We start from the raw sequence: 144179 nt of genomic DNA, 5'->3' as shown, positions 1-144179 counted from the left end.
TATTACTATAGTATATTCCATTATATTAACATAACATAATTTCTTTATTCATTCTACACTTTGATGAACACTTGTGTTTTAGCTGTTATAAACATTCTTCTATGTATCTCCTTGCATAAAATGTGCAACCATTCCTGTAGGATGTATTTCTAGAAATGGAATTATAGTATATGCAGGTTCATATTTCTTCAAATACTCACCAACATTTGCTTTTATAGTCATTTTATTTTAACTAGTGGCATCTCATGAGGTTTAGAACTTTTAATACGTTTATTGTCTATTTGGATTTCCTCTTTTATGAATAGCTTGTTAAGTTTCTTGCTACTTTCCCACTGGGTTGACTGTCTTTTTCATATTGATTTATAAGGCTCCTCACATATTCTGGATATGTGCCTTTGTTAGTTGTATGTGTTACAAGTATCTATCTCCACTCTAAGCCTTGTGTTTTAAAGGTCTTTTTCCCACTGTTCTACACTACTAGCATTATAATAAATCAAGTATTCCCAATACATTTTTTCTGGGAACTGTTGTGTTCCACTTGTCTATGTGTCTATGATTTTACAAATACCATACGGTTTTAATTACTGTAGTTTTATAATGTCTTGATATTTTTTAGTGCCTATTTGTTCTTCAAAAGCATTTTTACTTTCTTGGCTTTTTGTGTTTCCATATAAATTGTGAATTCCATTAAAAAAATAGGATTTTTATCAAGATTATATTGACCTTGATATATTATACTGAATCTTTAATCTTGATTGAATCTTGATTGAACTGATATATTATCAGTTAAGGGAGAATTAATATCTTTATAATATTGAGTCTTTCGATCTAGGATTATAGTATAACTCTCTATTTAACTTAGGCCTTTTCAAGTGTCCCTCTTTAAATTTTATAATATTTCTTCCTAGAGGCCTTTTAGCTATTTTTAGATTTGTTTCTAAATACTTGATTTCTTATGCTATTGTAAATGGTGTGTGTTTAAAATGGTAATTATTTAATATTTCTTCTTCGTCTATAGAAAGACCTTTGAGTATACTGACATTGTAGTCAATATATTCTGTACATACAATATACTCTGTATATTGATTTTTGTACATTGACATGGTAGTTAACCACCTTGCTAAACTCTTTTATTAATTCTAAAAATTTATTGAAAGACCCTCCATTTCATAATGAATAGAAATAGTCATAGCAGGCATCTTTGTCATGTCCCTAAATATAAAAATGGAAAAGTTTCAGTATTTCACCATTAATTACACTGTTTGCTATGAATTCTGTTGCTGGTGCTGATACCTTCCATCAGATTAAGGAAGTTCTTTTCTATTTCTAATTGGGAAGAGAGGTTTTGCTTTTGTTTTTTTTTTTTTTTCGGTACGCGGGCCTCTCACTGCTGTGGCCTCTCCCGTTGCGGAGCACAGGCTCCGGACGCGCAGGCTCAGCAGCCATGGCTCACGGGCCCAGGCGCTCCGCGGCACGTGGGATCTTCCCGGACCGGGGCACAAACCCGTGTTCCCTGCATCGGCAGGCAGACTCTCAACCACTGCACCACCAGGGAAGCCCTTGCTTTTGTTTTTGTATCATAAAAGAATGTTGAATTTTATCAGATGTTCCCATGCTTTTATTGATATATGATTTTTATTTTTAAACTGTTACTATGTTATGCTCATTCATTTTCTAAAGTCAAACTTTGTGTATCAGGGATAATACCACATTAGTCATGCTGTGATATTCTTTTTATATATAACTGAATTCTGTTTAGCAATGTTTTTTAAAGAATTCATTATGTTCAGCATTTCATGGGAATTCTCACTGTAGAGCTAAGAGTGTACAAAAGATCAAATTTGGTATGTGTTTTATGAAGATGTTCTACCATTGAGCAATAATGATGAAATATACTGAAAACAGTGTATATAATCTTTGAGTATGTAGAACATACTCAAGAAGTTTACAGTTATCATCAGCCAAAAAAGCAATCAAATCATTTTGTGCACAAATCATTTTGTGCACAAAACCAAACTAACAAACTGGTATAAAAGGAATAAAAGCATTTGTAAGATTGGTAACTATGAACCAGGTATGAGAGCTTCTTAAAATTTTTCTCCCGTAAACATAAGAGATGCGGAATAGGAGCTGAAACTACAGCCACCATTTGATTAAGCTTCAATAAACTACTGCATTCTCCAATATCTATGTGCTTTTGCACAGGGCAAGAAGGTGATTAAAGGAGATTGAAAAAGACAACCAGCCCTGCATTTTTCAAATCTTTGCACTACCGTCTTCAACTGCCCCCAGGACATTGGTATTGCTTTTGCTTTACTATTTGCATTAGTTTTCTATTGCTGAGTAACCATTTACCACAAATGAGGCACCTTGAAACAATACCCATTTATTATCTAACAGTTATGCATGTCAAGAATCTGGGCTTGGCATGGCTGGGTAATCTGCTCAGCGTCTCACAAGGCTGAAATCAAAGTATCAGAAAGGCTGGTATCCCATTTGAGGTTTGGGGTCCTCTTTCCAGCTCATGTGGCTATTAGCAGAACTGATTTCCTTGCAGCTATAAAACTCACGGAGGCTGCGTCTTCAAGGTCAGCATAATAGCATCTCTCTGACACTCAACCTTCTTGTAAAGAGTTCACCTTATTATGTCTGGTCCACCTAGCATAGTCTCCCTTTTCATTAACTCAAAGTCAACTGATGAGTAACCTAATGATGATAAGAGTGATATTCTATCATTTTCACTGATCCTCCCCACACTCAAGGGGAGGGGATTTTACAGGGTATGTACAACAGGTGGCAAAAACTAATTCTAAAGGTCGATTCGAATTCTGCCTACCAGACTACCCCAAAGAGAAGGCCTCAGGGCCTCCATCTGGCTCTTCTTACCGTAATAGGCCTCCCTCACTCCCCAGACTGCAGAGATCATGCATGGATCATACCAGTTTTTTAGTATATTTATTCCAATTATATATTCAGTAACCACAGTTAGATTCATGGTCCCTTTGAGTCCACTGAGACACAGTCCCAGCCCAAAATGTCATTTACCTCCTGTATGATATAGCTCCAGGCTGACTTATGGACATTGGTGGTGCTTTGTGTCCCAGAAATTAGTATTGACAATGAGCCAGTGTTTATCATCTCTGAAAAGTCTGGTGTTTCCTTTTGCCTAGTGCACAACGACTCTGTAATTGCCTGCAGATCCCTTCCTCCCAGCAGCAGTGGGTCCTGGTCTGCAGTCTCCTTCTCTGTAAACCAGCCCCATCTTCTAAGCTTCTAGGTTCTTAAACCCCTACCCCTTCTTTTTGTTTTTCAAGCTCCAGAGATGGTAGCTTCTCCTACCTCTGTGTCACCTCACCGTTTGCTTTTTGCATTTTTAGTCCTCCAATGTCTGTTTAACCAATTCTCTGCTTTAAAATGAAGGAATGGACCCAGAGGACATTATGCTAAGTGAAATAAGCCAGTCACAGAAGGACAAATATTACATGATTACACTTATAAGAAGAATCTAAAATAGTCAGACTCATAGAAGCAGAGAGTGGAATGGTGATTGTCAGTGACTGCAGGGAGAGGAAAATGGGGAAATGTCTGACAGTGAGTGCAAAGTTTCAGTTATGCAAGATGAATAAATTCTAGAGATCTGCTGTACAACGTTGTGCCGATAGTTAACCATATGGTTAAATGCACTTAAGAACTTTATGTTAAGCGTTCTTACAGGAATTTCCTGGCAGTCAAGTGGTTAGGACTCCGAGCTTCCACTGCTGGGGCCCGGGGTTCAATCCCTGGTTGGGGAACTACGACCCCGCAGGCCACACAGCAAAGAAACATAAAAAACAAAAAAACAGTGTTCTTACAACAACAAAAAAGAAGCACAAGGAAATTTTTGGAGGTAATTGATATATCTACTACTTTGATTGTGGTGATGGTTTCATGGGTGTATGTGTATGTACAAAGTCATCAAACTGTATACATTAAATATGTACATCAGTTGTATATCAACTAAACCTAAATAAAGCTTTTCAAAATAAATAGATAAAATAAAATATCTCTATTAAAATAACTGTTATAATTCCTATTTTTCTGACTGGAGCCAGACATATATCCAAGGGTTCCTCAATAATAGAATGGGTAAATAAACTACAATGTATTCATATAATAGACCATCATATATACTGAAATACAGTTGAACATATTGTTGCTGCACATGGATGAACCTCATCCATGCTGCGACACAAAAGGACATATACAGTATGATTCCACTTACATACATTCTAAAATTAAATCCTCTTGTGTAGGGATGCATACATCGAGTGTAAAAACATAACAAAAACAAGGACGTCCTTACCATGAGCAGCAGAGTAGCAGCTGCCCACAGCAGAGAGTGAGGGCTTGCTACCAACTAGAAGGGCACACTTCTGGGGCATCAGTCATGTTTCCTGTCTTCACGTGAGTGCGGGCTATAGAGGTGTTTTATACGCTCTTCTGTATGCATGTCATATTTCACAGTGTAAAATATATTGTTTGTTATTTTAATTCCAATACAGATGACCTTGTAACTTACATAAACTTGCAGCCTTACTTTCCATGAAAACTGTTTCTTTCCTATGTGCTTATATCAAGACTTCAGGCCTCTCCCAGGGAATAATATTAAAACAGTTTTATTGCAAGAGGAAAGTGCTACTCTGAGCACATCAGTGACTTCTGAAGTGGCTGTAGAACATACTCAAGAAGTTTACTACTTACTTCACACTGAGCCACAGCATAGGTAGTTGTATTAAAAAGTGCCAAAGAAGATGAACTTGGATCTGGTAGCACTAAACCTGGAAGACATCAGCAAAAATTTATTAAATTCAGAAAATTGAAACTAACGTTCATGACTTTTTGGACCTTAATCTCTTTAAAATCGTTCTCAAACCATATTTTCAGAGGTAATCTGGTTTATCATCTATATATACTTAAGTCAAAGTATGTTTATATTTATTTTTATATGTTAGGTACATTTAATATATCTAAGCATTCTGCATCTCAAACGAAACAATAATTTTTAGCAAATATATGGTAAACTTATAATGGAAGTATATAAATAAATTATATAAGTTTTCATGAATTAACTCCTGTGTGTCAAATCATAGCTTTCTTTTCCCTAATAGTATTAGGTTCATACAGAACTTGAAACAATTTTGGAAGCCCCAAGGGGATTTCAGCAATATGGTCATGCAAATGATGGCTGCTTTTTCTATGCTAGTTTCTCCCCACTTCAGGAATCAATTTCAAATTATTCCTCCTAGGTACCTAGTACAATAACCCCTCAGTATCCAGAGGAGATTGATTACAGTACCCCCTGCAGATACCAAAGTCCTCTGATGCTCAAGTTCTTTATATAAAATGATGTAGTATTTGCTTATAACCTACCCACATCCTCCTGTATACTTTAAATCATCTCTAGATTACTCATAGTACCTAATACAATGTAAACGCTATGTAAATAGTTGCTGACAGGTGGCACATTCAACGTAAATTCTATGTAAATAGTTGCTGGTGCATGGCAAATTCAAGTTTTCTGTTTTGGAACTTTCCAGAATTTTTTAATTTAATGTTTTTGATCTGAGTTGGTTGAATCCACAGATGCGAAACCCGCATCTGGAGAGTGATATGGAGAGTCAAACGCATGCACTTCTTTGCCTAAGTTTCTATAAGAAGAACACAGGCAGACATAAAGCAAATATTAATTATATTTAAAACTTTTATCATATTGTCAAGGCTTTATTTATTTAGACAGTATCCAACTACAAGGTTTTTTTCCTTAAAGGAATTTTAAAGAAATTCCATGCATTATCATTTAGCAGTTTTACTAACTTTAAATATATTCAAAATGAACTCTTATTGTAAGATTATAATTTTACTTAAATATGAGAGAAGAAAAAGCACAAATTCAGACTTTCTCTAACTAGAATACCTTTAGCAACTGACATTGCCAGGAGTGTGAATTTTCCAGCTATAAATCACTAAACACAATTGCTTAATAGTCAAATAAGGAAGGGTGTTCAGAAATGCCACATAATACTGCACAAGGATTGTATTGCTCTGCAGCATTTAGAGAAAAAATAATGGTAAAAATAAAATTCCAGGATAAAAATGTTAACTTGATAAAGTATTGTGATTATATATATATATATAGTCTTTCCCACCTATAAATGTTTTGTTATCCAAAGTACCCCATCTGCTGGTTCCGTGTAGTGAGCAATACTCTGGCCTTGACTTCTTTGCTGGAGCCTCAGCCCTGGGACCACCACCACCTGAGCACACTACATCACTTATCCTATATTCAGTGCTTCTACACCTCTCTTGAATTAGAACCTGTCTTGGTTCTCATCTTTGCAACGGTACTCAGGTTCTCTTTAATTGTTTCTTCTATTGTCCATAAAAAAGTCCAGTCACAAATATTTATAGGACAATTTTATTTACTTCCAGAGTTTTCCTATCCTGAATTCCTTATGAGCCTACTCCCTCCCCTCCAGAATATTCATCACTGGTGCAGGCTCAGAGTCATTGGACTCTAATCCAGTCCAATGTGAGCCAAAAAACTGTGGCAAAAAAGGAAAGAGGAACTCAGACAGGTAGAAGCTCCACTAACTCATTTGCATAATAAGTGGCTTCTGTTAAGACAATAAAATATCCCTTCAGTTAAAGGTAACATCCACAGTTGTTTTTTATTAAATTCTCATATTATAAATACCCTCATAATGAAAAGAATCTAAGAAACCCATGTATTAAAAAGGGTGACACATTCTTAGCTTCCAGAGTCATGGGCAAATGTCAGGAAATCTTAGTGGAGAACAAAAAGGTTAACAGATAGTTGAAAAAGGCTTAAAGTGGGCATGCGGACCCTGAGAAAACCATAATTCAAAAAGAGTCATGTACCAAAATGTTCATTGCAGCTCTATTTACAATAGCCAGGACATGGAAGCAACCTAAGTGTCCATCATCGGATGAATGGATAAAGAAGATGTGGCACATATATACAATGGAATATTACTCAGCCATAAAAAGAGACAAAATTGAGTTCTTTTTAATGAGGTGGATAGACCTAGAGTCTGTCATACAGAGTGAAGTAAGTCAGAAAGAGAAAGACAAATACCATATGCTAACACATATATATGGAATTTAAGAAAAAAAATGTCATGAAGAACCTAAGAGTAAGACAGGAATAAAGACACAGACCTACTAGAGAATGGACTTGAGGATATGGGGAGGGGGAAGGGCAAGCTGTGACAAAGTGAGAGAGTGGCATGGACATATATACACTACCAAACATAAAATAGATAGCTAGTGGGAAGCAGCCCGCATAGCACAGGGAGACCAGCTCGGTGCTTTGTGACCACCTAGAGGGGTGGGATAGGGAGGGTGGGAGGGAGACGCAAGAGGGTGGAGATATGGGGATATATGTATATGTATAGCTGATTCACTTTGTTATAAAGCAGAAACTAACATGCCATTGTAAAGCAATCATACTCCAATAAAAATGTTTAAAAAAAAAAAGAAAAAGAAAAGCGGAGGAGGATCAGGAGCATCCTGATGCAAGTCTGAGGGAGTCTCCCATGTCTCCCATGAGGTCTCCGCAGCTGCACTTTGCCGTATCCCACTTTGCCTCCTGTTACAGCTCTGAACACACAGACCTGTGTTGCCTCAACTCTGTCCAATTTGAACAATAGCCGACTTCCCCATTGCCAGTGGTTTGTCTCATGCTGCAACACATGGGAGCATTCCAAAACTGGGAAGTGACTGATATGAATTGAAAAATTTTACCAATTACTAACATGTTTTTAGGAAATATATCATGATGCTGAAAAAAAGTAGTTCCACTGAAAGAGATTTGGCAACTGCATCAAGGTTTGTTTCTTAAGGAACCAAAATAATGGAGCAAATAAATGTGTATATATATTATTTCACTTTCAATCTGATTTACATGCCTACTTTTGAGCAAATATGTGAACTGAGATGCCCTAAATATAATATGAAATAACATGTTTATTGTGGACGATTACACAGATGTTATTTGATAGCTCTTTACACTGTATCATTCACACAATGAGAAATGTCTTTTCCTTTTCATGTTTAATAAAGTATACTGATCTTATAACTGTATCATTTGCAGCATATAAAGCTTTTGGCTTTTAATAATTCAACTTTTTGCATTGAAGTTGATCCATATGTTAACGATTACAGTTAAGTGAATAAGGCTTTAGGCATGAAAGTGGCCCTCTGCGGCTTATGTTTCTTCTCATCTCACTAAAATGACTCTTTTGGAGCACGTTTACATAAGAAATGGATGTCATATATATTTTTTCACACTGGTTTGAATTTTCTTTCTTTTATTCCTTTTACTCTCCAATATTACACCACCTCACCTACACTGATGTATTCATTAGCTATGTTTATTGTCTATTTGTATGATTATCATATTATCATCCACAGTGTTGGAGTTTAATTTCCTCTATTTTTGTGGTAAGAATGAAACAAACTGCTTCACTAACCAGCAAACAGAATGGAGAGAGGAGCCCTTTAAAAAATACACATGTTGCAATATACAAGTTACAAGCTATAATTAAAAATATGAGAAAACCAACCTCAGTAGACCCTTTAGAAGTTAAAGGTCTATGGGAAATAGGCCACATTTTGAGTTTACCTCATTCTATTTTCATTCAAAAAATTTTTTTCTACATATACGAGGTATTTCTTACTAGAGGATTTTGGGTGCCTGCGAATCAAGGAAATTTTGCAAATAAGGAGAAAACAACAGAAACGTCATTCACAGATGATTCAGTTTTCAATATTATTGATACGATTTTGTAGAGATGCCAGAATCAATTAAAGCCTGTTGAAAGTACATATGTTAAAAGTAACTAATTGCTTTCAAATTTTCATTACTTTTCATTTCATAGAAAAAAGCTTTTCTTTAAAAAAAAAACTAAACTTTATGTCATAGGAAGAAACTAAACACATAACTATGCTTTAAGTACTTTGCAACCAGATTGCAAATAAGTTGTTTTAAAAATGGCGTCAGTCGGTCTCACCAGTTTAGAGTGGCTGGAGCAGCCTCTGGGAGGATCTTTCTGGAAATTCGCTGTCGAAAGCCGACTCCAACTTAAGCATAGCTGACATATCCAGTTTATCAAATCGCTCCATTGCCCCTGGCATTTTCTACAAAATCAGATAAGTAGGTTTTGATTTCCATCTTATACTTACAAAATTTTAAATCACTTCTAGAAAAACTTAGGAGGTGCTGGGAACCATTAGTTTTCTTGAATAGTAAATAGAAAAACTGATTGTTAACTTGTATTATTTTCATTAAATTTGGGGATATTATTAAAGATTCATATGAACAGTCTCATTTTTCTGCTTATAACTATGATAGCTGCCTCCCCTCCCAAAAAAGCAGGGCTCATCTCTTATGAAAAGGCATTTTTAAGGTTGAGATCTAGACAAATTGACATTATTCAGCAACTTTATTATCGTCATTTTTAGCTTTCCTTTTTTCCATTCTATGAGTCTTCCTGGGATGTGACTGACACTCACTCTTGCTCCTGTAACGAAGCTGGAATTTCGTAAAGACTCCACTTCTTTGGTTTTTTCTAAGATCAAGTCCTGGGCATCCTTTTCATCCTTGTTGCTGCAATATAGAAAGAAAAAACAAATATAAAATGTAAACATGGAAAAAAATTAATCAACCTAAATGAGGATATGAGAAAGATACATGACAGCAAATCTTAGCATAAGACTATTTAAGGAGTCATAAATAATTTACAACCAACAGAAAAGAGTGAAAGTCTAGAGATGCTACCAAAATATATAGCCCTGGATTTTCACAATGCTCTTAGAAAATGTGAAGTGGCTGGCTGGATTTAAGAAACATTGGACAGGAGTAGACGAATTCCTAGGTTCAGACCATGTAGTTGGGGAAATCATTAATTCAAGGCAAAGACAGTTTTATGGACTTAATTAAGAAATGTCACTATTCTGAACTGTTTATTCTTAATTAGAGATTAATGTAAATATTAATGTAAGCACTGAAAATCTACACTACACCCAACTGTAAAATAGCTTACTGGTAAGCATTATGTACAGTCTATACCACTTATTACTGTAACAGCCTTAAACCTCCATTCGCAGAAGGATCGCTCAGTTAATGAGATGGTTAGTCCCATCACTCCCCAGCAAGTTCTGTGCTGGCAAATGAAAACTCAAGTATAAGAGTGAACGAAAAACTTTTAGACATACAAAGGGGTAGATAGTTTACAACACACAAACTTTTCTGAAAGAATTCTTCCAGGATGTTCTCTAGTGCAAAACAAAAGCCGAATTCAAGAGAGAGGGAAACAGGATACAAGAACAGTGGCAACAACTATAATTGTAACTTATGATTAAGTCTAATATACTGTCAATAAATTATAATCTGGATCTAAAATCCCATATGATATCAGTGTTAGATCTGGAGTGGAACTCTCAGAGTTCTGGGCCAATTGCAGGGAGAACACAAGAGCCCTACTCTCACTGTCTCCACTGGCCATTCAATCTTTGTGAAGCAGCAGTCATCATAGAATAATGACTCTGCTGGATCACAATCAATGTTTACCAGTAAATAAGCAAATTCTTTGAGCACCTTAAAAAAGACATGCCCTATAGAAACAGATTACACAATTTTGAATATTTTTATTGTTAATGAAAACTTAGAGCATCTTGTATCTTTACAGTAAGAGGTAATATCACAGATTCTCATATAACTGAACTTGAAAAATACATTTCTTCATATCTGATCTCCAGAAACTCTGTTAGGCTCAATTATGTTGTTTTTGTATTAAGTGTGATTATAGTGGAAATTTTTGAAATAAAGCTGCATCTCACATATACTTACATGTGATACATGATATGAAGGGCTTTCAGGAGAAAAAATATTTTCTTGTGTGGCTTTCCTGCATGTTAATAATCAAAGAAGCAAACTGAGCACAATGCTTGAACAAATTCTTATGGAATTTAAAAGGAAATAACTGCCTACGAACAAATCACAATTGAAAGAGTTTAGGCAAGACACAAGACAAACACAAACCAAAATATGTGCAGGGAAGAAACAACAGTGAAACTAGTGTAGGCATTGGGTCACATATTCCTGGGAACCAATTTGGTTCTAGCTGCTAGGATTTATGTGAACCTAAGTATATTAAAAGCATCTCTGGGGACTTCCCTGTTGGAACAGTGGTTAAGAATCCACCTGCCAATGCAGAGGGCACGGGTTTGATCCTTGGTCCGGGAGGATCCCACATGCTGAGGGGCAGCTAAGCCGGTGCGCCACAACTACTGAGCCCACGTACTGCAACTACTGAAGTTGAGCACCTGGAGTCCGTGCTCCACAACGAAAGAAGCCACCGCAGTGAGAAGCCTGCGCTCCGCAAAGAGGAGTGGCCCCCGCTCACAACAATTAGAGAAAGCCCACGTGCAGCAACGAAGACCCAACGCAGCCAAAAAATAAATAAAAATAAGAAATAAAAATTTTAAAAAGTATCTCTAAATTAAGACACAAAATGGAGTGTTAATATGTATTTACCTGGCAGAGTAGTTAAAAGCATCTGAAATATATACATTCAAAAAATTGTGTGTGTGTATACATGCATCAGAAGATAGATATATAGACATATATAGACATATATACACATAAACATTTTGCCCCATTTATTTTATCTCTTGTTCACTCTCTTTCTCCATATGTTTCTCTTTCTGAATCATTCGAAAATAAGTCACAGACACTATGTTTTATTACCCCTTAACTACTTAAGTAAAAGAACACTTCTTACATACTCACAGTACAAAAATAAAAACCTGGAAATCCAACTTCGACACAACACTATTAACTAAAATATAGCCTATATTTAAATTTTATTAATTTTCTTTATATATATGTGTGTGTATATATATATTTGCACATTGTGGACACACAGCTTTTTTGTTGTTATTGTTAAATACACACCAAAAAAGAGTTAGCTTACAGAAATTGTCTTAATTTTTAATCTCAGTCAAAACCTGATAATTCAGGAAAGTGAGCTGAAGAATGTTTAAGAGTAATAAACACATGTAATTTCCTAATTCATGAATTTCATGATATATTTAAATATAGTGCTACCTGTAGTTCAAAACACCATTTCCTGTTATAATTTGTAAGAAAAGAAAATAGAAATTTAGCTAAAAAAATAAGTGTTCTTTTGAAAGCAGAAGCCCTGAAACCCAGCTCTAAGTATAAACACTATTTAGCATATATTTTTAAAAAGTGTAATTGAGTTATTACTGGTAAATTAATAGGAAAAGAACTGCAGACGTTGGCCTTAAGTACCTTCCTGAGGCATTCTGTAGGGGCATAAAATCATTCACCCTACAGAATAAGGGCGTTCTGTCCTTGCTCATAGTGACACAAACAGTCCCAGGGTTTCCCCTCCTGGAGATCTTGGTGGAGCAGGGAGGCCTGAAAGTCTAGCTCCAAGTCCTGCAACTGTCCAAAGGAGTTGCCTGTGTGAGGCCAACTGCTGCTCCCTGAGGTTGGAAGGATCCTGCCTCAGGATTCCAAGGAAGGCACTGGCCTCAGTGACAGTTAAATGAGAAGACATAACTGTACAGGCTTGATGGGCATCCATGTATAATGGCCCATCCTGTGGGAAAGGAGGAAATCCTTCCCTGGATCATAGGGTGGGAGAAATCCAAAAGGACATTCTGGTGATGACATTGTGATACTGAATCATTCAACATAGCCTTTGAACTCTGAACTTTCATATACATACATATATATACAAAATATATATGATTTTATGTATATATATATATATATATATATAGGACAAGAAGAAATTGCTATAAGTCGTTTCATAATTTTTTTATTCTGTTTTGTTTTGTTGAGATATTTCCTTTTGGTAACCATTAATTTTGATAAAATTTCAAACTTGCAGAAAAGCTTAAGAATAGACAAAGACCTCCTGTAAATTCTTTATCAAATTTACCATTTTAAATATTTTGCCCCATTTACTTTACCTCTTGCTTACTCTCCCACTCCATTTGTTTCTTTGTTTTCTTTTGTTTTGTTTCTGAATCATTTGAAAGTAAGTCATAGACATTAAGCTTTATTACCCCTGAAATACTTAAGAATAAGGACACTCCTTACATAACCACAGTACAAAATTTAAGACCTGGAAATTCAACATCAACACAACACTATTAACTAAAATATAGCCTCTATTCAAATTTTGTTAATTGATCTAATAATGTCCTTTGTAATTATTTTTCTCCAGGTTCAGTATGGAATCCAGGACTGCTAGCTGCATTTAGGGGACATCTTTAATCTGGAGACATTCCTCAGTTTGTCTTTGTCTTTTATGACTTGGAGACTTTGACAAATACAGATCAATTATTTTCAGTTTGGTTTCCACATGATTAGATCCATGTTAGCAGCTTGGAGAGGAATTCCGTAAAACTGACGTTCTGCCCAATTGCACCCTATAAGATGGCACAAACTCCAATGCCATGCGCCCCAGGGTCACTTGATGCCCATTTGTTGGTGATATTAACTTTGGGTAACCAGATTGCTTCTTTACTGTAAATTTTCTGTTCTCCATTTCTAACTAATAAGCTGTTCTGTAGGAAAATATTTCAAAATTCAGCAGTTATCCTGTTCCTCATCAAACTTTCATCAACTGACCATTCTTACCTGAATGTTATTAATATGCTCTGAAGACAGGTTTCCAATGTCATCATTCCTTCTACATTTGTTAATTGGCATTCACTATAAGAAACAGCTTTTCCTTTTCTCTCACTTATTATGTATTCTTTAATTTATTTACACCTGAATATACTAATGGGCTCCGATTTCATCTTATTCCTTATTCATTTTGATGCTCAATTGTCTCCTGCATTAGTCAGCTCAGGGTACTATAACAAAATACCATAGGCTGGGTAGCTTAGACAACAGAAATGTCTTTCTCACAGTTCTGGAGGCTACAAGCCCAAGAACAAGGCATCATAAATGTAGGTGTCACCCTGAGGCTTCTTCTTTTGGCTTGTAGGTGGCTGCCGTCTCACTGTGTGCTCATATGGCCTCTTCTTCGTGTGTGCTTGGAGAGAGAGAGAGCGGTTTTGATGTCTCTTATAAGTGCCTCACTCTCATGACCTTATCAAACCTAGTCACCTCCCAAAGCCCCCACCTCCAAATCCCATCACATTGGAGGTTAGGACTTCAACATATGAATTTAGGAGGGGAAAAAATATTGATCCCGTCTGGACAATTATCTCCTATTGGTCAGAAGGAAACACTTCAAGCAGACTCTTAAGTCCTTTTCACAAGCTCCAATATTATTTGAAGGCTTAATTGTTTTCTGGCATAAGATGTACCAAGGTCATCTTGTTCTTTCACTGTCCTAGATATGGAATCAAGAATTTTCCAAGGACCCCTTTTTCTTTTTGTGGGGATTGATATTTAGAAAACAGTACACTATATGTGCTGCTTGCTACTGGCTTATTGCTCATTGCTACTGGCTTATCCCTGCTCTCATTCCTCTCAGCAGAAAGAACTAGGTGAACATGCAGATATGTGCACACGCATATACATATATGTGCACACACATATACGTATACAAACATACATATACACGTACACATACCACTCAAATACACATACCCATGTACACACACATGCCTGTACACATACCACACATGCACAAACTTATATATACACACACAGACACAGAGGCACAGACATATATACATGTATATAAGCTTTGTAAAAATAATAAAATGAAACACAAAATAGACATTTTAAATCTGATTCCTGAACCTGACACTATTACAGAAGCATATCTCTTAGGAAATGGAGTAGGAGCCAGGCAACATGGTGGACAAACCTCATAGAATCAGGAGTCATTGACTCTTACCACACCTGTTCACCTGAGAAACAGCTGTGAAGCATGCTAAGCAGAGTGGCAGCTGTATCTCTTAGCAATACCTTGAGTCTTAAATGTTCTGTGTTCAAAATCTCTACTCCTATAGTCACAAAGGTCATTCACATTTACTTTAATGTTGGAATAAATATGGCTATATAACAACAACTCTTAGCCTATAAAACGTAGAGATGAATATCTGTTTTCCTTGGGGATTTGCTAGTGCAGAGCCTTCATTTGGTTGGGCTCATACTGAATTATGCACAAAGAGGCAAGCAGTGGAAGGCAAGACTCCATGGGACATAATCTAGTCCCTTAATCTCAACTCTAGACCATGAGGAAATTCTCATTTAAATGAGAATTAAATGCAGTTCATTCAATGCTCTTAGCTATATTAAATTAATAGGTAGTATTCTATATTATAAATCTTTTATAATGTAATCTTTGAGGGCAGGATTGATACACTCATAGCATTTTAGTGGACTTTCTAAAATCTGCTAAGAGAAGGCTGGAAGGCGGTGTGAAAGAATGCTGTATCAATGCTTGCTGAATGATGGATGTTATCAATGAGACCATCCAGTGTGGGTCAGCTCAGGGACACTCCAGATGATGGTTTCCAAGACAAGAGTAAATAAGGACAAGTTGGTCTGAAAAGTGTAATTGGAAACTGTTCTACATACATCAAATTGTTTAAGAAAATTAATTAATTCAAGGAAGATAAATGATTATCTGCCACCATATGAAGTTTTGCTTGTTAGTGAGGGATTACACACATACACAACCACACACAATATTATTGAAAAAATTTTAATGATGGTTCTTTCCAGAATACTGTGTTCACTAATACATCTGGATAAGAAGAACTGTGTAGAAATCATATACAAACTCCTCTAACCTCTTCCAACAAGCTTTAGTTTCTCCCTATCTTAAGCCAAAAAGAAAAATGTTAAAACTTCAACCCTCAGCTAAGTTTACCCCAGAATGACTATAAAATAAGACTAAAATAGCATAAAACAAAAATCCAGGTCTTTGAAGCCATTTGAGGACAACCAAAGCCACCAAGATACCAGAGTAAAGGGAAATACATAGAGTGGGCCTTATATTCACCACAACCCTTTCCTTCAGATCCTTTGTTAGTTTGCCATTCTGTGCACAGACACAAAACAAAAAATAGCAGCCCAGAGCTTACAGCAATCTTACTGGGCTGCAGGAGCTGATGGCCAAAATTTGAGAAGAAAGGGAACCAAAGAGGACTTGACATTCTGCATGCAACTTCCTTCTTCACAGGGCATTTGATATATTCTAGGCTGTACCTATGGAACAAAGAAGACAAGCAAAAAAGCAGTTTTAAGAGACTATAAAATGAAAGCAGAGTTTCAGCTGTTTAATAGTGCTGGAGAAATGGAAGTTGGAGTTCAGAGCCTATCAAAGAGCAGAAGTCCTTGTCAACATACGAGGTTTTCATTTGAGACCTCAGAAAGTCTCCACCATGGGAGTCAGAACAAAGTAGAAAATGCCAGCTTTAACAATGTCTGAAATACCATCTGAACTGGATTCAGGTGAACTATCCACTCTCTATCTGCCTACCAACAGAAAATCCAATCTAAGGAAAAACAGCTTCATCCTGAGCCTCTATAATTGCTTATGAAACTTCTGTTATTTAATGAAAAGGCAGTGCACTAAGAATTCAGGAAACATGATCTGGTAATCAAAAATACAAAAGTAAAAACAGACAATAGAGAAAACCCACAGGTAAACCATATCTTGTCATGTCTCCAATCCCGCAGAGGCCAACTGTGAGTCAGAATTTATTCAGAAATGCACTCGTGGGCAATAATTATGGAAGGGAGGGTACAGGGGCAGAACTGGGAAGAGAGAGAAGTTGAGTCATCATGAAGACCCAATTATAGTCTAAACTGACTCCATGGAGAACTCTAGATCAAGAATGGGCTTTCTGAGTTGTGTCAACTTGTGCAAAGATAGGCAGACATTTATGTTACTCATCAGTCAATGGATGTGGGCTTCCCTAGGGTGGTAAAACCTTGGCAAAGTGGTTCTGCATCTACAGCTGAGGCAATCCCTGGAGTTACTGCGAGCTGAAGGTAGTCTGCTGACAGAACTCCGAGAAGTGGAGCCAACAAACGTTTCAGTGAAGAGGGAATGTGGGTACACATCACATGTTCAAGAGGATATATAAAAGATGAAAGATAGATAAAACTCAACTGGGATTTTAAAAAGATGTCATGTTATTGGGGCATATGAAAAAACAGAAGCCAAGACAAGATTCGATGTGCAAGATATTTATTAGGAGAAACACTTGTAAGAGTGTATTAATCATGTTTATTATTTTCTATATTTTATGATGCTTTGATATCTTGAAGCCTTATGGACCCAGAGAGAGGTTGACCCTTGCAGGGTTAGCTAACTCCTAGAGATAGCAAACAACTTGCCTGAAAGCATGCCTTTGATATGCAAACAAACTAACCCAGAGCCTATACCCCCAACCACTTCCTTTATCTAATTCTCACACACACCAAGCCAGTACTCCTCCTGCCCTACATCACCTCCATACCAGGTACCAGACAACTAGGGATGACTTCTATAGCCCAGAGTCCACCAAAATCATTCAAACTATCCAATCTTAGACCTGCTCAGATGCTTAGCCTGTCTTACCTTTCCTCCCCATGAAACCACAATAAATTCTCTGGCCCATGCTCTCCCCTCTCCTTCTCCCTCCTGACTGACCCTGGTGCTTCCCCATGTGGCCCTGCAGGGCACAGTATGCTCCCTCCCCTTGGGAATTTTAAGCAATAAACTCCTCCTTCAAGGTAGTCATCAGTCCATATCTGTCATCTTACCGTACCTAATTAAACCAAATCCAAGCTACCCACCAAAACAGAGAGGGAATGGAGAGGGACCCTGGGAGAACCCAGATATGACCCCAGGAGAAGGAAAGAGAGAAGAAAAGATCATATGTGGAAGGACCTTATACTGAAGTGCCATTCTAAGTTATGCCTGGCAAGGATGTTGGGGACACCTTAAGGCAAACTCTCCTGGCAACTTAGTCCTCCACCTCTCAGGACCATCCTGCCCTTGGTATTCCTACAAAGCTCACTGGCTGGGATCAGCCTGTGGGAATCACAGCCCCAGTACAAACACTGTGATGAATTTAGAATGCAGCAGCTGAGACCAGTAGCCAATTAAATATGGTCCCTACTTTGGGAAGTGAGAGGTGCATTCTCATGGCCACCAAAGATGGTTCTAGAACACAAAACATGTAACTTGAAACAGAGATTCAACAGATGGGATATTAGTGAACAGGAAGATGAGTCAATAAAATTTTTTTCGATAGAAAAATTATGGGAAGGGATAAGGAAAATATAGAAAGTTTGAAGACTGTACATGAAAAGCAGTGAAAATGTATAACAAAAGTATTTATAGTGCAAGAATAATGAAGAAGGAGAATTGGACAAAAGTAGTATTAGAATAGGTACTGACCAAGAATTTTCCAAAATTAATATCAAGTGACAAATTCAGAAAGCTCTACAAACCTCAAATCTGACAAACAAAAATTAAGCCAAATCTAAGTTTATCTTACTAAAATTGCCGACAATCAGTGACAAAGAGGGGGAAAAGAATCATTTTGCTTTCAAATGGAAAACAATAACATTTTTCATAAAAATTATGGGAGTATCTCTCTCATTATTTGGTCAATAAAGGAAAAACAATTTTTAACTGCTTAATGAAAATAACTGCCAACTTACAATTCTATACCCAGTAAAGAATATACTTCAAAAAAGCATGTGGTTATACTGGAGATATAATATGGAACAAGATGAGTATCATTTACATTGCTGTATGGCATATTTGAAAGTTTTTAAGACAGTAAATCTTAAGAGCTCTCATCACATGGGGAAAAAAACATTTTTTAGCTATATGAGATGATGGATCCTATCTATAACAATTACAAATTCACATACTCTTTTACTTGGCTATTCCACATATAAGAATTTATACTACAAATAAACCCTCAAATGTTTGCAAGAATGTACGGATAACATTATTATCTGTGGCTTTGTTTAAGGATGGCAAATGGTTAAATCAATTTTCATACTTTGACTCAATGGAATACTAAGTGGCCATATCAAGGAAATGATCATGTATTGACAGATTGATCACCACTATATTCTTAAGTGAAAACAGCAAAATATATAACAGAATACACAGTATGCTATCTTTTGTGACAAAGAGAGTATAAAAGTATATATGAGTATTTGTATCTTCCCTGAATGTACACATAAATTTTCTTTGAACAAATAGGTTAGAAATTAATAATATTGCTTGCCAGCAGGGAGTGGAATTGATTAAGTGGGAAACAGTAGAATAAGGGAGATTTTTCACTGTATGCTCTTTTGTATCTTGTTAATTTATTATCTATTCTGTCTATTAAATTATTTTAAGTAAACACTGGAAGTTTCCAGTTCTGGTAAAGATGGAACAAGCACACTCCATCTTATTGAATGCAAATAAAATCCTAGGGCAGAATAAATGGAACAGCTATCTGAGGACTCTGAAATGTAAATCGTAAAAGGTAGATTGAAGAAACAAACCAGAATCCAAGTAAGAACAATCCAGCAATAAGGTTCTTAGATATTCCCCCCCGACCTTTGGTATCTCCTGACCTGAATTCAAAGTCAACTTGAAACCTGAAATTGCACAAAAGGTGTAGAGAGAATGAATTCTAAGAGAAGCCTTTTCTTTCTGATCTACCTTTAACAATAAAGAAGGGTGACTCGTGGGGGAGAATCAGATCAAGAGGTGAAGTCAAGGGCCAAGGAGAGTTATTTCTAGACCTTGAAACCTAATTGAGGAACCCCCAATATTTACCTGGCTAGATTTCAGAACGTGTATGATAAAGTGACTACTTTTTTATCTTCCATTTTGCCTCATTTTGAATCACAATGTCTAAAGCTTCTATCCTATGCCTGCTATCATGCCCTTGTATAATTCCATTCTGCTGAAGGTGGGTGGGCCCTGTGACCTGCTTGTAGCCTATAGAATATGTCAAAAGTGATAGCATGTTACACCTGTGACTATATTGCCTTATATAAAATTCTATCTTGCTAGCATAGATTCTCCTTCAGAGCATGATGAAGTAAGTATCCATGCTGGAGAAGCTCACATGACAAAAGCAGGTGGCCTACAAGATCTGAGGGAGCCTCCAGCTGATAGCCAGCGAAAGTCATATAGCTGCAAGAAAATACATTCTGCCAACAACATGAATGAACCAGAAGTAAATGCTTCTCCAGTTAAGCCTCCAGATGAGAATACAGCCTGACCAACACTTTGACTGCAGCCATATGAGACACTAAGCAGAAGACCCATCTAAATTTTATCTGGACTCTCCTGACCCACATAACCTCTGAGATAATAAATGTATGTTCTATTTTAGCCACTAAGTTTAAGGCCATTTGTTATGCAGCAATAGAAAAATGAATATAGTGGAATGAAATGCACTGAACGACAGAGAGAAAAATAGATTGGAACACAAAAAAGGAACAGAGCCTCAGACCTATTAGACAGCATCAAAGCGTTTAATATTTGTGTCACTGCCGTCCTAGAAGAGAAGAGAAAGTGTGCAGAAAAAAATATTTTAAGAAATCATGACTAAAAACTTCCCAAGATTGGCAAAAACATAAACTTCCACATTGAAGAAAGTCAGTGAATCCAAATAAACCCATACACAGATACATCATGAGCAAACTGCTCAAAAAAAAAAAAAACAGAGAAAAATAATGCATAACACAGAGACAAACAGTGATTTGAATGATGACATGTTTCTCATCAAAAACCATAGTGGCATAACTCAAAAAGAGTCATGTACCACAATGTTCATTGCAGCTCTTTACAATAGCCAGGACAAGGAAGCAACCTAATTGTCCATCGACAGACGAATAGATAAAGAAGATGTGGCACATATATACAATGGAATATTACTCAGCCATAAAAAGAAATGAAATTGAGTTATTTGTAGTGAGGTGGATGGACCTAGAGTCTGTCATACAGAGTGAAGTAAGTCAGAAAGAGAAAAACAAATACCATATGCTAATACATATATATGGAATCTAAAAATTAAAAAAAAAAAGGTTCTGAGGAACCTAGGGGCAGGACAGGAATAAAGACGCAGACATAGATAATGGACTTGAGGACACAGGGAGGGGGAAGGGTAAGCTAGGATGAAGTGAAAGAGTGGCATGGACTTATAAATACTACCAAATGTAAAATACGTAGCTAGCAGGAAGCAGCTGCATAGCACAGGGAGATCAGCTCAGTGCTTTGTGACCAACTAGAGGGGTAGGATAGGGAGGGTGAGAGGGAGATGCAAGTGGGAGGAGATATGAAGATATATGTGTATGTATAGCTGATTTACTTTGTTATAAAGAAGAAACTAACACACCATTGTAAAGCAATTTTACTCCAATAAAGATGTTAAAAAAACAAAAAAAAAACCATAGTGGTCAGAAGACAGTGGAACACATGTTATGCTAGGAGGAGAAAAAAAATCTATGTGCATGTAAAATATTATTCAGGAATGAAGGCAATAAAAAGCTATTCTCAGATGAAGGAAAACTAAGAGAATTCGTCACCAGCAAACCCACTGTAAAAGAAATGCTAAAAGAGTTCTTGTGCAATAACACCCAAAGAAAATATAGAATTTCAGGAATAAGAAAAGAGAAAAAGAAATAGTAAGTATCTATTTAAATATTTTAAAATTTTCTCTGCTTAAGTTCTTTTAAATATGTGTGACAACTAAAATCAGAAATTATAACATTGCCTTATAGGATTTTGAATATATTTCTACAACATAAATGGGGGCAAGTTAATGGACTTATGTGGTGGTAAAGTTTCTATATTCAATTTGAAGTGGTAAAATGTAAAATTCTTAGTATAATGAGAAATGTTAAATATGTATATTTTAATACTTAGAGCAATCAATAGAAAATTACAGAAATATTATTTTTAAAATTCAATAGATAATTTTAAATGGAAACCTAAAAAGTCAAATACTTCAAAAGAAGTCAAGAAAGAGTAACCAGGAACAGAAAACAGAATAAACAGAATAAACAGAAAACAAGTAATAGGAGAGTAGACCTAAATGCACACATATCAATATTATGTTATATGTTAATGGTATAAACACACAAATTAAAAGACAGAGATGATTGGAATGGATTTAGAGCTGACTGTATGCTGTTTGGAAGAAATGCAGTTTAAATAAATGATACACACAGGTTAAATGGGAAAGGATGAAAAAAGGATAAACCGTGCAAACACTGGTGAAAGCAGGAGAGGTTACACTAATATCAGACAAAGTAGATTTCTGAGCAAGGAAAAACAACGTGAATAAAGAAAAACATTAAACAATGACAAAAGTGTCAAATAACAAAGAATACATAACAGTCCTAATGTGTATGCATCAAACAACAGAGATTCAAACCACATGAAGCAAAAACTGAAAGAATGGGCAGATCTACAATTACCATTGAAGACGTCAATATTCCATTCTCAATTATCAACACAACAATCAGAGAGAAAATCAGCATGAATATAGAACTGAACAACGTCATCTAACAACTTGATCTAATATTTATAGAACACTTCATCCAACAGGAGCAGAATTTTCATCAAGAGAGATCATATCCTAGGTCATAAAACAAACCTCAACAATCAGACAGAATGTGTTCTCTGACCATAATTAAACTATCTAGAAATCAATTATAAAATAACTGAAAATTCTCCAAATATTTAGAAACATAAAACACACTTTTAAATAACCTATGTGCAAAGAGGAAGTTTCAAGGGAAATTAGAAAATATTTTGTTTGAACTGAATGAAAATATAGCTCATCAAAATTTGTGGAATGTAGCTAAAGCACTAGAGAGAAATTTATAGATTTAACTGTTTATTTAGAAAAGAAGAAAAAATTCAACTCAGTAATCTTAAATTTCCAACTTAAAAACTAGAAAAAGAAGAAGGAAAAAATGCAAAACTAGTGGAAAAAAAAGAATTAGTACAGATAAGAACAAAAGTTAGTGAAATTGAAGACAGCAAAACAGTAATGAAAATGAATAAAACCCAAAACTGATTCTTTTTTAAAAATTAATAACTTTGATAAACCTCTAGCCAAAATAACAATGAAAAAGAAAGAGAAGACACAAATTATCAATATCAGGAGTGGAAAAAAAAGGATATCACCCCAGACCTCACAGATATTAAAAGGATAATAAGAGAGCAATATAACAATTCTAGGCACATAAATTAGACTTAGATAAAATAGATGAGTTCCTTGAAAGCCATAAACTATACTAAAGTTCACCCAAGAAAGACTAGACAAGCCAAAGAGTACTATATCTAACAAGGAAATTAAACTTATAATTTAAAAATACCCCTTTGTAAAAGACTACAGGCCCCAATAGTTTCACTGGAACACACTATCAAATCTTTAATGAAAAAATAAATCTTCATAAATAAATGGTGCCAGAACAATTAGTTACTTGCATGCAAAAGAAAAAATACCTCAAACTAAACTTCACACCTTATACAAATAGTAACTCAAAAATGTATCACAGATCTATGTGTAAAATGTAAAACTATAAAACTTTTAGAAGAAAACATAGGAGACAATCTTAATTACCTTGGTTGAGCAAAGTGTTCTTGGCATGTTTTAAAAGAAAAATAATAATAAATTGGACTTCATCAAAATTTAAAACTCTTGCTCTGTAAAATATATTATTAAAAGAATGAAGAAACAAGGTATAGACTGGGAGAAAACATTTACAAAACACTTATCTGACAAAGAACTTATATCCAGAATATATATATATTTTTAAAAATTCCCAAATCTCAACAGTAATAAAACAAACCAACTTTTTTAAGTGGCAAAACATTTGAACAGACATTTCACCAAGGAAGATGTATTGTTGGCTCATCAGAAGATGCTTAGTATAATTAGCCATTATCTATTTGGGAAATGCGAATTAAAATCATAATGAGTTATAGTTTCACACATATTAGAACAGCTTAAATTTTTAAAAATGTCAATGCCATGTCTGGCAAGAACACAGGGTAACTTGAATTCTCATACATTGTTGGTAAGAATGCAAAATGATACAACCACTGTGGAAAAGAGCTTGGTAAGTTCAAGAAGTTAAATATACAAACACTATATGACCCGACAATCCTAATCCTATGTATTCATTCTTAATAAATAAAAACATGTTGACAGAAAATCTATACACAAGTGTCTATAACAGCACTCTTTATAAATCATCAAAAGCTGACAACTAGAGAAATGTCTTTTAATAGGTTATTCAGTAAATTCTGATACATCCATACAATGGAATATTAGTGAACAATAAAAAAAACTGAACTATTACAATACACAACTTTGACAAAACTTAAGGACATTACACTGACTGAAAAAATCCAACCTCAAAAAATTATATACTGTATGATTCCATTTATACAGTACTCTATACGTGTGTTCAAACTCATACAACTGTACACAAAAGAAAGTTGACTTACTATATGTAAAATTTTAAATAATATAAGTTAAAATAAACAATGCAGGGCTTCCCTGGTGGCACAGTGGTTGAGGGTCCGCCTGCCAATGCAGGGGACACGGGTTCATGTCCCAGTCCGGGAAGATCCCACATGCTGCGGAGCTGCTGGGCCCGTGAGCCATGGCTGCTGAGCCTGCATGTCCAGAGCCTGTGCTCCGCAATGGGAGAGGCCACAATGGTGAGAGGCCCGCGTACCGCAAAAAAAAAAAAAGTCGTGTACTCCAATGTTCACTGCAGCACTATTTACAATAGCCAGGACATGGAAACAACCTAAATGTCCATCAACAGATGAATGGATAAAGAAGATATGGTACATATATACAATGGAATATTACTCAGCCATAAAAAGGAAAGAAATTGGGTCATTTGTAGAGAGGTGGATGCACCTAGAGTCTGTCATACAGAGTGAAGTAAGTCAGAAAGAGAAAAACAAATATCGTATATTAATACATATATGTGGAATCTAGAAAAATGCTACAGATGAACCAGTTTGCAAGGCAGGAATAAAGACACAGATGTAGAGAACAAACGTATGGACACCAAGGTGGGAAAGCAGGGGAGGGGTGGTGGTGGTGGTGGGATTAATTGAGAGATTGGGATTGACATGTATACACTAATATGTATAAAATAGATAACTAATAAGAAGCTGCTGTATAAAAAAATAAAATAAAATGCAAAACAAAATTTCCCTACAGTTGTGGGTGAGCTAGGAATCATTCCCCATTTGGCTCATTTGTGGCTCAATGAACCAATCTCATAATTGGCCACTTGAGAATGGAAAATTCTCATTTGGGCTTTCCCTTTAGTCTTGTCCAAGTATCCTACATTTTGACTGAACTAAAAGATTACTAAATACAAGAAAGGAAAAGGAAAAAGGAGAAACATACTAACCTGTGCACTTAGCATATTTTATACAACTATCATCAATCTACAGGCGGGCCAGTTCCACAGCTAAGGTACTAAGGTCTCCTAGAGCCTTCTGCTATGGCCCAACTGCACCAGAAGGTTTGAGGTGAACTGACTATATGTAATAGAGATTTAATTCTCGTGGTAAAGTAGCGAGTGAAAGATGAAGTACAGCAAGGGACAGGTATGGCCATAAGAATTTTTCAGCAAACTTTCTTTAATTTTCTACTCAACATTAGTAATAATCATCTATTCTGTGGGTGGTATTTCCTTCCTTGAATGGTTTATGGAAAAAGCCATCACCCACCCATCCTGAGACAGGCAGAAAAAGAGACAGACTTGTGTACACACAACTCCATAAACATGACATGGAGGTCAGACCCCTGCCTCACTCACTCATGTCTGAGATGACTGACAGTAATGATATCTGATTCTAACTCCTTCTTTCTCATTTGGGACTCAGGGAAGTGGGCCACCTTTAAGGGAAATATCACCAAGTAGGAAGCATATAAAAGTTCCCTTGGCAAAGAACAGACACACAGACTTCACAGGGTCTCTCATGCTTTTATTCCCTCTCTTGTAACTTATGTAAATGGTCTTCTGGGAAGACAATGGTCCCGCCTCATGGTATTCTCAAGTGACAGCTTGGCATATCTATCTTTCCTGAAATGAAAAAGAATTGTTACAGCACAAATGGCCAAAAATCTTGTCCTGCAAAATGGTATTTTCCAAGGGTCCACTGAACACCAGGCAGGCTTGAGTTTCCTTAATAACGTCCCAAACCATTGTCAGTGCAGCTACAGCCAAACCCAGCTACAGCCTTGGCCTCTGTCCTCATAGTCCCCCATCATCCAGCAGGTACCCCAGACACTCATATCTGTCTAATTGTTACCACTTTTGTGGCCTTTTCCCAGCCCACACGTTTGCTTCTGTCTTTCCCCTGACTTCATATTTGCTCCTGTTCATACCCTTGTTTCCTCCAGCCTTTTCCTACCCAGTCCCTACCACTTCTCCCCATCCCATCTGCTCACTTATTTCAGGATTTTCACTCAATACCTTTTCTTCTCAACAGTTCTTTTCTGTTTCTCTAGTCCCTCCCGGTCACTTGGTCATTGATCAAAAGACAGTTTTTGAGAGAGATAATAAAAAGTTTTGGCAAGGATGTGAAGAAATTGCAACCCTTATACAATGCTGGTGGGAATATGCAATGGTGCAATTGTTAGAGAATAAAGTCTGTCAGGAGGGAATTCACAGAACATGTGAAGTAGGATGTGCCAGGAGTCTGTCTCTCCATCTAGACAAAAATTGCACTGACAGAATCTGTCTGATGTAACTATATTGGAAATCTGGAGCCTATTGAAGGCTTGCAACTTCCAGGGAAGTCTTGGATGGTAAATTGTAGTCAATTTGGGGCAATTTCAGCTCTTGCCACAGTAGCAGCTACCCATCCCCCAACTACAGCCATGTGGCAGGCAGCTGTGCACGTGTTCTATGAGCAACTTGAACAGAGCTTGTAGGAGATGGGATGAGGAAAAAGGACTCTATCCTCCAAATATGGGGGGATCTGTGCTCTAATTGTTTTGGGGTTTTTTTTGTAATGTATTTTTTTAACATCTTTATTGAAGTATAATTGCTTTACAATGGTGTGTTAGCTTCTGCTGTATAACAAAGTGAATCAGCCATACATATACATATATCTCCATATCTCCTCCCTCTTGCATCTCCCTCCCACCCTCCCTGCCCACCCTTCTAGGTGGACACAAAACACGAGCTGATCTCCCTGTTCTATGAAGCTGCTTCCCACTAGCTATCTATTTTACGGTTGGTAGTGTATATATGTCCATGTCACTCTCTCACTTTGTCCCAGCTTACCCTTTCCCCTCCTCTTGTCCTCAGGCCCATTCTCTATGTCTGCATCTTTATTCCTGTCCTGTCCCTAAGTTCTTCAGAACCAGTTTTTTTTTTTTAGATTCCATATATGTGTGTTAGCATATGGTATTTGTTTTTCTCTTTCTGACTTACTTCACTCTGTATGACAGTCTCTAGGTCCATCCACCTCACTACAAATAACTCAATTTAGTTTCTTTTTATGGCTGAGTAATATTCCACTGTATATATGTGCCACATCTTCTTTATCCACTCATCAGTTGATTGGACACTTAGGTTGCTTCCATGTCCTGGCTATTGTAAATAGTGTGCTCTAATTGTGGATTGCTGCTTCTGGTCACAGAGGCACAGATGAAGAGTCAGGAAATCATTGTTGCTGCACCTCCGCCCATTGTTTCAAGCCCCTCCTCTTTTGGCTAATGTGATTTCCAGGAAATTTCAAGGGCTGGTGACATTTTATTCCACTACATGTTTTGCTTTTCCTCATTCAGATGCCAGACATTAAAGACTAGGACATCCAAAAACAAGTGCACATACAGGAAAAATTTAGAAAGTTTCTGTGCATGCCTAAAGTATCAGGAAAGACAGAAGAAGACATTAGGTTTATATCACATGCTGATGCTCAGCACAGAGAGGCTGCAATAGTCAACAAAAACAAAACCAATAGACAAAAACAATGACAAAAAATAACAAGTCCTGGGGAAGGCTGGAAACCCTGATTTCCAGAGTTACCAAATTATTAAATTCAAGTGTCCAGTGTTCCATAAAACCACAAGGCATACAAAGAAACAAGAATGTATGGCCCAGGGACTTCCCTGATGGTCCATTGGGTAAGATTCCATATTCCCAATGCAAAGGGGCTGGGTTCAACTCCTGGTCAGGAGACTAGATCCCACATGCATGCCACAAGTAAGAGAAGTCCGCATGCCGCAACCAGAAGTCCGTATGATGCAACCAGAAGATCGTGCATGCCAGACTTCCCTGGTGGCACAGTGGTTAAGAATCCACCTGACAATGCAGGGGACACGGGTTTGAGCCCTCGTCCGGTAAGATCCCACGTGCCGTGGAGCAACTAAGCCTGTGTGCCACAACTACTGAAGCCCGCGCACCTAGAGCCCGTGTTCCGCAACAAGAGAAGCCACCACAGTGAGAAGCCCGCACACCGCAACAAAGAGTAGCCCCCGCTCACCGCACCTAGAGAAAGCCCGCGCACAGCAATGAAGACCCAATGCAGCCAAAAATAAATTAATTAGTTAATTTATTTTTAAAATAAATGGATATTTTAAAAAAAGATCCCACATGCCACAACTAAAGATCCCACATGCTGCAACTAAGACCCAGCACAGCCGAAATAAATAAAAATAAATAAAATATTACACACAAAAAAGAAAGTATGCCTCATCCAAAGGAAAATAATAATTCAACAAAATTTGTCCCTGAAAAAGACTTAACATAAGACACATTAGACAAAGTCCTCAGAATAACAGTCTTAAAGATGCTTGAAGAATTAAAGGAAGATGTGGAAAAATCAAGAAAATGATGTATGAATAAAATGGAAATATCGATAAAGAGATAGAAAACCTTAAAAGAAATCAAAATGAAATTCTGGAGCTGAAAATTACAAAAACTTAAATTTAAAAGTTTACTAGAAGGATTCAAAGACAATTTTGAGCAGGCAGAAGAAAGAATCCGTAAACTTAAATACAGGACAATGGAAATTATCAAGACTGAGGAACAAAAAGAAAAAAAAGAATAAAGAAAAGTGAACACAGCCTAAGAGAAATAGGGACACCATCAAAAGAACTAACATATGCATCATGGGAGTCCTAGAAGAAGTAGAAGATAAATGGGCAGAGAGGATACTCAAAGAAATGATGACTGGAAACTTCTCAAATTAGAAGAAAGCCATGAAAATAAACATACAAGAAACTCGATAAACTCCAACTTAGATGATCACAAAAAACCCACACCAAGACACATTAGAATCAAACTTTTGAGAGTTAAAGATAAAGAGCAATCTTGGAAGCAGCAAAAGAGAAATTAATCATCATTTACAAGTGATCCTCAGTAAGATTATAAGCAGATTTCTTATCAGAAACTTTGGAGGCCAGAAGACAGTGGGTTGATTTATTCAAAGTGCTAAAAGGAAAAAAACTCTCAAGCAAGAATACTATATCTGGCAAACTGTTATTCATAAGTGAGAGGAAAATCAAGACATTCCCAGAGAAACAAATGTTAAGGGAGTTTCTGACCACCAGAACTTCCCTGCAAGAAATGATCATTAAAGTCCTATGAAGTGAAATGAAAGGACAAAGATGGTAACTCAAAGATGTGTGGAGAAATAAAATCTTAATAAAGATAGATACATGGACAAATATAAAAGCTAGCATTATTGTGACAATGGTTTGTAACTTTACTTTTTGTTTTCTGTATGTTTTAAGAGACCAATAGAGTGGGATAGATTTAGAAATCAATAACATAAAGAAAACTGAAAAATTCACAAAACGGTGGAAATTAAACAACATGCTTTTAAACAACCAATGGGTGAAAGAAGAAATCACAAGGGAAATTCAAAATTAGAGATGAATGAAAACAAAAACATACCAAAACTTATGGCTCTCAGCGAAAGTGGTGTTAAGGAGGAAATTTATAGCTATAACAGCTTACATTTAAAAAACTAGAAAGATCTCAAATCAACAACCTAACTTTACAACTTTAGGAACTTAAAAAGAAGAACGAACTGAAACCAAATCTAGCAGAAGGAAGGAAATAAAGATTAAGCCAGAGATAAATGAAATACAGTATACATAAACAATAAAGAAAATCAATAAAACCAAAAAGTGTTTCTTTCAAAAGAGGAACAAAATTGGCAATACTTTAGCTAGATGGACCAAGGGAAAAAAAAGAGAGAAAACTCAAATTACTAACACCAGAAGTGAAAGTGGGGGCATTACTATAAATTCCACAGAAATAAAAAAGAAAATACTGTGAAAAAAAAGAAAGAAAGAAAGAAAGTACTGTGAATTTTTGTACTCAAAAAAAATTGAATAACCTAAATTAAGTGGACAAATTCCTAGAAACACAAAACCTACCAAGACTAAATCACAAAGAAATAGAAAGAGAATAGACCTGTAACTGGTAAGGAAATTGAATCAGTAATCAAAAATCTCCCAAAAAATAAAAGCCCTGGATCTGTTGGCTTTACTGTGAATTCTACCAAACACTTTAAAAAGCAATAATACCAATCCTTCTCAAATTTCTCAAAATATTAAAGAGGAAGGAACAGTTCCTAACTCATTCTATGAAGCCAGCATAACCCTGACACCAAAGCCAGACAAAGATACTACAAGAAAACTACAGACCAATATCTCTTATGAACCTTGATGCAAAAATCCTCAACAAAATACTACCAAACAAAATTCAGCAGCATATTAAAAGGATTATGCACCTTGACCAAACAAGATTTATTCCCTGAATGCAAGGATGGTTAAAAATATGAAAATCAATCAATGTAATATGCCACATCAAGAAAATGAAGGAAAACAAACACATGATCATCTAAATTGATGCAGAAAAATTATTTGAAAAAAAGTGAACATCCTTTTATGATAAAAACCTTCAACAAACTAAGAATAGAAGGAAACTACTTCCACATAATAAAAGCCATGTATGAAAAACCCATAGTAAACATGTGATGAAAGATGGAAAGCTTTTTCTCTAAGATCAGAAACAAGACAAGCATGCCCACTTTCACTACTTCTATTCAACATAGTACTGGAAGTTCTAGCCAGAACAATTAGGCAAGAAAAAGAAAAAAAAGACATCCAAATTAGAAGGGAAAAAGTAACATTATCTCTGTTTGCAGATGATACAATCTTACATGTAGAAAATCCTGACAACTCCAAAAACAGCTGTTAGAACTAATAAATGAATTCAACCAAGTGATACAAAATCAACACACAAAATTAGTTGCATTTCAGTACACAAATAATGAACAACCTGAAAAGGAAATTACAAAGACAATTCAATTTACAATAACATCAAAAAGAATTAAATATTGATACTTAGGAATTATCTTAACCTTAAACAAGGAAATGAAAGACTTCTACAATGAAAATGACAAAATATTGGTGATAAAAATGAAAGATGACAAAATAAGTGGAAACACATTCCACGTTCAAGGATTGGAAGAGTTAATATTGTTAAAATGTCAGTATTTTGCAAAGCGATCTGCAGATTCAATGCAATCCCTATCAAAATTCCAAAGATTTTTTTGCAGAAATAGAAAAATCCATCCTAAAATTCATATAGAATTTCAAGGGACCCCAAATAACTGAAACAATATTGAAAGAAAAAGAACTAAACTGGAGGACTCACACTTCTTAATTTCAAAACCTACTACAAAGCTATCATAATCAAAAGAGTGCAACAAGTGCAACATTGGCATGAAGACAGACATATAGATCAAAGGAATAGAATAACGAGCCAGAAATAAGCTCTTTAATATATGATGAAATGATTTTTGACAAGGTACCAAGATCATTCAATAAAGGACAGTCTTTTCAACAAAAGGTGCTGGGAAAACTGAATATCCACATGCAAAAGAATAAAGTTGGAAAGTTGGACCCTTACTTAACACCATATATAAAAATTAGCTCCAAATGGATCAAAGATTTAATGTAAGACCTAAAACAGTAAAACTCTGAGGAAAAAAAAAAAAGAAAAAAAGCATGGAACAAAAGCTTCACAACATTAGATTTACCAGTGATTTCTTGGATATGACACCAAAGGCACAGTCAACAAAAGTTAAAGTAGACAAATTGAAATTCATGAAAATTAAAAATTTTTTGTCGAGACATTATTCACAGAGTAAAAAGGCAACCCACAGATTGGAATAAAATATTTGCAAATCATATGTCTGATAAGGGATAATTATCCAGAATGCACAGAGAACTCCTAAAACTCAACAACAAAAACAAACAACCTGATTCAAAAATGGGTAAAGGACTTTAATAGATATTTCTCTAAAGAAGCTATACAAAAGGCCAATAAGCACATGAAAAGATGATCAACTTCACTAATCCTTCAGGAAATGCAAATGAAAACTGCAATGAGATACGACCCTACACCCATTTAGATAGCTACAATCTAAAACAACAACAACAAAACAATGTATTGGTGGTGAAGTGGAGAGATTGGAACCCAGTGCAGTGTTGGTGGGAATGCAATATGGTATAGTCACTGTGGAAAACACTATGAGGTTCCTTGAAAAATTAATAATAGAATTAGCATATGATCCAGCAATTCCATGTTTGGGTATATATCCAAATGAAATGAAAGCAGGGTCTCAAGGAATATCTTCATACCCATGTACATAGAAGCATTATTCATTATAGCTAAAATATGGAAGCAACCCAAATGTCCATCACCAATGAATAGATAAGCAAAATGTGGTACATACATACAGTGGAAGATTTTTCAGCCTTACAAAAGAAGGAAATTCTACAATATCCTACAACATGGCTGAGCCCTAAAGACATTATCTTAAGTGAAATAAGCCAGTCACAGAAAAACAAATATTATATGATTCCACCTATATGAGGTACTTAGAGTAGTCAAAATCATAAAGAGAGAAAGTAGGATAGTGGTTGCCAGGGGCTAGAGGGAAGGGAGAAAGGGGAGTTATTATTTAATAGGTAATAGAGTTTCAGATTTGCAAGATTTGTTGGAGGGGATGATGGTGATGGTTATATATCAATGTGAAAGTATTTCATACCATTACACTTAAACATAATTAAGAAGGTAAACTTTACGTTATGTGTATTTTAACACAATTTTTAAGAAGGAGGAAAAAGTCTGGCAGTTTCTCAAAAGGTTAAACTTAGAAATACCATATGATCCACCAGATGGTGGATCTACTAGACAAAGACAACTCTCTTTGAAATAACTGTCTTAAGGATGTTCAAAGAACTCAAGGAAGATGTGGCTAAAGTCAAGAAAACAATGTACAAACAAAATGGAAAATGTCAATAAAGAGATAGAAAACATTAAAAAAGACCAAAAAGAAATCATAGAGCTGAAAATTACAACTGGCAAAAAAAAAAAAAAATCACTAAAGGAATTCAAAGGCAGATTTAAGCAGGCAGAATAAAGAATTTGTGAACTTGAAGAAAAGAAATTATTGAAGCTGATGAACAGAAAAAGACTGAAGAAAAGTGAAAAATGTCTATGGGACTTATGGGGTACTATCAAACAGATCAACATACCCATAGTTGGGAGTCCTAGGAGGAAAGTAAAGAGACAGAGAAATTATCTTAAATAATGGCTGAAAACTTACCAAGTTTGATGAAAGATATGAATAAAAACATCCCAAAAGCTCAACAAATTCAAACTAGGATGAGCTCAAAGAAATCCACACCAAAACACATTATAATTAAACTTTCAAAAGACAAAGACAAAGAGAGAATCTTGAAAACAGCAAGAATGAAGCAACTTATCACATACAAAGGATCCTAAGATTATCAGTAGATTTTTTTCATCAGAAACTTTGGAGACCAGAAAACAGTGGGCTGATACATTCCTAAGTGCTAAAAGAAAAAAAAAAATTAACAACTAACAATCCTATAACCAACAAAACTGTCTTTCAAAAGTGAGAAAGTAATTAAGATATTTCAGGTAAACAAAAAATAATGTAGTTTGTGACACTAGACTTGCCTTGCAAGAAATTCTAAAGGGAGTCCTACAGGTTGAAATGGAAGGACATAAGACAGTAGTTTAAAACTGCATGAAGAAATAAATCCTCAAGAAATGTAAATATATGGGCTATTATAAAAGCTAGCATTATTCTAACAACAGTTTGTGACTCCACTTTCTGTTTCCTCCACGATTTACGAAACTAATACATAAAAAGTTATTAGTCTAAATGCTAATATTATTCTAACTTTGGTTTGTAACTCCACATTTTGTTTTCTACATAATTTAAGAGATAAATGCATTTTTAAAAATTATTATTTCATGTTTTTGGACACACAATGTATAGATGTAATTTCATGACATCACTAACTGAAAGGAGTGGGGACAGAGCTGAAAAGGAGCAGAGTTGCTTTATGTTATTGAATTTAAGCTGTTATAAATTCAAATTAAGTGATTTAACATGAGGGTGTTAAATGTAATCCCCAAGGTAACCACAAATAAAATAGTTAAAACATGAAAGCAACCCAAGTGTCCATCGACAGATGAATGGATAAACAAAATATGGTGTATGAATACAATGGAACATCTTTCAGCCTTAAAAAGGAAGGAAATGCTAACACAGGCTACAACATAGAGGAACATTGAGGACATTATGCTAAGTGAAATTAGCCAGTCACAAAAAGACAAATTCTGTGTGACTCCACTCATATGAGGTGCCTGTGGTAGTCAAATTCATAGAAACAGATGGTAGAATGATGGGGGCCTGGGGGAAAGGAGGAGTGAGGAGTTATTGTTTAATGGGTAGAGTTTCAGTTTTGCAAGATGAAAAGAATTCTGGAGATGGATGGTGGGGATGGTTGCACAACAATACTAATCTATTTAATGTCACTGAACAGTACCCCTGAAAATTGTTAAGATGGCAAAAATCATGTTACGTGTATTTTACCATAATAAAAAAGAGCAACGGAGTGGCTGAGTTCCTGAAAACAGGTGTGTGGGTGAGGGGACTGCTCAAGCCTTCAGAGCTTGGAAGTATGAGCTCTGGAGTATAGTCTTCCATGTGCTTTCATGTTGATGATTTTGCTTGGACCTCACAGTCATCTGTGCAGAAGGCAGACCCTTACTTCCCCATTTTAAAGATCATAAGCCTGAAAAAAAAAATGACCTCCACAGTGATCTTTCAAACTGAAGCCAAAATGGACCAAAGAATGTTCTGTGCCCATTGGCATAAAGAGTTTATGGCACATTTAGCAGCATTTTCAGCCTTTCCTTAGAGAATGCACATAACAGAAACTGAGGCAAACCTTTGTTAGGACAAGAACAGCTCAGGACCCAGGCCAAGCATTGGCTGGAGCAGTGGAATATCACTGAAGCCCTGGGCTAAGAGCCAAGGGTTATTGAGCACGTATGATGTTCCAGGAAATGCTTTACAAGGTTAGTTTTGTTCTATCCCCACAGCAACCCTGGGTAGTAGGACAGACTCCCCAGTTCTTCTAAGAGGCAGAGAGTTAATTAGCTCACCACATTCACTCAACTAGAAAGAGGTGGAATCAGGATCTGAGCCTACACAGGTCACTCGGGAACCTGCATTCATAGTCTCCTCCCCCAAATGCCCTGAGCTGGCCACACGGGGGAGGCCAGGACCCTGATTTTGGCATACATAACATGGCAGGATGAGCCAGAGGACCAGCTCTCTGGAACCCAAAAATGTGAATGTGAGCTGTGATTTATATATATATATGTATATGTATATATATATATATACATATACATATATATAAAACTATAAACTTCAGTTCACAGCCTGGTTTCACACTTCATCTGTGACAGCTGACTCCTGTTTCTTTCTACAATGTGTTTAGTATAAGTCTTTGGTTATATATGTAGTCTCGAAAAGTACATCCTGCTATTTTATTTTATCTGTAAGAATTTTTTATTTATACAAATGACATGGGCTTTAAAATCTCATTTTGTTTCCTACTTTTCTCACCTGGTACTCAGTTTTAAAGCTGTATCTATGTTGATAAGCGTGTGTGTGCGTGCACTTATATGTCAGCAGGTATGTCAGATTCCATTGTATGCATCTGTCTTATTCAGGACCCCTGCGAGGGAGACCCTGAGATGTTAGTGCATCTCAGAATGTGGATACAAGTGACTCATTTGGGTCATGACCCCTAGAAACTCCTGAGCGCAGTGGGAAAGTGGAGCAGGGAGAGAAGGAAATCAGTTTCTTCTCTGGCACTTCTGGCCTGCCTTGAACGCAGGCAAAGGTGACTCCAGCTGCCAGATGAATCCCCTGGCAAAGAGGTGCAGGTACTGGCAGAGAAACTGTAAGTGCTGGGGGCATTGTGGGGTGGGGAGGAGGTACAAACAGCCTCTGCTACAGCATCATCCATGATCATTCCGCTTTAGACAGACCTTAGCTTTCTGCTACCACATATAGTGCTGTATTGAATATCCTTGGCTCCTGGCCCCTTATGATCCTGTGTGGGAGGGTTCCTGAATATACAGCCCAAGAGTAGAATTACTGGGTCTAAGGGACGTGTGTGCTGAGTTTCCCCAGCTCAACCAGACTGCTCTTCCCAGGCGCAGCCCTGACTGACAGCCTCGCCAGCAGTGCATCGAGTTCCAGCCACACCATCACAGGATTAAAAACCATTTCTAGTCCTGTCCACCCATGGAGTCTCACCCACACTACCACCAGCACGTGACAGAATCTCTTTCTAGTCCTGTACATCAGAGAGCTGGAAAGTGGTCTCCCACTCTGATAACGAGTTAATTTCTTATGTTTATTAACTGTTCAGGTTTTTGCAAGACGAGGGAAAAAGCTGGGTACTTCCTCCACACTGCACACCAAAATAAAATGCAGTTATATCATTAAAAACAAATTATTAAAATTGTAAAAATATTTGAAGAGAACAATTTTTTAAATGTGAGTTGAAAGTTGAAGTGTATATTTGAAAATTGCTAAGAGAGTAGATCTTAAAATTTCTCATCACAAGGAAAAAAATGTGTATGTGACAGATGTTAACTTTTTGTGGTGATCATTTTGCAATATACACATATACCAAATCACCTTAAACTAATACAATGTTATATGTATATCTCAATAAGACTGGGATGAAAACAGAAAAGAATGGCAAATTTGACCACAAAAAAAAATGTTTAATTCTGTACAATAAAAGATACCTAAACAAAGTTTTTTTAAAAAACACTGAGAGATGCAATGTAGGGAAATAGGTACAACATACATAAAAGGAGATAAATATAAAAAAATACATGAAATCATATAGAAAAAGAAAAAGAACCTTATGGGAAAATGGGTAAAATTATGAACAAACGATGCCCTGAAGAAGTTTTACAAATGGGCAGTGAGCAGCACAAAACACCTCATTGGAAATGAGGAACCAGCAGTCAAATCCACTAAGACTCATTCATTTCTCCATTGTCAGACTCACAAGTACTCCGTGTGGGCATGAAGCAGGGTTACAGGCTCTTGCCAGTTCTGTGGGTGGCAGTATAGATCCAGCCAGTCTTGGCCAAGGCACCTGGCTCTTGGGTCACACACAGGAGCTGCATGCAGAGGAGAGACAGCCACACAGGAAGTCCCAGATGTACTCATTTCTCTCCTGAGATCTTAGCAGAGTTTACGCTCAAAGTCCCTTTACTCGTGCCATGCTCTAGCCTTCTGGAGGCTTCTAAGAGCTCCCCCCACCCTGAATTGGAGGATGGGCAGAGGAGCAATGAGGAGGTGGTCACTAACTTGAGTGTCAGACCCCTGGCAGCTCTTACAGCACAGATTGCTGGGTGCATTCCTGGAGTTTCTGATTCAGTGTGAAATGGGCTCAGAAATCAGGGGGTGTGGACACTATATTAAAGTATGAGCAAAACATGGTTATAATGACCATATTAGTCTGCTTGGGCTGCCATGACAAAGTACCACAGACTGGGTAGTTTAAACAACAGAACTGGGCTTCCCTGGTGGCTCAGTGGTGAAGAATCCGTCTGCCAATGCAGGGGACATAGGTTCGAGCCCTGGTCCGGGAAGATTCCACATGCCGCAGAGCAGCTAAGCTTGTGCACCACAACTACTGAGCCTGCGCATCTAGCATGCTCCACAACAAGGGAAGCCACAGCAGTGAGAAGACTGTGCACCAAAACGAAGACCCAATGCAGCCAAAAATAAATAAATTTAAAAAAAAAACAAACGAAAAAACAGAACTGTGTTGTCTCACAGTTCCAGAGGCCAGAAGTCCAAGATCACGGTGTTGGCAGGATTGATTTCTCCTGAAGCCTCTCTCCTGACTTGTAGATGTCTGTCTCTTCTCTGCGTCCTCACATGGTCATCCCTCTGTGAATGTCTGTGTCCTAATCTCCTCTTTTCATATTCTTATAAGAAGTCAGATCACACTAGGACTCACCTAGTGACCTCATTTTAACTTAATTACCTCTTTAAAGGCTCTTTCTCCAAATACAATCAGATTCTGATGTGTTGGGGTTTAGGACTTCAACATATGAATTTTGGGGGAACACAATTCAGCCCATAACAATGACCTCATCCAGAATTTCTTAGTCAGGTCTTGGACTTCTTTTGCTCCCCTTGGCCAGCATATCCACTTACCTCTTTTCCTCAGGCCATATTTGAGTTATCAAAAGAAAAAGTTTCAGAAACCTACTGGAAATAGAGTCACCTCCAACACTACTTATTTTTATTTATTTTGTGTGTGTGTGTGGTACGCGGGCCTCTCACTGTTGTGGCCTCTCCCGTTGTGGAGCACAGGCTCTGGACGCGCAGGCTCAGTGGCCATGGCTCACGGGCCCAGCCGCTCTGCGGCATGTGGGATCTTCCCGGACCGGGGCACGAACCCGTGTCCCCTGCATCAGCAGGCGGACTCTCAACCACTGCGCCACCAGGGAAACCCTACTTATTTTTCTTGATTGTTTTCATTCATCTCGCCTCCTTTATTGATGTCTCCAAACTGTAAATTCCATGAGGGCAGGGACCTTGACTGCTTTCTTTACAGTTGTATCCCAAGGTCTTAAACAGTACCCAGCATATAGTAGATGCTGAATAAATGTGTATCAAATATATGACTGAATGACCCACCCCTCTCCTTCCTTCCAGCATTATCCCACAGAGCATGCTCATCTCACACACACAAACACACACACACACACACACACATACACACACATCTCTAATGTATGTAATATCTATTCAATGATCCACTCTGACCCATTTCTAGCAAAATCTCTTTATGCAGCTTTTGTCTGTGAAAAAGAAGCAATGCAATGAATGCTCTGTTGTATAGATACTGATGAGGAAATGTCCCTAAGATACGTTTAAATTTTAAAAAGGAAGTCGCAGAACATATCCTTCCACACCTTGCCCCATGCCCTCTGCTCCACTCGCACTTCTCCTCCTCCCACACCTCACCACCACATTACTAAAGGCCTATTTCCAGTAAGTCCTTTTACCCAGTACATGATGTCTAGCCACCAAAAGAAAATTACAAGGCATACCAAACAGCAAAATATACACTTTGAAAATACAGAGCAAGCATCAGAACCAGACCTACACATGGCAGATATGTTGGAATTATCAACCATGGAATTTAAAATAACTATGATTAATATGCTAAGGGTTTTAATGGAAAAAGTACACAATATGAAAGCACACAATTACATATGGGCAACAGAGAGAAGAAATTCTAACAAGGAATCAAAAAGAAGCACCAGAGATCAAAAACATTCCAACAGAAATGAAGAATGCCTTTGTTGGGTTCAATAGTAGACTGGACATGGCAGACGAATAATCTCTGAGCTTGACGATATGTCAACAGAAACTTCCAGAACTGAAAAGTAAAGAGATAAAAGTCTGAAAAAATAAAAAAGAATATCCGAGAACTGTGGATAACTCAGAACTGTGGGACAACTGCAAAGGGTGTAACATACAACTAATGGGAATAACAGAAGGAGAAGAAAGGGAAAGAAACAGAAGCAATATTTGAAGCAGTAATGACTAAGAATATCTCTGAATTAACGTCAGACACTAAAGCACATTTCAGCAGGATAAATGTAAAAAAACCAAAAAACTTGCACTTAAGCATATCATATTCAAACTTCCGAAAATCAGAGATTAAAAAATAAAATCTTGAAGGGAGCCAGAGGGAAAAACACCCTACCTGTAGAGGAGAAAAGACAAGGGTTACATCTGACTTCTCAGAAACCATGCAAGGGAAAAGAGAATGTAGTGAAATATTTAAGTGTTGAGAGGGAAAAAAAAACCCACTAATCTAGATTTTTGAACACTGCAAAATTATCCTTCAAAACTGAAGGAGAGGGCTTCCCTGGTGGTGCAGTGGTTAAGACTCCACCTGCCAGTGCAGGAGACATGGGTTTAATCCATGGTCTGGGAAGATCCCACATGCCATGGAGCAACTAAGCCCATGCGCCACAACTACGAAGCCTGCACGCCTAGAGCTTGTGCTCTGCAACAAGAGAAGCCACCGCAATGAGAAGCCCACACACCACAATGAAGAGTAGCCCCCCTCGCTGTAACTAGAGAAAGCCTGCATGCAGCAATGAAGACCCAACACAGACAAAAAAAATTTTTAAAAACAAAGTCAAAAGTGTTTTATTAAAAAAAAACAAAACTGAAGGAGAAGTATATTCTCAGACAAATAAAAATTAAGGGAATTTGTTGCTAGTAGACCTGCCTTGTGAGAAACATTAAAAGAAGTTCTTCAGGGAGAAGGAAAATAATACAGGTCAGAAACTCAAATCTACATAAATAAAGAGCATCAGAGAATGAATAAGTTGAAGGTGAAATAAAAACATATTTTTCTTATTCTTTTGTTCAAAATAATATTACCAGCAAGGCATTCAGTTATGTATGCTATGTGTGTATGTATGTGTATATAGCAAACATACTCTTACCAAAAAATCCAACAATAGCACTTTTTGGTATTTACTCAAATGAACTGAAAATGTATGACTGCGCAGAAACCTGCACATAAATGTCTATAGCAGCTTTATTCATTCATAATTACCAAAACTTGGAAGCAACCAAGACATCCTTAAGCAGGAGAATGGACAAATAAACTGTGATACATCCACAATAGAATACTATTCAGCACTAAAAACAAATGAGCTATGAAGCCATGAAAAGACATGGAGGAACCCTAAATGCATATCTCTAAGTGAAAGGAGCCAATCTAAAAAGGCTACAAACCATATGATTCCAACTACTGTATATGACATTCTGGAAATGCTAAAAACTATGGAGACAGTGAAAAGACCAGCGGTTGGCAAAGGTTAGAAGAGGGCAAGGGATGAATAGCTGGAGCACAAAAGATTTTTAGGCAGTAAAACTTTTGTATAATACTATAATTGTGGATACCTGTCATTATAAATTTGTCAAAGCCAGTAGAATGTATAACATCAAAAGTGAACCCTAGGGCTTCCCTAGTGGTGCAGTGGTTAAGAGTCTGCCTGCCGATGCAGGGGACACGGCTTCGTGCCCCCGTCCGGGAAGATCCCACATGCCGCGGAGTGGCTGGATCCGTGAGCCATGGTCGCTGAGCCTGCGCATCTGGAGCCTGCGCGTCCGGAGCCTGTGCTCCTCAACGGGAGAGGCCACAACAGTGAGAGGCCCGCGTGCCGCAAAAAACAAAACAAACAAACAAAACAAAACAAAAAAAAGTGAACCCTAATATAGCCTATGGACTTTGGGTGATAATGATGTATCAGTGTAGGTTCATCAATTGCAACAAACATACCTCTCTGGTTGGGGACGTTAATAGTGGATATTGATAGTGGAATGGACTGTGCCTTGTAGGGACAGGGAGTAAATGGGAAATTTCTATACTTTCTGCTCAGTTTTGCTGTGAACCTAAAACTGCTCTAAAAAAGAACTTATTCATTAAAAAAGAAAACATAACCGCAGGTAGCAAAGACATGAACAATATTGTTCTGTTATTTTTATGGTGATTACATTGCTTATTTTCTTTACAGGGAGTGAGGAAGTGTTTTAGATATATTAGTAACTTTCTAACCACCTGCTCATTCCCTTGGGAATTCTAAAAGGTTTTAGAACTCATTGGGAAAACCACTTACTCTCCATAGAAATGCAGTTTTAGGATTTAAATCCACATTTAATCACAGAAATAAAAAGGAACACAGTGTTAAGTGGGTAGCCTTGCAAACGTCTTAAACACTATTGTGCAAACCTGACATTGAGAAATCTGGCTCAAAGAAATCCAGCAAAGGGGATTCGGCATGTTGTCAAACTTGTCCTACTCCCTGTGGATCCTGAATGTTTGACTCCAGAAGCCTGGCACTTAATTTTAATCAAGATTTTCTAAAAGACACAGGACACTCCTACTTTCCTTGGCTCCTTCACCATTTCCAACAGAAATAAGATGTGCTCTGGGCTCAGGACTAGCATTGCCACACACACAAACCCTCATATGTTTGGAATGAAGAAGGAGTGGTTATTTATTTCCTCCAGTCTGTGACATAAAAAACAAACAAACCAACAAACTCAGTTTGAAAGCTCGAGGATGCAGACAAAAAGCACAACAGGATTTCACTTTAAAAATCTGATTGAACACAACTCGGTCCAGGATTTGGGAGAAGGAAGGATTTCGGGGCTCCACCTAGGAGGGTCTGGACCCTGCATTTGGAGGACACTTTGTTCAAGATGGAGAACAAGCTGACTTTCAAATCAGGTAATTATGAGAAATGAGGAGAATAGGGACTGTAAGGACTTTAGAGCCCCCCTTGGCCTCCGCTTGGCGCTGCCCTGATTCCACCACCTCATTTTGAGCGCCTCTCTGAGTCCCTACCACTTGGACCAACATGGCAGCTCATGATGGGCTTTTATGTTGCCCTATGCATACTTTGGCTTGAACTTTATGTTAACTAGAACAAACCGTCTTGTGGTCTATCAAACATACATTGTACATCTGCTTTAACCATTAAAGAAAAGGGTGCATTGTCCAGGAGTAAAGAGTGTCCATCTGGAAAACAGAGATAAATGCCTCCCTTCCTGGGACCCCTTTGATGATAAGCCTTCCTTCCTACGAGCTAAGGCCATACTGACTCGCTGTGTATGTGCCAATCTGTCTTTTTTGAAACCTTGAAGAAATGTACCCCCATCAGGTTTGATGTTTTGTTCCAACAAAATATAAAACTGTCCTGAAAACCATGCTTCTCTGGAGCATTTCCTCAGAGCTATCTGAGAAGCTGTCTTCTGGGCTACAGTCCCCAGTCTGGCTTGAATAAAACTCTCCTCTATTCTTATTATAGATTGGTTTATTCATTGTTTCCAGTGACATCAGCAATCTTAGTGAGCACCCTGTCAAACCCCTTCATGTACAGATCAGGAAACTGGGTTAAGAAAGGTGGAATGACACACCTGAGGACACCAAACAAATAAACAGCAGGCACAGAAGGGAGGTCAGTCACCAATAGGTTACCCTTGTTCACTGTGCCAAGATGAATTGTGCCAACTCTCTGACTCCTTCCTTTAAACCTTGCTGATTGAGGTGGGAGGAAGAAAGGAGGTGAAATATAAACATGACACGGAGAGTCCTTTGGCCTTATTCTCTGCTCGTATTTTTTTTTTTTTTTTTTTTTTTTTTGCGGTACGCGGGCCTCTCCCGTTGCAGAGCACAGGCTCCGGACGCGCAGGCTCAGCGGTCATGGCTCACGGGCCCAGCCGCTCCGCGGCATGTGGGATCTTCCCGGACCGGGGCACGAACCCGTGTCCCCTGCACCGGCAGGCGGACTCTCAACCACTGCGCCACCAGGGAAGCCCATCTCTGCTCGTATTTTTGTTCAGGGTACATATGAATGCTTTCTTCAACCTAGATGACCCAGATGAAGCCACAGGTGTGCATGTCTGGTCCATCTCTGCTGGGGATCCTGGCAAGTCACCTAGTAACTCCCTAAATTGGCTCTGAACACATCCTCCAACTTCCAGGTAATGGGTCCCTGCCCTTCTGTCACCACTGAAACTGGAACTTCTCCAATGATTATAATAACTGCCTGTTATTACCGTCTATTACTGTGCTAGGTGCTTCATATTTATTAAACCATTTTATCTTCATGATAATCCAACGGGGAATTACCATTTCCATGGTACAGATGAGAAAACTAAGAAAGCAGAGGGATTCTTTCAAATGTGCTGAGTGTTAAATCTAGGACAGGAGGCCAGATCCATTCAGCTGGGCCTGGACTACACTCATTCCCCCGCTCTGGGTACTGTGTGACCTGCTGTCCCCACTCCAGCTCCCAGACATGGGCCTGCGGCCTTCCCAAAAGAATCAAACTTAAATCTTTCTTTTATTCCATGAACATATCACACCTGGAACCCAAGCTAGACCCAGAGCCTGGGGCTCCTTGACTATCTAATAAAGAAGATTGATGTGATTACTTTGTTTCAGGGTCTTCATCTAATAAAGAAATGTAATAGATGGAAAAATAGAGAGAAGAAAGGAGAAGTGAGGAAGGGAGAGAGAAAGATACTAAAGCAAACCTCCCTATACCGGCTTATCTCACTACCCTGGGAGTATTCATAGTAGTGCAAAACAGTACATCAATACATACATGCACACACATACATACACACATGCATTCACATACATACACACATGCATACACATACAAACACAGGAATGCATGTATATATGCAGGAGTGTGTAGACATGACTATATATGCAATGTATATATTTGACTCTAATGTATAAAACTAGTAAGGGTTGGTTGTACTTGATTGTGAGTCATTGAAGTGGAAATGCTAAATGCATGTGAAAAGATGCTTCCTGAATGACAAATGTAAGTCATCCGTCTCAACCAGTGGAACAGGAAGAGGGGTCACTTGGGCATCCCACGATCACCTGGTGGGATCTGAGTAGCTCCGACTTCTCTTTTTCCCTGTCACTGGGGAAGGTCGTTAACTGTGCTGGGTGGAAAGTGCCCCGCCCCTGCCTCTGTGCCTTTGTGCATGCTGTTCCTGTCTCTTCAAAACCTCATCCCCAACTCCCTACTCAACCCCTCAGTTCATCCTCCTCCTCCTTAAATGGCCCAGCTTAAGTCTTCCTATTCCAGGAAATTTTTTCCTGATCAACACAAGCTCACAATTCTTTTCTTGTCTGAAACCCTATACAATGAGTTCTTCTTTACTGTTATTTATTGTTGAGATTGTCATGAGGAGTTAGGGAGATAAGTTACATAAAAGCGCCCAGCACTAAGTCTAAAACATGACAGGTACTCAACAATGAAGACTGCTATGACTATGCTGGAAATAACATAGAACAGGAAGCAAAATAAAAGCAATAATGTAAGTTTCTTGTAGAAATGTTTCATTTTAAAACATCTGGATTTTTTTTCCCACATAATAGTAGTAAGGGTCTAGGTGAATGTAGGTTATGTGCTAGGCACAGTTCTGAGCACTTAGCATGTGCTGTCTTGTTCTGTCTTGTTTATTCCCCCACAGTCATCCTTGGAAATGAGTTCCACCATCATCCCTGCTTGACAGATGACGGAACGAGGCGCACAACTAGGAAGAGGGTGTATGGGGCTTAACCAATCCTCCAGACCATTCTGCATCCCCTTGCTCTCCTCAACACTAAGCACAGACCTTTTAAGGTCAGAAGGTTCACCTTCAAAATGGGATTTCCTTTTTAAAAAATTTTTTTTAAATTTTATTGAAGTATAGTTGATTTACAATGTTGTGTTAGTTTCTGCTGCACAGAAAAGTGACTCAGTTTTTTTAATATATATATATATATCCTTTTTCATATTCTTTTCCATTATGGTTTATTGCAGGATATTAATTATAGTTCCCTGTGCTATACAGTAGGACCTTATTGTTTATCCTATATATAATAGTTTGCATCTAAAATAGCATTTCCTTTTGTCCAAGCCCAAAGCCCAAAGCCCTGGTGATTTTAAGTTCATGGTTCTGTTTGTATGACCAGCACAGTTGAGAATTGCAGTGTGCCTGGGATTTCCCTTTAAACAGCATGCTTCCCACTGCCTAGCACAAAAGCACAACACCGGAGAACAACAAACATTATCAACAGCATTTTTTCTCTTGAATGTATTCATTTTAGCACTTCAAATTCATTTTTCAAGTTTCCTATAAGCAGTTTTAACACTTTTAAGCAGGTAAAATTCTATTCTTCTCAGGAAGTGGAGAAAAGTTCACCTGCAGAACCCAGGGAAGATCTGGGCTGATTCCAGGCTGGCGTTGGGTTAGCTGCAGTGCCTGATTCAGGGGCAATCACACTGGGCAACGGTCCATCTGAGAGATGAAAATCCCTCAACTGCTGCTGGGGTGAGTCTCCTTGGTGGCCCAGATGCATTTCAGGGCCCAGCGCTCACTCCTGGCAGAAGCACTGACCTGCAGTGGGCCCTGGAGCTGCCTCCAGTTCAGACACGGCCAGCTCACTCAGGGATCACGCAGGGGCCATTCTGGGCTCCCCCATTTGGCTCGATGAACCTTCAAGAGAAGGTAGGCTACTAGGATCATTTTCTACATTCCAGATATTTATCTGATACGACCTTTGAGCTCTTTATAAAGATATTCTCTATAGGTGCATAGTAGTAGTATTAAAGATCACCAATTAAGAGAAGACATTTTAATTAAAAACTAATATAGTCATTAGAAAGAATGTTTATATTTTGCTCATTATAGGGAACAGAGATAGAGTTTGCTAAGGACCAAGGACTCCTGGCCCTCGGTCCTCTCAGTGACTTCAGAACCAAGACGCCCTCTGCCACAGTGTTCCCCAGAGCTGCTCCAATCCATCGACTCCTATTCAGAGGAGCGGAGAAAACCTGTCTATAAACGGTCTCCTAAAACACAGTGAGGGGTTAAGGGGTCCCAGCTCATGCAACTAACTTATTCCTGCTTCTCTGTACCTTGATGGGTAATGGCCGGACCACAGGAAGTATTTGCAACTCCTAGAAAAGAAGGGGATTACAAATTAACACAATGTAAATATAATAAAATAAAATGTTATCCTAAAACAGAGAGGTGCACAACTGTTTTTCTTTTACAACGTGCCTCTGTCTCTAACTAGCTAGGTGACTTTGAACAAGTCACTTTATCCCCTCTCCTTCCGCCCCTGAGTCGTTCCCTCTGAACAATGACTGAATTTGAACTTGATGGCTCCTGCATGTCCTTCAGGCCCTGCAGTCCAGGGCACTCTGGGCTGCCATGCGGGGATGATGGCTTCTTGGTGGTTGAGGCATCAAGTGAGAGCAGCATGGTGTACCAGGTACTTGCAGCCACAACTTGATTTAATTTAAACTGTATTTCATGAGGTAGATATTAATATCCCCATTACAGATGAGAATACAGAGGTTTAGAGAGAATAAGTGATTTCCCAAAGTTCCTAGAGCTGGTTAAGTGGTAGAGCCTGGATTCAAACTTTGAAAACCCATGCTTTTGGCGGCTCTGCGTTGAGATCCTGCCACTATGCTAGACATTGGAGTAACAACCCCAGGTACACAGCACTTACCAGGAGCCAGACACAGTTCTAAGCACTTGGCATATACTAACTCGCCTAATCCTCACAATGGTCTCATGCATTTCACAATTGAGGAAACTGGGGCACAGAGAGATTAAACAACTTGCCCAAGGTCACAGAGCTGGTATGTATAGGAGGGATATTCATAAGCACAAACGATAACTTAGAACTGGGTTTCTCCTTTAAAATAAAGTATGGAAATACTATTTTTTTACAACTATCTGTAGAATATTGGCACAGAAATTTTTCCAATACTAAATCATCTACCTTTCAAAACTTCCTCCAATACTAAGATTCTGTTCCCCAAGAAACCTAGTCACAGCATCACCCCAGGACCCTCAGGTTGGGTATACTATAAAATACATTCGTTTCTAGAGCAATTAATTTATCCTTCTTTAAGAGGGCTCTCCTAATTATGTTAATCTGCACTTTAAAAAAAAAACATGTAACGTAGTTATCCAAAACTTGAAAGATGAATAGGATTCTATGACATTATAAATTGTTTATTTGTAGTATCCTGAACTGAAACTTAATAATTTCACCAAGCATAAAATAAGCTCTTGGGGCTTCCCTGGTGGCGCAGTGGTTGAGGGTCCGCCTGCCGATGCAGGGGACGCAGGTTCGTACCCTGGTCCAGGAAGATCCCACATGCCGCGGAGCGGCTGGGCCTGTGAGCCATGGCTGCTGAGCCTGCGCGTCCAGAGCCTGTGCTCCGCAACGGTGAGAGGCCCGCGTACCGCTAAAAAAAAAAAAGCTCTTGTTTAAGTAAAATGCTGGACAATCATTGCTTGGACAATCTAAGATGACCCTTTTGAAGTTTTTCAGGATTTAGGATTCAGAATAACAGTTTAAAATGACTCAGTGTTTATACAACACCAGCATAGGGAGGTGTGGGTGAAGGTGAGAGAGCAAAACAGTGTTCATATATTTTATAATTATTTATTGAGTATGCACTAGATACTTGTGAATACAGTGATGAAAATATTGTCACAGCTCCTACCTTTGGTCAATGGAGAAGGCAGACATTAATTCATACATACACAACTACATACTTAGGTTTTATTACGTGAAATCAGGAGGTGCAGAGTCCTGGAAAAAAAAAAAAGTGCCGAGTCCTAAGAGAACTTATAACTCAGGGAGGGGAGAGCTCCCTGAGAAAGTAGTGTTTGTGCTGAGATCTGAAGGATATATATCTCAGATCTTGGCTGGGAGATGAGAGCATTCTAGGTACAGAGTGTGCATTCCAGGTACATGTGCCAAGATTCACAGAAGAGGAAAGGAAGGGCTAGTGGGGATGGGACACAGAAGGAAGGATAGTTAAGGATGGGGCTTTAGGTAATGGTGTGGCTGGCACAGTGGCACATTCAATTCTACTCCCTCTTTCTTGAAAACAGAACCCCATTTTATTCAGGCAGTGGGCAGAGAGACCCCTTGATCTCAGTGAAGGTAAGCCCAGCTCCCAGACTTAAAAGATAAGTCATAACTGGTTGGCTAATTCTTTGCCTCCTTTCCCAGTGATCAGAGAGGGGTTGGCAAGTGGCCAGTTCTGACCAATAAAGGAAAAATGAAGAATGCTGGAGGGTTCTTGGGAAAAATTAGATTTTCAAATAAAACCTCAGAGATCAAGAGAAGACATCCTTTTTGCCTTGCCCCTCTTGTCCTGACTGTATGTGACAGTGTGGCACTGTGGTCATCTGGAATGCATGACAATCTTAAAAACACAAAGCCACCGGGTGGAGGATGACAGAACGGAAAAGTAGCACCTGGGTCCTTGACATTTCCAAGCCTCTGAGCAAACCCTGGAACTGCCTCCCCCAGGCCCCTTGATATGTAAGATCATTGAAGGCCTTTGTTTAAGTCATTATTGCTCAGGTCCTCTTATTCACAGACAGATGCAACCAAAACTGATATATGCGGGAAGACATTTGTTTCAGTGGTCTATTGTTAAGTCACGAACCACCTCAGAGCTTAATGGCATAAAGCACCCATTTATTATTATCTCTCACAGTTCTGTCGGTTGACTGTGCCCGGCTGGGCAGTTCTCACTTGAAGTCTTACAGGTGGTTGCCATCATACAAAAGCTGCAGTCATGTGAAAACTCGACCAGGTTGGATGCCCAAGGTGGCTTACTGATGTGGCTGTTGGCTGGGTGCTCAGCTGGGGCTGTCAACATTGTGCCTATTCATGGCTTTGTCAGGCAGCTTTAGCAGCTCACAGTATGGTGGCTGGTTTCCTAGAGGGAGTATTCTAAAAAACAGTGTTCTAGCAGAAACAGTAAAGTTTTTTATGACCCACTTTCAGAAGTCACATGGAATCATTGGTCAAAAGCAAATTGCAGAGCCAACCCAGATTCAAGATGTGAATACCAGGAGGTGTAATTCAGTGGGAGGGTCATCTTTGAAGACTAGCTTCCATACTGTTGAAGGATTTTAAGTGATGAGTGGTGTAGTCAGATGGTTGCTGTATCGAATGGATCGGTGGAAAGGAAGATAAAATAGGGAGACCAGTGAAGTGGCTTTCTAGGATTGTGATTGACTCCAATATCCATTCTGTGCTTCCCATTGTGTATCAGCAAATCATCCCTTCTCTCCTTTACACTTACTGATTCAGGTGTGGACAGATCCAACTCAATGTCGACCAAGGAGACTTGAGCAGAACTCTCAGGATCTCTTAGAAAATTTGTTCCTTGTTCTTAAGAAAAAACCTCTTGAAACCAGTCTTTCTCTTTGGCTAGACATGAACATGGAATCATGCAGGACTGATTACCATCAGTTGCTGTCTTATAGCCAGTGAGGAATACTGGTCTTAAAATTATCTTGATATTGGTCTTACAAAGAAGTTAATACTGTGGGTAGTGGAACAAAAATCTCAGAAGAACCAGAGGCTTCAATAGCTTTGTTGAGCCAAAGGACAGGCACTATCCAGGGATGACCTGAACCTCACTTTTTAAATTTTTCACAAATTATTTGATTGATTGATTATCACTGCATATTTTGCAAGGCTACAGGTATAATTAAAGACATTAGAGCAGGTGTCCAGAAGGACAAGGGATGAGAATGGGAGTGGGGACTGGAGACAAAGTGGGGGGAAACGAATGGATGGATGAATAAAGAGACTACAAGTGATTTATAAACTTAGCAGTCTGAATAACTCAACTTTATACCCCTACAATAATAAAAATAATAATAATGAATTGAGAGCCCTTAAGAAATATTATCTAAGGAAAGTTTGCAGGAATGGATTCAAGGGTGTGTATACAAAACTACCTGTTTGATATACTGCAGGGTAATGGGAGATTTAAGGGATTTTCAGTTAATTTTAATATTATGCCAACAAATCTATTTGATTTTAGATCCAAACAGAAATTTTTCTACATCCCACAATAAGATATTATTCCACTGTTCAATACACATAAATCACTGATAACAGTGACTGACACATAATGCTAAATACGTTAGGTAAAATATTATAAAGAACAATTAAAGATACAACTTTGCTTAATTTTGATTTTTTTCCCATTTAGTACATATACTATATATGCATATACATATATACTTACGTATATTATAGCTTAAGAATTCAGATAAAAGCATGAGGTTTATAAAAATAAAAATCTGTCCTGGCCCACCCTTCCCCACCCCAGATTCCCATTTCCAAAAGGCAACTACTTCTTTTAGTTACTTCTAAAAATTTCTTTATATTTTTAAGTAGCTTGCTCTTCTGGTATTTATGATGTTTTCATTTTGCTGCTGTTCATTAACAACATGCTATAGAAGATGAAGATTCAGGTGTCTTAACATTATTCCTCACACACATTTCAACATTTCACCAACTCCCATCTTCTCAATATAGTTGAACCCATTTTTCAGTTAAGTTCATTCACAGTGTTTCTATTATTAAATGACTTTAAACGTTGTTCACTGTCAAGCCAAATAGTGATTCCTCTCTGTAACATTTTTCTTCTGGGTTTAATTGCCTCTTTTTGTTAATTTTCTTGATGTTGGACCCACTTAGATCCATTCCTTCTGTCCTCCATCCCGTTAATCCAATTTTGCCTAGTCACACTTAGGTCTGCCCACAGCTGTCATCCTAGAATCTCCTTCCCTTCTTTTCTGTGTGAGGTGTCCCATGCCATCTTCTTTCTTGTTTTGCTACTCATTTGGGAGCAGCATATCACCCAGGAGTTTCTTGAGAAAGAGTACCAGGGTGGATTGGTTATTAAGAACTTGTGTGCGGGCATCAGTGCTGTTCTGTTTTCCAGACATGGAGTAACATCACACCTCCTTGCCACATGAGTAGAAGTGGCATGTTACCTTCATGCCATAACACTAATTGCTAGTGTGAAACTGGCACTAACACAATGATAGATGATGTCCAGGATGGTGGCTGTTGTGTTGACCTGGATCATGAAAAAGGGCAGTGTTGCAGGATCTCCCCTACTCTCAGATTTACAAAGGGGTATAGCATAAGCAAGAAATAAACTTGTTATAATAAGCCACAAAGATTTGGGGGATGGTTGTTACTGTAACATCACCTAACTGATCCTAATTCATACACATTGTATGTCTTAATTCTACTTTTATTATTGCATAATAGTTAATGATAGACTCCTTTGTTGGAAATCATTTCCTTCAGAAGTTTGAAAGCATTGGGGACTTCCCTGGTGGTGCAGTGGTTAAGAATCCTCCTGCCAATGCAGGGGACAGGCGTTCAATCCCTGGTCCAAGAGGATCCCACATGCTGCGGAGCAACTAAGCTCATGTGCCCAACTATTGAGCCTGCGCTCTAGAGCCCGCGAGCCACAGCTACTGAGACCATGTGCCAACACTACTGAAGCCCGCACACCTGGAGCTGGTGCTCCACAACAAGGGAAGCCACTGAAATGAGAAGCCTGCGCACTACAAGGAAGAGTAGCCCCCGCTCACAGCAGTGAAGACTCAACACAGCCAAAAATAAATAAAATAAATTAATTAAAAACAAAAAGTTTGAAGGCATTGGTCTATGCTGTCTGGCTTCTAATATTGCTAATGAGAAGTCTGACCCTACATTTACACTTGATCCTTTTTATATGACCTGTCCTCCGATCCCCCCCTTTTAGAATATTTAGGATCTTTCTTTATTTTCATTTATGTTTAACTTTACAATGGTATAAGTAGTTGTGGGACTTTTTTTTTTTTTTTTGTGGTACGTGGGCCTCTCACTGTTGTGGCCTCTCCCATTGCAGAGCACAGGCTCCGGACGCGCAGGCTCAGTGGCCATGGCTCACAGGCCCAGCCACTCCATGGCATGTGGGATCCTCCCGGACCAGGGCACGAACCCGTGTCCCCTGCATCGGCAGGCGGACTCTCAGCCACTGCACCACCAGGGAAGCCCTGTGGGACTTCTTATAATCAGTATGTTGGGCACTTGAGGGAGCCTTTCAATCTGGAAACTCATGTCCTTTGGGGAATTTTCTTCTATTATGTCTTAGATTGTTTCCTCTCCATCTTTTCCTATGTGCTGTCTTTCTGGAACTCAAGTATATGAATCTTGCAATTCCTAAACTGTTTCTCTCATCTGTGTGTCTTTTCTCCCTAATTTCTATCTCTTTGTATTTTTTGTTATATTTTCTGGGACATTTCTTTAACTTTATCTTTCAAGACTTTTAACACATTCTTTCATTTCTGCTTTCATGTTTTTAATTCCCAAGAACTCTTCTTATTACCTAGATGTTCCTTTTTATGACATATGGCTCTTGCCTCATGGTTGCATTATATTCTTCTTCTTTCCATTATATTCTTCTTCATTTCACATTAACCCTGTTTCCCCAAGTTCCTTTTTTTTAATAAGCTTTTTATTTTACAATAGTTTTAGATTTACAGAAAAAATTGTGAAGATAGTAGAGTTCCTATATAACTCACAAGTAGTTTCCTTATTATTAAACAGCTTATACAAGTATGATACATTTGTCACAATTGCAAAGCCAATTGTGCCAAGCTCTTTTTATTCTTTGTTTTGGTGTTTTTCTTTCATGTTAAATTATTTTTTCAACTCTGCGGTGACTCTTGGATGATCATTAATATCTAAGAGTTGGGAAAATCCTGATATATAAAGTAAATGGGATTTTACTGGGCTTTAATTAAAAAGTCTTTTCAGTGACTATAGTAAAGTCTGTCACTATATTAACATTCACTTTATTCAGTCTCTGAGTGGGCAGCAATCCAAGGTAGGAAAAAATTAAAATTTTAGAAAAATTTTTTAATTTTTAGAAATGTTTTTCAAATGTACTGGAAAATAATACCTAATATGACCAAATAGAAATAATATCTGAGGAAATATGGTTAATAGGGAAAACAGGAGGCCATTTTAAAGTAAATGTAGTTAATATACCCAGAAAGTGGTGCTTTAAGGCAGAGCCTTTATACCTCTTTTCTCCTGTATCTACACTCATTTCCATTTCTATTCCTTACCTCTTTTCTGAACTTCAGATCCAAACATCCACCTGCCTATGGGACGTCTCCATGTAGATTTCTAACACCTGCTTTCAAACTTGCTCACCTTCAGTCTTCCCCATCTCAGAAAATGGTAATGCCATTCACTCAGTGATTCAGGCTAAAGACCTTGGAGAATCCTTGATCTACCTTTCTCTCCCATCCCACAGTGGCAAATCCTATCAGTTCTATCTTCAAACTGTGTCTGGTATGATGACTTCTCACCTCATCCAACTCTACCACCAGCGTCTAACTAAGTCAGGACCTTTGCAGTAGCTCCCCTCACCCTACACCAGCCACACTCTCATCTTTGGTACTTCTTGAACTCCCAAAACATTTTATCATCACTTAGTCTTTCCCCTACCTATAACACTCTTTCACCAAACATTCATAAATTTCATTCCTTTATTAAAAGTTCTGTCCACACAACAACTCTTTAGAGAGGCTTCCCTGTCCCTTTTCTGTAATTCTTTACCTCTATACATACTTTCCCTTTCTTCATAGCATTTCATGACATTAGGCCATATATTTTATTGTTTATCTGTTTATTACCTGTCTACCCACTAGAGTGCAAGCACCAGGAGGGCAGGGATGTGACATTTTTTGTGCATTTCTATGCTCCAGTGCCTTAGGAAGTAAGTGCTCAATAAATAAATGTTGATGAATTCCACATCTAGAATTTTAAATAACATCTCTAGAAATTAAAAATGATCACTGAAATTAGATTTTAAATCAATGATCTGATGGGCTGAATAGGCACAACTAAAGACAAAATGGTGGACTAGAATATTGACACCAGGAATTTTACCAAAATGAAGCTTAAAAGGACAAAAATTGGAAATTTTGGAAAAAAGTTAATCTATATAAAATTTAAATACATACATATAAAGAAATCCTTTATTGTGGTAAAACATACATACATAACAAAATTTACCTTTTTAAGTGTATAATTCAGCACATTTAAGCATCCGTTTATGTGCTTAGTGACTATTTGTATACCTTCTTTGGTGAAATATCTGTTCAAATCCTTTGCCCATTTTTTAACTTGGTTTTTTTTTTTGTTGTTTTTGTTCAGTTGCAGGAGTTCTTTATACATTCTGGATATTAATCTCTTATCAGTTGTGTAGTTTGCAAATATTTTCTCCCATAAATAAAAAACTGTCTTAAAGGTAACATAAATAATGAGGTAGAAATAGTCAAAAAAATTGTTCTAGAACTGAAGAAAGACATAATGCTTCAGCTTGAAAGAAACCACCTAGTAACCAGCAAAATAAATGAAAAATGTTTAACATTACTGCATATAATACTTGTGTGTGTGTGTTGTGTTAGTCTCAGATTCTTGATAGTGATGCTCATGGTTAGGAATGCCTAAGACACTTGCCCAGGGCCTATATTACAAGCAGTCAGTCCCCACAGACATTTCCCTGACCTGATCCAAAGTTGTGGCTGGTCTGGTCATTGTAGTTATTATTATGATTGCAGGATGCACTTCAGCAAAAACCATCAGGGAACTTTAAGGAACAAGGTTTATTACTCACAGATCTTGGAGGGTACACGGCAAGCTCCAGGACCACACTGTGAGGTCATGGAGAGGGACGGAGGAAGGGAGGGAGGGATCTGGGCGGGGGAGAGAGAGAGAGAGAGAGAGAGAGAGAGAGAGAGAACCTAGCAAGAATCAGGGTCTCTGCCTTTGTTAGGGTCCAAGGTTCATGTGTGTAGGGTTTTGCAGGTTCACTCTGTCAGGAGGAAGAAATTTTTCTCTACCCTTCTAGGTTCTTCTGGCTGGTCTAAGAATTAAATTGACATGAAACAGATTAACAGGAGAAAATCATACAAAATTTTAATAACATGTATACATTGGAGAGACCCAGGAAAACAGGATAACTCACCAAAATGGCAGAAACCCTCACCTTACATATCATCTTCAGCTGAAGACAAAATAGGATGTTGGGGATAACAGTTTGGGACTTCAAAGAAGGGGAAGGCAATTTACATGGAGATGGAAAAGCAACTGTTTGGTAAACAAATGTTTGCTGGCCATGCAGAGACAGTGAGACAGAGAGGAATTTTAAAAAACACACTGCTAGGTTCCTCCCTGTGTACACACCCAGTTCATACCATAGTTATCTATGGTGATAGCTCCCTTCCTGAAACAGGTCCTCTATCTACATTCTTTAGGCAGTTAGGAGGAAGGTCAAAGGTTCTTCCTGAGTCTTTTGGGCTTTGAATTTTTTCAACTCAAAATAATCTGCATGCCAAAGAAACATTTTGGGGTGAGAAATTTTGCTCCTCTGTAGTCCCACTTTTGAAACTTCTCTAAAGTTTCACAGTCCAGAAGTTAAGTTGATAGATTGCTTTATAACTCATTGAACCAGTATCTTAGTCCTGTTAATAGGTCAGTTCAGTTACTCATTTCAGGAAGCAGAAATGCAGGTGGGCTCCCAAAGCTAGGCCTCTAGGGTGTAAGAAGTTGGGTATTTAATAAGAGGCATTTCTATGGAGACAAAAGAAAAGCAATGGTTAATGATTGGAGCAAGTTATAAACTCACTGTCTGAGTGAGTTCTGATTGCTGCCAGTCCAGAAGATTTCTTGATGTCAGGATTGAAGCATCTTTTGCAGTTTGAAATATCTCTGAGGTTGTCATCACGTGTTCAGGTAAACTTTCTGAGTGCCTTACACAGCAATAAGCACAAAGATTGTCTAAACATGGGCTATTGAGGTAACCTCTCTTAAGTTTATACCAAGTTGTTCAGTTCACAGGTCTTCAGGAAAAAGGCAGTTTTAGTTCTCAATGATTCCATGTCCAAAGTGGGAGAAAAATTAGAAACATTAGTTTGAAAAGTTGTAGTAAAAAATTTGAGTAAGCTAGAAGAATTCAGGATCCAGACCAGCTAACGAGTGGAAAAGCAAAACCTTGAAGACAATTAACAGAACTAGCATCTAATATCCATGACTGTGTATTAAAGTTCTACTGAAAAACAACTTTTTTCTCTAAAGTCACCCTTATTTCTAACAAAGATAGCTGAATTAACGTTTAATTTGTTTGCTAAATAAATTTAGTTTCATTAAACCTAGCCTGATTACTTAAATCCAGAAAGAATAATGATTGACCATAAGGACTATTTTAAATTTGCTTTGCTGGAACTTTTCACAAGGAATTCCAGATTAAATTTTTTTTAGCCTATGGAGGCCAGGAAGCCATGAAGCCACACCAGGGACTTGCCATCTGACTTGCCTGTAATACCTATATATTTGGGTGAATTCCTCTCTTCTTGAGGTCCCCAAAATATTCTGAGATTCTTGTGCCTGCCAGGAAGTGATCTTCCTTACTCACCTGGTAAGGCCACTGAGAACCTGTTAGCAGGACACCAGGCTAACTTTCCAAGGGATTTTATGGCTCCCTAAAGTCAACCTCAGTTCCTTAAAGCTGTCTGGATGTATCTGATTCTATGCACATTCTCAAAAATGACTTTCCAGCCAAAGCCATAGCCAAAGTTTCCAATTGGGTCCTGTTATAAAGGGAACATATTCTTAGTGAACTTATACAGATAACTATATTGCCATGAAAATAAGAATACGCACTAAGAGTCTCCAAATTCTGGAGCAATCAGGTAGGGATAAAAAAAGATAAATGTTTCAATTCTACTTACAAATGTATAATATACCAAGTAGCTATAATATTGTTAGCTTAAGAGGAAAGATTTCCTTATATCTGGAAAGCAGAGATTAAAAAGCCTGTAATAGTTCAGATGAAAAATCATAAATATTATGATCATGTTCATCAGTTCATTCAGTTTGGTATAATTAATTCTTATTGATCTTGATCTTTGTTAGCAGTTTTATGAAGCCATCAGGGTTTTCATTAGAGTTCTGTAATTTCTTACTCAGTTAAGTATATGATTGGAAAGTTATCAGAAAGATATATATGTCAAAAAATTCTTTCTATAAATCTTCTTGAACGTGAAACATTTTTGTAAAAGCATCAGAGTAAAACAGTAACTGTCTATAAATGACAAAATACTTAAAATGGTATGGTTAAAGATCTTATTATAATGCAATTGACAAGGAAATTTGGTTATTTCTGTGACATACAACATTATAAAATAATAACTCGAATTGTGATTGGTATTATACCAGGACATATCTGAGTTTTAAGAATTTTATATAATTTCTATAACATTTATATTAGTAACATTCATTCATACAATATAACCTAAGGTTTATCTCAAATTATCACTCATTTGACAATGCTTTCCATGTAATTTAACATACCAAATAAGCCTAATAACTTTAATATCTCTCTTTGAGATTTTTCAGGGGCTCTCTGAAAACCTCAAAGTTAGCTAGAGGTCAAAAAGACTTCATCTTTTTGTCAAAGATATTGTCAAAGATTTGTCAAAGATATCAAAATTTGTCAAAGATATCAAAAGGTTTAAAACACTTGGTCAAATAGGATCATAGGTCACTGTGAAAGAATACTTATTCACTTAACCAAAGTGACAATAAAATATTTCAAAGGCGGGGCTTCCCTGGTGGCACAGTGGTTGAGAGTCTGCCTGCTGTTGCAGGGGACACGGGTTCGTGCCCCGGTCCGGGAAGATCCCACATGCCGCGGAGCGGCTGGGCCTGTGAGCCATGGCCACTGAGTCTGTGCGTCCGGAGCCTGTGCTCCGCAACAGGAGAGGCCACAACAGTGAGAAGCCCGCGTACAGCAAAAAAAAAAAAAAAAAAAAATATTTCAAAGGCAAATACAGAAAATTACAATAGATTATTTAAAAGGTAAAGAACTTTTACAATCTGCTATCAAAAACAGAGCAATATTGCAAGATAACTTTGTCCTCTTAACAGAGAGAAAAATTCAAATTCGAATTTTGCAACAGCTTAGTTTTAATATTAAAATTCATTCACTCAATTAAATTTATTGTATTTATTCTAAATTTATTCTATTTTATTCTTAGCCAGTCTTAACCATGCACAAAAATTTTTCTCAGGGTTTATTTTCCATAAACCTCTATAACACCTTTCTTTTGTATATTCAAATTTTGTCCTATGCTTTCCCTTTCTCTCTCTCTCTCCTTTTTCTTTTAACTTCTTTTTAGGACAAAATTACTTGTTTTCCCTTTAACAAAATTCATTTCCATTCCTTATACTTTTTTCCACTTACATATAAAGATGTTTTCCTTATTAATTTTAATTATTTATATTAATTAGAGTTCTTAACCCTTAGAAGCCTTAATTTCTAGTGAAAACTAAGGAGTAAGCAATTGTGACCTGTTTGTTATACCAATATTTTTTGGTTGGCAAACATGTGAATACATTTCATAATTTCTAGAAACATACATTTCCTCATAACATAATATTTTTTAATGTGGTACATGACATGTTTCTAATAAATCTAAACATATTTAGTTTTTCTGTAATAAGAAGACAAAAAGTAAGTATATTTATACTCATTTAGCAATTAATATTTCAGCAATTTATCATATTTGGAAATGATCTAGACATTCGGTGAATTTTCATCATTTAATTTAACTTAGCAAAACTGTACAGTTTTGTTACCAAATTATTTTGGAAGCTGTTTTTAAGTTTTAGCTTACTTACATTTATCTACATCACTGTTCTCAAAAATTATGTTTAGATCACCCTTGAAAACTTCAGGAGACATTAGACAAAGTTGATCAACATCCCAAGCTATTTTTCTTGCTGACAAATTTTGTATCAGAGATAACATAAACTTATTTGACTTTTGATAAACCTAGGTTGAATAAAAGTTTTACATTTAATGCTGACAACTCTAAACACATGCCTATTTTAATTGAACTGATAACCTTAAAGATACTTTTATTGTTAAAGATTAATCCTGGATCACATGAACTTGAAAAATATTTGGGTTTGTTTCTATTACATTTAAAAATATTTAATTTGTAAGCACTTTTAAGCAAAGTAAACAGAGGTCTTTTACAAATTAATTTCAATAATACTATCAGAGGTAGAAAAAAATACCGTATCTTCAACATACACCACAGACATACAGACGCAACCAGTGATCTCATAGCTTCATTTTAAAACTTTAGTCATGAATCTTTTACAAATTAATTTCAATAATACTATCAGAGGTAGAAAAAACACCATATCTCTAACATACACCACAGACATACAGACACAACCAGTGAACTCAAAAAATACCATATCTCCAACATACACCACAGACATACAGACACAACCAGTGATCTCACAGCTTCATTTTAAAACTTTAGTCATGAATCTTTTACAAATTAATTTTGATAATACTATCAGAGGTAGAAAAAATACCGTATCTCTAACATACACCACAGACATACAGACACAACCAGTGATCTCATAGTTTCATTTTAAAACTTTAGTCATGAATCAGGTATTGCAATATAAAACGCACTAGTTTATAAATAACAGTTGGAATAAGTTAAGTTTATCTGCTCAGAAGACTAAGGTTTTTTTACTATTTGTGGAAGAGACTTTTAAGATTTGCATTTGTCCTTGAAAAATCTTTACAGAGACTATGAATTAGATTTTGGGGCAAGGAAGTCTTTCCAGCAGGTTGCACTTTTTAAGGCTCTCTTTCCCTCTTTTTTCCCCCTTTGGTTTCAGGTACTACCTGACTGAGGTAACAGGGCCCAGTCTTAGGCAATAGTGAGCTGGGTTTACATTTCTGTTTAGGTAGAGATTACAAAACAATGTTTTCAATTTCCCCAAAAGAACTGGGTTGCCGCCTAAATGATATGAAAAGGCTGACTTGCTGGTTCAATTACATTTTCTTTCACTTGCTTCTTTATATCAAGGAGATTTCCAACAACTAAAATGGAAATCAAAATATTTCTATGTTCTAGAATTTCGGGGTTTATGTACCACATCTTTAAAAAATCTGCACAAGGCACTCAACAAAGGCCCTCTATCTGAGTGCATAAGTCAACCCTAAACCAGTTCACGCTAGGGACAAAAGTCCTCCGCCACTACTCCTGTCAATCCCCAGTTTCCACCTTACACTACGTGGGATCAGGCAACCCTATTGACTTCTTTTAGTATGTTCAATTCACGTACTACGTTGTCCAAAAGGTGGATGTATATGGCCTGTCTTACAATACCAGGCAGGGGAAGCATTCCACAGTGAGACACAAAGTTCACTCCCACAAAACAATCAGGCAAAAGAGACACAACCATTTTACATAAAGCCCATTCAAATATTCCCATTTTCTCCAAACTGAGGTAAATAGAGCAGACTTGTTTGGGGCCCTTTAAGGTTGGGGGGATGAGTAGGGGAGTAAGTAACCACATCAGTATTTGTTTTATATATCCCACTTCTTAATAATTATCAAAAGATTTTCATCCCTCTGTGATGAATCCCATGATTCTTCCTTTTCTGATTCTACTTTATTCTGCCTCTAGCAATATTTGCTAGACATAGGTGTTGTGAGGTTGCCCCTGAGCAGAGCTATTTGCTTAGGTGGCAGCTGCCATTAAAAGTGCTAAAGAACTTCAGGCAGGGCAAACTTGACTCAGAGCAAAGTGTCAGGTTTGCTTTCTCACCACTCAAGTGGTTTATTTTTCCTTGTTAGACCCTAGCTGATACATTGCTTCTAAAATGATCCCATCAATCAATTTTCAAAGAGCTGGCAGAGAAATCCTGGCAAATGCAAGCCAGAGCATGTCCCTCTTCTGTTCAGAAACCTCCAACAGCCCCCATGTCATCTGGGAAATGGCAGAGTCCTGAGAGCGACCTACAATCCCCATAAGACCAGGTTTCTTCCTCACTCCTAACCTCACCTCCTACTCTTCTGCCCTCTGGCTCAATCCAATCCAGCCAGATGGGCCCCTCATTCTGCCTTGAGCACTCTGAGAATGCTCCAACCTTAGGGCCTTGCACCTGTTAGTCTCTCTACCTGCAAAGTTCATAGGAGCTGAGAAATTTTTGTAGTGTGTAGCACAAAGGACAATAGTATCAACTAGGTATCTGCATGGCTAGCTCTTTCATTTGCAACTAGTATTTAAGTCAAAAGTTAACTTCTCAGTAAGCTTTCCCTGGTCATACTATCTAAAATATCAACCTCTCAAACAATTTATATCCCCCTTCCCTGCTTTATTACTTTCTCTCTAGCATTTATCACTATCTAAGACACTATATATTTTCTTTGTCTGTCTTGTTTCTTTCTGGTTCCCTTAGTAGGATATAAGCTCCAGGAAGAAAAAGATCTTTGACTATTTTGTTCACTTCTTTGTCCCTATCTCCTTAGGCTTATAGTGGGTACTGGTTAAATATCAGTCGAAAGAGTAAATGAAAAGAAAATGTAACCTCATGAAAGAAGAACTGACTTATGAATAAGAAACAATGAGCCAACTGAATTGCTACATTCACCAAGAACAAAATACCACAAAACTACAGTGAATTAAAAAAAACATGGTGCAAACCACTTAATGGCAAAGGAATAGTATCTAGATTACACAAAGAACTCTTAAAACTGAACAGTTAACATAAAATCCTATTGGAAAATGGGCAAAAGACATAAATAGACATTTTACCAAAGACAATAAACAGACCTCTCTCATCCTTATTTGATAACAAATAAACATATGAAAATTGGAAAATTCTAATTAAAACTATAGTGAGATATAATTACATACCTATCAGAATGGCCAAAGTAAAAAATTGTGACAACACCTGGTGAGGATGCAGAGAAACTAGATCACTGATATGTTGCTGATGGGAACGCAAAATGGTACAGGCACTCTGCAAAATAGTTTGGCAGGTTTTGTAAAACTAAACATAAAATTACCATATGACCCACCAATTTCACTTCTGGGTATGAATCCCAGAGAAATGAAAATTGATGTTTACACAAAAATCTGTACCCAAATCTTCATAGGAGCTCTATTCTTAATAGCCTAAAACTGGAAACTACTCAAGTGTCCTTCAACATGTGACTGGCCTAACAATGACCTAACATCCATACCACAGAATACCACTCAGTAATGAAAAGGGAAACACTATTGATACATACAACTTCCTGGATGAATCTTCAGGGAATTATGCTGAATTTTAAATGCCAATCTTAAAATTTCCCCTATGGTATGATTCAATTTATATAAAATTCTAAAAATGCAAAATTATAGAAATGGAGAACAGATTAGGGGGTGTCAGAGGACAGAGACTGAGGAGGGAGAAGGGGAAGTGGGTGTAGCCATAAAAAGGCAAAATGAGGGATCCTTGTGGCAAGGGAATGCTTCTGTATCCTGACTGTATCAATGTCAGTATTCTGGTTTTAATATTGTACCATAGTTTTGCAAGATGTTATGATTGAAGAAAACTGGGTAAAGGGGACATGAGATCTCTCTGATTTATTTCTTACAATGCCATATGGACCTGAAAATATTTCAAAATAAGTAATTTATTTTTTTAAGTAATATTGTATCAGAATGGGCACAAATAAAATAGATTAATGGAACCAAATAGATGCTCCAGATACAAACTCTATCAGGTTTGGTTTTCCAGAAGCAGACTATGAGACAAGGATATGTGTGAAAATGATTTGTTAAGAAGCATTCTCAGGAAAAACTGGTGGGAGAGATTGGTGATAGGATCAGAAAAGAAAGGAGGCTGTAGTAAGTTGAATAGTGGTCCCCAAAGTCATGGTCTTATCCCAATCCTAATCCTACATTGTAAATGTCACCTTATTTGGAAAAAGGGCTGTAACAGGTGTAATTAAGGATTCTAAGATGAGATCATCCTGGATTATCCAGATGGGTCCTAAATCCAGTGACAGTATCTTTATAAGAAACACAGAGGAGACATACACAGAGAAAGAGGAGAAGACCATGTGAAGATGGAGATAGAAATTAGAGTGATGCAGCCACAAGCCAGGAAATGCCTGGAGCCACCAGAACCTGGAAGAAGAAAGGACACATTCTCCCCTAAAGGCTTCAAAGTGAGTACAGCCCTGAAAACAGCTTGATTTTGGATTTTTGACCTCTCAGAATATAAGAAAATAAATTTCTCTTTTTTTTCGCCCACCCCATTCGTGGTAATTTGTTATGACAGCCCTAGGAAACTAATACAGATTTTGACACTAGGAAGTGAAGTGCTGCTGTAACAAATACCTAAAACTATAGAAGTGGCTTTGGAATTAGGTAATGGGTAGAGGTTGGAAGAATTTTGAGGTGCATGAGAGAAAAAGATTTGAAGAGTCTACAAGTAGAAATATGGGCTTTAGGGATAATTCTGGTGAGATCTCAGAAGAAAGTGAAGAGCATGGTAGAGAAAATGTCTATCATCTTAGAGAATGAGGATCCCATCATGACCAGAATATTAGTAAATATGGATGTTAAAGTCATTTCTGTTGAGGGCTCAGAAGGAAATGTGGAACATGTTATTAGAAACTAGAGGAAAGGCAATTGTGGTGATACAGTGGCAAAGAACTTAACTGAATTGTGTCCTGTAGCTACTGTGGAAAGCAGAACTTTTAAGTGATAAACTTGGATAATTAGCTGAGGAAATTTCTAAGCAAAGTGTTGAAAGTGTGGTCTGATTCCTTCATGCTGTTTCTTCAGAAATATGAGAGGAAAGAGGTAAACTGAGGAAGGAACTGTCAGGCAAAAAAGAACACAGCACTTGATGACTTGGGAGGTTCTTGGGTTATCCATATTGCAAAGGATGAAAAAATTAGTAGTCACTGTTGGGAAAGTATGCTCTGGAGAGAGGGTCAAGGATGCAGCTGGACAAACTTTTTGTAAAGAGATTAAATATGTGACTCATGGATCCACTCAATCATCTCAGCAGAGCCAGAAGTAGAGATGGGGTTATTCAGAAAAGATCTCTGGAGGACTCTCTGTCTATGGCACAGTCTCATGACATACATGGGAGACCCACAAGGTTTCTGAGAATGTTGTATCAGCAGAAACACGGTCAGCTTGGCCTGAAGGGACAGAGACAGGACAAAGTGAAAGAGTGCTGTTGAATTTCCAGAATTCTACAGGGCTGTTAGAGCTGCTTAGCTATAAGCATATGCTCCCTTTCAAGAATGACTATAAGGGCAGAGCCATGGACTCGAGAGCTAGAAGCTGGAGATGTAGGAGCAGAGGCCTACCAATCTACCATAGGTACAGAGGCCTATGGAGCTGTGTGTCCAGGTGATGTAGCTTCATAACACAGAGAATTATTGTCAGGCCTTGAAACAAAATGAAACTGGCCCTGCTGGATTTCTAACTTTCTTGGAACTGATGACTCCTTTATTCCTTGCATTTTCTCCCTTTTGGAATGGAAATGTCTATCCTATTCCTGTCCCACCCTTGTACTTTGTATGTGACCTTCTGGCTTTACAGGTCAACAGATGGAGAATTTTGCCATTGGATGGGTTATACCTAGAGATTCATTCATATCTGATTTAGATGACCTAGATAATGAGATTTTGGACTTTTTGAACTGATTTAGATGAGGGTTGAAACTTTTGGAAATGTTGGAATGGAGTGAATGTATTTTGCATGTGGGACAGATGTGAATTGTGGGCCAGAGATTGGACTGTAGCTGAGTTGAATGGTGGGCCCCCAAAGTACATGTCTATGTCATAATCTCTGGAACCTGTGAATATGGTCTTATTTGGAAAAAGTTTCTTTGCAGATGTAATTAAATTAAGGCTCTTGAGATGACATTAGCCTGGATTATCAGGATGGGTCCTAAATCCAATGACAAGTGTCTGTAAAGAGACACATATAGGACAGACAGAGAAGACCATGTGAATACAGAGGCAGAGATTGTAGTAGTGCAGTCACAAGCTAAAGAATGCCAGGGGCTTCCCTGGTGGCGCAGTGGTTGAGAGTCCGCCTGCCGATGCAGGGGACACAGGTTCATGCCCCAGTCCGGGAAGATCCCACATGCCACGGAGTGGCTGGGCCCGTGAGCCATGGCCGCTGAGCCTGCACGTACGGAGCCTGTGCTCCATGACGGGACAGTAACAATCATTTGTTTTGCTTACAAATTTTGGGGTTGTCTGAGCTTAGCTAGACATTTTTCACTCAAAGTCTCTCAGATGGTTGAACCAGAGGGTGATTAGAGCCAGGGTCATCTTGAAGGCAACTTCCCTTACATGTCTGGCACCTGGACTGGTAAGACTCAAACAACAGGGGGCTGGAGCAGGTGGGGTCACTTCGCCATCTCTTTTCGTGTGTATGCGGTCCCCACGTGATATCTCCACGTGGCAGCAGCAATCTACTGTAGAAGTTGTCACAAGGTACATCCAGATTCAAGCAAAGAGAACATAGACTCTACCTCTTGATGGGTGTGTCAAAGAATTTGCACACAGTACCCCTGACTCAATCTAGAGGAGATGGTGAGGTTTACCCCTCAGAATCGTCTTGCTCTGTGCAGCCAGGAAGCTCCAATATTTTATTCCTCAGCAACCATCAGTCACCCACCCAGTAAAGGGCTGCCTGAGAAAACATGTTCTCAGATCCTTCCAGTTCTCCATGAGAGTAGGAAACATGGGTTCTGGCAGCCTGAAGGTATGCCTCTGAAAATTGCAGGAGCTGGCTGCTGGGAGTGAATGCACCTGGGCGAGGCAGTGTGCACAAACATGGTACTGGATCCCAGGGCACTAACATCATTGGGTACATAGTGGCAATGTATGGGCAGTGCATTAGTGCTGGTGCCATTTCACATAATTTGGGGAAATCAGGATTACTAAAATAAATGGCACTGAGAAAAATTGTTATTCCTTTAGGAAAAAATAAAGGCCCATAACTCTCATCATACAAAAATATAATTTCCAGAATAATTAAAGAGCTAACTATAAACAACAAACTGAAGCATGGGAGGAAAACCTAAGTGTGGTGAAGATGGTCTTTCTAAGCAAGATACAAACCCACAGGCGATAAAGGAACAGGCTGACACATTACATAAAAATTAAAATATAGGTATGACAAAAGACAATGTAAAAAACTAGACAGAAATTGGGCAAAAATAATTGTCACATATGAAATTAGATGGTCTTTCTAAGCAAGATACAAACCCACAGGCAATAAAGGAACATACTGACACATTACATAAAAATTAAAATATAGGTATGACAAAAGACAATATAAACATCTAGACAGGAATTGGGCAAAAATAATTGTCACATATGAAATAGGAAAATATAAGATATTCAGAATGCATAAAGAGCTTCCATACATCCATTAGAAAGTGAAAAATAACTAATAGAAAACTGGGCAAAGAATATGAATTGATGATTCACGAACGGACTACAAATGCCAATAAACATATAAGAATAACCATGAATAACCAGCAGCATGGAAAGTAAAATTCAGTGAAGAGACATTTTATCTCCATTAAATTAAATTGGCCAAAAATAGATTGATAATATCCATCATGAGATAGAGTATGGATACACTTTCAAACATTTAAAATTGGTTGAGCCATTCTGGAGAGCAGTATGGCAGTATTTATCAGCATTAACATGCATATTGAGTAAAATTCGACTTTGAGGAAACTTGCCAGACATACCCCAACACACACAGAAAGACAATAGGGCACATCGATGTTTACTGTAGCATTGTTTGTAATAGGTGAAAAAGTAGAAAAAACCTCAGTGTTCATCAATAGGAAAATGTTTAAATAAAATGGAAAGAGAAATATACATAACAAATTATTCCAATAAATAGGCTTCTTCGTTGATTAAAAACACAAGATTTATAGCCAAAAAAAGAATGGAAGAAAAGCAAATTGTAGAACAATATTGTCCCTATGCTCCCGGTTAAATTTAAGAAATCCAACCGAAGTGTGTGTGCACACCACGTTGGGATACATAGGCTCTTCAAGGTTCCACACCAAACTCCTATTATGGCTTAATACCTGCAAAGCCTTAGCCTAGGCTTTATACACGGTAAGTGCTATATAAGAGCTGTCTATTTTTTTTTACGATAATGCATTCCTGCATTACTTATGTAATTTAAAAGTAAAGAATATGTTTGTGATTCCATTAATAACTCCCTGCACCCAACTGCCTGCCAAGCGCGAGGGCCATTTATTAAAATCTCTCCATCCGGAGAGCCCAACACGTGGTCTGGCACATAATGACCGCGTTGTGAACACCTGTTGCGAGGACCTGCCTGCCGCTTCCCACCCCTCCCCGCACCCAAGCGAGACCCCAAGTTGACCTTTCACCCCTAAACCTTCCTCAGACAGCGCAGCCAACCGCCGCCCAGTACACAGGCGCGAGAAGGCGGTGCCCAACTGACGGCAGCCCCGCCTTCCGGGCGTATAGACGTCACTGGACCGCGCCGCGCAATATCTGACGTGTCTGTGGCCCGCCTTCCGGAAGGAAACCCTGGCGGCTAACTATGGCGACGGTGGCGGAGCAGTGGGTGCTGGTGGAGATGGTACAGGCGCTCTACGAGGTGAGCTTGGCGGCCCCAGGGGTCCACGACCACACCCAGCGCTGGGGAAGTGGGACGTTTTGTGTGGAGTTTTGGTCTGAGGCCTGGGCGGGGCTGGCCCGGTTATGCCCGGACCCCCGGCGTCCCTCGCTGGAAAGGCTCATAGGCGCACACATTTCCCAGTGGCGGAATGTAGGGAGGCACGGGCGGGAGCCGGAGCCGGGGGGTCTTGTATTGCGCTGCTGCGAGCACGGAGCCCTCTCCAGGTCCTGCCCGGATACAGGAGAGAGGCTAGTCAAAAACAAGAGTTGGGACTGATGGTAAAACGGAGTGATGAAAGTAGAGTGGAAAATCTCAGCCTGGTGAGGTCCTAGGGAAGACAGGTTCTCGGAACTGTGGAGCAGGGAATAGGGAAAAGAATTGTAATAAGTTGGACTTTGTTTTTGTTGGGACGTGGGGTTAGAAAGGAAGCCGAATGATTTAGGTATGTGAAATAGTTTGTCATTCTTCCGCCTACGTCCCATTTTCTGTCTTGTAAAGATACAACTATTTTAGTAAACTTTTAAAGAAAGACCAGTTAGGAGCTTTTTTGAAAGGTAATATAAAATTTAAATGTCAATCTTGGAGAATGTTCATTCATTTGACATTTAGTGAGTTTCCATGCATTGTGCAATGGAACTTTCTGCGTGTTCTCTGAGCTGTTCAGTACAGTAGCCCTCTAACCACATGTGGCAGTTAAGCACTTGAACCGTGGCTAGTGCAACTGAGGGGCTGAATTTTTCATTTAATTTAATTTAGATGTGTATTTAAATAGTTGAATGGTGCTAGTGACTACAGTATTGGACAGCAGAGATCTAGATGCTAGGAATAATGCAATGAGGGAACAGGTAAAACTGTGCTTACAGAGCTTACATTCACTTAAAGTGAATCTGTTTTCTTTTGATAATTTTCTTAAAACTTAATATAGTGCTTACTGGTAAGGGTGATGATGCAAGATGTATTATTGCAAAACCCATCAGGACTTTTTTAAAAAAATAAACAACAGTTAAGAGAGCAAATAGAGCCTAGGTGATGTCCAACCTTAGGTAGATTATAGTGACTAAGAAGAACCACTAAAATTTAAGATTTCCTTTTTTCTTTTTTAGAAATGAATAATTTCTACTATATATTGTTGCTGCCTTTTTGAAGACTGCCCTTTGACTGTGTAACTTCTCATACCCTGGTATTGACCATGAGTGAGACTTGAGAGAAGGTCTCCTTGATGTAACATTTCCTAGGGAAGAAAAGAAGCCACATTTGTGATTTTTATTAATTCAGTAGACATTTCAACTTTTAGGATTTCTTTGTGGAGTGGAATGTTTAGTGACTTGGACTTAATGTTTGTCAGCTATAATCCAATTATTGATAAAACTAAAAGGATTTTTTTAGTAGAGTCCTCATTCTTAAATGAATTATAGTCAGGAGGGATCAGCAAATTTTAAAAATAGTCTTAGATTTCTTGTTTTGCTTCTAATTTCTGTGCACAGTGTATGCAGAATTTGAGGAGTCTTGCTGTGTACCCATTCATATGTAGCATGTATGTAGTTTTAAAGTTATTTGTCCAATGACCTGAAAGTTTATTTATGAAATTGCCAGCAGTTTCCCTGGTCCCCCCTTCTGAACTTTTTTAACTATTGTGAATCGTCATTGCTTTCTTTTTGTCTAATGTTTGAAAATAATTTGTATTTACGTTTCTAAATACCTCTTTTTTTTTTAACATCTTTATTGGAGTATAATTGCTTTACAATGGTGTTAGTTTCTGCTTTATAACAAAGTGAATCAGCTGTACATGTACATATATCCCCATATCTCTTCCCTCTTGCATAAATACCTCTTTTAAATGACTTTCTGATGACAACCTATTGGAATGTAGCACCCCATAACTGACTTATGGAGATTTAGTTGATATCTGGAATCTTTTATATGCACTTACTGTATCTAGTTATGTAAGACATAAAAGTCAGCCTGACTTTTATCCTGGAAATGTACAGTTGAAAAGAAGACCTGATGCGGATAATTTCATTAAGGTACCTTTATGGATGTTGACATGGAAAACACTACATACTTTGGGGGAACTGGTAGAAAAGAGACCTGCTATTTCTTTAAACACTTATAAAGTCTTTTTTTCTCTGCCACATTCCAAGGAGAACTTAAAGAGGCCTATTGGGGATACAGGAAATATAGTAAATTGTGCAAAAGTCTTTGAGAATTATGGAAACTGGTGTCCAAATAATTCTCAATTTATCCATGGTATGTGGGGGTTGTAGAAGGCTTGTGAAGCTGTGAAATGTTTGTTACAGTTATTTCTCACCAGTAAAAATATAAATTACCTGAAGGATCTGATAGTTGATATTGTTAGACTATTGGAATTCTGTGTCAGATTTAATTTTTAAAATTAATTTTTATTCCTAACACTGCAGTTTTAGAGATTTTTCATGTAGGAGAAATTGCCTTCTGTTAGAAATGGGAAAACGAATGAGTAGACATGAAGTGAGCTTTGAAAGTAAATTTTAAGAAGTAATAAATAGGTATAAAGGTCATGGGAACAGTATATGCAGATGAATTAAATTTTATGTGCAGGTTTTGGAAATGTTTATTTCACTTCTTGTTATGCTTTTGCTTTTGACTCACTCCTAGGCTCCTGCTTATCATCTTATTTTGGAAGGAATTTTAATACTCTGGATAATCAGACTTCTTTTCTCTAAAACTTACAAGTTACAAGAACGATCTGATCTTACAGTCAAGGTAAGAAGTTAAATCTCTATTTTATTATTCGGTGTATGATTATAGTTGCTACATCTTTCAAAACAGGACTTGTGGTGGCTCAACTATAAATGTTAAAATATTTTCTGGAATGTAAGGAAATCAGGGTAAGCAAAATACGGGGAAGCCAGGGATAAAGTGAATACACAAAGGAGTACCATGTTACAGGCCTTTTTACTTTGCTGGGAGTAAACAGCAGTCTGGGAACGTACTAGATGCTGGACGGGAAGCATGGATGCATGCTGGATTTCAAATGTCCGTATACAAGAAGGATTACATGAGTTGCTCAGGAAAAGCACCACTATTTCTGAAGCCTGAATGAAAGTTTCCCCTGTGGTCTTTATAAAGGAAATTCAGAGTTAGAAAGAATCCTCCCCATCCCACTGCTCTCCACCTTCCCACCCCAAATCAAATTTTGACGTGTTCTATATGGGAAGGGACCAGCTCAAGCCCAAGCTAGGCAAACCTTAGGAAGCAGAAGTGTCGAGAGGACTTGCAGTCCTGACCACTTCGAGTCTGTTAGTACGAGGGACCAAGGAGTTTGTGGAATCCCCTACCTTCTCACGCAGGTAGGAACACTTAGTAACTGTGCCCCGGGTGTGAGAGGAAGAGCAGTTTTGACTGCAGTGTGGTTTCTGTAACTTGGATTGTTTCCTTATCCAGCCTCTGTAGCAATGTGCCAGAATACTACTTAGGGATACAGAGATGGTGAGAGATGTTTTCCCACAAAAATGCCTGAAACTTTGGTTCACAAGGCAGCACTGAGTGTGGCACAATGATGGAGCACTGCTCTTTTCTGGAGCATTCACAGAAGGAAGTGCAAGTGGAATGGAATTACAGCAATGTGGCGATTGTTCCCCTGGTTTCACTGGCTGCCCCTGCTGTCCTGATCATTAATATTTGTCATGAGATGGTCAGGCAGTATCTCCCCTAGGGGGTAGGGGATATGCAACAAATGGTTCTTAGGGCACATAAGTTTTGGAAACCTGGGTAAAGAAGACTAAAGCGGTGTCTCATTGCATGATTTCTTGTAACCTTTAATATGCCAGTGGATATTTGAACCGCTGTTTGGAGAACTGCCATAAACTTGACCATAGATCCCCACCCCCACCCTTTTTTTTATGAATACCTGTGGGATTAGTGTGCCTTAGAACACTCTTTTGATAGTATTGCAGTAAGATTGGGCTATCTGGGCCAGAAATCCTGTCTCTACTTTTTTCCCTTGGTATTTAGGAGCTCCACGTGAATGATTATGAGGCCATGGAATAGATTTATAGCCCAACTTTTTAAGGGGTTGATCATTCCTAATATTCTTAGTTTAAGTTTAGACAAGTCAATCCACACAAATATGCATTTTAAAAGAAGGATACTGAAACATAATTTTAGGATAACCCTCTAAAAGCAGAACTTACCTAGAGCAAGATTCAGTAATCACTGACATCTTACCCTAAAAGCTGTGGAAGAAAAAAAAAACTTTATGAGTGTTTCTAAACCTTAACTTATGGCAGCAAAGAAGAAATACCTTCTCAGTTTTATACTTCTGCAGAGTCTCTTTTTTTATTATTTATTTATTTATTTATTTTATTTTGGCTATGTTGGGTCTTCGTTGCTGAGCGTGGGCTTGCTCTAGTTGCAGCGAGTGGGGGCTACTCTTCGTTGAGGTGCTTAGGCTTCTCATTATGCTGGCTTCCGTTGTTGCGGAGCACGGGCTCTAGGTGTGTGGGCTTCAGTAGCTGTGGCAGGCAGGCTCAGTTGCTGTGGCTCACGCGCTGTAGAGTACAGCCTCAATAGTTATGGTGCACAGGCTTAGTTGCTCTGCAGCATGTGGAATCTTCCCGGACCAGCACTTGAACCCATATCCCCTGCATTGGCAAGCGGATTCTAAACCACTGCACCACCAAGGAAGTCCCCTGCAGAGACTCTTGAATACCAGGCAATCCTGAGTTGATTCTCAAATCTGTCTCTGTGGTAGCAAGTGGACAGTGTGCATGATACATACTTCAGGCTTGTTCAGGCTGCTGTTCTGTGCAGTCATTGGCAGAAATAGATGAGGAATTTATTGACTGATTTATTCAGCCAGCATTTTTGAGTGCCTGAGCATCAGGTGAATATGCTCCTAGCCATGCCCTAGAATTGCCTGTTAGGAGAAAAATGCACAGAAGCATTTAACAGGAGTGTGAAAATAGGAGTATTGAGAGTGGGCCTATGTAAGGCAAGATTTGCTGTGGCTGTCATGTTCATCAGGTGCCTCATCTCATCCTGTACATCCAGACTACATTTTCAAAATTACATTGTTTTCTAGTTCAAGAAAGGGTAAGAAACTCAAAATAGTCAAAATACTTGGAATGCATGAAATAACAGGTAAAAGGAATAAAGTAGTTTTTTATGAGAAATTTCCAAACAACTAAATCCTGTTACAATAATTATTATGAGAGTCTTTTGGTATATTTCAGTTACTTCTGAATCCTTGCCAATGGCTTGTAGAAACAGTGCTTTGTAGTCTAGTTGATCCCTTCCTGTGACAGCCATGCCTGTAAGAACTTAAGGCATGGCTGTCTGTCATATCTTGCAGTAGAGGCTGAGCTCCCTTACCTGCAGTCATGCCTCTCACCTTTGTGTTACAGACTTTTAGTTTTATCATCAGTAGCAGTTATACTTCCTACTTCCCACAGTGAAAAATCCTGAACATAGAAATAAAATTTTTAAGAAATTTCCAGTCAGCCACAAAGCTTCATGGAAAAAGAACCTTTAGCCTGAGATAAGGAAAGAGGTGAGGGGTTAAGTACACAAAACTCAATAGTGATTCTGTGTCATTTCCAGGCACAGCAGCTGGACGTCTGTGTCTAGCAGTGTGTTCATTATGATGGTTCCATTACAACAAACAGTTTAGATACCGCTAGAGTTGCTGTCCAGTAAGTAGCACTGCACTGTATTTTAACTGCTTTTCTCCTGTAGGAAAAGGAAGAATTGATTGAAGAGTGGCAACCAGAACCTCTTGTTCCTCCTGTCTCAAAAGACCATCCTGCTCTCAACTACAACATCGTTTCAGGGTAAATTGGTTTTGCTAGTCAAGGGCTTATATTTGGTTTCCTGTAGGTAAACTCAACAAAGTATACAGTGGTTTATATAGTATTCCTTTTTTTTTTTAACTGATATAAGACTTTCAGAAATTTCTGGAGATCAGAAACTTTTTTAATAGTCTCCAATTTGGGTTTCCAAGTTTGTCCCTTTTTAAAAATATATATATATATTTTTAAAAGCAGGGGCTTCCCTGGTGGCACAGTGGTTGAGAGTGCGCCTGCCGATGCAGGGGACACGGGTTCATGCCCCGGTCCAGGAAGATCCCACATGCCGTGGAGCGGCTGGGCCCATGAGCCATGGCCGCTGAGCCTGCGTGTCCGGAGCCTGTGCTCCACAACGGGAGAGGCTACAGCAGTGAGAGGCCCGCGTACTGCAAAAAAAAAAAAAAAGTAATACACACACATAATATTTCAAATGGGAAGACAGTTAAAATGAAAAACAGCATTCCTACTTTTTCCCACCTGGATTGTTTCTGATTTTAGATCTGTTGAAGGTTACCTTCATAACTAGATATTAGCAGTATGCTTACATTACTGTTTCTTGATTGATTAATGATAGGCAGTGCCTGTTGACTTTCACAATATGAATTATGAAACCAGCTCACTTATGCTACCTACCTCCTGGCTTCCAATGTTTTATTTTTATTTCTTAAATTTTAAGTATACAGAAAATATCAGTCACATATGTATCTACCACCCAGAAGTAATAGGTATTAATATTTTGCTATCTTTACTTTAAATCTATTTTTTAAAAGAAATTAAGCATTAGAAATGCAGTTGACCCTTGAACAGTATGGGGGTTAGGGGCCCTGACCCTCTGGGCAGTCAAAAACCTGCATATAAATTAGAGTCAGCCCTCCAGATACCCAGTTCCTCTAAGTATGTGGTTCTGCATCCATGGATTCAACCAACCGTGGATCTTGTAGTACAGTAGTATCTACTGTTGAAAAAAATCTGTGTATAAGTGGACCTGCACAGTTCAAACCCATGTTGTTCAGTGGTCAATTGTATCACTAAAGAAATCCCTTCCCATCTATCACTTACTCTTGCCTCCCAGGCAAGATAACCACCATCTTGAAGTTGGTAGATGTTTTTCCTTTGCTTATATTTATACTTTTGCCACAGCATGCCTGTTGCCATGAAAGTGTTTAGTATTCTATTTTAAAATATGATGTAGGATATTCTCCTGAGTATGTCCTTCTACTTCTGGTCTGATCTGAGAGAGGCTTGTATTCTTCACTTTCGCGAATTTCTTTGGTCTCATGAAAGTTTTAATTCTCCTGAAATCAGACTGACCAATCATTAATGTTATGGTTATAAAATCCTTCCTACCACAAAGGTCTAATTTGCCTGTTTTCCATATGACAGTCAGTTGTCCCAACATTATTAGTTGAATAGTCCATTTTTTACCTACTGATTGGAAATTTCCCTTCTTTCATATGTCAAGTTCCCTTATAAAGGATCTGTTTCTGGCTTTATTTCTATTCTTTTGGTATATTTATCTCTCCCTGTGCCAGAACCTCACTTATACCACAGCTTAATAATAGGCCTTGACTAGAGTGAGTCCTTCACCTCCTTGTTCTTCACAATTGTCTAGGCTATCCTTGACTCTTCACTATGAGTTTAGGTTTAGCTGATCAGATTTGACCAGAAAATGGGTTTGGGTTTGTGACTAGTAATGCATTGAATTTATGGATTAATTTGGAGAGAATTGGTATATTGCTAATACTGAATCTCTTCACCACGTACCTTGTATGTCACTTGTATACTTAGGTCTTTTATGTCTCTGAGAGAAGTTGCATAACATTCTTCATAGAGATTTTGCTTAACTTTTTTTTTGCTACTTTTTATTTGGAAATAATAGTAGATTCACATGCATTTGTAAGAAATAATACAGAGAGATTTCATATACCCTTCATCAGTTTCCCCCAATGGTAACATCTTGCTTAACTATAGTACAGTATCACAACCAGGAAATTAACATTGCATGTCTTTTAATAGCTTCGTCTCTGGGTTCCAGAGAGTTTTCACTTCTGTCATGAAGCGTCATTTTCTTCTTGTTTCTGTGTTATTGCACTTGCTAGGATACCTACCATGCAGTGTTGAATAGGAGTGGTAACAAGGGCCTCTGTATCCTGTTCCTGATGGCTTTTAAGGGATAACCTGTATGGTGTTACAAGCCTTCCTTTCTCTTCCTAGTTTGCTAAGGGAACTTTTTGTTAGTTTTAAAGTCAGTGTTAAATTTTATTAAATTTTTTCTTTATGTATTGAGATGGTTGTGACTTTTCTTCTCTAATCCATTACTATATTAAATTGTACTGATTGATTTTTTTATATTAATTAAGCATATACATAAATTTTTATGAGAAAAATTGCAAGCAACCATGCCACTCATCCTCACCCCAGATTCCAACTCTGTAGACTTGCAGAAAGATGGGAGATTTACTCTCTGGAAAGGCTAAATATAAATTGAAAGTCCTAAGAATGTGTGAGGAGGCGAGTGCCATTCTAAAAACAGAAAGCAAGTATATAATGAATAATGGGATGCTAATCCCGTTTCCTCCAACTCAGCTTTCAGAAAGTTGGAAACCAGATTTATATCCTCATATACACCTCACTGGAGGATTCCTCTCTGGTGAAACTCAGAGTCAAGAGAGTAAAAACAGAAAATTTTGAGTTTGCGGTCTCCACAGATGAATAAACAAGTCTATGTCTCATTATCATAGAGTGAAGCCCACCATCAGTCAAGAAGCCAAGCCCATTTACACAGTGCTTGCAATTAGCATTTCAGTGTCTTATTCTTAAAAATGGGTGGACAACCTTAAATTATGGTCCATTGATTTTCAACAGAATGCCAAGACAATTCAGTAGGAAAAGAATACTCTTTTTAACAGATTGTGGTGGGACAACAGGATATACACATGTAAAAGAATGATGATGGACCCTGACCTCACACCATGTGTAAAAATTAGCTCAAAATTAATCATGGGCTTAAGTTTAAGAGCAAAAGCTATAAGTTCTTAGTTCAGAAGAAAGAAAACAAAAGAGTAAATCTTCATAATCTTGGATTGGCCAGAGATTTTTAGATATGACACAAAAGCACAAGCAGCAAAAGAAAAAATAGACAAACTGGACTTCATTAAAATTGAAAACATTTGTGCTTCAAAGCCCATTACTAGAGAAATGATACAAAACCCCACAAAATGGAAGAAAATATTTTCAAGTCACATATTTGTTAAGGGGCTAGTATCCAAAATATTAAATATATAAAAAGAACTCTTACAACTCAGTGATAAACCCTATTTAAGCATGACTATTTGGTTAATTTTTATTAATTGTTGGATTTTTTTTTTTTTGCTAATATTTGTTATTTTTAGCATCAGTATTGAAAAATGAGTTTAGTCTTTTTCTTTTCCCTTACTGTGCTGGCCCAGCTTTGGTATCAGGTATATTAGTCTTACAGTTTTCCTGGCAACACTATTTGTTGTTTGTTCTGTTGAGCATAGATTTTTAATCATGAATTTAATGTCTTCAGTGAGTTTTTAAAGCTGTTCATATTTCCTTTTTGAGTAAGTTTTGGTTACTGCCATTTAGTAATTGTTCATTTCTTCTTTTGTTTTCAAATGCATTGGCATGAAGTAATTCATAGGATTCTTTTGGAAAGTTATATGTAAAATATATACATATAACTTTGTATATAGATATATATAACAACACATCTATGGATTTGTGTCTCCATTGCAGGCATTTGTGTCTCCTTTCTCACTCAAATTTGCCAAAGGTTTATCCTCTGGTTTAGTTGAGTCTCTGTTTTATTTTCTTCATTTTGGGCCTTTCCTGCAAAGGCATTGACGCTCCCTTCAGCACCGCTCTCATCAGCACCCATGTAAGGCAGCATTCTCACTTGCTTTATTATTTCCTTCATCCCCAGCGCCTGCATCTGTTCTCCTCCCCAGTAAGGTATCCCACTGTAATACGTGTATTTTGCTTTCTTTTATTATTTTATGTTATTAAAGTCATATATGTTATTGTTTTTATTACGTATGTATGCTTGAAACCATGTAATCTTAATGTTTTATGAAAGTTTTTAATTTTGTGCTCTAGACTTCATTCTGGTTTTTTTCTTACAAGTTGTTTACTCAGCACTTATTTTTCAACAAATATTTGAGTGCCTACCATGTTTAAGGAATGTGCTGATGAGCATGTGCGATAAATCAAAATCTTAGTTCTCTTGGGGCAGGCTGACCAAGAATGAAATAAATACAATGTTAGCTGGTGTTGAGCAGTATGAAGAAATATCAAGCAGGGCAGAGAGGTGGAATTGCTAGATGGACTTCCTGTTCATTTCTTCCAACTGCTACATATTATTCTGTTGTGTATGGCCACCATGTTTTACTTAGTAATGGGTAAATTTAGTGATTTTCCTCATGATGGATACCTAAGCTACCCCCACTCCCCACTGCCACAAAAAAACCTGGTGATTAAACCTGATTAATGTCCTCTTGTGGACCTGTCTGAGTCTCTCTAGGGATGTGGGACCAGAAATTGGGTACTACTCTATATGCCTGCCTCATTTCCCTATGGGACTTTCCTACATTGTGATTCTCCTGAGTTAGTATATGGGCGTTCAGTTTCCCACAGCTGTGTTTGGTAACATTGTTTTATTTTGCATTTCTCTGATTATTTGAGCCTTTAAGTATCATTTGATCTACTTATTATTAGCTGCTGGGGTTTTTCCCTCCTGTGAATGCCTCTTCATATCTTTTAGTTCTTCTTCTCCTTGATTCCCAGTCTATCTTTCGATTATCAAGAGTCCCCAGTATTGTGTAGCTTTTAATCCTTGGTCAGTTTTTGAGTAGTAGTCTATTACAATGAGTCTAAGAAACTTTTTTTTTCCGATTTTAAGATCTCTGAAACATGTATGAATCTTACAGCTGCTGAGAGTCATTGTCAGCTGGGAGCAGGTGAGGGTATCATTTCTTGCACACTGATGAACTTGGTCATGGCTATGCTTACTGCCAGCACCTCAGTTGAGTTTTGTGCACTGCTGGTAAGTAAATCAGCTGATGGAAGGAGAAATGGCCAGATTCCTCCAGACAGTTGAACAGAGGCTACTGGGACTAAGGCTTTGAACATTCCTTTGTCAAACTCCTACTGCCTTTGGGTAATAACAGTTTACTTTCTAGAAACGTGATTCAACTGCATAAAGATGAAACTAAGAGTTTAGTCCAGTAGGAAAGTTCCAGCATCAGACTTAGAGAATGGGTGATACTGACTTGTCGAGTAATCCCAGAGATGATAGCGGAGCATCCTCCTAAGCAATGCCAGGATCCTTCTGTCAGCAGGGAGCAGAATATGTTAGCAGGGAGTATGAATACCCATGATATCCATTACGTAGCAGAGAGCAGACAGAACTGCTGACTAGAAGTTACGAATGTCTTACCTGATTGATCTTGCTTATATTTTTCTTTTCATAGATACAAAAGTAGAATGACAAAAATCTGTGTCAAGATAGCCCTTTCATTAAATATGAACTAAAATATAAATGATAAGAAAACATCATTGCATTTTATTTTATTTTTTTCATTTTTGGCTGTGTTGCGTCTTCATTGCTGCATGCATGCTTTTCTCTAGTTGCGGCGAGTGGGGGCTACTCTTCGTAGCAGTGCACGGGCTTCTCGTTGCAGTGGCTTCTCATTGTGGAGCATAGGCTCTAGGCACGCAGGCTTCAGTAGTTATCCCACACGGGCTCAGTAGTTGTGGCTTATGGGCTCTAGAGCGCAGGCTCAGTGATTGTGGCATACGGGCTTAGCTGCTTTGTGGCATGTGGGATCTTCCTGGACCAGGGCTTGAACCCATGTACCCTGCATTGGTGGGCAGATTCTTAACCACTGTACCACCAGGGAAGTCCCTGCATCATTGCATTTTACTTGGCTGTGTCTTTCCTCCTTAGTGATAGATAAAATACAGTCGATGCCATCTTAGATTCATGAAATCTAGTAAATCTCTTTATCACCCGTCTGTTAATTTTGTCTTTGGTATCTTCATTGAACCAGAATTCTAAATTTGGACTTGGTCATATTCATCCATTTTCGCCTCATGGTTTGTGTGTTTGCATACTTGTTTTAGAAATCATTTCCTATTCCAAGGTCACAAAGACCTTCTAAATTTTCCTCTGTTCCAAAATACTTTTTAGGTTTTTTTTAATATGCGTGGAATTCATCTTTGAATATGGTAATTCAATTTTATTTTTCTCCATAGAGAAAGAAATATGTGTAACTTAGTAGTTAGTGGGGGCAACTGCTGTCATTTGCCATATATTTATATATAGGCACACCTCATTTTATTGCACTTCACTTTATTGCACTCCCATAGATACTGCACTTTTTACAAATTAAAGGTTTCTGGCAACCCTGTGTTGTCAGAAGATGGTTATCATTTGTTAGCAATAAAATATCTTTTAAAAATTAGAAAAAAGGGAGACCTTCAAGATGGTGGAGGAGGAAGATGTGGAGATCACGTTCCTCCCCACAAATACATCAGAAATACATGTACATGTGGAACATCCCCTACAGAACACCTACTGAATGGTGGCAGAAGACCTCAGACCTCCCAAAAGGCAAGAAACTCCCCACGTACCTGGGTAGGGCAAAAGAAAAAACAGAGACAAAAGAATAGGGATGGGACATGCATCTCTGGGCGGGAGCTGTGAAGGCGGGAAAGTTTCCACACACTAGGAAGACCCTTCACTGATGGAGACAGTGGGTGGCGGGGAGGAAGCTTTGGAGCCACGGAGGAGACTGCAGCAACAGGGGTGCAGAGAGCAAAGCGGAGAGATTCCCACACAGAGGATCGGTGCCAACCAGCACTCAGAGGTTGAGAGCAACACTGAGAGGCTTGTCCGCTCATGCGCCTGGGCGGGTGGGGGCTGGGAGCTGAGGATCTGGCTTAGGAGGTCAGATCCCAGGGAGAGGACTAGGGTTGGCAGCGTGAACACAGCCTGAAGGGGGCTAGTGCGCCACAGTTGGGAGGGAGTCCAGGAAAAAGTCTGGAACTGCCTAAGAGGCAAGAGACCATTGTTTCGGGGAGCGTGAGGAGAGAGGATTCAGAGCACCACCTAAACAAGCTGCAGAGACGGGCACGAGCCGCGGCTGTCGGCGTGGACATCAGAGACGGGCATGAGATGCTAAGGCTGCTGCTTCAGCCACCAAGAAGCCTGTGTGCAAGCACACGTTACTATCAACACCTCCCCTCCCAGGAGCCTGTGCAGCCCGCCAGTGCCAGGGCCCTGTGATCCAGGGACAACTACCCCGGGAGAACACACAGCGCGCCTCAGCCTGTTGCAACATCATGCTGGCCTCTGCCACCTCAGGCTCGCCCCGCATTCCATACCCCTCCATCCCCCCGGCATGAGTGAGCCAGAGCCCCCTAATCAGCTGCTACTTTACCCCGTCCTGTCTAAGCAAAGAACAGACACCCTCAGGTGACCTACACGCAGAGGCGGGGCCAAATCCAAAGCTAAACCCTGGGAGCTGTGCGAACAAAGAAGAGAAAAGGAAATCTCTCCCAGCAGCCTCAGGAGCAGCAGATTAAATCTCCACAATCAACTTAATGTACCCTGCATCTCTGGAATACCGAATAATAGATCATCACAGAATTCAGGTGGTGGACTTTGTGTAATTTTTTCTGTATATCTTTGCTTTTATCATTTGTACTAGGGTTCCATCTGTCCATTTTTTATTTTTTGTTTGTTTTCCTTTTATTATAGTTTTTAGTGCTTGTTATCATTGGTGGTTTTCTTTTTTGGTTTGGTTGCTCTCTTTCATTTTTTTTATTATTATTTTTAATTTTTTAATTTTTAATATTTTTTTAATAACTTTTTTTTCCCTTTTTTTCTCCCTTTTCTTCTGAGCCGTATGGCTGACAGGGTCTTGGTGCTCCGGCCGTGTGTCGGGCCTGTGCCTCTGAGGTGGGAGAGCCGAGTTCAGGACATTGGTCCACCAAAGACCTCCTGGCTCCACATAATATCAAACAGCGAAAGCTCTCCCAGAGATCTCCATCTCAGTGCTAAGACCCAGCTCCACTCAGTGACTAGCAAGCTACAGTGCTGGACACCCTATGCCAAACAACTAACAAGACAGGAACACAACCCCACCCATTAGAGAGGCTGCCTAAAATCATAATAAGGTCACAGACACCCCAAAACATACCACTGGACGTGGTCCTGCCCACCAGAAAGACAGGATCCAGCCTCATCCACCGGAACACAGGCACCAGTCCCCTCCACCAGGAAGCCTACACAACCCATGGAACCAGCCTTACCCACTGGGGGCAGACACCAGAAACAATGGGAACTATGAACCTGCAGCCTGTGAAAAGGAGACCCCAAACACAGTAAGTTAAGCAAAATGAAAAGACAGAGAAACACACAGCAGATGAAGGAGCAAAGTAAAAACCCACCAGACCAAACAAATGAAGAGGAACTAGGCAGTCTACCTAAAAAAGAATTCAGAGTAATGATAGTAAATATGATCCAACATCTTGGAAATAGAATGGAGAAAATACAAGAAATGTTTACCAAGGACCTAGAAGAAGTAAAGAGCAAACAATGATGAACAACACAATAAATGACATTAAAAATTCTCTAGAAGGAATCAATAGCAGAAAAACTGAGGCAGAAGAACGGATAAGTGACCTGGAAGATAAAATAGTGGAAATAACTACCGCGGAGCAGAATAAAGAAAAAATAATGAAAAGAATTGAGGACAGGCTCAGAGACCTCTCGGACAACATTAAAGGCACCAACATTCAAACTGTAGGGGTCCCAGAAGAAGAAGTTAAAAAGAAGGGGACTGAGAAAATATTTGAAGGGATTATACTTGAAAATTTCCCTAATATAGGAAAGGAAATTGTCAGTCAAGTCCAGGAAGTACAGAGAGTCCCATACAGGATAAATCCAAGGAGAAACACACCAAGACACATATTAATCAAACTATCAAAAATTAAATACAAAGAAAAAATATTAAAAGCAGCAAGGGAAAAATAACAAATAACATACAAGGGAATCCCCATAAGGTTACCAGCTGATCTTTCAGCAGAAACTCTGCAAGCCAGAAGGGAGTGACAGAACATATTTAAAATGATGAAAGGGAAAAATCCACAATGAAGATTACCCAGCAAGGATCTCATTCAGATTCAATGGAAAAATTAAAACCTTTACAGACAAGCAAAAGCTAAGAGAATTCAGCACCACCAAACCAGCTTTACAACAGATGCTAAAGGAACTTCTCTAGGCAGGAAATACAAGAGAAGGAAAAGACCTACCATAACAAACCCAAAACAATTAAGAAAATGGTAATAGGAACATACGTATCAATAACTACCTTAAATGTGAATGGATTAAATGCTCCATCCAAAAGTCATAGACTGGCTGAATGGATACACAAACAATATCTATATATATACTGTCTACAAGAGACCCACTTCAGACCTAGGGACACATACAGGCTGAAAATGAGGGGATGTAAAAAGATATTCCATGCAAATGGAAATCGAAAGAAAGCTGGAGTAGCAATTCTCATGTCACACAAAGTAGACTTTAAAATAAAGACTATTACAAGAGACAAAGAAGGACACTACATAAAGATCAAGGGGTCAATCCAAGAAGAAGATATAACAATTGTAAATATTTATGCACCCACCTCAAAACATAGGCAAATGCTAACAGACGTGAAACGGGAAATCGACAGTAACACGATCATAGTAGGGGACTTTAACACCCCACTTTCACCAATAGACAGATCATACAAAATGAAAATAAACACAAGCTTTAAATGATACATTAAACAAGATGGACTTAATTGATATAGGACTTGCCATCAAAACACAACAGAATACACTTTCTTCTCAAGTGCTCATGGAACATTTTACAGGATAGATCATATCTTGTGTCTAGCCTTCGTAAATTTAAGAAAACTGAAATCATATCAAGTATCTTTTCCGACCACAATGCTATGAGACTAGATATCAATTACAGGAAAAAGTCTATAAAAACTACAAACACATGGAGGCTAAACAATACACTACTAAATAACCAACAGATCACTGAATAAATCAAAGAGGAAATAAAAATATACCTAGAAATAAATGATAATGGAGACACAATGATGCAAAACCTGTGGGATGCAGCAAAAGCAGTTCTAAGAGGGAAGTTTATAGCAATATAGTAATGTTTCTTGTTTCTTCGTACCTCAAGAAACAAGAAACATCTAAAATAAACAACCTAACCTTACACCTAAAGCAGTTAGAGAAAGAAGAACAAAAAAACCCCAAAGTTAACAGAAGGAAAGAAATCATAAAGATCAGATCAGAAATAAATGAAAAAGAAATGAAGGACACAATAGCAAAGATCAATAAAACTAAAAGCTGGTTCTTTGAGAAGATAAACAAAATAGATAAACCATTAGCCAGACTCATCAAGAAAAAAAGGGAGAAGACAAATCAATAGAATTAGAAATGAAAAGGAGAAGTAACAGCTGACACTGCAGAAATACAAAGGATCATGAGAGATTACTACAAGCAGCTATATGCCAATAAAATGGACAACCTGGAAGAAATGGACAAATTCTTAGAAAAGCACAACCTTCTGAGACTGAACCAGGAAGAAATAGAAAATATAAACAGACTAATCACAAGCACTGAAATTGAAACTGTGATTAAAAATCTTCCAACAAACAAAAGCCCAGGACCAGATGGCTTCACAGGCAAGCTCCATCAGACATTTAGAAAAGAGCTAACAGCTATCCTCAAACTCCTTCAAAATATAGCAGAGGGAGGAGCACTCCCAAACTATTCTACAAGACCACCATCACCCTGGTACCAAAACCAGACAAAGATTTCAGAAAGAAAACTACAGGCCAATATCACTGATGAACATAGATGCAAAAATCCTCAACAGAATACTAGGAAACAGAATCCAACAGCACATTAAAACGATCATACACCATGATCAAGTGGGGTTTATCCCAGGATTGCAGGGATTCTTCAGTATACCCAAATCAATGTGATAAACCATATTAACACATTGAAGGAGGAAAACCATATGATCATCTCAATAGATGTAGAAAAATCTTGACAAAATTCAACACCCATTTATGATAAAAACCCTGCAGAAAGTAGGCATAGAGGGAACTTTCCTCAACATAATAAAGGCCATATATGACAAACCCACAGCCAACATCGTTCTCAGTGGTGAAAAACTGAAACCATTTCCTGTAAGGTCGGGAACAAGACAAGGTTGTCCACTCTCACCACTATTTTTTTTTTTTTTTTGCAGTTCGCGGGCCTCTCACTGTTGTGGCCTCTCCCGTTGCGGAGCACAGGCTCCGGACATGCAGGCTTAGCGGCCAAGGCTCACGGGCCTAGCCACTCCACAGCATGTAGGATCTTCCGGACCGGGGCATGAACCCGTGTCCCCTGCATCGGCGGGTGGACTCTCAACCACTGCGCCACCAGGGAAGCTCCACTCTCACCACTATTATTCAGCATAGTTTTGGAAGTTTTAGCCACAGCAGTCAGAGAAGAAAAACAAATAAAAGGAATCCAAATAGGAAAAGAAGAAGTAAAGGTGTCACTGTTTGCAGATGACATGATAGTATACATAGAGAATCCTAAAGATGCTACCAGAAAACTACTAGACCTAATCAATGAATTTGGTAAAGTAGCAGGACACAAAATTAATGCACAGAAATCTCTTGCATTCCTATACACTAATGATGAAAATCTGAAAGAGAAATTAAGAAAACACTCCCATTTGCCATTGCAAAAAAAGAATAAAATACCTAGGAATAAACCTACCTAAGGAGACAAAAGACCTGTATGCAGAAAACTATAAGACACTGATGAAAGAAATTAAAGATAATACAAACAGATGAAGAAATATACCATGTTCAAGAATATACAATGGAGAAAAGACGACCTCTTCAATAAGTGATGCTGGGTAAACCGGACAGCTACATGTAAAAGAATGAAATCAGAACAGTCCCTAACACAATTCACAAAAATAATATCAAAATGGATTAAAGACCTAAATGTAAGGCCAGACACTATAAGACTCTTATAGGAAAACATAGGCAGAACACTCTGACATAAATCACAGCAAGATCCTTTTGACCCACCTCCTAGAGAGAGGGAAATAAAAACAAAAATAAACAAATGGGACCTAATGAAACTTCAAAGCTTTTGCACAGCAAAGGAAACCATAAACAAGACCAAAAGACAACCCTCAGAAGGGGAGAAAATATTTGCAAATGAAGCAACTGACAGAGGATTAATCTCCAAAATTTACAAGCAGTTCATGCAGCTTAATATCAAAAAAGCAAACCACCCAATTCAAAAATGGGCAGAAGCCCTAAATAGGCATTTCTCCAAAGAAGATATACAGATTGCCAATAGTTACATGAAAGGATGCTCAACATCACTAGTCATGAGAGAAATACAAATGAAAACTACAATGAGGTATCACCTCACACCAGTCAGAATAGCCATCGTCAAAAATTCTACAAACAATAAATGCTGGAGCGGGTGTGGAGAAAAGGGAACCCTGTTGCACTGTTGGTGGGGAATGTAAATTGATACAGCCACTATGGAGAACAGTATGGAGGTTCCTTAAAAAACTACAAATAGAACTACCATACGACCCAACAGTCCCACTACTGGGCATATACCCTGAGAAAATCATAATTCAAAGAGTCATGTTTCAGTGTTCTTTGCAGCTCTATTACAATAGCCAGGACATGGAAGCAACCAAAGTGTCCATCAATAGATGAATTGATGAAGATGTGGCAAATATATACAATGGAATATTACTCAGCCATAAAAAGAAACGAAATTGAGTTATTTGTAGTGAGGTGGATGGACCTAGAGGCTGTCATACACAGTGAAGTAAGTCAGAAAGAGAAAAACAAATACCATATCCTAACACATATATATGGAATCTTAAAAAAAAAAAGGTTCTGAAGAACCTAGGGGCAGGACAGGAATAAAAATGTAGATGTAGAGAATGGACTTGAGGACATGGGGAGGGGGAAGGGTAAGCTGGGACGAAGTGAGAGAGTGGCATGGACATATATACACTAGCAAATGTAAAACAGATAGGTAGGGGGAAGCAGCTGCATAGCACAGGGAGATCAGCTCGCTGCTTTGTGACCACCTAGAGGGGTGGGGTTGGGAGGGAGACACAAGAAGGAGATATGGGGATATATGTATATGTATAGCTGATTCACTGTGTTATAAAGCAGAAACTAACACCACTGTAAAGCAATTATACTCCAATAAAAATGTTAGAAAATAAATAAAATTTTTAAAATTAGAAAAAATTTTGTTTTATTGAGATATAATTGACATATAGCATTGTATAAATTTAAGGTGTGCAGCATAATTATTTGACTTAAACACATCATGAAATGATTACCACATTAAGTTTAGTGAATATCCATCATCTCATTTAGATACAAAATTAAATAGAAAAAAATTTTTTCCTTGTGATAAAAACTCTTAGGATTTACTCTCAACAATCTTCATACATAATTTAACAGCAGCATTAATTATATTTGTCATGATGTACATTGTATCACCGGTACTTATTTATCTTATAACTGAGAGTTTGTGCCTTTTGACCTTCATCCTGTTCCCCCTTCCGTCACCCTGCCTCTGGTAACCATAGATGTGATCTCTTTTCCTATGAGTTTATTCGTTTCTTTTTGAAGTATAATTGACTTAAAACACTGTTAGTTCTTTTCCTTTTGAAGTATAATTGACTTAAAATGCTGTTTATTCGTTTCTTTTTGAAGTATAGTTGACTTAAAACACTGTTAGTTCCTGGCACACAACATGGTGATTTTATATTTTTGTACATTTCAGAATGATTACCCTGATGAGTCTAGTTACCATACAAAGATATTACAGTAATTATTAACTATATTCCCCACACTGTACATTTCATATCCATGACTCACTTAATAACACAAAACACACCATGCATATATAGCAAATCTTTTTCTGTACATGTATCGATGGGCACTCAGATATTGCTACCCCATCTTGGCTATTGTAAATAATGCTGAAATGAACATAGGGGTGCAAGAATATTTTCTAACGAGTGTTTTTGTTTTCTTTGGGTAAATAGCCAGGGGTAGAATTGCTGGATTGTATGATAGTTCTATTTTTAATTTTTTGCAGAGTTTCCATACTGTCCTCCATAGTGGCTGCACCAATTTACATTCCCATGAATAGTGCATGAGGGTTCCCTTTTCTTCGCTTCCTTGCCAACATTTGCTATTTGTGGTCTTTTTGATGATAGCTATTTTGACAGGTGTGAGGTGATATTTCATTGTGGTCTTGATTTTCATTTCCCTGATGATTAGTAATCTTGAGCATCTTTTCATGTGCCTATTGGCCATCTGTATGTTTTCTTTGGAAAAATATCTATTCAGATACCCTGCCCATCCTTGTCTTGTTCTAAATCTTAGAGGTAATGCTTTCAGCTTTTCACCATTTAGTATGTTAGCTATGGGCTTGTCATATGTGGCCTTTATTATGTTGAGATATGTTCCCTCTATACCCACTTTGTTGAGAGGTTTTATCATAAGTGATTGTTGAATTTTTCAAAGACTTTGTCTTTATCCTTACTGAGGTGTTCATGATTTGTATTCTTCAGTTTGTTATTGTGATGTATCACGTTGATAGATTTTCAGATATTGAACCATCCCTGCATCCTTGGGATAATCCCATTTTATCATGGTGTATGATCCTTTTAATGTATTGTTAAATTCAGTTTGCTGATATTTTGTTGAGGAGTTTTGCATCTATGTACATCAGTGATACTGGCCTGTAATGTTTTTTTTTTGTGATATCACTGGTTTGGGTATCAGGGTGATGCTGGCCTTGTAGAATGATTTCAGAAGCATTCCTTCCTCTGTTTTTTTGGAATAGTTTAAGAAGGATAGGTCTTAACCCTTCTTTAAAGGTTTGGAAAAATTCACCTGTGAAGCCCTCTGGTCCTGGGCTTTTGTTTGTTGGGAGTTTTTATTACTGATTCAGTTTTATTACTGGTAATTGGTCTGTTCATATTTTCTACTTCTTCCTGATTCAGTCTTGGGAGGTTGTACATTTCTAGGAATTTGTCCATTTCTCCTAGGTTGTCTATTTTTTGGCATTTAGTTGTTCATAGTAATTTCTTATGATCCATTATATTTCTGCAGTGTCTGTAACTTCTTTTTTCATTTCTGATTTATTGATTTGGACCCTGTTTTTTCTTGATGAGTCTTGCTAAAGGTTTATTAATTTTGTTTGTCTTTTCATAGAACCAACTCTTAACTTCATTGATCTTTTCTATTGTTTTTTAGTCTCTTATTTCATTTATTTCTGCTCCAATATTTATTATTTCATTCCTTCTACCAACTTTGAGATTTACTTGTTCTTTTTGTAGCTCCTTTAAGTGTAAGGTTAGGTTGTTTATTTGAACTTTTTCTTGTTTCCTGAGGTAGTCTTATATTGCTTTAAACTTGCAACAGCACACTTCCCTCTGGTCGCCAGAGCTACATGCTCCGAGTGTGCCCTGTGTGTGTGCTGAGCGAGTCTTTCTGTTTTGGTGTGCTGACTAACTACTATGGGTGCTTGGTAGCCACGGTTGGCCCTTGGTCCAGTTGGCTGCCAGACCCTGCCTTGTGCAGAAGTTGCTGGCCCCTGGTAGGCATGCCCAGATCCTGGCATGGCTGGCTGCATGGCCAGGGGAGTCCCAGTCCTGGTGCCAACCAGCTGGTGGGTGGGCCCAGCTACAAAGTAGCTGGCTGTAGGGCCAGGGGTCCCAGAGCTAGTGTTGGCCTAGTGTTTGTGGGCAGGGCTAGTCCTGGATTGCCTGGGGCTCAGGGGGTCCTATGATAGCCTGCCTGTTGGTGAGTGGGACTGTGTCCCAGCCCAGCTGGCTCCTTGGCCTGGTGTTTCCCAGTACTGGTGCTGACTAGCTGGTAGGCAAGGATCAGTTTCAGTGCTAATAAGCTAGAGTGAGGATTCAAAAATGGCACTCGCCAATACCAGTGTTGCCATGGTATGATAATCTCCCAAAAGTGGCTGCTGCCAGTGTCTGTGTCCCCAGGATGAGTCCCATTTGCCTCCTGCCTCTCTGGGAGGCTCTCTAAGATCAGCGAGCAGGTCTGACCCAGGCTCCTTTCATATTACTTCTGCCCTTGGATACTGGAGTGTTTGAGATTTTGTGTGCAGCCTTTAAGAGTAGAGTCTCTATTTCCCACAGCTCTCTGGCTGTCCCAAGAGGAAGCTCCACTGACCTTCAAAACCAAATGTTTGGGACTTCCCAGGTGGTCCAGTAAGAATCCACCTTACAATGCAGGGGACCCAGGTTCAATCTCTGGTCAGGGAACTAAGATCCCACAAGCAGTGTTGCAACTAAGCCCACGCACCACAACTACACCAAGCCCACGTGCCTCAACTAGAGAGCCCATGTGCTGCCAACTACAGAGCCCATGCACTCTGGAACCCCTGTGCCACAACTACAGAGCCCACATACCCCAGAGCCTGCATGCCTCAACTAGAGAAGAGAAAACCTGCACACCACAACTAGAGAGAAGCCCACGTGCCACAACGAAAAATCCCACATGCCTCAATGAAGATCCCGCATGCCTCAAATAAGACCCGGTGCAGCCAAAAATAAATAAAATAAGTAAATAAATAATAAATTTTAAAAAAAAACGCAAATGTTCTGGGGGTTCATCTTCCGGGTGCAGGACACCCAGGCTGGGGAACCTCTTGTGGGGCTCAGACCCCTCACTCCTTGGGAATGACCTCTGTAATTGTAATTATTCTCCCATTTGTGGATCACCTACCTGCGGGTATGGGTCTTGACTATACCATGTCTCCACCTCGCCTACCCATCTCATTGTGATTCCTTCTATCTTTAGTTGTGGAAGATCTTGTCTGCTAGTCTTCAAGTCATTCTCATCAATAGCTGCTCTGTAAATAGTCGTAATTTTGGTGTGCCCATGGGAGGAGGTGAGCTCAGGGTCTTCCTAGTCTGCCATCTTGGCCACTCCCAGTGCAATAAATTATTATTTATTTATTTATTTTTGGCTGTGTTGGGCCTTCGTTGGTGCACACGGGCTTTCTCTAGTTGTGGTAAGCAGGGACTACTCTTCGTTGTGGTGCACAGGCTTCTTGCTGTGGTGGCTTCTGTTGTTGCAGAGCACGGGCTCTAGGCACACAGGCTTCAGTAGTTGCAGCATGTGGGCTCAGTAGTTGCAGCACACAGGCCCTAGAGCGTGCAGCTTCAGTAATTGCAGCGCATGGGCTCAGTAGTTGTGGCTCGAAGGCTCTAGAGCGCAGGCTCAGTAGTTGTGGAGCACGGGCTTAGTTGCTCCGTGGCATGTGGGATCTTCCCAGACCAGGGATCAAACCTGTGTCCTCTGCATTGGCAGGCGCATTCTTAACCGCTGCACCACCAGGGAAGTCCCAATAAATTATTTTTTAATTAAGGTGTGTACATTGTTTTTTAGACATAATGCTGCTGTACACATAATAGACTACAGTATGGTGTAAACATAACTTTTATATGCACTGGGAAACCAAAAACTTCATGTGGTTCTCTCAATTGCTATACTTGCTTCATTGTGGTGGTCTGGAACCGACCCCGGAGTATCTCTGAGGTGTTCCTGTATACACAATTTTCTTGAGTTCTGGATTCTTTCATTTGTCCGTTTGTCTGTTCTCCCTCAAGTGCCAAACCTGTTTTTAATGGGGGTCTGTAGTATTTGTTTCTTTCTGGTAAAGCACCATTGTCCTATTTCTAAGTTCACTTATGTAATTACTGACTCTCAGTAATAGTGTGGTTGTGGGTTTTGACTGGAAGGGTTTTATTTTCCCTCCCTTGACTCTTCTGAAGCCTTGTTGTGAAGATGTCGTTCTGTATCGGTTTTATTTGCTTCTGTGAGGAACTTTGAAGTGTCTTCAGCTCCAGGATTCCTGTGTTAAGTGCCCTGTCTGGCTTACTGCTGCAAGCCTGCATGGGGCACAGGTGTGAGCCTTCCAGTTCTCATGGAAACTGTTTTCCTTTCCTGCCCCATGTGCTAGGCAGAAACAAGATGTCTACATCCCTACATCATGCTGGCAGCTTATCGACTGGTCAGGGCCTTTGGGTGTACTTATTCCTGGTAGTTTTTCTCTGTGTGTCACAGTTTTTGTAGAATGGCCTCAACTTTCACAGCAGCAACCGTTAGTACAGACTTGTCTACATGGATATTTTGTTTTTTCATCTTTTTGTGGGTGCCAACACCTCCACATCAGGGAGGACTTATGAAACTAAAGAAGTCCTGGGAAGTGGGAAGCTAAATAACACAGTGGATTATTTGAAAGAGAAGAAGCTCTTGAAGCAATAGGGAAAAAAGAAGAAAATGTGATGAACACCTCTTATAATGAACAAGTTGAGAAATGAAACTGAGGCTTATGCAGGCCAGGTAACATCTCTGAGTTTCTGAAGTGGTCAGTAGCCATAATACTGATGGGATCTGCCTGACTCCACAACCATGTCCTTTTCACCGAGTCTTGTACGAGTTCATCTGCTTTTGTGAATTTACTTCAAGTAGTCATTCTTTTCCTTCCCTGGTTTCCCAGCATCTTTCATTATTTTTCTCATAGAAAACCAGTTCTGTTAAAACATACTAGTGAAAGTGGTGTTTCCCAATCTTTTCTGACCACAGTGCATTTTACAGAGCAGCCCAGTGCACAGAGCAATGCATGTGTAGAACAGTTATGTGCCACCGTCCTTTCCCTGGCCCTGTTGGTGCATTTCCATTCCATTCTATTCTTATGGTTTACTTTAGGTGAAATAGGCTGGCTGTGACTAAGTAAATTGATCTCATAACCCTTTAATAGCTCATGTCCCATAGTTTGGCCAGTGTTTTTTTTTTTTTTTGGTTTATTTATTTATTTATTTATTTTTGGCTGTGTTGGGTCTTCGTTTCTGTGCGAGGGCTTTCTCTAGTTGTGGCAAGCTGGGGCCACTCTTCATCATGGTGTGCGGGCCTCTCACTATCGCGGCCTCTCTTGCTGTGGAGCACAGGCTCCAGACGCACAGGCTCAGTAGTTGTGGCTCACGGGCCTAGTTGCTCCGCGGCATGTGGGATCTTCCCAGACCAGGGCTCGAACCCCTGTCCCCTGCATTAGCAGGCAGATTCTCAACCACTGCACTACCAGGGAAGCTCTGGCCAGTGTTTTTGAAGCATGACTTAAAGCTAGAGTATTTGTCAGCAGAGGACATAATAGGTTGTCTCCTCAAGAGCCCATCTCTTGTCTCAGCTGAACTCAATCCATGCTTCTCCTGTGCAATTGGCCACTCTGTTTTCCCCCCTTTTGGAATGAGGGGGATTCCTTTTAAATGGTATTCCAGCATAAACTTTAGAAATTGGGAACAGAGCTCACTTATTCTTTTGGTGGCTTCCTGTAGATAACATGTAATTTTTTTTAATATTTATTTATAGTTATTTATTTTGGCTGCGCCGGGTCTTAGTTGCTGCATGCGGACTTCTTAGTTGCAGCGTGCATGTGTGATCTAGTTCCCCACCAAGGATCAAACCCAGGCCCCCTGTATTGCGAACGCAGAGTCTTACCCACTGGACCATGGGGGAAGTCCTAGTAACATGTATTTTTAAACCACTTAACTGTAAGATTGTTACTTGCTCTGCCTCTTCATACCTTTGATCTTGATCTTTTTATATTTCCTCCCTGTTTGTCTCATTCCAGGTACTTTATTTAGCAACTTCTTTCTTAAGTGAGTTTTAAAACTAAAGCAACGGTTTGCCATTCATCTATTCATCTTGGAATTCTAGCTCAATTTTTTTTTATTTAAGTACTACGAGGTGGCCTATTAAGAGTAGAATTGATGACCGAGTATCTGATTTTTAATATACTATTGTCTAATTTTACTTTTTAAGAATAAAAAGAGAGCTAGGAGGCCAGAAAGCAAATAGAGTAGAATGACAACACTTGTGTGTCCTGTCACCTTCCCTCTTCTGGACAGCTGATAATGTGTGTCCTGTAACAAGAATGACTGCTGAAGTATACCACTCCTGTCTCTTTCCCCAGCCCTCCAAGCCATAACATTGTGGTGAATGGAAAAGAATGTATAAACTTTGCCTCATTCAATTTTCTTGGATTGTTGGATAACCCTAGGCTCAAGGTAAGTAGCACATATGCTGAAGTGGACAGATAACATGACTGACATAAGCATCTGGACATAAAATAAGAGACAAATGCAGAATATCAGAAGGGGCTGTGTAAGTACTTACTCTTTACTCTTTAGTGACAGAGCTGTAACCTAGTTTTCAACAAAGGGAGGCAAGAGTGTCCTAATGTGGCTTAGTGTTGGGTGACAACCAGAGAACTATATGAACCAGACCCAGGTAATAGTTGGAGATGTGTCTAGGAAATTGCTTCATCTCCTGTTGGGATTGTGGGCCAGTAAACATTTTTTGAGGAAAGACCTGTGCCCACAAATGCCAGAAAGTACGAATGCATTGAGTTAACCAGGTTTTAATGATCAAGCTAATATAACTTTTCTGTGTTTTAAGTTGTATACCTAAGTCTTCCCATCCCTCTTTTCTTTATATCCTGTTAGAATTGTCTTAGTACTAAGAAAGGAAAAGCCAGGGTACTGGGGAGCTATTAAAGAATAGGAAATGTCATTTTTAAACTGTTAAAGATATATTATTACAGTCTAATTTTTTTTTTTTTACTTTCACAAAGGCAGCAGCTTTGGCATCTCTAAAGAAGTATGGTGTGGGAACTTGTGGACCTAGAGGATTTTATGGCACATTTGGTATGTTTTCTGTCATATTTTTCAGACTACTGCTTTCAAGAATTAAGATTCAGTTTGATTTCAAAACTCCTTGGAAAAGGTATCCTTAATTAGTTGTGGAAATAAGCTGGTGAACTTTCTAGATTTTGTGTTTGAAATCATTGGTAGGAGATGCATTGGTCTGGGGCTGACTGTCCGTTGTGGAGAAGAGTCATAGGTATCTAAGGCACACTGTCTCAGTAGGGCGAAGCCTGAGCTCTTGTTGCATTTGCCCCAGGAGACATGGTGTGAGGAGACTGTTTCTGCCGTGCATGACAGTTGTAAGGGGAAGCATCCGGTTGTGAGTGGCTCTGCTCTTTGTAGTCGTGCAGGAACCCAGATTTTCCCTGTCTCGTTGCTCTAGGCCTCAGGGCACCATCTTTGTGTGACCGAAGCCAAGTGATGAGTATGGAGGAGCAGGAGTGCAGGGCATTGGTACCTGTTTAGGTGGGCAGGTCGTGTTGCTCATCATTCTGGCCACATTCTGTTGGTGAGAACATTACCCAGGTCGTGTCTCCCAGCAGAGGGACTGGAAAATTGCTCTAGATGGGCAGCCACCACGTGCCGGGAGGAAAGTGAGAACAGATTTGGGGGATGGGGGAGGTCATAGACTGTGTAGCCCTTTTCTTTCTGGAATGAAGACAAAGGATCATTGATTTCCTTGTGTGTGGATGACCTGGAGATGGGCTAACTACATATTAGGATGAGAGTGTGATTTCAAACACGATGAACTCCCTAAATCAGAGTCATCAAAGAAGACCCTGGAATTTTATGGTGGTTTTTTATTAAATGTATATTGTTCTTTGCTTCTGAAAATTTCAAAAATGTTGTTAAATAATTTTCCAAATAAGTATATTACTGGAAGTAACATTCTGGTTTACAAAATGTCAGAGGGTGGGGACAGTGGGGCCAGGGAAGTCTCTTTTGTCTTCTCTACTCATTTTCATTTCTGGGTCTTTGGTTTTTTCACTTTAACAGTTAAGATGTTTTTATTTAAGGGAGCACCTTTCTTTATCCCTTAGCTAATTTAGTGGTTAAATTATTTTTATTGGAAACAGATGATGGGAGTTGGTGTCCAAGAATCCTACAGTTGGAAAGGATCCTTAAAATCTTGTATTCCAGCATCCCAGCTATTCAGAAGAAGAACAGAAAGCTCAGAGAGGTTAAGTGACTTCCTCATGGTCACATAGCTAATTAATTTCAGCCCTAAAACTAGAAAATAAGTATTCTGATTTGCAATATTAATGGCAAGATCAAAGACTTAAAACAGCTCAGATCAGAGGCTCCCTCTTTCCTCTAGCCTAGTGCAAACATGATTTGTTTGCCTGCTTTTTATTGGTAGGGTATTATTTCCTTCATAAGAATTAGAAAACTAAAAAAGGCATTGTTTTTACAAAGTTGTTTGTTGTAATCTGATCAACAAGGCTTTCTTTCCATGATCTGCTTGTGGGGTAAAGAAATTGCTTTCTTAAAAGCCTCTCTTTCTAGTAGATCTTATTTGCATGTGTGGCCTTGGCTCTTGCTCAGGAGTTAATCTGAGAAGACTGATAAGAGATTTATTGCTAAATTTAGAGAAAAAAAAGTTTCAGATCTTCAAGACCAGTTTTCCCAGAGCTATGGAAATATGTTGTTTTAATTGACCAGTCAGTTTTTCATTTGGATCACCTGAAATAAGTGTAATAGGATGCTGTGTGCCTCCAAACTTGGGGGGGGATCTTTAATGATTTTTAAATTAATTTTTTTAATTTAAATATAGTTGATGTACAATATTACGTTAGTTTCAGGTGTAGTATATAGTGATCTGACATGCATACATTATGAAATGATCACCATGGAGTCTAGTAACCGTCTGTCCCCAAAGTTATTACAGTATTTTTTGCCATATTCCTTATGCTGTGTGTTACATCACCATTGCTTATTTATTTTATAACTGGAGCTTTGTACCTCTTAATCCCCTACACCTAATTTTCCCCACCCCTGATCCCCTTTCCCTCTGGCAACCACCCCTTTGTTCTGTGTATCTATGAGTCTGTTTTCATTTTGTTTGTTTTGTTTTTTAGAGTCCACATATTAGTGAGATCATATGCTATTTGTCTTTCTCTGTCCAACTTATTTCACTTTTCATAAAACCCTCTTGATCCATCCTAAATTAATTTTCTTGATTCAATAATTCAATCCAAGATATAAACCTCAAAGATTTAAAGAGATAGTGAAGTCTTCTCCCCACTGCCATTCCACCCCCAAAAAAGACAGCTACTCTCAGTAGTTTCTTGTTCATTCTTCCAGGCTTTTTTCAGTGTGTGCAAACCACTTCCATACATTTTCCCCCCAGTTTTACAAAAATGGTAGCATACCACATACATGTGGTGTGCTGTTCAAGTGCATTTTAAATTTAAATTGGATTTGATCTTTCAAGTGTCTGAATGGGCCACCAGAGTCAATATAATGAACACATAGTTGTGTATTAGCTACTCTGTGAACTACATTATTGGTCACTGTGTCATCCTTATCCTAATGTAGTCAAAGGTTCAAACAGACTGTGGTATCTGGACAAAGGTTGAAGGTTAATTTGCAGTGTGATGGTTTTGTAATAAGACACCAAACCTACAGCTTGGAGTAATGTGTATTGTTTTCTGAGTACATTGTCCTTCCTGTAAACTTGTTTTGTTCCTTTTCAACAGTTGCCCATGCTTGCTTATCATCTTTTTTCCTTTCTTTATGTGTATATAGTATGTATTTTTACTTGGTTTTCCAACAGGGTATTTTCTATGTTTTTCCTTATTCTGGAACTAATCACTTATATTACTGTAGTTGTATTAAATTACCTTGAAATTTCAGTGTTAGATAAGTTCAAGAAGATACTTGAGGTCAGCTAAGGCTATATTTTAAATCTCTAAAATACCCTTGGGACTTCCCTGGTGGCGCAGTGGTTAAGAATCCGCCTGCCAATCCAGGGGACACAGGTTCAAGCCCTGGTCCAGGAAGATCCCACATGCCACGGAGCAACTAAGCTTGTGCGCCATGACTACTGAAGCCCGCGTGCCTAGAGCCCGTACTCTGCAACAAAGAGTAGCTCCCACTAGCCACAACTAGAGAAAGCCTGCACACAGCAATGAAGACCCAACGCAGCCAAAAATAAATAAATAAATTTATTTTAAAAATAAAATAAAATACCCTCTATAATTAAATTATTCTAAATATTTAGATATTTGCCCTTTGTACTGAGCATTAAAGCAGAAGTGAACTTCCCTTTCCTCTCATTTTAGTAGCTTGTGTGTGAGGCTAGGGTCTCTTTCCCAGGCCCACCAATAGGTTGCTTTTGATTTTGGCTTTTTCTTTTCCTGGAAGTACTAATATCACTCAGGCATCTGTTTTCAGTGATGAAAATGCTCTGTCTTCTAGCTCTTTTCTCAACTTTTCAGATAGTGAATGAAAATCACTTACTGGAAAAGTAAATTTCCTTATTAAAACATTTTCTGTTTATTATTTCATAGTAACATATTAGATGGTACTGGATGATTAACACAAAAAAAGAAAATTGACAGTTGAATTAAAATTCTTCTAGTTTCTTAGGCTAAATGTTCTCCTGCCTCCTAAAGGCCCAGCAGGTTCTTAAAATAGTCTTGTGAGGACTGTGTGGATCAGAAGTGTTTCCACCTTCTCATCTTATCGTTTTAATGTGTAGTTTAGAATCAGTCAAGTGATTTTTATCAGGTTGTGGAGCCTTCCTTTCCTCTAAGGCTAATGGGGTCCCTGTGCACTTTGATAGTTTCTCTTGTTGAACCTCTCTGATTGTTTTGTTTGTAATGCATTCAGATCTCATTTACATGTGGTTTATCCCTGTGCCTGGGATCTGCTTTGCATACATGATGCCTACTTGATTCTTTGGTCTTAAACTAAATCAAAAGACAATTAGTGGCAGTTTCATGGTGAGAGATAGTGGCATATAATTGTGTTCTAGAGCCAATAGTGAACAATTGTTCATTTGTTTATTTTAAAAAATATTTTCTCTCTGTTGTAGGACCATGAATGCATGTTTTAGTAGGAAGGGCATTTGGTCATAAAATTCTTAGATCTGCCACTTCTTCCTACCAGTCATGGAATTGTAGTTTTCACAGCGTAGGCAGGGAATCATCTTTGTTGCACAACTTAGAACATTTTGGTAAGAATAAGATACTGTATGTGAAAACATTCTGGAAAACATTCAGCACTGTTTTTAACGTTTTAATGAGTACATAGGTGACATTTGTACTTTTAAGAAAATTGTCCAAGTCTCAAGGGATTTAAAAAAAGTCTGCAGGGCTTCCCTGGTGGCGCAGTGGTTGAGAGTCCGCCTGCCGGTGCAGGGGACATGGGTTCGTGCCCCGGTCTGGGAAGATCGCACATGCCGTGGAGCGGCTGGGGGAGTGAGCCATGGCCGCTGAGCCTGCGCGTCCGGAGCCTATGCTCTGCAATGAGAGAGGCCACAACAGTGAGAGGCCCGCGTACCGCAAAAAAAAAAAAAAAAAGGTATGTAACACAAAAATATGGAGATTTTAAGAGAAAATATAGTTGGTTGTTTTTAAACTGTTCTAAAGTTGGGTATTTTATAGTCTTTCCTCTGAAAAACAATCAAGAAGGCCATAATACCTCTTTTTATTCTGATAAATATGAACTTGAATAAGTGGCTTTAATATAAGATAGTTCTTTAATATCCAGGATTTGGATAACGTAATTAGCAGATAGCGTACCTTTTTTCCTTATAAAAGATTACTCTTTTTTGGAGGGGGAAAGCTTCGGAACCCTGGAGGAGAGCACAGCAACAGGGGTGCAGAGGGCAAAGTGGAGAGATTCCCGCACAGAGGATTGGTGCCGAACGGCACTAACCAGCCCGAGAGGCTTATCTGCTCACCTGCCGGGGCAGGTGGGGATGGGAGCTGAGGCTCGGGCTTCAGTCAGAGCGGAAGGAGAGGACTGGAGTTAGCGGCATGAACACAGCCTCCAGGGGGTTAGTGCACCACGGCTAGCTGGGAGGGAGTCCGGGGAAAAGTCTGGACCTGCCAAAGAGGCAAGAGACTTTTTCTTCCCTCTTTGTTTCCTGGTGCGTGAGGAGAGGGGATTAAGAGCGCTGCTTAAAGGAGCTCCAGAAACGGGCGTGAGCCGTGGCTAAAAGCGCAGACCCCAGAGACGGGCATGAGACGCTAAGGCTGCTGCTGCCGCCACCAAGAAGCCTGTGTGCGAGCACAGGTCACTATCCATACCCCCCTTCTGGGGAGCCTGTGCAGCTCGCCACTGCCAAGGTCCCAAGATCCAGGGACAACTTCCCCGGGAGAACACACAGCACGCCTCAGTCTGGCGCAATGTCACGCCAGCCTCTGCCGCCGCAGGCTCGCCCCGCACTCCGTACCCCTCCCTCCCCCAGGCCTGAGTGAGCCAGAGTCCCCGAAGCAGCTGCTCCTTTAACCTCGTCCTGTCTGAGCGAAGAACAGACGACCTCCGGCGACCTACACGCACAGGCGGGGACAAATCCAAAGCTGAGTCCCGGGAGCTTTGAGAACAAAGAAGAGAAAGGGAAATCTCTCCCAGCAGCCTCAGAAGCAGCGGATTAAAGCTCCACAATCAACTTGATGTACCCTGCATCTGTGGAATACATGAATAGACAACGAATCATCCCAAACTGAGGAGGTGGACTTTGAGAGCAAGATTTATTATTTTTTCCCCTTTTCCTCTTTTTGTGACTGGGTATGTGTATGCTTCCTTGTGAGATTTTGTCTGTGTAGCTTTGCTTCCACCATTTGTCCTAGGGTTCTATCCGTCCGGGTTTCTTTTTTTTTTTTTCTTTTAAAAAAAATTTTTTTTTGTTCTTAATAATTATTTTTTATTTAAATTATTTTATCTTACTTTATTTTATTTTATTTATTTATTTCCTTCCTTCCCTCCTTCCTTCCTTCCTTCCTTCCTTCCTTTCTACTTCTACTAATTCTTTCTTTCTTCTTTCTTTCTACTTTTTCTCCCTTTTATTCTGAGCCGTGTGGATGAAAGGCTCTTGGTGCTGCCGCCATGGGAGAGCCAACTTCAGGACACTGGTCAACAAGACACCTCTCAGCTCCACATAATATCAAACAGCAAAAATCGCCCAGAGATCTCCATCTCAACACCAGCACCCAACTTCACTCAACAGCCAGCAAGCTACAGTGTGGGACACCCTATGCCAAACAGCTAGCAAGACAGGAACACAACCCCACCCATTAGCAGAGAGGCTGCCTAAAATCATAATAAGTCCACAGACACCCCAAATCACACCACCAGACGTGGATCTGCCCACCAGAAAGACAAGATCCAGCCTCATCCACCAGAACACAGGCACTAGTCCCCTCCACCAGGAAGCCTACACAACCCACTGAACCAACTTAGCCACTGGGGACAGACACCAAAAACAACAGGAATTACAAACCTGCAGCATACAAAAAGGAGACCCCAAACACAGTAAGATAAGCAAAATGAGAAGACAGAAGAACACACAACAGATGAAGGAGCAAGATAAAAACGCACCAGACCTAACAAATGAAGAGGAAATAGGCGGTTTAACTGAAAAAGAATTCAGAATAATGATAGTAAAGATGATCCAAAATCTTGGAAATAGAATAGAAAAAATGCAAGAAACATTTAACAAGGACCTAGAAGAACTAAAGATGAAACAAACAACGATGAAAAACACAATAAATGAAATTAAAAGTACTCTAGGGCTTCCCTGATGGCGCAGTGGTTAAGAATCCGCCTGCCAATGCCGGGGACACAGGTTCGAGACCTGGTCTGGGAAGATCCCACATGCCGTGGAGTAACTAAACCAGTGTGCCATGAGCCTGTGCTCTAGAGCCTGCAAGCCACAGCTACTGAAGCCTGCACACCTAGAGCCCGTGCTCCGCAACAAAGCCACAGCAATGAGAAACCCTCGCACCACAATGAAGAGTAGCCCCTGCTCGCTGCAACTAGAGAAAGCCCACGCGCAGCAACAAAGACCCAATTCAGCCAAAAATAAATAAATAAATTCATTTTTTAAAAAAAATACTCTAGGGCTTCACTGGTGGCACAGTGGTTGAGAGTCCGCCTGCCAATGCAGGGGACGCGGGTTCGTGCCCCGGTCCAGGAGGAGCCCGCATGCCACGGAACGGCTGGACCTGTGAGCCATGGCCGCTGAGCCTGTGCGTCCGGAGCCTGTTGTTCCGCAGCGGGAGAGGCCACAATGGTGAGAGGCCCGCGTACCACAAAAAAAAAAAAAAAAATACTCTAGATGGGATCAATAGCAGGACAACTGAGGCAGAAGAACGGATAAGTGACCTGGAAGATAAAATACTGGAAATAACTACTGCAGAGCAGAATAAAGAAAGAAGAATGAAAAGAACTGAGGACAGTCTCAGAGACCTCTGGGCCAACATTAAACGCACCAACATTTGAATTATAGGGGTTCCAGAAGAAGAAGAGAAAAGAAAGGGACTGAGAAAATATTTGAAGAGATTATAGTTGAAAACTTCCCTAATATGGAAAAGGAAATAGTTAATCAAGTCCAGGAAGCACAGAGAGTCCCATACAGGATAAATGCAAGGAAAAATACGCCAAGACACATATTAATCAAACTGTCAGAAATTAAATATAAAGAAAACATATTAAAAGCAGCAAGGGAAAACAACAAATAACACACAAGGGAATCCCCATAAGGTTAACAGCTGATCTTTCAGCAGAAACTCTGCAAGCCAGAAGAGACTGGCAGGACATATTTAAAGTGATGAAGGAGAAAAACCTACAACCAAGATTACTCTACCCAGCAAGGATCTCATTCAGATTTGATGGAGAAATTAAAGCCTTTACAGACAAGCAAAAGCTGAGAGAGTTCAGCACCACCAAACCAGCTTTACAACAAATGCTAAAGGATCTTCTCTAGGCAAGATACGCAAGAGAAGGAAAAGACTTAACAATAACCCAAAGCAATTAAGAAAATGGGAATAGGAACATACATACCGATAATTACCTTAAATGTAAATGGACTAAATGCTCCCACCAAAAGACACAGATTGACTGAATGGATACAAAAACAAGACCCATGTATATGCTGTCTACAAGAGACCCACTTCAGACCTAGAGACACATACAGACTGAAAGTAAGGGGATGGAAAAAGATATTCCATGCAAATGGAAACCAAAAGAAAACTGGAGTAGCAATTCTCATATCAGACAAAATAGACTTTAAAATAAAGACTATTAGAAGAGACAAAGAAGGACACTACATAATGATCAAGGGATTGATCCAAGAAGAAGATATAACAATTGTAAATATTTATGCACCTAACATAGGAGCACCTCAATACATAAGGCAAATACTAACAGCCATGAAAGGGGAAATCGACAGTAACACATTCATAGTAAGGGACTTTAACACCCCACTTTCACCAATGGACAGATGCAAGATGAAAATAAATAAGGAAACACAAGCTTTAAATGATACATTAAACAAGATGGACTTAACTGATATTTATAGGACATTCCATCCAAAAACAACAGAATACACATTTTTCTCAAGTGCTCATGGAACATTCTCCAGGATAGATCATATCTTGGGTCACAAATCAAGCCTTGCTAAATTTAAGAAAATTGAAATTTTATCAAGTATCTTTTCCAACCACAACACTATGAGACTAGATATCAATTACAGGAAAAGTTCTGTAAAAAATACAAACACATGGAGGCTAAACAATACACTACTTAATAACGAAGTGATCACTGAAGAAATCAAAGAGGAAATTAAAAAATACCTAGAAACAAACGATAATGGAGACACGACGACCCAAAACCTATGGGATGCAGCAAAAGCAGTTCTAAGAGGGACGTTTATAGCAATACAATCCTACCTTAAGAAACAGGAAACATCTTGAATAAACAACCTAACCTTGCACCTAAAGCAATTAGAGAAAGAGGAACAAAAAACCCCCAAAGTTAGCAGAAGGAAAGAAATCATAAAGATCATATCAGAAATAAATGAAAAAGAAATGAAGGAAACGATAGCAAAGATCAATAAAACTAAAAGCTGGTTCTTTGAGAAGATAAACAAAATTGATAAACCATTAGCCAGACTCATCAAGAAAAAGAGGGAGAAGACTCAAATCAATAGAATTAGAAGTGAAAAAGAAGAAGTAACAACTGACACTGCAGAAATACAAAAGATCATGAGAGAGTACTACAAGTAACTCTATGCCAATAAAATGGACAACCTGGAAGAAATGGACAAATTCTTAGAAAGGCACAACTTGCCAAGACTGAATCTGGAAGAAATAGAAAATTTGAAGAGACCAGTCACAAGCACTGAAATTGAAACTGTGATTAAAAATCTTCCAACAAACAAAAGCCCAGGACCAGATGGCTTCACAGGCGAATTCTATCAAACATTTAGAGAAGAGCTAACACCTATCCTTCTCAAACTCTTCCAAAATATAGCAGAGGGAGGAACACTCCCAAACTCATTCTACGAGGCCACCATCACCCTGATACCAAAACCGGACAAAGACGTCACAAAGAAAGAAAACTACAGGCCAATATCACTGATGAACATAGATGCAAAAGTCCTCAACAAAACACTAGCAAACAGAATCCAACAGCATTAAAAGGATCATACACCATGATCAAGTGGGGTTTATTCCAGGAATGCAAGGATTCATCAGTATATGCAAAGCAATCAATGTGATACACCATATTAACAAATTGAAGGAGAAAAAACATACGATAATCTCAACAGATGCAGAGAAAGCTTTTGACAAAATTCAACACCCATTTATGATAAAAACCCTGCAGAAAGTAGTCATAGAGGGAACTTTCCTCAACATAATAAAGGCCATATATGACAAACCCACAGCCAACATTGTCCTCAGTGGTGAAAAAATGAAACCATTTTCACTAAGACCAGGAACAAGACAAGGTTGTCCACTCTCACCACTATTATTCAACATAGTTTTGGAAGTTTTTGCCACAGCAATCAGAGAAGAAAAAGAAATAAAAGGAATCCAAATTGCAAAAGAGGAAGTAAAGTTGTCACTGTTTGCAGATGACATGATACTATACGTAGAGAATCCTAAAGATGCTACCAGAAAACTACTAGACCTAATCAATGAATTTGGTAAAGTAGCAGGATACAAAATTAATGCACAGAAATCTCTGGCATTCCTATGCACTAATGGTGAAAAATCTGAAAGTGAAATTAAGAAAACACTCCCATTTACAATTGCAACAAAAAGAATAAAATATCTAGGAATAAACCTACCTAAGGAGAACTGTATGCAGAAAATTATAAGACACTGTTGAAAGAAATTAAAGATGATACAAATACGTGGAGAGATATACCATGTTCTTGGATTGGAAGAATCAACATTGTGAAAATGACTCTACTACCCAAAGCAATCTACAGATTCAATGCAATCCCTGTCAAACTACCACTGGCATTTTTCACAGAACTAGAACAAAAAATTTCACAATTTTGTATGGAAACACAAAAGACCCCAAATAGCCAAAGCAATCTTGAGAACCAAAAATGGAGCTGGAGGAATCAGGCTCCCTGACTTCAGACTATACTACAAAGCTACAGTAATCAAGACAGTATGGTACTGGCACAGAAACAGAAAGATAGATCAATGGAACAGGATAGAAAGCGCAGTGATAAACCCACGCATATATGGTCACCTTATCTTTGATAAAGGAGGCAGGAATGTACTTTGGAGAAAGGACAGCCTCTTCAATAAGTGGTGCTGGGAAAACTGGACAGGTACATGTAAAAGTATGAGATTAGATCACTCCCTAACACCATACACAAAAATAAGCTCAAAATGCATTAAAAACCTAAATGTAAGGCCAGAAACTATCAAACTCTTAGAGGAAAACATGGGCAGGACACTCTATGACATAAATCACAGCAAGATCCTTTTTGACCCACCTCCTAGAGCAGTGGAAATAAAAACAAAAATAAACAAATGGGACTAATGAAACTTCAAAGCTTTTGCACAGCAAAGGAAAGCATAAACAAGACCAAAAGACAACACTCAGAATGGGAGAAAATATTTGCAAATGAAGCGACTGACAAAGGATTAATCTCCAAAATTTATAGGCAGCTCATGCAGCTCAATGACAGAAAACCAAACAACCCAATCCAAAAATGGGCAGAAGCCCTAAATAGACATTTCTCCAAAGAAGATATACAGACTGCCAACAAACACATGAAAGAGTGCTCAACATCATTAATCATTAGAGAAATGCAAATCAGAACTACAATGAGATATCATTTCACACCAGTCAGAATGGCCATCATCAAAAAATCTACAAGCAATAAATGCTGGAGAGGGTGTGGAGAAAAGGGAACCCTCTTGTACTGCTGGTGGGAATGTGAATTGGTACAGCCACTATGGAGAACAGTATGGAGGTTCCTTAAAAAACTACAAATAGAACTACCATATGACCCAGCAATCCCACTACTGGGCATATACCCTGAGAAAACCATAATTCAAAAAGAGTCATGTACCAAAATGTTCATTGCAGCTCTATTTACAATAGCCCGGAGATGGAAACAACCTAAGTGTCCATCATCGGATGAATGGATAAAGAAGATGTGGCACATATATACAATGGAATATTACTCAGCCATAAAAAGAAACGAAATTGAGCTATTTGTAATGAGGTGGATGGACCTAGAGTCTGTCATACAGAGTGAAGTAAGTCAGAAAGAGAAAGACAAATACCGTATGCTAACACATATGTATGGAATTTAAGGAAAAAAATGTCATGAAGAACCTAGGGGTAAGACAGGAATAAAGACACAGACCTAGTTGAGAATGGACTTGAGGATATGGGGAGGGGGAAGGGTAAGCTGTGACAAAGCGAGAGAGTGGCATGGACATATATACACTACTAAATGTAAAATAGATTGCTAGTGGGAAGCAGCCGCATAGCACAGGGAGATCAGCTTGGTGTTTTGTGACCACCTAGAGGGGTGGGATAGGGAGAGTGGGAGGGAGGGAGATGCAAGAGGGAAGAGATATGGGAACATATGTATATGTATAACTGATACACTTTGTTATAAAGCAGAAACTAACACCATTGTAAAGCAGTTATACTCCAGTAAAGATGTAAAGAAAAAAAAATCAGATAAAGTAGGATGACAAGGAAAGTAAAAATCCTATTATAGATTAATAATCTACACTGAAAGACAATCTCCCTAAATCTCATTAAAAAAAAAGCTTATTTTTATTCTACAAATATTGAGTTAGTTGAACAAACACCAGCATGTTGCTTTTTCCATGCCAGACATTGTTCTGAGTGTTTTATAAGCATTCTCTTGCAGTTCTCCTAACAGTCCTTTGAGGCAGGTAGAACTGTTAACCATTTGACAGAGGAAGGACTGAGAGGCACAGAGCAGTTTTGGGCCTGTCCATGGTTCAGACCTGGCAATGAGGGAGCCCAGATCTGAACCCCCTGTGATGACTGCCATGGCCAGGCCTTGTGTTTGGTGTGGGGCATCCTGCCCTGGCCTTGCCTCCCGTCTCTTACATTCTGGTGAGGGAGCAGGTGCCAGAAAGGGCAACAAGTGCTGAAAAGACACAGAGGCTTTCTGGTCACCTTCCTCCGTGGCCTCTTGCCTACCCTATTGGTTCCTAGCAGTGAATTAGAGAATGACGCGTGCAAAGCTGTGGCACTAATTGTTTAAATGGATCATACACACAGAAGATAGGCATCCAAAGTCAAAGAACATGCCCTGGCAGTTTTTCTGTTTGCTGCCTCCCCCGCCTTTGGGTTAAGAGTTTCTTCATTGTAGAGTAGCTATCAGACATCAAAAGATGTTATGCAACTGTCCATGTTTACCTGTCACAAAACCTGCTTTGCACGGCTAAAACCCAGTGTCTTTAGATAGGAGGAGGAAAGGCCCATCTTTTTTAAACTTTTGGGACTAGGCAAGAACCAGTAAGTCATTGTTTAATTGTAGAGAGATTCTTCTTACCACTTTATGGCAATGACATAAAAATGGCTATGAGTATGTATAATGAGAATACTAACATAATTTTTATCAACTGGGTAGCTAACTCTAAAGCCCTAAAACAAAGCCAAGATTGTTTTACTGTTTTATTGCTAATCAATGAAGAGAGTCATTTAGAGCTACAGAATGATTTAAAATCCTTTTTTGTAGTTGCCAAAAACAGTTTGTCTGTATAGCATAGCTATGTGTCTGTAAACATAGCATGTTTTTTTCTTTTTAAAATGTAGATATTGAATGAGAGCAATTCACTGTGGCTTGGGTTGTCCATCTGCTAGCTAAATTGTTGAGATTTGGGGTAGATGATTCCCAGTTTAGAGGCAGCATTGTAATTTGAAGGAGGCCTCCTATGGGGGACCTGCCCTCCTGTCTCATCAGAAGTGAGAGGCAACAGAATGGTGGGGACGTATCTGTAGGCCGGGTGCTCAGAGAGCACTAACAAAGAGGAAAGGAAGACATGCCTGAGACACGCCCATGCTCAGCTGCATGGAGGTAGCTGGTTCTCTGGTGCTTTGCTGCTTTCCTCGTTCTTGCCAGACTTTGCCTGCCACATTTCCCTGGCAGCATATCTCGTGGAAGGGCGGGCAGTCAGGAGCAAGATCAAGTCTTCAGACTTGGTGGTGTTGGTGTCACAGATTTGATGCTTGAAGAGCTAAGCACTCTTTTGGTACCATTTTGATCAACCGGGATGCATTCTTCTAAATGTTATTATGAAATCTCATATTTATTTAATGTTGATCTAATGAAAGTGTCACTTCTATAAAAATGACTACCTGATTGGTAATGGAAATAAAGTGGTATTTCATGTGTTTTTTATGTAATAAACTATGTTGGTATACATTTTAACTTATAAATGGGAAGAAGCATGCCTAGTTGTTTATCATTACTTGATGGGATAAATTGGAATGGGATAAATAGTTCATTTTCACAATTCTGTATCATCCTTTAAGAAGTCTACAAATGAAGTGTCTTCAATTTATTTTATTATTTGGATATTGCTGCTAAATTTTCTAATTCCTCACTACACCTCTCTTGCCATCAAATTGAGATTTAGTTCGGACCCTCTGTGTCTTCTCATCTCTCACTCAATAGCTGGCGCCCACCCCAGCAGCCTTTGGTTCACAATCGAGGGACCTGTGTGCCTTTAGTCAGAAGTCACTGTGAACGTGTTGTAGTTCTGAGTGTAGAAGGGGCCCAAGTGCTTCAGACCAGGGGACTGAAGGCACAGCTTAGCCTTGTATCTGCCCCTCTGGGCTCCGAGTTCTCCATTGACAGCTGCCAGGTGCCTCTCTTAGCTGTCTCACCTTGTCAAGTGGCAGAAACCCTATATTTCTCTTTGATCCAGTGCTTATCAGAGTATTTTTATGTGATACTTACTAAATGTTTGATTAACAATTGAATGAGATTGTTGGACAGCCCTCATTTAACTACTTTTTAAAATATAGTCCTTTGTGAAGTTGTATCTTTTATAATTCTTAAATTTGTCTTTTACTAGTTAAAAGCATCACAATAAGATTAACTTGCCTCTGATAAATCAGTGAGTGGGTTTACAGATTTTAGACACTTTATTCACATGTTCTAAAAAGTTGTTTGTTCCTGTTGCTAAACTGACCTTACTCACTTGTTCCTTCCTGGAAGTTGGTGGAAATCTCACACTTAACAACTAACCAGGTCTCTGTTGGAAATATTTAGTCCACTCACTGTCCAGCCTTGTATCCAGCTGGGTTAAGTTGTTTCTTTTGTATATCTCAGTCCCTCAGGTCTTTTCCCTCTCTCCCTTCTCACCGGGAATGTCTCTGATAGGGAGGGGCATACTTGGAGGGAAGGCTGATGCTGAAGGGGTCTTCTGGAGCGAGGCTCCCAGCCACAGGTCCTCGACATCTGGGCCGGAGGGCTCTGCCGGGCCATCGGCCCTCTCCACCCCTCACTGGGGAACGTCTGGATCCCCTGCCACTGCCTCCACTTCTGAGTTCCCCTCGGTGGACATGGCACGGCTCTGAAAGTCTGCCTTTACTCCTCAGAGTTTCTCGTTTCTCCCATGAAGCTCCAAGGCTGGAGGGGCCTGGCTGCATCCTTCCTGTATCAACTTCTGAGTTCTTTTTGCGCAGAGCATGTGGTAAAACTCTGATCTTGTTCTCCAGACTTGGGTCCTGCTGTAGTTAAAAGAACTAAAGAAGGTTTAAAAAATTTTTCTCTCTCTTGGGTAATGCCTCATTTTCAGATACTTCGAAGTTTTCCAGTTCACAGCCAGCTGGTACACTATTTATTTTAGACATCGCTGGTCCCTCCATCCCAGGGTGTGAAGCCTCATGGCTTAGCCTGGGAAGGTGAAAGGCTATATGGAACCATGATGTAAGAGAGAAAAAAAATACCAGTTTAATAATTACAATTTATCCCTATAATTACATCAACATTCTTCTTAAGCTGCTTCCATAAAAGGACCATATTTCTCTTTGTACTATACGTTTGAATTCACCAGTACACTTAAAAAGAAATTCAGACAGAAACTCAGTCCTGCAGAGTGATGGCAGGTGCCACAACTAAGTGCTGACACAAACTGTTAGAGGAGTGACCACCACAACTGAAAAAGTTCCTCTCTCTTGATGCAGAGTATGTGGGGTTCTTTTTAACTTAACTACTTTTCTTTTTTCTTTCTTTTCCTTTTAAAAGCTGGTTGACAGTTGTCTTAGTGCCTGGTTTGGTCACTTCTACTAAAATGCAAAAAGGTGTTAATAAATTAATGTCGTACATTGGTAAAGTCTTGGCATTTTTGGTTGAGGGAAGTTAAAGCAGACAAGGTCACTGGACCTTGAATTCTTATTGCTAGAGTGATATAAAAGCAAAACCTAGAGTCAGAGCTGTCCCAGTCACATATTTATAGACAAATGAGTAGCTGATTCAGTTCACAGAGTATAGAAACATTTTGGCCCAGAATTATCTTAGACAGTATTAACAACTAAACTGCTTATGTTATTTTATTTATTCTTTAGTCAAAGAAAAAGAATTATAAGACAGTTTAACCATTTGACTTTTTACTCTTGAACTAGATGTGCACTTGGATTTGGAAGACCGCCTGGCAAAATTTATGAAGACAGAAGAAGCCATTATATACTCATATGGGTTTGCCACCATAGCCAGTGCTATTCCTGCTTACTCTAAGAGAGGGGACATTGTGTTTGTGTAAGTAATCTTTACTGACATTTCTTACCAGAATTCCTTTGGAAATAATATTGGCCCTCCTAGAGAATTCCTGTGTTAGAGGTCGTCTGCCTAAAATAATATTGACTTTTTTTTTTCATTTTTAAAGAAATATATAGTCACCCAGCCAAGTAGTTCTGCAGAATTAGTGAGACCTCCACTGGAGGGATGCCTTAAAGTGTCGGTGCTTCGTTATCTGCCATTATGATTTTATTTATTGATGTTGAGAAGGCCAAACTTATGTAGGAGGGGGCCAGCCGTCTGCTTTCCCTGTGCAGCTCTGTGACAGTGTGGTGTCCTTGTGAGTCCATGGTCGTAACCCACCTAGTCACTCACACTACCTGATAAAGTCACTCCACTTCTCAGCACCCTCGCTGCGACTCTTGGTCTCTGCTGATCTTGCTTCATGGCTTGTTAAGAATATAGAAGTCATGAGTTGCAGACTTCCTTAACTTTCCAGGAACAAATCTACACACTTGCATACATGTGCACTAGATGTATGGTGTTGCTTTTTACCGTGGAGGGGAAGAGCAGAGAGGAGTAGAGTGAGGGCTGGCATAGCCCAGGCAGCTGGTTATACCCATCAGAAGCACCTGCCACTAGCCCGAGCCTCTGTTATCTTTTGAGTGGACTATTAAATGACTCTCTTAATTTAGGTCTCAGAGTGACTTTTGTTTCCTCTTTTCCTTTTTGACACCATATCCAGACACTCCATTTAAGAGCTTCCATTGTTCCTAAAATAAATATCTAAGTTCTTATTATGATCTTGTACATTCTAGACTGCTGTTTTAGACCCATTTTCTACCATTTTCCCTTAGGTGGTCATGCTGTGTAGCCTTACCAGCCTTATATGCTAGTTTCCTCTCAAGGCCTTTGCACGTGCTAAGACCCTGAGTCCCTATGCCTAGAACATTGTTCCTCCTCTCATCTCCTGCTTAATTCCTGCTCATCCTGCACATATACCACCTCTGCAGGAAAGCCTTTCCCAAGCTCTCAGACCAGGTCAAGACCCCTTGCTGCATGTGGAGAAAATTTTACAGCCAGAGGAGTTTGGTATCCTTGTGAATCCATGACCATGTAGGCACTTACATGCCTGTCAAAATCAGTTTCTCAAGCCTCCCTTAACTTATATATGTAGGTGTGGGCATGTGTGCTCATGTGCACCCGTACCCTCTGCTCTTGGCTCATCTTGCCTCACACTCACTGTACTCTTTTATAGCACATTCAACAGTTTATACCAGCCCATTGCCTAGGATAGCATGTGCCATTTAGTGGTGCTCAATAAATACCTTCAGTAAGAGAATGAATGGAGGCTGGAGCTCAGAAGAGGGGTCCAAGTGACTGGACTTCAGAGCCAGGCTTACCTCGGTCCCTGTACCATCCTGCTGCTTCTCACTTACTGTCGGAGCACCTGTAGTGCAACAAGCTCAAGCACACGCTGCAGGGCTGGCTCTTCCTAGGGGTTTTCAGCGTGTTTGTGTCCCATTCTTCCCCACAGCCCTGTGACAGTTACCTGGGAGCACTCCAGCACATGGCCTGGAGTAGAATTGTTTCCCAATGTGACCATGAAAATGAATGTTTCTATTAATTTCTTGCACATAGTTTAAAAAATCAATAATAATAAAGACTCATTACAAATTTGAGAGCCAGTGATTTAAACAGTGATTCTAGTTTTTTAATAAAGCATAGTTGCAGACAACTACAATACAGTGTCAGCCAGTGTCGCTTTATACAAGCCCCCACCATAAATTCCTTTTTGAGTTTAAAGTCCAGAAAAAGTTTACAGTTACAGTTGAACTTGTATGCTTCCTTTGTCAGATAATAAATACTATGTTGTCCTTTTGGTTTTCACTGCTAGGAAACCTAGTCTAAACTCACTTTCAAACCTTATGCCTGGTGTCTTAGAACTTCAGTTTCTAGTGAGCCATTAGACAACTTAATTATTCCCTTATACATAATTTTAAATATTCCACCTGAAATTCATTTGAAAGTAGGAACGCTAGAGTTAAAAATGGTGTTTAGTAAATTATTTGATAAATTGTTTTTGATAAATTCATTAGGCATAGACTCTATGTTCGATGTTTTATTTTCTTTCTTTTGTAGTAAACAGTGATAATGCTTTGCCGGTAGGTCTCAGAACAATGGTTGTTTATATACGTAAGTTTTTCCTTGTCACTCTGTCTTTTTTATGTTACTTTGTGTACCCTTTTCTAATGAAATGTTTTATATTGAGATAATCGTGGATTCACATACACTTGTAAGAAATAATACAGAAATTTTATGTGCCCTTTACCCAGTCTTCCCCAATGGTCACCTCTTGCAAAAGTGTAATACAGTTTCAAAAGTGGGCTGTTGACATTGATGAAGTCAAGATAATCCCTCTTGTTGCCACACCCATATCCCTTCTACTCTACCCACTCTTTAACCCCTGGCAGCCACTAATCTATTCTCCATTTCTATAATTTCATCATTTCAAGATTGTTGTACAAATGTAATCATACAGTAGGTAAAACATTTGAGGATTGGCTTTTCTCATTCAGCATTAATTATTTGGAGATTCTCCAGAGTTGTTATGTGAATCAAGAGTTTGTGCCTTTTGATTGCTGAGTCATATTCCATGGTATGGATACACCACAGTTTGTTGAACCATTCACCTATTAAGGATATCAGAGTTGTTTCTAGTTTGGGGCTGTTACAAATAAAGGTGCTGTAAATATTCCTGTATAGGTTTTTCTGTGTACATAAGTTTTCATTTCTTTGGGATATATGCCAAGGAATGCAGTTGCTGGTCATAAAGTATTGTGCATTAAGCTTTTTAAGAAATTGCTAAACTTTACCAGAGTGGCTGTATTATTTTACATTTCCATCAACAGTGTATAAATGATCTAGTTTCTCCAACATCCTCAGGAGCATTTGGTGTTGTCACTTTTTTTTTTTTTTTTTAGCCATTCTGATAGGTGTGTACAGATATCTCATTGTAGTTTTAGTCTATATTTCCCTGATGCTACCATACTTACTGTTTTTAGACTTTGGTCTTGGCATCAGGGTAATACTTCATAAAGTCAATTTGAAAGTGTTCCCTCTTATTTTCTGGAGAAACTGTATAAAACTGTTGTTAGTTCTTTAAATGTTTGGTAGAATTCTCCAATAAAAACAGCTGGACCTGGAGTTTTGGGGGGGGTTTTTTGGAAGTATTTTAACTATGAATTTAATTTCCTTAATACTTGTAAGGCTATTCAAATATTGAGTGAGTTGAGGTAGTTCGTGTTTTTCAAGGAGTTGGTCCATTTCTTCTAAATCGTCAAATTTGTATGTGTAGCATTGTTTGTGATAGTCCCTTCTAATGTCTGCAGATCCCTGTTTCCTTCCTAACTGGTAATTTCTGTCTACTCTCTTTTTTTGTCATTTTTGCTAGAGATTTGTCAATTTTATTGATCTTTTCAAAGAATCAGCTCCTTGTTTCATAGATTTTTCTACATTGTATTTTTGTTTTCATTTCTACTGATTTCTGGTATTATTTCCTGCCTTCTGCTCATTTGAAGTTTAGTTTCCTCTGTCTAGGTTCTTGAGGTGAGAACTTCAATTACTGATTTGAGACTTTTCCTCATTTCTAATGTAGTAGTGCTGTGAATTTCCCTGTCATCACTGCTATAGTTGTGTTCCACAAATTTTGATGTGTTTATTTTCATTTTTGTTTAGTTCATTTCTGTATTTTGTTTCTCTTTAGACTCTCTCTTTGACCCGTGAGTTATGTAGAAGTGTGTTGTTTAGTTTCCAGGCGTTTGGAAATTTTTAATTTGTTACAGTTTGTTTTATGGCTCATGATGTGGTCTATCTTGGAATATGTTCCATAGTCACTTAAAAAAGAATATTCTGGTAAATACAGAAAAAGGCCACGTGAGGACACCAGTGAGAAGGTATCACTCCATGATAGGACACATATGATTAATTTCCTTCTTTATACATTTCTGTTTTTCATATTATAGTATTCGATGATCAAATGTTACACTGACCATTATTTTTTAAAAGCCACTGATATGCAAATTAAAAACCAAAAAAACATACAGAACATTCATTTGCCACTTCTATCCTTTAATCCACTAAGAGAAGCGCTAGTTTTACCTGTCGACTTCCTAAGGTATACTTATATAAAAGTTTTAGTGAGACAAAAAGCAATTTACATATGAAACTTTATTTACCTTTTGAGAAAAAAAATTTTTTTGTCATTATCATTAAATAGAAAAAAAATATTCTGCTGAATGGAGTGTTCTATAAATGACAATTAGATCTTTCTAGTTGATGGTGTTATTGAGTTCTTTTATATCCTTGCTGATTTTCTGTTTGGTAGTTCTGTCAGTTGTTGTAATTTGTCAATTTCTTGTTTCACTTTTATTAGTTTTTGTGTCTTTTGTAGCTCTGTTATTTGGTGCATATTTAGGATAAGTTTTCCTGGTTAGTTGATTCTTTTTATCATTATATAACATCCTTCTGTGTCTCTGGTAATTTTCTTTGTTCCAAAGTCTACTTTATCAGATTTTAACATAGGCACTCTGCTTTCCCTTTTGAATGTTTGCATGGTGTGTTTATTGTATGTAATATATATGTATACCCTTACTACCTATATTACTGTATATAACATACATACATATATATAGCATATAACTATATATATATAACTACATGTATACACACACACACACATTCCCTTACTACCCATCTCATTACATTTGAAGTGAATTTCTTATAGACAGCATGTTTAATCCAATCTGCCACTCCCTGTCTTTAAATTGTATATTTTAGCCATTTACATTTAATGTAATTATTGATATATGGTATCTTAAATCTCCCAATTTTTATTTTTTGTTTCTTATTTGTTCTCTCTGTTTTTTGTTTTCTTTTCTCTTTTTCCTGCCTTTCTCAGGGTTAATTGAATGAGTTTTGGAGTTCCATTTTTATTTATCTCATTTATTTTATTTATTTGTTTTCGAGTGTTTCTCTTTGTATAGTTTTTTAGTCATTGCTCTAAGTATGATGTTATATGTATGCATAAGTTATCACATTCTACGGGTGTTATTTTACCAGTTCAGTTATAGAATCTTTTATCTTCCTTTACATCCCCTTACTCTCCTTATTTATAATACAGTTGTTTTAAGTATTTCCTGTAAACAGTTTGAGAACCACATCAGAGAGTGTTATAATTTTTACTTCAACCATCCAAAATAACTTAGAAAACTCAAGAGGGGAAGAAAAGCCTAGTGTGTTTGTTCATACTCTTTACAGTGTTTTTTCTTCCTTCCTGATAATCTAAGATTCTTTTATTTATTTATTTTTTCTATGTGGAGAGCTTTCTCTAGCCATTCCTTTAGGGGAAGTCAGCTTGGGACAGAGTCTCTTAGTTTTTTTTCAACTGAGAGTGTCTTCTCCCCCTCATTCCTAAAGGATATTTTTGCTAGTTTTGGATTCTTGGTTGCTAGGTCTTTTTTTTCAGCATTTGAAATACATTGGGACACTTTTTTCTGGTGTTAATGGTTCCTTGTTTTTTGTTGTTGTTGTTAATGGTTTCTTATGAGAAATCTACTGTCACTCAAATTGCTTTTCTCTTACAAGTAAGGTGTCATTTTTCTTGTGCTGATTTCAAGATTATTTTCTTTGTCATTAGTTTTCAGAAGTTTGACTATAATTGTATTGGCATTTATTTGTTTGGGTTTACCTGCAAGAATTTTGCTCAGCTTCTTTAATCTATAGTTTTAAGCTTATTCTTTAATCTATAGGTTTTCAGCCATTATTTCTTTAAGTACCTTTTTAGTCCTACCCTCATTCTCTTTAGAACTCCACAGACTTGAATGCTGCATATTTTATTGTAGTCTCACAGGTCCATGAGACTGTTCTTTTCTTTCTAGTCTACTTTCTCTCTGCGATTTACATTGACTTGATTTCTACTGTTACATCTTTCAGCTCACTGATTCTTTCCTCTCTCCATTCTGCTGCTGAATTCATCCACTATGCTTTTTCTTTTGACTATTTTGCTTTTTAGTTCTAATATCCCCACAGGATTCTTCTTTGTATCTTCCTTTTCTCTGCTGCAGCTTCCTGTTTTTTCATTTGTTTCAAGCATGTTCATAATTACTCATGAAACATTTTTATCATGACTGTTTTAAAGTCATTATCAGATCATCCTGACAGCTCTGTCATCTCAGTACTGGCATTTGTTGATTGTTTTTTGTTTGTTTGTTTGTTTTTTCATTGTGTGATATTTTCTGGTTCTTGGTATGACAAGTGAAACATGAACAGTTTCATATTATGCTGTTATAGTTTATGCTTTATTTAAACTTTCTGTTTTAATTGGCTTTCTCTGACAGTCTTCCAACAAGGGCAAGGGGGCACTGCTGCCTCATTACTGTCAGGTGGAAGTACAAGTCTAGGGTCCCCACAGGGCCTCCATTGACACTGAGGTGGGGTCATTTTCATTTCTTCTGGTTGTTGGTGAGAGTCCTACTCTTCTCTGAGCCTCCCCTGACACAGCCTAAGCATAGGCAGGGGAGAGTGTCTCTCCCTGCAGGGGATTGGAAGTTAGGTCTCTCCACACAGTCTTCACTAACACCACAGTGGGAGCCACTTGTTACTACCCAGCAGAGATACAAGTTCTGGCTCCCTTCTCTGACAGCGCCCACAGGGGTATTGGGGAGCTTTGTTATGGCCTTGTGGCGGTTAGAGTCTGGGCCTCCCTCTCAGCCTTTGCTAGTGTGGAGGGGACAGGCCCAGGTTTTTCTGTGGTTTGGCTGCAGTAGAGACATTTGCCGGGCTGCCCCCTTTCCTATCCCTTTGGCTACAGAGAGCAGACTTTCATCAGAGCTTTTCTGTCTCTGCCTGTTGGCATTTCCAGTTTGCCAGCTACATCAGCTCCAAGTTAGGAAAATCCAGGAACTTGTTTCATGTCATTTCTCAGGTCCCTCGCTGGTCTGCCTTTTCTCTCCATTTTTCAGCATCATCTTATGTTTGTCTTATACATGATGTCCAGGATTTTTGGTTGTACCCAGTGAGAAAAATAGGGAAAATACGTCTATTTTCTCAGAAGTAGAAGTGTTGCATGTACTTTTAAATAATACACTTAATTTAAGAAATATATCCTGCCCCCCATTAACTCAATTGAGGAGATCTTACTGAAGATTAATCTGCATGACTCAGAGTTCTCCCCTGGGTTATGTAGAGTCAGTAACCCAGTATTCCTTTTGATGGCAAGTGGTGGCCAGTCAAATCAGAGATGCCACTGATGGTGAGGTACACCAGTATTTCATTTATTTTTCAGAAAGAGAAGAGTACTTTGAATAATATGCCATCCATATAGTAAGATGCATGCTGATTTCTCAGATGTCAAAATATGGCAAGAGTTTGCTTCCTGGAACAGAATCAGTATGGTAGTTATGTGGAAAGGCTTGCAGAGTGAAGTGCAAACAATAATGTATTAAAGTTCAAACATGTTTTATTTATTTGCCATGTTCAGTTTAACAAGTGGATGTTGGTCAACTTACAAAAGCAAGCATTCCTTTTCTGAGAATGTTGACAAGACCCTTTAAACCCCAGTTTGGTGGATCTCTCTTCCTTGCAGAGATAAAGCTGCCTGCTTTGCTATTCAGAAGGGATTACAGGCATCACGTAGTGACATTAAGCTGTTTAACCATAATGATATGGATGACCTGGATCGACTATTGAAAGAACAAGAAATTGAAGATCAAAAGGTATGATTCTTAAAAAAATAAAACAATAAATAAATTAAAATAAAATAAAATTTTAAAAAGGTATTCTTTTGAAGAAAATTACGCAGTTCTTTTGTACTTTCTAACCAACTGAATTATAAGTGAAATGGTAATTTGTCATGAAAACTTGCTTGTGGATCACATTTGGACATTAAATAAGGGTGTTTCTACTTATTAAATATACCTCAGATTAGAGAGTCAAGCCTGATAGTAATTGCCTCATCATTGCCATAATTATATATGGCAAATTTGAGGGAAGGTTATCTAGACAGCTTTCTAAAAGAGAGAAAGAAAAACAGCATGCATTTTGGGGCTGGAGGGATGTACACTCAACTCTACAGAAGTAACAACAGAACTCATTAGGGCATTAACAAGATGTATCTAGTGAATTCAAAATAGGCTTATTCATATTAGAATAAATCATGTATCAATTCACCGGAAGACACTATGGCGGCAGATCTTAATTTATGAATTTATGAACAAAGTGAAGACTCTTTCTCCCTACCCCAACCTCATCCCAGATCTCTGAGCAGCTGCTCCCTGTGGGAAGCAGCTGCCTCAAGCATGGTTTCCTTCTACCTTGCAACCTATTTACACTTCTTCTCAAGCACCTGTGTAGTCCCTTGGAACAGGGAGGGAATTAGGCAGGTGGAACTTGCTCCTTGTTGTTCTGATAGAGAGTGGAACAGAGGAATCGTGTTCAAAGCATCACTGTTAGAATTAGCATTTATTTGCCCCTGACAACATGATCAGAGAACGTAGTTCTGTGGTCTGTGGTTCTCCATCAGGAACCACTGTGTGTGGATTGTACTGGGAACCCATTCACCACATCCTTTGTCTCAAACACCACTTTCAAGTGGACTTTCCCAGTGTAACTCGTCCGTTACTAGAGTAACTGATAAAAATGGTCATCACATCCTTAATTTTGTGTTAATTTCCATTTTTCCAGATATTTGCATTATTCCTTTTGGATTCTATCATCTTTGTTGAGGTGATAGCCTAAGAGCAGCACTTCATGATTATACACATTCTTGTGATGAATATGTATAGACTTATGCTATTTTATGCTGAGTGTGCTATAGACAGTGTTTTATAATTATACAATTTAGAAAAATCTATAGGGAAAATCTTAAAATTGAGACCATTCCACCGATGAATTTTTTCTACAGATTGTAAAAAGATGTCCCTTTTCTGATTCAGTAATGGAATGCTACCGTATTGAAAAACACTGCCTTAGAAAGTGTGACCAATGAACCAGTCTGCTGTAGAGTTACTTTGCCAAGTTAGCATTGTACAAATTTGGAAGACAACATATTCAAGTTCTGTGTGTGTGTTGTGTAAGATTTATAATCTGTGGGACTTTTTTTTTAATGAATAACAAATAAAGTTATCTTAAAATTTATTTCCATTTTATAGTTTTTACCTTTTTACTAATTAATTTATACTACATATTCCTGCCAAGAGTAGGCTTTCTAAATTACTTTACATTTTGGTTTTTAGAAATAATTCTTTTTTAATTTTGTTTTCACAAAAATAATAAATGTTAAATTTTTAAATATTTTGTACTTAGATGCTTATATTTCCTTTGAAAGTAAGTTAAATAATCTGAGTTTGGATCAAACTCTTTTTGTCAGTTTCCCAACTAATGGGGTTCATATGTTTTTTCATTCCTTTTCTTATAGAGTTCTCTTATCCCCTATTAATCCTTCTTAAAAAAAAAAAGACAGTTGATAAAAACAGCAGTTCATAGAAGAAATGCAGATAACTGAGCAAATAGAAAATAGTCTGACTTCACTAACAATTACAAAAATTAGGGTAAGAGGTTTTGCCTGTCCAATTAGGGAAAACTTTTTATGGTAATAATCACTGCCACACTGATGTATGTGAGGATACAAAGGGCCTTCCAAAAACTCTGAGGAGAGCTTCAGTTGGCACAGCCTTTCTAGAGGGTAAATGGGCAGGTATATTCTGGGATTCTTAAATATCCATACCCTCTGGAGTGCTGTCTTTAGAAGAGAATCAGAAGTGGTGTCAAAGATCGAAGGGTATTCACGTGATGTAAAAAAACAAAATGAGGGAAACAACCTAAATCCAACACTGTGGGAGTAGTTAAATAATTTACGGTATATCTACAAGGTGGAATATTAAATCTCCATTAAAATCATGGTTTAAATAATATTAAATAATGTGAAAATGTTCACAACATAATATTTTAAAACCTCACGTCCTAGAATGATTAAAACCCTGATTTGAACAAGGTAATTCACAAACATATGTAGTTACAAGAAAAAGTTACCAGTGTGTGGTGTAACGAGCTCATTTGTTAAATTCTTTTTTGTACTTTTCCATTTCCCAAGAATATTCCAAAAATAAAATATTCCTTTATTGAGTATTTTAAGATCATAAGAAAGATACTTTGTTTTTTAAAGGCAGGGAGAGGCGGGATGCCCCCATGTCCTCAGCTGTGACCTCCCAGCGGACCCACAGCCTTCAGGTTTGAGTTAGTGACAGAGTGAAGATGACCAAGAATGATGTAAACTTTTGCATGCTTCAGCCGACACTTTTCTGAGCATTACCATACAGCTGTGGGTTCTAAAATACCCCTTAAAGAATAGCTCTGATATTTGAGTTTCTAATTGTTCATTAGAAGCTTAGAGGCAAGAAACCTTTGAGTAGAAAGGTGGCGGCAAACTCTGTGGAATTTTTTCAGTGCAGTGTACCTGAAACATCTACAAATTCAGCAATGGGAGTGGTTTATTAGTGATATGACATCAGTGGGTTGTGGGAAGGTGTGTGTTACTTGAAAGAGTCCCTCCACTGCACCACCTTCGAACGTCACTGGGTGAGGTCATGGTCCAGTTTTACTTGAACCAGTAGTGAGGAGTAAGGAAGGAAAAGGGTTTCATCTGTTTTTTGGTAAATAAGGGAGATCAGGGTTTGTCTGTTTTCTAACTTTTTATTAGGAAAATTTCTGGCACATTCAAAGGAGACAGTAGTATAGTGAAGCCCCCTGTACCCTTCTCCTGGCTTTGTTTTCAATATTCTGCCATTCTTGTATCATCTGAACGTTCGCCTAACTCCCCACTCAATCTCTGTGATGATGATGATTGTCATCATCATTAGAGTTCTTTTTATTTTAGGTAAAATTTACAGACATTGAAATACATTAGTCCTAGTTATACAGTTTTGACCAGTGGTTATACCCGTGTAGCCCAGGTATCATGGCCCCCATCATGACATAAAACGTCCCCATCTCCCCCAGAAAGTTCCCTTGGGTCCCTTCCCAGTCATTCTGGGCTTGGAGGGTTTTGTTTGTGTTTTAGTATTCTCAGTGTCTAAACAGTTTGTGTTTGTGTGTGAGGCCTCCTAGTTGACTGTGTGACCTGAAAATATGTCTGAGAGAAGAAAGCACTGTTTTTCATCTCAAAATAACAGGATCTCAAACCTTGAGCTTGAAATTAATTTAGTTTGACTATCTATTTGTTGATTTATCTTGGTGAATAAATCTTGTAGGGTGAAAGTGCTAGAGAGCACATAACAGATTATGTATTTGGAGTTACTGAAATTTAAAACATCTACTTTTTTTTTCTTTTAAAGAATCCTCGCAAGGCTCGTGTAACTCGACGTTTCATCGTAGTCGAAGGGTTGTATATGAATACTGGAACTATTTGCCCTCTTCCAGAATTGGTGAGCAACCATGTTTATTTATTATTTTAGTATTCAGACTATTTGGCACTTAGGCCTTTTGTTTATGACCATTTTTAATGTATAATGTCTGCATTGCTTTGCTTAATAGGTATCATAAGCAAATTCTGATCATACTAGGGAAGTAGATTAACGTTAAATGCCAACCCTGACCTTTAAAGAGTAATCAAGACAGGTTTTTTGTTTTTGTTTTTTTTTGCGGTATGCGGGCCTCTCACCGCTGTGGCCTCTGCCGCCACAGAGCACAGGCTCCGGATGCGCAGGCCCAGCGGCCACGGCCCACGGGCCCAGCCGCTCCGTGGCATGCGGGATCCTCCCGGACCGGGGCACGAACCCGTGTCCCCTACATCGGCAGGCGGACTCCCAACCACTGCGCCACCAGGGAAGCCCAAGACTGAGTTTTATAAAACCAACTTTATTGAGGTATAATTGACACATAATAAAATATACTCACTTTAAGTGTACAGTTCGATAAGTTTTGACAGATGTATACTCCCCTATCACCACCACCACCACAGTCAAGATATAGAACATTTCTGTCACTCCAGAAGTCCCTCATGCCCCTTTGTAATCAGTACCCCATTCCTGGCTGCAAGCCACTGTTGACTTGCTTTCTGTTCCTGTAGTTTTGCTTTTTGTAGAACTTCGTATAAATGAAATCATATAATATGTACTTTTTAAAAATCAGCTTTTTAAAAGGGGATACAGTACACTGTCTTTAGAAACCATGACTGTTGAGATTTTTTTTTAGGTGAAATTCACATAACATAAAACTAGCCATTTTAGAGTGTAGAGTTCAGTGGCATTTAGTACGTGCGCAGTGTTGTGCACTCATCAACTAGATAGTTGTAAAACTTTTTTGTCACTCCCAGAGAAGACCCAGTACCCATTAAGCAATCACTCCGCATTTTTCCTTGCCCCCAGCCCCCACCAGTCTGCTTTCTGTCTGTATGGATTTACCTATTCTGGGTATTTCTGATAAATGGAATCATATAATATATGACTATGGCTTCACTCACTTATAATGTTTTCATCGTTCATCCAATTTGTGGCATCATTTATCAGTACTTCATTCCTCTTTTTTTCTTTTAATTTATTTAATTTTGGCTGCGTTGGGTCTTCGTTGCTGTGTGTGGGCTTTCTCTAGTTTTGGCAAGCAGGGGCTACTCTTCGCTTCATTCCTTTTTAAAGCTAAGTAATATTCCATTGTGTGGGTATATCACATTTTGGTTTTTTTGTTAACAGATATTTGGATTGCTTCACCTTTTGGCATTTGTGAATAGTGCTGCTGTGAACATTCATGTACAAGTATTTGTTTGAATCCTTGTTTTCAACTCTTTTGTGTATGTGCCTAGCAGTGTAATTGCTGGATCATGTGGTAATGCTATTTTTAACTTATTGAGGAACTGCCATACTGTTTTCCACAGTGGCTTATACCATTTTACATTCCCACCAGCAATGGAGGAGGGTTTCAGTTTCTCTACATCCTTACCAATGTATACTTTTTTTTTTTTTAATTTTTGCCATTCTAGTGGGTGTGAAGTATATTTGCATTTCTGATTTACATTTCATGAATGACTAATAGTGTTGGGCCACTTTTCTTGTGTTGGCCATTTGTATATCTTTGGAGAAATGTTTGTAGAAGTCCTTTGCCCATTTTTAAACTGGGTTGTCTTTTTGTAAAGTTCTTTATGTATTCTGGGTACTAGACCCTTTCCAGGTACGTGGTTTGCAAATATTTTCTCTCATTCTATAGGTTGTCTTTTCATTTCTTTGATAGTGTCCTTTGATGCACAAAAGTTTTTAATTTTGGCAAAGTCCAATTTATGTAGTTTTTTGTTGTTGCTTGTGCTTTTAGTGTCATATCTAAGAAATATATTGCAGGGTATGAAGATACACCCCTGTGTTTTCTTCTGAGATTTTTATAGTTTTAACTCTTATTTTAGGTCTTTGATCCACTTTGACTTAATTTTTGTATATTCTGTGAGAGAGGGATTCAGCTTCATTCTTTTGCATGTGGTTATCCATTTGTCCCTGTACCAGTTGTTGAAGAAACTATTGTTTTCCCATTGAATGGTCTTGGCACCCTTGCCGAAGTCAATTGACTGTAGGTATATGGGTTTATTTCTGGACTCTCAGTTCTATTCCATTTGCCTATATGTCTAGCCTTATGCCAGTACCATGCTTAATTACTTAATTCATGTAGCTTTGTGGTAAACTTTGAAATCAAGATGTGAGTTCTCCATTTTTGTTCTTTTTCAAGATTGTTTTGGTTATTTGGCGTCCCTTGAAATTCCATTTGAATGTTAGGATCAGCTTTTCCATTTCTGTAAAAAATTACATTGAGATTTTTTTATAGGGATTGTAGTGAATATTTAGATTACTCTGGGAAGTATTGCCGTCGTAATGATACTAAGTCTTGTCATTGATGAACATGGAATGTATTTCCATTTATTTCAATTTTCTTCAATTTCTTTCAGTATTGTTTGTGGTTTTTACTGTAAAGTCTTGTACCTCTTGGGTTACATTTTTTTTTTTTTTAAGAAGATGTTGGGGGTAGGAGTTTATTAATTTATTTATTTTTGCTGTGTTGCATATTCGTTTCTGTGCAAGGGCTTTCTCTAGTTGTGGCAAGCGGGGGCCACTCTTCATCGCGGTGCGCGGGCCTCTCACTAGCGCAGCCTTTCTTTTTGCGGAGCACAGGCTCCAGACGCGCAGGCTTAGTAGTTGTGGCTCACGGGCCTAGTTGCTCCGCGGCATGTGGGGTCCTCCCAGACCAGGGCTCGAACCCGTGTCCCCTGCATTAGCAGGCAGATTCTCAACCACTGCACCACCAGGGAAGCCCCTCTTTGGTTAAATTTATTCCGAAGTATTTTATTCTTTTTTATGCTATTATAGATGGAATAGTTTTCTTAATTTCCTTTTTGGATTGTTCACTACTAATTATAGAAATACAGATGACTTTTGTGTATTGATCTTGCATCGTTCAACTTTTGCTGAACTTGTTTATTAGCTGAAACAGTATTTTTGTGGATCGTATTCTGTATATAAGATCATGTCATCTGTGAATAGAGCTAGTTTTGCTTCTTCCTTTCCAAGGATGGATGCTTTTCTTTTTTTTTTTCTTGCCTGATTGCTCTGGCTAGAACTTCCAGTACAGTGCTGACTAGAAGTGACAAGAGTGAGTGTCCTTGTGTCATTCCTGCTCTTTAAGGGGAAAGCTTTCAGGCCATCACCATTGAGTATGATTTTAGCTGTGGGTTTTCCATAAATGCCCTTTATCAAGTTGAGGAAGTTCCCTCCTATTTCCTATTTGTTGAATGCTTGTCTCATGAGAGATTTGGGGTTTGTCAGATGCTTTTTCTGCCTCAGCTGAGTTAATCATGTGGTTATCCTTCATTCTATTAATATGATGTATTACACTGATTTTCCTGTAATAAACCACCATTGCATTTGACCAATAAAATCTGAATCTATGAGTCCATCAATTGAGTAGGGATTCAAAATAAAGGTTTCATATCTTATTTTTTTAGTTTTTCACTATTTCTTGAGGAAATCTAGATACATCCTAAATGTCAGTAAAAGAGATGATTTGTTTTCCTCTCCTTCCTTTTGTGAGTGTCAAAGACTGATAGACTAATGTAGGAGAGATAGTCGGCCACAAGATACTAGAACTGTATGTTACAGGGGTACAATAATAAAGCAGTACTGATGGGCAAATATATAGCCAATGAAACAAAATGTAAAGTGTAGGAACAGATCAAGTACCTAAAGTACTTAGTATGTAAAATTACAGGATACAAATTAGGGTTTGACAAAAGGATTCCTGTTTTGTTTTACTTGTCTATTTGTGTTCCAGTACTGTGATGATATTATTAAATATTTTCTAAAACATAGTTTTTAGAAACTATCTCACTCATATAATACTTCATATTAATGGATGGGAAAGAATCAGTATTGAAAAGATGTAATTCTCCCCAAATGAATTTGTTCATTGTTAATGAAAACTCAGCTAAAAGCCCAGTGAGGACCCCTCTCCCAGTTTCATGTTGATTCACAAGATTAGCCTGTAAAATCTTGATGGTTAAAAAATAAATTATCAGACTCAGGATATGAGACATCAACCCATCTTATATATTTCTGTGCATTATTTCTATAGTTTCAGTGGAAAAAATCATAGTAATTAAACATTTAATAACTAAAATTATGATTCTGGCACGAGAGAAGATTACATGAGTCATGGAAAGATTTAAGAGCCCAACTTCTCATGTTATATATATAAAAATTTAGTGGTTGATAATCACTGTATTTTAATTCAGCTGTGAAACTTATCACATACATATCATAAAGGGGTAAATCAGTTAAACACTAGGGGGAAAAAATCTGTACATATGTTCAGCCTCCCAATGTATAAACCAAAAAATTTATGAAATAATTAGAAGAACATATAGATAAATATGCATCTAAACCTTAGATGGGAAAGGACTTTCTTATAAGCCGGAAAGCAAAGGGGGAAAAATAAGATTAAAAAACATATTAATGAAAACTTTTTCTGGATTAAAAAAATGAATCTAAATTGGAACAGTGCCTCTGAGGGAAGAATATTTACAACATTTCTCTAGGAGTTTTTATGTATAATCAGACCAGTATTTAACAGATAGATTACATGTCTGTACTCATAATGTCTTAACAGTTCCTTCTTTAAAAATTGTCATTGTGCTGTCTGTATTACTGAGTTAAATTGAACCATTTTAGAGCATCTAAAATACAGTTATTTTTCATTATTCATGGTAGTTATGTTCTATAAAGTGTGTGTGTGTGTGTGTGTGTGTGTGTGTGTGTGTGTGTGTGTGTGTGTATTTATGTTCTGTAAAACTGCTGCAAATACTGAACTTTTGCTCCTAGGGCAAATACAGAGTTAGTTTTCTGCAAACCTCTAGTCACAACATTTTCATCAGTCACTCAATACATAACGTTGTTTTATATGTGTTTCTGTTTAAAGACACCTTATTTAATATGTATCGTTGATTTATTCATATTGAACTCACAGCCAGCAGTATTATAACGCAGGCCTGAATGAAGCTTATGTAACACACACATTTTTTCCATAAGGCACATCACAGCCTTCTTGCACTTAGGGACTCTAGGCCAAACTTCAGCACTGTGCTTGGGGGCCATTTTAAACAACAAAATCACAAAGAAAAGCGCAAAATGCGAAAACTGTGGCAGTAAACAGAATGTGAAAAGGACACTTGTTTGCAATATAAGCTGAAGCAGTAGCCTGTTAACTCAGCTGGGAAGGTGCATTTCAGGTGACTCAAAGTTTTTCACCACCCTGCAAATATGCCCTAAGTATCGATTTGGAGGTTACAAATAAATTTTAGCATGTAGGCAGATTCACAAATATGAATTTTATGAATTTTCAGTATTTTAAAGTTGTGTTTATTTACCACTTAGGTTAAGTTAAAATACAAATATAAAGCAAGGATCTTTCTGGAGGAAAGCCTTTCGTTTGGAGTCCTGGGGGAGCATGGCCGAGGAGTCACTGAACATTTTGGAATCGATGTAAGCTCTCCTTTTTTGGAACATTCCCTCTTACAGTAACCATGCAGTTCCATCCTGCTGGGCAGGTTTCATGGGCACAAGACAGTGTTCCTCATCAATGTGCAGGGTGCAGCTTTGGTGTCTGTCACTTCACTGAGCCCACAGAGGATTGGGTCAGCCAGACCAGGGTCCCTATCTTCCCTTGGAACTCAGTGGCTAATCATAGAATTTGTGTTCTGTTTACATGGTAACATTTGATCCCAGCTTTCAGTGTTTCTTCTCTAGAAACAGTTAAATTTGCCTTCCATTTTTTCTTTAAAATCAGTAAGAATTCTCTAAGTTGTCCTTTAGAAAGTATCAAAGCAGTGAAAAGATGTTCTTTCTAATATTTAAAATTCTGTATTTTTATTTGTGTGTATGGGGGTGATATATATATATATATATATATATATATATATATATATAAAAAATAGAAATACCACCAGCATGGATTCACAAAGCCGTTCAAGGTCCCAGACAACTGGAGTGAGTTTTTCATTGTTTCTTTTGCTGAAAGGAAATGAGCCTCAACTAGCCCCACTCTTAGTGGGTTTTGCTCCTAGAGCCTCGGAGAGGAACAGTGTGGGCCCATCTGCAGAACCTGTCCTTACCCACCTCTGTGTGGTTGATGTGAAGGAAGCTTTTCTCCAAATCTTGTGCATAAAAGTTTTGCAACTTGTGTTAAAATGTTGAACTATAAAACATAAACTCACCTTAGATTATTTGCATCCCTCTACCCATACAGACCTAGAGAAAAACGTAGAGCAGAATGAATATCACACCAAGTTGACTGAAGCATACTCTTCAAAGACAAACTGACATTTGGCAATGAAATGCACTGAAGAATTTAAGATAAATGGAAATGTAATTCAAGTAAAATTTACACCAGAGCAATTTTTAAGGCATGAACATTTTAAAGAAGGAAAAAGCACTATCTAATTTCACTGTTCTAGTTTTCTCACTGCTTCCAGCAGTTGTCTCAGAGGTAGTATTTATAATGGCTTGAGTAAGAGTGCAGAATGTATGAACCTTATTTGGACCCTAATTCAAACAAATACTGTGAAAAACAAGCTTTGTGAGACAGACGCTTGAACACTCAGTATTTGATATTAAGAAATTTTTCATTTTTTAAGTGTGGTAATGTTTTTGAAAGAGTGCATATCTTTTAGAAATGCACACTGAAATATTTATAGATGAAAACATAAAAAGTCTGAGATTTGCTCCAAAGAAATGAAGAGGGCAGTAGGGGGCTTATACGTGGAACAGGATTGTCCATAAGTTGATAATTATTGAATCTGGTGATGGGGATTCTTTATACTTTTGTATATGTTTGAAATTTTTCATAATGAAAGGTTAAAAAAAAGAATAGTGCAGAGGTTTCCTTGTTGGATCTGTGGAACACTTGGGAAAACACCAGATGTGATCTGACCAGTCATTATTATGGCCATCAGTGAGTAATTACAGAATGGCTGCTGTATGCAGGATGGAACTTGGTGCTGGGGGCTGGAGCAGAAGGTGAGGACCAAAGGAGTGCTGAGCTGTTGAGAATGTAGTGGGTACTCAGGAGCCCACTGGGCACATTAGGTTCATCCACTGCCCAGTTGGTCCATTTTGGTCAGAGCCCATGATGGCCCATTGCCATCATGTTTGGATAAATTGATTTCATTTTTGAAAAGGTAGAAAAGGTAAATGGAATGTAGTACTTGCTCCAAAGTGTTCAAAACCCTGATAGATTTCTTTTTATTTCTCTCAAGTACCTTCTATGGAGAAGGACAGCTGAGACCACTGTTTTAGCAAGGAAATGATCTTATCTTGTACCTCTGAATATGTTTAGTATCAAACAACTTTAGATTTCATCTTTTATCTAGCTCTTCCATGGTGAATAAATTGTCAATGAATGATGGAATGGCAAAAAAGTATAAAGTGAGACATCTTCAGAGGTGGGCTATGAAACATTGGTCCTTTTAACGATTGATTTTGTATGACTTACCCTTTATTTTCAAGGAGGTAATTTGAATCCAGATGTTGACATGATTAGTGCTGAAATTTTGTCTCTAGGATTGACATTGGCCTTTCCCCCCAACTTTTCTTTAAATTGAGAAATAACTCCCGCTGTCCCTCTTTTCTGACAGATTGATGATATTGATCTTATCAGTGCCAACATGGAGAATTCACTTGCTTCTATTGGGGGTTTCTGCTGTGGCAGGTCTTTTGTAATTGACCATCAGGTGGGTTCTTTTTAAAAACAGAAGTAAAAACTGAAACCTTTTGCTCCATTGGTCAACTAAAAATGTAACTGCTATTACAAAATTTCATTCTAACTTAGTTTGTCACACAATTTTTATTTAGAAGTAGATTTGTTAAAGAATCATTCAAAATATTTACATTTAGAAATTATCTCCCTTTCTAAAAAAGTTTTGGTTTTGTTACATAACTTCTGTACATGCCTGGGTCTTACCACCTCACCATTTGTACGTGCTATTTGATAGGGAGTGCAGAGATTTGGTGCCTTTAGTTTTTTTAGCCAAAGGAAAACAAAGACAAAAAAAAGTGTTTCTGTTTTATAATTTGTGTGTTTCTTCTCAGCGACTTTCCGGCCAGGGATACTGCTTTTCAGCTTCATTACCTCCCCTCTTAGCTGCTGCTGCAATTGAGGCCCTCAACATCATGGAAGAAAATCCAGGTATAACCTTTAAACACAGGAAGTCAAAGATATTTCAAGTCATGTTAGCCATGCTGCTGGTTTGCCTTTTTGGAGAAATTAGCTGGAGGAAATGATTTCCCAGACAAAGCTCTGGCTCTGAATTACGTTATCTGGCAATTTATGGGAAAAATGATGGTGAAGAAGTTTTGTCCCTGCCTCAGGGTTTCGGGTTAGAGCTTCTCTCGTGTTTCTGGAGGTGAAGGCAGAGCCAAAGCAAAACTCGCTCCCTTGGTGGGCAGAGATGCCAGGAAAAGGAGGGACTAGCTCTGGGCCAGTCATCCTTTAGTTTATCGGGGTTTTTTGAGAAATTAGCTGAAGTATGCTAATTCTTGGTACTTATAATTTTATAACTGTTGTCTAGTTTTCCTCATCAGCCTTTGATTCATGAGTTGGTGCTGAGGCCATACAGGTTTACCAACTACTAAAGCTTGCTTAATGGGCAGTCGACTCAATTTAAAATGTGGTTTGGGGCTGTGATAGCGCCTCCTCACCAAAGGCTAAAAGGAAAATGGAAAAGCAGGCCTGGTATTTGTAATTTTAAATTTTATAAATTTCTAAAGATTCAGCATTGGTTTTAATTCAGAGAATCAGTAAAAGTGAGTGTTTCTGTGTGCACATTCATATGCTTGCTTGTCAGATACCCTGCCACTCCTGTCTCCTCAGATATTTCAGTTTGTGGATTTTCCTTAAAAGAAAGTGAAAATATCAAGAAGAGATCATAAACATTACTGCAATGTCTATTTTTTCCCAAATTGTTTAGGGTCCAGAAATATTTAATATATTTGTACCCTTTTGTTCTTGGCCAGATAATTTATAGTATCTTAATAAGAACAAGAGCCATTGTTTTGTTGTGGAAAACCTCATCCCAGATTTTGCTGAAAGTTGGGTGAGCAGGTGCCAGCTAGTATATGCCACAGATGAAAGTTGGGGACCTTCAGAGGAGTTACTGGCAGTCTATTTGTGTGTTATTAGTGGGCAGAAGGATTTGCTGCATTTTAAATTGATGAACTGGATCTTTAAAAACGTTTTTAGATTAGTATATGCAGTCTTCCAAATGTACTATTGTATTTGTTTCCTTCAGATATTTTTGCAGTGTTGAAGGAAAAGTGCAAACGAATTCATAAAGCTTTACAAGGGTGAGTTTTACATATTTTCAACCAACTCAAAAGTTTATCTGCACAACATTTAAACAACTTGTGAAAAATTTTGAATGTCACCTCTTTGGTTTTCAGTGCATTTAATAGGCTTGAGTCAGTTTGTCTAAATTGCAGCTAAGAAACCAAAAACACAGTTCATTCAAATTTGTCTCTGTGTGTGAAACCAGAGCATTCATTTTGTCATTGTTTTAAAATATCATAACTTTGTTTTTCTAAAAATGATACAAGCTCGTTGGTAAAATACTACAGCAGTACAGAAGGTAACAAAGATGAAAAAAAATAACACAACATGCTGCCACCAGAAATAACCAGCATGAACACTGGCGAATCTCCACACATCTTGTAAGGATAAAAGGATGACAGTGGGTTCATACTGTCCATGCTGCTTTTTAGAAAATTACTGATTTATTTTAAGTTACTTCAAGAAAAAGAAACAAGTGAAATAGAAGTGAACCTTATGAGTGTTCTGTTTACTTTTGTTTTAACAACACAAGAGTAGTTCTTTAAGATTCCTCTAGAATTGAGAAAAAAATTGAGGCTAGTGACATCTTCAGGCAGATTTCTTATCTTACAGAAAATGATCTCACCTTGCCTGTGGTTTCTTTTTGCCTTTCCAAGTTGAAACCTGCCTTCTCAGTCATGGAAGTCCTATCCCTATTGCCAGATACGGAAACTAGAAACTTTTCTAAAAAGGACAGTTAATAAATAAGCGGGTCACAGATGTTCCCGATAAAGTAGGGGGAGAAATAATTGAAGTTGGGTCTGACTTTCTGATCCTAACAAAAGTCCTTGTATGATTTATGGTAGAGAGATATTATTGTTTCCAGTTACATTGGCTTATGAAATATTAATAAACCAGTTCAGCCTAGCACATTGGAGTCACTGTCAATTCATGAACACCTACCTCAGATGCCCTTTATTCTATGAGTGTTAATTTGTTTATTTTTTAAATCCAATCCTCTACTTTTCCCAGTTCTTTCACACTTTTTCTTCTCTCCAAAATCCCTAACCCTCTGTCTCACTCCACCCAGTTTTAGCTGACAGCCTTGCCTCATGCTGTCGCTTGGGAACTCCCTCATTTTCCCTCACAGACCTGCAAACCTGCGGGTATCCGAACCAGTCTTCCCTCGTGTTATAGCCAAAGAAACGTTCCTCCATCTATCACAGCTCTTCTTTCTTAAGGACCAAGTGCCTTTGGTTGTCTCCTCTCCTTTCTCTTCAGTCTCTCCCCTTTCCTGAGTCATTTGATTAGCATTCAAGTACACCCTGCCCTATCTTGTCTTAAATTCTTCTTTCCTGTGGCCCCATACTCCCCTCTAGCAACTAGCCCATTGCTCTGCTTCTCTTTATAGCCAGTCTTTTTCCAGAGTTGTTTATGCCCTCTCCACATCCTCACCTCTCATGTACACTTGAAACTACTGAAACCCACCTCTACGGCACTTTACCCAGAATGTTCCTGTGACTACTGAGGGATGACTGTATTTTCTGATGTTAAAACATCCTTGCATTCCTGAGTAAATCCCTCCTTGATTACAGTATATTTTTCTGCCCTGTTAGAATTTTGAATTTTTATATCCATATTTATAATTTAAATGGGCCTGTAATCTTTTGTTACAACAACCTTACATAACCTAGGAATCAATGTGTGGTAGCCTCAATAAAGTATTGAGCAGTTTTTCCACTTCCCTGCGTTATGGAGCCATTGTATAAGACCAGGCTTGATTATTTGTTTCTTCAGAGTTGAGCAGGACTCCTCTGTAAGACTCTCTAGACTTGGGGCCTTTGGGCTGGGCATAGTCTGTGATTCTCTCTCTTGTGTCTGTTATTTCCCCTTTTTATTTTCTGTTTCTGTCGTTTTCATTCTTATGATAATCTGTCCAGGATTTTGCCCAGCACGTTTTTTAAGTTTGATTTTGTTTTTTACTCATATTTTGTTTTCTCTGATTGATTTTTTTTTCCTTATTTCTCTACTTTCTTGTTTCATTGAATTGTGTTTTTTTACTCTTTTTTAGCTTTTTACATTTAGGTTATTGGTGTTATTATTTTCCAATAAATATCTTAAGGATAAACATTTCAAAGGCAGTAAGTATTTTCAGTGTTCAGTTCTAAGTAATTTTTTTTAGTCTCCTCTAATCAGTGATTTGCTTCTCTCATCTCTGAGGTTGCATTTGGGAGAGGAAGTCAGCGGCCTATGCTGCTTTGGGTCCTTGCTGGAATCTTGAAGAGCTCCTAAATTCTAACAGATAATTATTCATGTCCAGCGCTTTCCCCACACTAAGCACATGATGGAGACCACGTCTGAACTGTTGATTGTTCTATCCCTAGGACCTAGACCAGTGTTTAGTATTTCCATTTGGTAAAATGGGTAAAATAATATGGTAAATAATGTGCTCTCCAGAAATGCTTTTTTTAAGTATAACAGGCTCTGAAACACAACTTCTAACTCTCTGAACTCAAGTTATAATTCTCTGTCCATTTGGTTTTAGTTAAACTTTAATGCAGCATCCAGGCAGCCAGAAAGAGGGCATTTTGTTTCATTCCTTCTCACACCAACTTGCTCCACCTAACATGTGAGATGAGCCCATTTGATCAAATAATAAGCTCGATTGGGCTTATAGGTGCCTTGTTTGTATCAAGGAAAATCCAGGCCATTTAATTCATATGAAATGCAATTTGAAAAGTAATTTTTTAAGTTCTCCTTGAGAGTACATGACCTAAAACAATTAATACTTCTTTGTGTACAAGTTTAACACATTCAAAATTCACCTAAGAAATGGGTTTTGAAAGCATATTTCTTAGTTTCTACAGTAGTAAAACAACTGATCTATAAGGTTTCCCCATATTCCAGAAGTCCTAGAGTCTAAGATTCCATGATTCAAATCTGCAGCCTGATTTACTGAGAGATCCTAGTGTGATGCATTACATTTAAAGAAAGTAGACACAAATTAATGATGTTCAAGGGTGGTTTGAAAGGCAGGTGAGCTTAGCTTCCTCACTTCATGTGATACTCGGCACAGGTAGTCATTCAGTAAAAGCTTGTTGAGTCCTAAACATGTTTGAAGAATCGAATATGCCAGCAAGTGCTTTTTGTGCTCATTTCATTCTAAGGGAAAAGCAAATCTTTCCAGGTAAAGCAGACTAAATGAAAGCCATTTAAAATGTTTAGCCCAATTTCAAATAGACATGTATCACTCTTTTTGTCCTAGGAGATAGGTCAGAAATCAAACCATACGTGGCTAAATTATATGGCCTACTGTTCTCATAACACTGCAATAATCATTTGAAAATACAGGCTTTCACCCCTAAAGAAACCTCCCTTCCTTCCTGAGAAACAGCAGATTTCTGTGCTGTTAATCCTAAGAGAGAAGAAAATAATTGTAATTCAAGAAAAATTTAAAATTAAACATGTACACAAGAAGACAGCATTACAACCTAAATATACTGTTGGTGATCAAAGTATAAAATTTTAGTGTCAGAAATTATCCCTGTTGTTTATAAAAGACAAGATACAAACTAAAGATTTAGAAAATAAGGAAGCAACATTATCAATTATAATATGTTATCCATGGAGGAAACAGAGGTAATAGAAAATGATGGTGCAGACACTTCCCTAAAGTGGGTGATGAGGGAGGCCCCCCCTGGACCTGGGACCGGACGTGTCTGGCGCTAACCGTGCAAGAACAGGAGAGAGCAGGTGAGAGGAAGCGACAGGGCAGAGGCCCAGGGCTGAGTGGGCCTGCAAGGGGCCCCTCGAGGAGGGGTTGGCCCCAGCCAAGGTGGGTGAGGCGCGTAGACCGTCTGGTGGGAGGCTGGGGAGGACGCACGTGTTCTCTGTGAAATGTGAGCCGGAGGGTCCCGCGGGACCGGGAATCCTCTTCCCAGCCATGCTGCAGGGTGTCCTAGACTAGGAAGCACTGCCCAAAGCGTGCATTTTTACCTCCCTTTGTCAGATCTGGAATCCCACCACATGATGTTTCCCATGGAAGTCCCAAGTTTCTGTCACCTTCATTAATGCAGACTTTGTAAAATTATTTATATGTGAGAAATCTGAGCTCAGAAGAGGATTTATGCTTGTGTGTGTGTTACCCTTCCTCAGCATTTCTGGATTAAAAGTGGTGGGTGAGTCCATTTCTCCAGCATTTCACCTCCAGCTGGAAGAGAGCACTGGGTGTCGAGAAAGAGATGTTAAACTACTTCAGGAAATAGTAACTCAAGTGAGTATCCAGTTATTCGGGTGAATCTCTTCGTACTCTTCTACCCTGAACCCAAGCAATTTTTAAGGTCATTTTTAAGAATGCTCTCTTTGCCCTAAGAGATTGGGTACAACAGAAATTGTGGTTACCCCTCTGGTGACATGGAATTGTTCCGATGCCCAGCCTTCCCGACATCTGTCCCTGCCCAGTGGAGTCTGTAGCAGTCTCTGCTGACAGGCTGCAGGTTATTCCATTGGGTCAATTTTCAGTTCACATTGAAGTTGTGTTCTTTGCCACATTGTATTAAAATACACTTTGCTTCCACTCTGAATAATTAGTCTTCCAGAAAACCCAGTTGCTTACTATTTACAAAGCCAGGCTTTTGCACATGTAGGTGGGGATGGCATTGTGTATGGTGATGGCGCACAACACCGGACAGCTGACTGGGGCTGAACACCCAGCATAGCTCAGAAACAGGTCGAAATAATCTTGTAACCAAAAAGGAAGGAAGAAGAGCCACTCCTTTACCATGCCTAACTTGGGAGCTTGATTTAAATGTCTGACTTCTGAAAGTCTTACTACTAAGTGTACCTTAGATATTAACTAAGAAACGCATCACTAGGGAAGATCCCTTGGCCTTTTACTGTTCAGTAGAGCTGCTTTCACCCAAGTCCTCTCTCTCACTTTCCTCCTTCTAAAGAATGGTCAAGTGGCCCTGCAGCACTGAGCACCGAGAGGGGTGCTGCCTTGTACTTGAATCTGAAATACGTGGAGTATGTATTTGAGAATTTCCTTGTCCTGCTTGTCCTGACGGTTCCTTTCAGAGGCTCCTTCCCTGAGTCCGTGCTGCCAGGCATCAGGGTAGTAGTGACGGTCAAGTCTGCCATGTGCCCCTGCCCGACTGTGGCACAGCAGGCAGTCACGTGGCTGCTCAGTATGGAGACTGTGGTGCTAAGCCAGCCTCTGGCTTCAGCTGACCTGTACCCTACGATGTGTGAACCACAGTACCTGCAGGCATTGATTCGTGGAGAGCTTCTTGCAATTTGTGGAGCATTGATTCGTGGAGAGCTTCTTGCAACTTGTGGCCTTCCAGAGTCAGTTGTCCTAAAAAAACAAAATAAAACCAAACCCAGAATATGAGATTCCTAATTAAGGAAACGTGTCAGATTATGAATGAACAGGCTGGAGTGGCTCTCGCCTCGCTGGGTGAGGAAATGTCACGGATGTCTCCTCAGGTGCAGCTCTGCAAACATGAAAAAAAACTCTTTAAAGGGGAAAAGCATCCCACAGACCTTTTTTACTGCCTCGGTGTTTTTATTGTCATATTACTTAAATGTATAAGCTATAAAAGGAAGTACAACATCCTTTTAATTAGAGCTCCTATACAAATGTAATACCAAAACAAATTTATAACAAATATAAGCAGAACAGACAAGCCTAGTAAGAGTCAAATTATGACATTACCTTCATGTGACAGCTGAGTTTGTTTTCTAACTGAGTTGCCGGGTGGTGTGACTGACGCTGACTGCCGCCAGAGCAGCCTTGTGAAGCTGCATGTCCTATGTTGGAGTCTGTGGTGACGCCGTTATTATCCCAGAGCCTCCCCTCCAACCCCCCTCAGGGTGACTTTGTGTCACAGGACGTGGGCCTTCTCTAGGTGCCAGGGTGTCAGTTCCAGTCAGATCCACCTCGGTTCTTTTCTCACTAGGTAGCGACAGCTAAGGTCTTACTGCGACTCTGTTCCAGAGGGAGACTCAGAAAGGGCATGTGAATCAAGTGACTCGATACTTCTCTTACATAGGTTATCCTCATAACAAAAAGAAAAAGTGAGTCTGGACAATTCACAGATCCCAAAATTACATCTGTGGGCTCCCGCTGGATATTGGCTGTCTTCAGGAAATCACCTTGAGAATTGAATGAGGAGAGAACAGGCTCTGGGGAAGGGAACAGAATACTATCTGGAAACTGCATTTGTAGGAAGGAAGAGGAAAACTCTTAGAGCTTCTTTGCATCATTGCAGCTTCCATCTTAATAAGTCTTTTGTCCTGTTCCTCTTTGCTTTTTCTTTTCAATATTTGAAAGAGAAAAAAGGATCATGACACCGTAGTTCTTGTTTAAGCTTTGCAGAACTGAGCAGTTCTGCCAAATTTTTGTTGACTTCCTGATAAAACAGTTTTTACAAACTGAGCTATGGTTTATACTGTTTCTTAACTAGACAGGACTAGAAACAGAGCCAGTCCAGATGTTTGCAGAAGGAGTTAACTTTTCCAAGTAGACTTCCAGAATGTAGAATCAGCAAAAGACATTGCCTGCCATTGTTTTCCATCTTTTCCTAGCAGAGGAAAACCTTGCCTCACAGCTTACAGAATGGCCCCTCTTCAGGCAAATACCTGCACTGCCACACGCTGGCAGTGATTGTTCTTTCCTTTACAACACCCCTTGCTCTAGCTGACAGTTTGTTTGTTCATTTGTTTAAAAATACAATTCACGTTCCATAAAATTCACTCTTTAAAGTATACAGTTGAGTGGTTTTTAGTATCCTCACAGGGTTGTGCAGCCATCACTGATTTCAAAACGTTTCATCACCCCAAGGAGAAACCCTTATAAACCATTACCCTCGTCTGACTTTATGCTTTATTTTGATAGCGATTATTTAATTTTTTAAAAAATGTTGGCAGGTAGCTGATGTATTGGAAAGCTGTGCAAAATGTGACACCAGACTCTTCTGTGCTTGGTAGCACTGTGTCCGAGTGTAGCACATGGGAATCAGAGGTGGTGTTGATATTTGACGTGTGAGCAGTTCCTCTCTGAAATGATTCTGCTGGCGTTACTAAGTGCAGCTCTTGGTTAGCCTCCGGGGCTTTGTTGGTCCTGTTTCCCCGTCCTAACTCTGCTTTGCCTAAAGTGGTAAACACTAGTTACCTATGGCTGTTTAAATTAAGTCAGATTCAAAGTTCAGTGTTACAGTTGCACTAGCCATATCTCAAAGTGCCCGAGAGCCACGTGGGCCCCTGACTGCCGTCCTGGACAGCACAGGGCGAACACCTCCATTATTGCAGGAAGTTCTGTAGAACAGTGCTCTCAAGATGATTCTGTGGTATTTTGTTTTGTCTTCTAGCAGTTATAATTGGAAAAATGAATTAAAACTACTATTGAGAGTAGCATTTCACTGCACCTTCCTGTTTTAATGATCAGTGTCTGCAGTCCAGGTTGCAAATGTATTCCTTTTCCTCATACAGTGCATGGACAGAGGCATCGCGTTAACTCAGGCGCGCTACCTGGAGAAAGAAGAGAAGTATCTCCCTCCTCCAAGGTTGGTAGACTTAAAATTATGACCTGAGTCATTGTTTTCTACTTTAAACTCTGTATGAAATGTATTATGTTTTGAAATTTTTTGAAAGACTGTCACAAGATAAGGAAGAATGTGTATTGTTAAAAGATAGAACATCACCTGTTTCTGTTCTTAAGCTAGATGTTTTCCCATTTTAATTGAAAATGCCCTCAGGACTCTGTAATTAACTTAATGACACATCTGCAATCCCAAGAACGAACTGGGACAGCCCAGGTTCGCATTGGTGACGACCTACCACTGTGCTGCGGTAGCATGTGCTGGGCCAGCTGTTTCCGCCACCAGGATAGTCCTTACGGTGTGTGTGGGGGGGCACAGTCTGGGGGTTGCTGCTCATCCCACCTCTGGCCCAAGCACTATGTGGTACTTCATCTGACAAATATGTATTAAACACCCAAGGGAAAGCAAAGTGACAGTGGGGAAAACCTCTACAGAGGTTCAAGCAGCCCTCAGTGGGAAGGCACCTTGACTCATGATTTAAAATTGGCGTTCATTCAACACCTGATTCTGTCCCCTAAGCACTTAAACAGTGTAGTCCAAGAAGGTAGACACCCAGAGCTTGAGGGTTTCAGGGTCATGACACAGGTCAGGGAGGTCACAGAGGAGGAGGGCATGGTTAGTTCTGGCCTGGGACGGGCTGAGGCTTCCTAGAACAGGAGACGCTTAAGCCAAGCCTGCAAAATCAAGCATATCAAACAAGCTGGGGTGGGCATCAGGCCTTCCAGCAGGGTCTGCAGTGGCGTAGAGACCTACAGGTGCACCTGGGGAGCCCAGAGCACAGGTTTGAGAGGCACCATGGAGAGGGAGCCTGGAAGAGTCTGGGAGAGACCCACGAGAGCACACAAAGTCAGTGCTGTGCAGGCGTGGAGCACTGGGCTGGGTTCTGGAAGACTGTTCTGGCAGCAGCTCGAAAGCACCCTAAAGATCCTGCTCTCTCCGTTCTAGTTACACCATCCAAAGTTGTGATCCTGTGTTTCATGAGGACAGGGGCCACCGTCATTTTGTGCCCTCAGGACTCTGGGCCCAGCCCAACTCAGTGTGTATGTGTCCAGTGGCTGATGCAGATGTTTGCAGAGGGGAGTGAGAGGGACAGGGGTAGAAGTGCCCTGTCAGGCTGATATTTCTTGTCTTCAGTTTCCTGAAAACTTGAAAATTTCTGCCTCGCATCAAAGTATTGTAGAACCTCTATATGACTTAATTGAATTACACTTATGAACAACCACACACTCATTAATATGAGAAACGTTGACTTCCTGCTTTGGGCCTGATACTGCTTGCAGCGGTAGATTTAAAGGACAGAGTTTCCTGCCAGCCCTGGGCAGAGCCCTACTGCAAGGTTGCCTTGACTAGATCGCTACTAGTCCAGGCAGGGAACGGCAAACTCCTCTAAATAGCAGATAGTAAAATACTTTCAGCTTGCAGGACACAAGGTCCCTGCCACAACTACGCAATCCTGCCGGGGCAGTGAGAAAGTGGCTATGGACAGTAGGCCATGTTCCAGTAGAAGAGCTTTATTCACAAAAACAGGTGGCAGGCTGACCCTTGGTATAGACTCTCATTTGACTGTCTTTTGTGTCCCTTATTATTTCTCAGCATTAGGGTTGTGGTCACAGTGGAACAAACAGAAGAGGAACTAGAGAAAGCTGCGACCACAATCAGCAAGGTGGCCCAGACCGTGCTGCTTTAGTCTGGGGCCTGGTGGCCTCTCACCACGCAACATGCAGACAGACCTGAGTCACTGCAGAGTGAGCCAGAGGGGGCCTGCGGGAACCACATAGGGTGTCACTAGATGGTGTGGATATCGACTCAGTGTATGACCATGAAAAGGATGCTGGGTACTTAAAAGAAAACAAATCCAAAAGCCCAAGAACTGATTTTCTTAAGAGAAAAACTAATGACAGCATATAATTGATATTTAAATTGTGCTGTTTAGTACTATTTAAACGTTTTATTAATACTAGTATTTTATATTCTTTTTTTTGTTGTCATTGTTTAAAAATGGAGCTTCAGTGTATCTTCTTTCCCTTCTAATGATAAAGATTGTGAGCACTCCTTAATATCTCATAGAAAATTTTCTGCAACATTAAAGCTTAGAGGCACTTCAGCATATATGATACAAAATGTATTGAAGATCTAATTCAACCACATCTTTTTCAGTCTTCGTCATGTGAACCTCAATGGTGGCTAATATATAAAGAATACTTTATGTGTGATCATTATAAATTTTTCATTATAATATATTTGAATCCTAGAATTTTTATATACACTAAATACTGATGTTGCACCATTTCTAACAGTGAATCTTAGCATCCCTAACCAGAGAATAGTCATTATACTTCCTAAGTGAGCAATAATTTAAATCAAATGCTATTTTATTTTAGTATAATTGACCTGTACATTCGTTATGTGTTGACTTCTAATCTGTTTTCAGAAGAGGATTATTGTGATGATCCCAAAATAGAAATCATGTCCTTGATATTTTAGCATATCTAGAATGTGTTGTTTTTTGTATAGGGACGTATAACTACAAGCTTTTTTTCTAAGCTAAAGAAAATGAGACCTTTATTTCTTTTCAGTTTATGAATTCCAGATATCTAAAAAAGATGTGAAAGCACTAAAAATAAAATTTTTAAGCTGTGTTTCAGCTATTTGTTTTTTCTTTAGCAAACCAAGTTGGGTGGTATAAATGTTTGTGATATGTGCCATAAGGTACTACATAAATATTACGCTATTACTCCATCTCTTATTAAAGAGAAAGGAATAAAATTATATTAAAAATGTCATTTTATAATATATGTTCATATTAACAAATGGTCTTCAACATCTTTTTAAATAACATATTTTTTTAATTTTTAGTTTCTATTTTGCCCGAGGTATTTTGTACATATGTGCCTTGTGATTGCTGCTGCTTTAAAGGATACAGTACTCTTTGGGGGATGAATCTGTTTTGTTTTGTTTTGTTTTTTAATGAAATAAACCTACATTCCTGATAATCAGTCTTTTGCGTATGTAATCTATTCAACAGAATAGTCTCTTGATTTTAAATTCTGCAGGCCTAGGGTAGTATTCTCTGTGTGTGTGTGTTTGTGTCGTGGGGGTTTTTGGAAAATATTAATTTAATTTCTTAGTGCCTTTCTTCAATGTACAGTATCTGAAATTTCCTTGGTTCCTATTGATTTAACCCTTGGCCACTTATGACTACAAAAATACCAGACCTATTATTTTTATAAACAGATTAGGATTGTAACTTTTCAGCTACTTTTATAATACTCTATAAGTCAAAATTGCAATAATCTAGTTTATTGCTACATTTAAAAAATGATTGGACTCAAAAAAAAAAACGATTGGACGTTCCTGGAAAAGATGGTGGACATTATTTAACTTTATTAACATTATTTAATGCTCACACATTATTTAACTTCAATCCTTGAAACACATCAACACGAACCAAAAATAGAGTCTTTATATTAAAGCTATAGAGTGACCACAATCTGGTAATACACACCACAGAAAATATCTACTAGAAGCAATAAATTTGTATGAAACAAGCAAAATATTGAGAAACAACAGTCATCTCAAACCTCAAGCAGTTTACAAATTGCTGTTTTAGAAACAGTGAGAGAGAGAGGGTTCTGAAGTGCTCTATCAACGGACCTCTGTTTAGAAAGGCAGTGGCTGGGTGAGCAGCATGGAAACCTTTTGAGCCGGTTTCCACTCAGCAGTTGCCCCCAGGGGAGAAGGAAGCCACCCACAACGGCTCCCTTTCTATTGTCCACAGAAGGCTCTAGCTCAGGAAAAGTGGGGCTTTGAGTCAGGTTAGGACACGTGGACCACAGGCCTAAATATAAATCTTAAAACTATGAAACTTCTAAGAGAAAGCACAGGAGGAAATATTTTAAATCTTTGGTTAGGCAAACATAGATATAATACCAAAAGCGTAAGCCATAAAAGGAAAAATTAGTAAATTAAGCTTCATTAATTCATTGTTTAATTTGTTCTTCAAAAGACAGCTTGAAAGAAATGAAGACAGGTCACAGACTGTGAGAAAATATTTGCCAATCATATGTAATAAAACATGTGTATCCATAAATATAAAGAACACAGCCCCAAAATAAGAAATCCAAAAGCATAATTTTAAAATGGTGAAAGACTTGACATTGCATCAAGAGAGACATTCAAATATCTAAACTCATGAAAACGTATTTGACCTCATTAGTCATCAGAGAAATGCA

At 38.6% G+C, this 144179-nt stretch overlaps 1 protein-coding gene across 1 annotated transcript; it reads left to right on the top strand.

Annotated features, from left to right (window-relative positions):
• Nucleotides 1–68441: 68441 nt before the first annotated feature.
• On the top strand, nt 68442–142940 carry SPTLC1 (serine palmitoyltransferase long chain base subunit 1). Its single transcript, XM_082841989.1, has 15 exons — nt 68442–68505; nt 71161–71268; nt 74242–74336; nt 94515–94608; nt 95175–95247; nt 111352–111484; nt 119109–119238; nt 122854–122943; nt 128419–128526; nt 130677–130772; nt 131131–131227; nt 132330–132384; nt 136502–136619; nt 139838–139911; nt 141541–142940. The coding sequence occupies exons 1-15, from the start codon at nt 68449–68451 to the stop codon at nt 141632–141634; spliced, it is 1422 nt and encodes a 473-aa protein (XP_082698115.1). The 5' UTR covers nt 68442–68448; the 3' UTR covers nt 141635–142940.
• Nucleotides 142941–144179: the final 1239 nt, after the last annotated feature.

This window comes from Leucopleurus acutus (assembly GCF_964270905.1).
Source record: "Leucopleurus acutus genome assembly, chromosome: 7".
Lineage (NCBI taxonomy): Eukaryota > Metazoa > Chordata > Mammalia > Artiodactyla > Delphinidae > Leucopleurus > Leucopleurus acutus.
The sequence above is the reverse complement of the archived record's forward strand: the minus strand, read 5'-3'. Positions and strand labels throughout refer to the sequence as shown.

Bases quoted from the DNA above. Each gene is read 5' to 3' on its own strand.
- SPTLC1 (XM_082841989.1), top strand. From the start codon at position 68,449: ATGGCGACGGTGGCGGAGCAGTGGGTGCTGGTGGAGATGGTACAGGCG. The intron at 68,506-71,160 runs GTGAGCTTGGCG...ACTCACTCCTAG, and splicing joins TGGTACAGGCGCTCTACGAG to GCTCCTGCTTATCATCTTAT. The intron at 71,269-74,241 runs GTAAGAAGTTAA...TTTCTCCTGTAG, and splicing joins GATCTGATCTTACAGTCAAG to GAAAAGGAAGAATTGATTGA.